This window comes from Mixophyes fleayi, chromosome 2 (assembly GCF_038048845.1).
Source record: "Mixophyes fleayi isolate aMixFle1 chromosome 2, aMixFle1.hap1, whole genome shotgun sequence".
NCBI lineage: Eukaryota > Metazoa > Chordata > Amphibia > Anura > Limnodynastidae > Mixophyes > Mixophyes fleayi.
The window spans coordinates 67,949,515-68,093,693 of record NC_134403.1 but is presented as its reverse complement, the minus strand read 5'-3'; the positions used below and the strand labels follow the sequence as shown (position 1 = coordinate 68,093,693).

General features: G+C 40.4%; 2 protein-coding genes across 4 annotated transcripts in view; both read left to right on the top strand.

The window, feature by feature from the left end:
- The window catches only part of LOC142141092 (pleckstrin homology domain-containing family A member 3-like), a 29,823-nt gene extending 5,403 nt beyond the window's left edge, over window positions 1–24,420 (top strand). The window contains exons 2-8 of one of the 2 annotated variants that reach the window (XM_075199207.1): window positions 746–862; window positions 1,053–1,208; window positions 3,792–3,928; window positions 18,737–18,913; window positions 20,021–20,064; window positions 21,292–21,429; window positions 23,426–24,420. In XM_075199207.1, the coding sequence (XP_075055308.1) occupies window positions 746–862; window positions 1,053–1,208; window positions 3,792–3,928; window positions 18,737–18,913; window positions 20,021–20,064; window positions 21,292–21,429; window positions 23,426–23,450 (794 nt within the window). In that variant the 3' untranslated portion in view covers window positions 23,451–24,420. Of the gene's footprint in view, window positions 1–745; window positions 863–1,052; window positions 1,209–3,791; window positions 3,929–18,736; window positions 18,914–20,020; window positions 20,065–21,287; window positions 21,430–23,425 lie in introns of both variants that reach the window. The other variant, XM_075199208.1, reaches the window with a different exon arrangement.
- A 17,216-nt stretch (window positions 24,421–41,636) lies between these two features.
- MAP3K12 (mitogen-activated protein kinase kinase kinase 12) lies at window positions 41,637–142,261 on the top strand. 2 transcript variants are annotated; one of them, XM_075199205.1, is made up of 14 exons: window positions 41,637–41,917; window positions 110,011–110,489; window positions 112,663–112,846; window positions 114,013–114,204; window positions 117,216–117,374; window positions 129,466–129,624; window positions 129,905–130,013; window positions 132,446–132,555; window positions 133,838–133,954; window positions 134,660–134,785; window positions 135,206–135,638; window positions 136,549–136,619; window positions 139,198–139,471; window positions 139,754–142,261. In XM_075199205.1, exons 2-14 carry the CDS (start codon window positions 110,075–110,077, stop codon window positions 139,826–139,828), a joined length of 2,424 nt encoding a protein of 807 aa, XP_075055306.1. In that variant the 5' UTR covers window positions 41,637–41,917; window positions 110,011–110,074; the 3' UTR covers window positions 139,829–142,261. The 2 variants fall into 2 exon arrangements, with proteins under 2 accessions (XP_075055306.1, XP_075055307.1); XM_075199206.1 differs by lacking the exon at window positions 41,637–41,917 and adding an exon at window positions 105,069–105,433.
- The last annotated feature ends 1,918 nt before the right edge of the window (window positions 142,262–144,179 follow it).

Below are 144,179 nucleotides of genomic sequence, written 5' to 3'. Positions count from 1 at the left end.
CAGTCCAAAAACATACTAGTAAGTTAATTGACTGCAATTAAATTGTCCTTAGTCTCTCTGTCGGTGTATGTGTGAGTGTGTGTATGTTAGGAGATTTAGATTGTAGGCTCCTATGGGGCATGGACTGATGTGTATGAGTTCTCTGTGCAGCGCTGCGGAATTAGTGGTGCTATAAAAATAGATGATGATGATTTTCAAGAGGCAGTTCCATAATATATGATGTGGATGTGCACCTATGAACGTGCTAGATGAGAGATAGGCATCCTGATACACTTCGAGAGACGCATGGTTGGCCCTCTACCTTTCAAAAGGGCCACACATTACCCTTAATCTCAGAAAAAAGTTAAAACAAACATTTACTCAAAGTTGGAGACACCGATCTTTAGTAATTTATCTGCAGTCACTTTAAACAAGTGGTCTAATCTATAACTAACAATATAACAGAGCTGGGGGCCACAGGTGACCGCTTGGAAAGCTGCTTGCCCATGCAATGGCTGTCTTCTTGGGATAGGTGAAATGTGCTGGTTAATGGGTTGTGAAACAATCTACTGTCGGGACAAAAAAGAAAACCATCATGTCTGATTTATATAGAGTCCTTAGATGCAGATACAGTTTTACTCAGTGCAGCTACTGAGAAGGAAATATTTCCATATTCCATGTGAATGCCAATTTTTATTATGAAATTTTATGTATTTATTTTACTGCTTCTTGCACCATGTACATTTATGTCTTGAAATCTTCCCAGGCTGGCAACCGCGTTACTTTGTGCTGGACAGAGGATTCTTGTCTTACTATGACTCCCAGGACAATGTTGGTAAAGCATGCAAAGGCAGCATTAAAATGGCTGTGTGTGAGATCCGAGGTAGGATCGATTTACCACTTCTTTTAATATCCAGTGTGACTTTCTTTGTGTTATTAAGCTGCCCTTAATGTGATTTAGCAACACTCTGACAGGATCTTATATTCTCCTTTCTCCTACAAATATCATATTCGCCAGGGTCAAATGTTCTTTATTTTTTTAAATCCATATCCTTTGTTTCCTTCACTTGCAGTGCATCAAGCTGATAGCTGTCGGATGGATCTATTTATACCAAGGGAGCAGTGCTTTTACTTGTGTGCAGAGAATGCAGCTGACAGGCAGAGATGGCTGGTAGCACTAGGATCTGCCAAAGCCTGTCTGGGAGACATTGCAATGCAACAAACCAAAGGCATGTGTGCATATCTCTTGTACTAGATTGTAAATTCTTCAGACGATCTCATTATGGTGCTCTTCATATACGACCACGTTAAACTGCTGTTTGATGAACTGATTGTGTGCCTGCTTTTACTTTTATTAGATATCCTTATGCTTGTCATAAAGAAAGTATGCTGTGCTGAGATGTACACAGTGGGTAACCAATGAAGTCTAATGAGATTAACCCATAGCGAGCAGTCAACAACTAGCTGAAATCCGCCTAGTGCAGCTTAGACAATAAAAGCATTATGTATGATATCTATGGGTTACTGCACTTCTGCATGTTACTTCTATATAATCCCCATAGCCTTTTCATTTACATCACAAAACATAATGATGGATTTTAATTGGAACAGAACTTAAAATACATGTTGAAATCTAAAAAGCCCTGTAGTAGTATTTATAAATATGTTCATATTCCCATATGCAGGTCTAAAGCAATTTTGAAAGAAGTTAGGAGTCAGCATTTTTATAATGAATACTTTGGGAGGAATGGAAACCTTTTCTTAGGAGTATGGGGATACATGTCTGCATGTAACCAAGACATACTTGCCACATCTCCCGGAATGTCCGGGTCGTTCTCACGGACTCCCGGGAGAGCTGGCAAATCTCTCGCATCCCACTACTGACACCCCAAAATGACGTGAATCGCGTCATTTTGGCCCCCGCCCCCCCCCGCAGCAAGACATTTCCGTTGCGGGACCAAAATGCATTTTGGTCCCGCCCCCTCCCGCCCTCCAGTCACGCCCCTCTCCCGGAAAGAGCTATGAGAAAGTAGGCAAGTATGACCTAGCACCATATGTAACAAAGACCAGTATATAGGTACTTAAAATAACCAAGCTTTCATTTACCTATAGGTATAAATTTCACCTTTCAGGTGAACTCTCTACATGCAAATACTGTATTACAACAGTAAGTTTCCCATACAGTCCCCTTTCCATTATACACAAGACTTTCTAGCAACCTCCTCTTGTGTCTTTCACTGGCTGCATGCAATACAGTTGATGTATAAATATTTTAACATCTCTCAACTGAAATCAATAATTTTGATGTTTTTACATACCCTCTAATCATAATTTAATAATTATTATAATTATATTTCATACTTAATAATTTCTCATAATTAACTAGTCTGTGAAGAAATGGATCATGAAAATCATTATATGCTGTAATGTGAAAAGCAGGTAAATCCATTTACTAAGTATTCATGTTAAAGATCAAGTAACCCCAATATTGTACATTATTACATGATCTTTCACATACATTATTTAGTTCAGTGATAAATTGATATCTGCTTAGTCCACTATCTGTTATATACCCGTGTAAAGAACATAATTTTTCCATCCAAAGAGCTGATTAAGAGGGTGATGTATTGATATGCATCACTCTAGAATAAGGGGGGTGGTGTGAGGAAACTTTACTATCTACTAGGTAAAAGAAATTAATGGAATGGTGAATTCATATCCAGTGATATAGTTGGTAATGTCACAGTGAATTGAAATGCCTTGCTTTGTCATTTAAGCTTTTTGTCCTATATTGGTAACTTTAGCCTTTTTGGCATTGTGGTCTTAGCTGCTGTTGATAGGATAGAGAGAATCTTCAGTTATTTAGCAGTTAATTGTGGGTTTAGTTGTCTTTTTGCTATATATGCTAGTTAATTATAAGCCATGCTATGTGCAAATGTGTAGCAAATAATGAAACATTAATTGTGATTTGTCAGCTTAAACAGAGCATATATTGTGTGTGAGCTCAGAAAATGTAGCTGTATATTTATGGGACTATTGAATGGAATGTGTATAATTCAGCCCATACATAGTGCAAAACTGTAGCTTAGATTGGGCGATTGGAGCAAAATCACAGTGTGTATGGCCTGAGAGCGACCACAATGCCGGATAATACAATAATACAATCCTGTCATTATCCATAGGATCATTGCAGGGCATGTTTATAAATGTGGTCAGAAGGTGGCCACAGTTGGCTGCTATCAGTTTATTCATCTAGTCTTCTTCTGACTGCACTAACTAGTTCAAAAGACACTAAATCATCCAGCCTCTTGGTCCAAACACTGAAAAGCCAGATCTCATCCAATCTGGCAACCTACATTTGTGGCCACATAGGGTATTAATCCTATTCAGAACTTGTAGAGCAGCAGAACTGACCCGTGGGCAGCACAGTGGCTAACTGGTTAGCACTTCTGCTTTACAGCACTGGGGTCATGAGTTCAATTCCTGTCCATGGCCTTATCTGTGAGGAGTTTGTATGTTCTCCCTGTGTTTTGCGTGGGTTTCCTCTGGGTGCTCCGGTTTCCTCCCACACTCCAAAAACATACTGGTAGGTTAATTGGCTGCTAATAAATTTACCTGTGTGTGTTAGGGAATTTAGACTGTAAGCCCCAATGGGTCAGGGACTGATGTGAGTTCTCTGTACAGCGCTGCGGAATTAGTGGCACTATATAAATAAATGGTGATGATGATGATGATGTGTGGCTGGCTTAAGTGCTATGTATCCCTGTGATGTGTGTTTATGCTCCTACTGACAATAAATGTATCATCCCCAGATATACTGTCTGATAATAAGTCTCTGGGTCGAAAATTGTCTGAGCTTCGGCTGTTCTGTGATCTACTTAAGGAGCAGGTGGTGGAAGTACAAGAAGCAGCGGATAAAGATGAGCTGGGGACAGCATCAAACATGGAGGTAAAATTACAAAGACTACAGTATAATGCACATGAGATATTAATGGGAAATTCTAGTTAAACTAGAACAGAGAACGCCTCTCCCATCCCCCGTCTAGCTCAAGTGCAGGGTCGTTCCTCAGGACCCATATGGCCATGATATACTCGCCTCTTCGTTATACCTCAACAGTCTCCAATTTGGGGGCACGGTCTTGATAATATGTAAGACTGGGTCCTCAGGGGTGTAGCTGGGTGGATTTGGGGGGCATGGTCAATGTTTTTGTGTGTGTCTGTTTCTTAGAACATGGTGAGATATATATATATATATATATATATATATATATGGACTCTGCATGTAGAGAATAATAATCTGGGTGCTGGAGGAGAGAGATTTCTCTTCACCACCAATCATACTCTAAGTCAGGCCTGTCCAACCTGCGGCCCTCCAGATGTTGTGAAACTACAAATCCCAGCATGCCCTTCCAGCTATCAACAGGTTGTCTACTGGCAAAGCATGCTGGGGCTTGTAGTTTCACAACAGCTGGAGGGCCGCAGGTTGGACAGGCCTGCTCTAAGTCCTGTGACTGTGGGACCATCCAGGCGGCTGAACTGCTGTGTGCAAAGTTTGCTTTCTTGTGCTGGAGAAGTGACTTTAAGAGAAGATTGAAATTAAAAAGAGAAAAACAAGTTGGTAAAACGGTGAATTTCAGTTTGAGACTGTTTGGATGGCTCCAATTAGAAGGTAGTTCTGTAAAGGAAACTTGATTTCAATTCCATGAATTCGGTGGTAGAATGGTCTTTGTGTGGACTCGTGAGGAATTTTTACAGTGACCGCTTTCTTCTGAGGACGACAGCTCTATATATAGTAACAGATGGGCTTCATCGGTAAACCACACAGTGATGGCAGACGTTTTGAGGGTTGAAACAATATTTATGAGAATACAGCCTATGAATTGACTAGGAACAATTATCACTGAGTGTCATGTTTTATCAATGTTCAAGAGAACACAACCTCAATAAAATAGGAACTAGGAACTACCGTGTTTTACCAATTAGAAGACCTAGCCTTCTGCAGAACGGTCCAAAATAAGCCCTACCCTGAAAATAAGACCGACCTTAATCCCCATTTTGCCTGGTCCCTGCACTACAATATAATATAATGCCCCCAGCTCCACCCGTCCCCCCCGCATGAAATGGATGCCGCTGTTAAAGATCCAATCACAGCTGCAGCGTCTCACTTTATCACAGTGAGCGCGCACCCTCCCATCATTTTCTGTGAATGACGCTGGTGTGCATACCAGCGTCATTTACAGCAGTGCAGCGGAGGAGAGCACAGAAAAAGAGGAAAGTGAAGAAAAAAAAAGGTAAGTAAAGTATTGTATGGGGCATGATGGGGATAAAAGCAGGACCGAGGGCCATGATGGGTATAAAAGCAGGACTGAGGGGCATGTTACCTGTTTATTGAAATTGCTGTCAATGTTAATTAAAGCAAGACCTACCCCAAAAATAAGCCCTATGCTATTTTTTGGAACCAAAAAAAAAATAAAAAATATCTCATTATTGGGGAAACACGGTAGTGCCTCGTGCCTCAGTAGTGTCTAGTTCATGGGCTGAATACAACGCACAAACCAGTTTCAAAGTGTTCCGCAGAGTATTTGCCTCATTCAGCATTTGGTCACAGTACTTGGCCAGCAATATTCCTTACTTCTACCCCAACCACACTACAGAGTACAGTCAGTTGACACTGTTGTCCCAGTTCCATTTATGGACTATAAATGATGTGTGGAATGCCAGAATGGAGCCTGAAAATCGTATTAATAAAACATCGCTCCTCTGCCAAACATCCTGTTCCACCCAGTCTCAATTTGTGCAAATTTCCACTGCAACCTTGCTCGCCTGTACTGACAGGTGCACTTTATGTGTCTCTGCATGTAGATTACATTCCATCAACGCTCATGGGAACACTATTATTTTTATCAGTAGCGCACTGCAGAATCTGTTAAGGTATAAAGCATATGTGAAGCACAGCATGCTCTGGTTAATGTTCAATATTGATATTTAATAGGTTTTTTAAAGTAGGCAGGATATAACCAATCACGTTCTCCTCTGCCCTCTCTGAACTGTATTGTAATATACATTTGTCTTTTATCTATTGCTCATCTAGGATCATTTTGAATGGGAACCACTTTAGATGAAAGCTTAGCGTGATACCACTTTGGTTTCTGTACCCCCTGCCTAGCTCAATGAGAATTGAGAATAGTGCAGACATTTTATGGATGTCATGTTAAATCACACTTTAATGGCTCATGTAAAAAGTAAATTCAAGAATATATATATCGCACATTGGAGCTGGTTGGAAGGTTAAAGCAAACATTGTGTCTGTAGTATTTTACTTTGTTGTTGTAACTAGGTATTATAATGAACCTTTTCATGTATAAATCACTATCCTTTTTTATTTTATAATGATGGGTCAAGTTCACCATTCTTCATTTACATTTGTTCATTTCCACTAATATATTAAACTGCAGTAATTTGTGTGATTAGAGCAGAAATATTTCTATTTTTGGTGTTCTGTTAGTGTCATGAAACACAGTGCTAACACATATATAGTCATAGCCCCTACATTCCAAATGTTGAAAGTGGGACACTTACAGTATACCTGTGAGCGTAAATGTATATTTCTGATTATATGAAATATAAGCGATCGTATTCTGCTGCCATATCCTGTCCAATGTCTCTGGTTTCAGCATGAAAATGAGAAGATAATTACAGCAGAAATCTGTGGGTCTTTGCCCCTGTGCTTTAGAAATAGGTTCTAAAAGTGATTACAAGAGTACCTTTGTAATTAACATACAGGCAAAAACTCATCATCTATTGAGGCTCATTTACTAACTGCAGAATATGCAGATTCTGTATTTAGATCTGCAAATTCATCTTTTTCTCCACTTGGCGCTCACTCTCCACTTTGGGAAATGCGCTCCCCCTTTACTGCAATTGCACATAGTGTAAATGGTAAAAATATAACGTCAAAGTCTAGCTTACTATTTATTTAGAACAAAGTCTTTAATTTGAATATTTTTTTTACGTGTGCATAAACATGTGATTTCTACATATAAAGCAAAAGTGTTTGTTGCAAAAAGCCTCAGATTGAAAATACCGGCAGCTGCCTGTGTAAAACTTAGGTAGACTTACAAGCTTCTCCTTCATGTATCTTCAACCTGAAAAAACTCCATTTATATCTTGTTACTCAACACAATCTTGTTCTTTGTATGAGGACACAAGGGGCCTGATTCAAATGCAGGTGTAACGACTGTTTCGCTTTGCTTCTCTTGCGTAATTTAACACTGCGAATGCCCAGAAACCAAACTTGCGTATGGGAATGTAATTCATATCGGCGTACATCTGACACTTGCGACCCCCTCCGACCTGAGGCGGAACAGGAGAGGGAACGGGCGGACGAACGGAGGGCATCTACAGTAAGGGTGTGTTAACACAGATGCTGCTAATTCAGATCCTGTGTTTACCAGAAGTACTCCTGTTTTCACCTGTATCTTTTACACCTGCTACAGGGCAGGATGGAAGTGATAACCAATACGGCATTGTCCTTTATTAAATAGCTGCACATATGCGCCTCAGTAGCTATCGCAGAACTGTATGTATCGAAGATTTATTTTCAAAACTAATAGTATGCACTGTACGCGTTGAAGAGTTAATTATTTTGTTTTTTAAAATATCTCTGAAACTAAAAAATAAATTATATGAAATGTATTTGAAAAACTTTTTTTTTTTTTAGTTATATTGTTATTTGTTTTATGGTAAAAGAAATAAATTGTATGCGTTCTGATATGAAATTATTGTGCATACGGATGTCTGTGTTTCTACGTACGGAAAGTACTGTTTATGCAAAACACGAAAATTACGGCCAATTTGCGTTTGCACTTGAATCCGGTCCAAAGTCTCTTTTCTTCAGCAGTTACTGTCCTGACCTGACCAGTTCCTCTCACAAAAAGGAATAAAACCAGCCCGGCAGTTGCTGCCATCAACCCAGTTTATTTTTGAGTGAAATATCTCAATTGATAATTTGATTTGCAAAACAATTTTAAATCAAGTTTTCCCATAATTCCTTTGTCTCAAGAAATGTTAAATGCAGCCTTCAGGTCACCAGCCTCCTGCTAACTGAAATAGCCAGAGCTAGTTTACACATAGTTCATATCACCCTCACCGGCTCTTCATCGTCTTCATGTTGTACTCATCCGCATGTAGTATCATGTATCCTTTATCCTGAGCAGTTTATCCATTGAACACCTGTGACCAAACAGGTTTAACATGTTGACTGACTTCCCCACATCGTATTGATTGTGACTTAATCACTTAATACGTCTAGTAGGTAAATGAGAGATGGAAGGACTTAACGATTTAACTTTCACTACTTTAACGATTTATCAGATGTGACTTTATATTATAGTGCAAAAAGTACAGTTACCCCTAGTATCCAATCGGCTTTAAGCTTTAGCCCATCCAGTACAAGCTGCAATATGAAAATAAAATGTCTCATTGGGTGATCTAGATTTATGGATATTTGTATTTTTGCGTAGCATCTGTAAATTACACCCATAATAAATATTGGTATTTTATAGCTACAAATAGGAAAATGCAACAAATCCTAAAGTTACATGCCACCATCATACATTTATTTTCAATACTAAAGCAGCTTTCTGAGAAAGGACATTCCTAGTTTGTGACACGATACTAAATATCTGTAAAGGAATGCAGTATAGCCACATTTCAGCAGAAATATACATAGAAGCAAATGGAGCATAGTGAGATCAACATAGCATAATATTGTCTTTTTTTTTTGTTACTGTAGATTACTATATGATCTTTGTGCTTAACTTAAGCCTGGCAGTGAGATCACAAGCACTGCATAACTTAACTTTTTCTTTGGCACTGCATGCTGCAAAGTTAATGTACTAAATTAGACTATTTAAACCATTAAATAAGTGTTGGTGCAAAAATTATATATTTAGTGCACTGGACATGGCAAAATGAATCTTCTTGCGTAGTATGGTACACTGCTGAAATATTACATTAGCATGTGATGAAACATCCATATCTTATAATGACCTTAGGTAGGGATAGCATCTCCTGGGGTAGATAGTGGAACGCTTCTACAAGCAGTCCATAATGGAGACACAGCCCAACAGATAGGGTGCAACTAGCCCACAGCTAACTTTAGTTTTTTGCTAACTACTTTCTACAAAATAATCATATGCCTGTCTGACCCTAACTAAACATCAGTATTTCCATGTCTACCATAGGGGGACCTAGTGTCCAGTCCACACAAAATAATTATAGCAACAGGTCAGCGGCTTGTAATTCAGGTTTATATTGCTCCCTCTCACTTCCTGGGCAGTGAGAGAGACACAGTGCTGTTCTGGCCTTATGGAATGGAGGCGGCCCACCCACTCTCCTCCATTCACTCCAGTGGCCCTGTGAACTAGCTTTTATATAAGATAAAGTGAAAATACAAATTTTTATTACCAAACTAAAATCCCCTGCAGTTTTAAAACATATGAGATGAAAATCTAGGGCAAGTGTAAACACCTTTTTATATACTTTCCCTGTATTTGTCTGACATATCCCCTTTGTGATGTGCTCTCTTACCATCATTTGTGAGATGTATACAATGATCCTTTTATAGGGACTAGCGTACCCCTTCCTGTCTCCCTTGCTATATTTAACAGCGCCCAGAAACTTCTGTATAAAATATCTAAATATAAATAAAATGGTAGAGAACTCTGCTGGCTACCTGATTGACAACCCTTAGCTCCCAGAGGCTGGACAGTGACCGAGGTATTGCTCATCTCGCGTCAGGCCCCCTTGTTGGATCTGGCTTCACAAGATCTGAGATAAGAGACTCACACATTGGTTCTCAACAAAATTATTGTTGATGAAGTTAGCTGTGGTAACCTCTCTGAGTTAATCCCTCTGTTTGTGAGATCCAGAGCACCAGACTTAATGGCACTTTCTGTCTATGTTGACCAGCCTTTTGCATGCATTGTCCCATTACTGGCATCAGCGTGCATATCTCCCTGTTATAGTGTGACCAGCCCAGCTGGTATATCCCGCTGCTGTTTTCCATAGGGGTTACCAACCTAGTCTGGATGATAGTCATCAAGTTAATGATGAGGACTGACATTTTTTTTTTCTCTGGCTGCATTATGATACTTAGGGTGCATCTCGCCACTGTATACTTACACAGTGATTTAAGATACACATCTTAAGATACAAAATACAGTTGTAATTTTACCCTTACGCTTGGGCCTCAAAATTGTGTCCTCTAGTCTTCCCGATCAGTGACCCACCTGTCCTTGGGCCTCACTAACACTTCATGTTTTCCAGCTCTCCTAACATGAGCAAGGTGTATTTTGAAAGATCTGTATGTGCTACTTATTTAACCTGTGAGAAGAACCTCCAGCCTCCTGATCCAATCCTGAAGATCCCATTACTGCTCAGCGTGTACTACTATCGGGTAGATGAGCAGGTCACAGCTTGTCGTGATTCACTGAAATGTCATATATATATATAATTTATTATACTGCTAGGTTCTATTCTCATACCTGCTTACAGCTCAGAGAAACAGAAGGATCATGAGGTCCTGCTTTCACAATCTGAATTTATACTGAAACTTAAGATCAAGTGAGGTTTTGCGCTTGTAAGTTGGGTGTGCCGATGACAGCTGTCAGAGCCATTAAACTTGAAGAATAGGTCTACCAACATTTACAGTGATGAAGTAATGTGTACACTTCTCAGAATTTGATAACAGTTTGCAACGTCCGTGTACAAGGAACTCAATGTATGGAACGCATGGATGGTAAGAAATACGTGATGTCTGTGATAAAAATGAAGGACTCCATCTGTCACATTGATGTTTCTTGTTTCTAAAATTGAAATCCCAGCAGGTGCTGTTTTTCAGGGTGACAGTCACATTACTATGCATCGTGATGGAGTCACCTGGTACATGTCACAGAGACCATTCCAGCCATGTTCTACCCATATGGAGATCAGCACCGTCTGGGTGGAAAAACAAATACAATTTTAAACAGCGGTTGAAAGAACAATTGGGCGGCATGGCCCCAAGAAAGCAAAATTGTGTATATAAATGTATACATACCACAGTAGGATCCATGAAATAATATATATCATGCTGCACAATTAGAGGTAATGTTTATCCCAGTCACTTTTTCTTTGCATAAACTAGTATTATAACTTGTATTATAAATCATGCCATTCAACTGAAATCATTGTGAACACATAGAAAAATAAATACTGAATAATTATATTCTACCTGAGACATATCTCCACGTTTTGTTTTATTTATAATAATAAAAAAAGAATACAAAACAATTCTTAAGAGGGTATTCAGTTGTCAGCGAGTGTTTTTTTTTTTACCGTGTTAAGTCATTTTAACGTTTGTTTTTTGTGTCATTTTCGAGCGGGTTAACTTTATCCGCAATTCAGTTCCATTTTTAACGGTACGTTTTTTTTTTTTTCATGAAACGGTCCTCTCGCGGTCCAGTAGGTCTATTGAAAGTATAGGGTGTGCAAGAGGCGGCCGCGTTAAAAGCTATTAAACTGTTTTTTAACGCGGCTGGTAAAACAGGAAAATATGCTGTTTTATCTCGCACCTCCTTGAGGTGTATTAAAAATAAAAAACCTTTGAAAAGTATTTGAAATCATGTAAAAATGGGAATAAAGTTTAAACTTATGTTTATCACTAATGCCTAACTTGTGTAAGTTGATTATTTTTGTGAAAAAATAATGAAATAAAAAAAAATAATCACTAATTAGATTTATGTATGTTTTTGGTACAAATATGAATGTAGTAATGTGTTTTGACATGGTATAGATTGCACGGTAAAATAATAGTTCAATTAAAAAAATGCTAAAGAAAGTACTGTAATGTAGATACAATGTGTAATACAATCTAATGTATGCAAAACCTTTTTTTGTGTTATACATGACAGCGTTTAAACTCCCTTTCACTCCCCTAAAATCTCGCAAATTCAATTTATAACGCGCGGGAGAAGCGTTTTTCAATTGAATTGCACAAGTTTTCCCGCTGCGCTAACTCAAAACTGTCGCTATTGCCGGCAAAAACCTGCAGGAGTTTTTTGTTTGTTTTTATTTATTTATTTTTTTATTTTAATATACACAGCGAGGGGGAAAAAAACCTCTAACAATTGAATACCCGCCTTGGCATCCAATTTGGTTCCCATCAGTCACATAATGTAGCAAAAACTCTGCTGCTGTACAAATCCTGACACTCTGATGTCTACATGTGACTTTTATTGAAGTTAGTGCAAAAGTATTGTTATTTTGTCTACTGGATGCCACAGTATGCTATCAAGTGCAGCAATGATTCTCACAAAATGTTTTATTATCTAGGCCAGTGATGGGCAACATGCGGCCCACCGTCCCCAGCTACTTCCTGCTTTGTCGGATTTGTTTGTTATAGCTTGTAACACTTAAAATGTCTGCTGGTATGTTATTGCAGATAGGTGTCTGTCTAATTATATTGTCTAAACTTGTTACTGAGATTAGAGGTGATGTGCGCCACTTTTGAAAGTTAGATGGGCACCCATGTGGTCCCGGAAGTGTATCGGGTTACCTTTCACTGATCTAGACAGATACTTTTTAGGGTCAATAAGGGGTTAATCTTAGAAATTTATGTAACAGGGCGAAAAGTGTGATTATTTGGAACAAGGAGTGACCGGTGGATTTGAGATACCAAAATGGATATATATGGTAGTTATTCACTGTAGCTAAACTTGAGTAGTTGTGTCATAGGATGTGTAGCTGCTTCAAAATAACCTTTTATTTGTGAGCAGAAAGCTGGGCGCCCATGGCTTTAATCTGCCTGTGTTTGACGTTATTGGCCAACTAAAATGACCCCAAGTGCTCTTTCTTCAGCATGAGAGCTCAGCAGCCGCTCACTATCAAGTTTATTTCTCCATATATAGGTAATTTCTAAAATTACAAATGTGTTCCTGGATCCTCCATTTAAGTGGTCTTTGTTTCTCCAGTGCACTTCTTACTGCAACAAAATTCCAGTATTTATACAGTCATGGCCAAAAGTTTTGAGAATGACACAAATATTGTTTTTCACAAAGTTTACTGCCTCAGTTTTTATGATGGGAATTTGCATATACTCAAGAATGTCATGAAGAGTGATCAGATGAATTGTATTTAATTTCAAAGTCCCTCTTTGCCATGACAATGAACTTTATCCCAAAAACATTTCCAGTGCATTTCAGCCCTGCCACAAAAGGGCCAGCTGACATCAGGTCAGTGATTCTCTTGTTAATACAGGTGAGAGTGTTGATGAGGACAAGGCTGGAGATCACTCTGTCATGCTGATTGAGTTAGAATAACAGACTGGAAGCTTTAAAAGGAGAGTGGTGCTTGAAATCATTGTTCTTCCTCTGTTAATCATGATTACCTGCAAGGCAACACGCGCAATAATCATTGCTTTGCACGAAAAAGGATTCACAGGCAAGGATATTGCTGCTAGTAAGATAGCATGTCACAGGTCTGATGGCAAACAGAAAAGCATCCTGAGACCACACAACTGTTTGTGGGGTTGCTTCTCAGCCAAGGGAGTGGGCTCACTCACAATTTTTCCTAAGAACACAGCCATGAATAAAGAATGGTACCAAAACAACATCCAAGAGCAACTTCTCCCAACCATCCAAGAACAGTTTGGTGATGAACATTGCCTTTTCCAGCATGATGGAGCATCTTGCCATAAGGTAAAAGTGATAACTAAGTGGCTCGGGAATCAAAACATCAAAATTTTGGCGTCCATGGCCAGGAAACTCCCCAGACCTTAATCCTATTGAGAACTTGTGGTTAATCCTCAAGAGATGGGTGGACAAACAAAAAACTACAAATTGTGACAAACTCCAGGCATTGATTAGGCAATAATGGGCTTCCTTCAGTCAGTATGTGGCCCAGAAGTTGATTGACAGCATGCCATGGTCAACACTGCAAATATTGAATCTTTGCATAAACTTAATGTAATTGTCAATAAAAGCCTTGACACTCATGAAATGCTTGTAATTTTACTACAACATACCATAGCAACATCTGACAAAAAGTTCTAAAAACTTGTATGCTAGAATCTTCCATGTCACAATATTAACAATACTGGAAACGGCTTGTTATCCTTATAGCAGAGCTTACAAACACTTTCTACTTAGTGGGTGAAATCTCCTTTTTTTCAGTGTGCCTCTTCTGTTTGCCATTTAATATTTTGGCTACATTGGAGATTTTGTTTTCATGGTTTTAGTTACGCTTCTGTTGTTTAAACCGATAGGGGTTCAGTTAGAGTTGGAAGTAGTTGTGGCCAAACCTCAGGCATAAAATGTGTGCTGCAAAATTGGGTCTTTGCTTGTTTACTTTAGATTTCACATACCTTATGATACGTACAATTCAAAATAAATCTGGACACATACAGTACTCCCCTGAGTCACACACACACACACACACACACACACACACACACACACACACACACACACACACACACACACACACACACACACACACACACAGTTAATCACAACAAAACCAAATGGTCTGTCTAAAAATGATTATCCCCCCTTAATTATACCTCATGCTCATTGTTACTCATCCAACATTGCCAGAGCTAACACTAACCATGGCTAACATAGCCATCGCTAACACTTTGTAGAGTACTCGAAGACTCATACCCCACTCCAATGGCACTTAAATTATCGTAAACCAAAGTGTTCCCTGTATTTCAGTTGGAATTTATAATGGAATTTATAGTAACCAAGCTATCTAGCACGTGAATTCCTTTAGAACACAAAGACAGAATGTTCATTAAATGGAGTTTAATACAACAAAAAATGTCACTATGCTTATGGTTTAAAAAGATATAATAAAATGACACACAATAATACAACAGTTTTTTAAAAAGGAGAAATACAGAAATAGAACTCATTCAAATTCCCTATACTTTGTTCCGAAGGAAGCAGAAATACACATTATATACTCAATGAAAGATTTACATCCAGAAAAATTTGTGTTTTACAGTTTTTCATGATTTTTATTTCAATCAAATTTTGGCAAAGAATTCTTAAACAGAAGATATTTCTCCTTTTATGGACCGTTTTAAAAATGTAATATTTTAACACTCCATCCATTGCTTTTGGTAAATACAGCTAAAATTGTTGTTGTGTGGTAAAGTCCCCTCAACAGATTGTTTATACGGGGTACATGTTATAGATCTAGAGCTGAATCTCTGTCCTGCACACCAAATATAAGACTCTCACTAGCCAGTTATTTTGAGAAAACGCTTGGAAGACACTTATTAAATAAAGGTAGAATCTTGTATACAGTATAGATGCAGAACTGAACTCACTGTTCTATTTTGTGTGCAGGACAATCTCACAGTTATCCTGAGGAAACAAATGGGAGAAGAACAAGGAATTACAACATCTGTGTGCTGGAGAGCAGTGGCCATTTTCTTGCAGCAAATCTCCACTTGATAAAGTTTATTTACAGATGCAGGACAAGAAAATGGCCACCTCTCTCTAGCACACAGATGTAGTCATTACTTATTCTTCTCCCCAATGTCCGCCTACAGTGGGCATAGTGATGATGTCCGCACACTATACTCCGCCAATCCGTTCTCCAGCCTGGCTTCAGGGAGATTGCCAGACTCTCTTTGGAGTCCAGGAGATCAATCCCTAATTTGGGTGTCTGTTGGATTTTATGGGGGAGCCATCAAGAATGCAATAGAAATGTCTACTAGTCAGGTCATTCGTTGATGAAGACGTATTTACATGCGCCAAGTTTACAAAGTTTGACTGTTCAATGTTGTCTACGTCAGTGTTTCTAAACTCATGCACTCAGGGACTTCAACCAATGTATAATTTCAGTATATTTTTGTTTGAAGACAGCTTTAATTATTATCAATATATGTTTTCAGGATATTGGTGTTTAAAACACAGCTGGGATAATTAGTGGTCAAGATTAACCTGTTTATTTAAAGATTGAATCCCTTCAGTTCTCAATTATGTGTGATAGTGGACCAATAGTTTTATTTAAATAGCTGTTTATAATTTATATTATGCAACTGGTCAGAAACTGAAGACAAAGATGACTCCTCACTGTTACATGAAATAAAAATAGAAATACTAATCACAAACATCAGAGTACTGGTACTCAAAGGGTAACTGCAGGGCCCAGTTGGAAAGAAAAATTTGGAGATTTCAGACTCGCTAATCCTCACTAACAGGAGGACTAAACATGTCTTTTTTTTTTTTTTGTCGTCTTTTGATTCTCATAGGGAATTTCTGAGATCACAAGGTTCAAAATTATTATATACCTGCTACCTACACACGTTGGAGGCAGCCATTTGTGGGCTGATCCAATATTCAATGAATACACAATATACATTTTTTAAAAATGATAACTTATTAGTATTTTGTCATGCAGTGACTCAGTAAAGTCATTGGTTCTTAGTGAATTGATAGAGTGGAATCTCATGAATATGGTCCACATATATCCCAGCAATTGAAATTGAAAGTGGGACACAGCCATGTCTCCTTTGAAAGGTGGGGTATTTGTGTTACCTTTGGGCTTGTCCGTATCACAATGGGAGTGAAGCCCCCTAGCCACATGTCTAGTGCTTTTGAAGCCCCCACCCACCCCTTCCACTAAAAACACCCTTAATTTGGGAGGTATGGATTCAGTCTGTAAAAGGCTTCCTGCACTGTGGATGATAAGTGCTCTGTAACAATGCTTATTAAACATGCCAGAGACGTTGTACACCTTGTTTAAAGAACAGCCCCGAACAAACTACTGTGACCACTACCACTTGGAGCCACCTCTTCTCTTGGTCGCTGACGTGGACATTATGGCTTGTGACAGATATTAGCTGAAAGGTATCAGCCTTTTGGTCAGTGCCCAGTGTTTTGGTGGGAAGTAAGGGTCTCCAGCCATCAAACACAAGATTAAACATAAAAATTATTTAATTGTCAGCAAAGTATCTGAAAATAACAAACACTCCCTCCTCCTTAATCAGTGGGCATCTAGTGTCTCTTCTTGCACTCTGTAAACTGATCGCCTGTCTTCAACTTGAGCTGTCTCTTCAGCTCTTCTCAGATCTCATACAGGTCACCATGGCCTCGCTGGGCGCTCTACTCGGCTGAGCCTCCGTCTGGTGGATTCCAGTCTCATGGGATAGGCACGACCTTTCCTGTCTCTTGCAGGACACACAGCTCCTCTCTCAGCCCTTTTCAGACCTGCAGATTGGTGTGGCCACATATCTTTTCAGTCCTGTGGGGGAGGCTCCCAAACTCCAGGGCCTGAACAAGAGGCAGACCAGCGCCGTTCCATAGATCCCATTTAAATATTATATACTGTATTGTAGATGACTAGGTCTGTGTATCATGAAAGCTTGCAAGTTTTTCATTTCAATTATATAATAACGTAGGTAAATTTGTCCAATGGGTTCGATCCTTTATTCTCAAAATTCCTATTTGGAATAAAATTTGCTGTTTTTTCTTGACAAACCGGTTTGCCTTAAGAAGGAAACATCCTTCATGACTCTGACTGACCATTAATGGTGGTAGCCCTTTATTTTTTCTCATACTATGAAGATAATGAATCATTTTTTAATTGATTTACATCCAATTTCTTCTTTTTGTTGCTAGAAGTGACCAGCAGATGCAACTTAGCATTTGGTTGGTTTGAATGTATAACTGAAACAATAGATCATTGTTGTGTGTGCTTCTCAGTACTATGTGTATGTCTATATGTTACTGCTATGCATGTCAGGTATATGTCTGATTTAGTGATGTTTGTTGTACTTTTTGGTGCAGTGTGTGTGTATGTCATTGGTTTAGTACATGGTATGTTTTCATCATGGCAGACTGACGTAGACTGAGTACACGCACATGCCTATACACCTGTATTTTTTGCTCCCGAGGGCAGGTGCAGGTACACACTGATAATGAGTCACTAGCACTAGCTAGCCACAGCTGAGTGTGAATTCATCTCTAAAATTTAATCATTTTTTGCTATGCTCATTTATATGTAAGAAGTAATATTATATCAAGCCTAATGGCAAATATATGTTTAACTATCAAAACAAATATTAATAAACTTTTCTTGTGCTCATGGCTTGGTCTTGTGTATGTGGATATATGTATGTCTGTTTATGCTACAGGTGCAGAGCTGGATGCATCTTGGGATGCGTGCAACTCAGCGTATGGGTGTTAATATGGCAAAGTTGGGAAAGTAAATTGCACCCAACATGAGTCCAACGCAGTATCAGGCCCTATGTGTGTTAGTGATGTGCAGGTCATGTATGTTGCTGGTTCTTAAGGCAGTGGGTGTATGGGCCTGTGGTTTTAGGGCAGTGGGTGATTTGGTTTTCATGCACTTTTATTTGCGTTTTAGTGCAGTATAGCTTATTGTAAGCGTATCTGAAGCTGCTTGGGTTCTGTAGAAAATGTAACTAGTCTCTTACACCATGTTGCTTTGTTGGAAGTCATTTGCTGTCTAGCTCGATAGACAAAAAGCCATTTGAAATTGTTTTTACATTTTAATTTATCTGCTTTTTAACTGTCTGCCATTATAAATGTTATACAATGTATCATTCCCTGCTTGAGATTTTTTCCTGTCTTTTGTAATAGCCCTGCTGATTGGAACATTGGCAAATAGTAACACAGAGAACAATGTACTTTTGCCTACCATAGTGCAATTTATTTATTTTTTGCCTTTTTTCTTTCAGAAGCTCCACGCAGCCTGCTTTGTGCTTCAGGGTACATGCTCTCACATCTGTTTCACACTAGATGAATGTATGAAATATATTCGCACCAACATGCACCCGCTTAAACGTACACAAGACCCGCCGCTGCCAGTTCTACCAGGAGATGTGACCGGCAGCAGACTCGCTCAGAGTCAGAAGGTATTGCCGTGATGTCATTCTTTGTTTGCGGTAGTATTTCTATTTGTTAGCTTGAAAACATGTTTATAAAATAGGAGCCCTGGCGTTGGAGATAAAGTAGTGCGAATTGGACTTCATACATAAGCCTACATTTGTAAAGATGGTATATAAATATTATCATTAAATAGTGTACATTAGCCCCATAACATAGTTAATGATTCATATTGGTTGTAGTCTATGTACCCTCTAAGACTTGCCCTCTGGAAATGGTAGTACTGTATTAAATACTGAATGTGTAGGAAAAAGTCCCTTCTGTAGGGTTGTGCTGAACACCAAATACTCATTGCACCACACTTCATTAAACTCTATAAAGGACAATTCCATTCATATAGATCTTCCCAAAAAATACCATTCTCCAAAGAGGTGATAACCTTGTCTCAGGCTTCTCCATCCTAGAGCTGACAGAGGTGAAGATCTTGTCTTGCCTTTTGGTCCCCAACATGTCCCCCTTTTCCTCCAGCACTCCAGTCACTGGCTGATCTGCAGTAATTGATTGCAGAAGGAGTGCAGAGTCTCCTGCCCCTTCCTGCTACCACTGTACAGCATGTGAGGTGTAGGGGACAGGGGAGGGAGTGATATGAATGTTCCTCTCATGCCATTACTCCTCTGTCAGTCAGTACACTCTCTCCTGCAGAATGCAACCAGTGATGGGAATAGCCAGGGGCAGCAGAAGGGGGCAGAATGTCCTGCACCCAATCCCTGTACCTGAATGGTGGGCGTCTCACACTAAGGACTTCCTTCCAGTGTGCTCGCTGGAACGCTTGGTGCGGAGGAAGGTGGATTCAGAGGATCGACTCCACCATTTATTTACAGTGTCCTTTTTAAACAATTTATCAATAGATATATTAATACTGACGGTTAACTGTGGTTATTGGACTGACATGGTGCTGCACAGATTAATGCCATCAGGTTATAGATCAATAAAAATGTATTTGATGAATAAATAATTTCCACCCTATCTTTCTCTTAGAGCAGATGAGAACACCTGGTTACACTGTTCTGACACAATGTTATCTATGTGTTTATCTTGTCTTACCTGTGAGCTAAGTGACACTTCCTCTGTTTAAGGTACAATGTTCCCTCAGCTACCCTGCAGTGCCAACACCACAGAGGTGAGTATGCAATGTTATATGTGTAGCAGCTACTAATCTGCTGTGATGGATCTCTGTCACCCCTCATAATGACATAGTTCAGGGTTAGAGGTTAAACTTGGCCCAGCCCCTCTTAAAGTTTTCCTTAGCAGATGGGTTTGGTCAGGACTATTTCTGTGCGCTAGGCTAATATCCTACCACTCCTGACTACCAGTGGTCTGGGGCCATTGAGAAATGAGTTGGAGGTGGATCTAGGACTTCTGCAAGATGAAGATTGGAGTTACATGTTGGATAGAGCCAAGAAGGCCACCTCATATACTAGGATTAGGCAGGTTCATCTTTACATCGTGCAGAGTTTATTATTCTCATCGCAGGTTTTGCCAAATGGGTGTCAGGATTGATTCCGACTGCACTAAATGTGGTGACTCCCCTGCTACCTTTTGGCACATGCTCTGGAGCTGTCCTGTAGTTGGGAGCTTCTGGTCAGAGGTGGTGGCTGGTGTTAATAATACAGATATAACTGTCCCTTTACTATTCCCTAAGACCTGCATGTTGGACTTGAACTTTTGCTTAACCTGATATATCCCTTTTCTCTGGCCAAGGTAATAATTGCCAGAATGTGGATGGCGCGGGAAGGGCCTAGTTTCAGTAACTGGGTTGCCTGGGTTAATGAGGCACTGTGGCACGAAAGGTTTACTAACCAATCCTACACTATGCCTAATTATTTTAAAATGTGGTCCAGATGGGCTAAATCGAGATATGCTGTGTGGTCACTGGCGGAAGATTTTGACTGACTTAATATCTCCTGTGAGAGCGAAGTGTGTCATACATCATTGTTGAGAGCGACCCTAACTTCATTTAATTTATTATGGGAGGTCTTCCTCCTTGTGGGAGTTTGGGTTGACTAGTCTTGAAGCTTGGGGCGCCTGTGAGCGACTAATATAATAATTGCTACACTGTGGTTTCTTGATGGAGAAACTTTGATGGGTCAGAGACAGAACTACTTCCTGAGAGAATAAAGCCCGTATGATTGAACGATACTGTCCCGTTTTGATGCATGGCACCACACAATTATGGGATGTTTAGGTTTTAGATCAGATAGATTTATTTTATGCTAGTTTTAGTTTGTATAGGGTATAGGATGTTATTTCTTGTATGCATTTTAAAATCTTAAAAATAAGTATAGAGCACATCAATAAATTAATTGAGACACATGTGTCTTTTGCCTCGTTTGATTCCCTAAGGCAGGGTAATGTACTTACTGTTACAAAGAATCTTGAGCAAATGGCAATGTGCTTACACACTCGGGAACAGCCGTACTTACCGTCCAGTAATAAAACATCAAGAGAGAAGAACCTTGTCCCAGCCAACAACGCTGATGAACAGGTAAGGACTAAATGTTACATTGTTAATACACCACAGCTCACTCAGACGGATATAGGTTTTTATCTTTGTTTTTAAATCGATCCAAAAATATTTTTTTGACTCGCTGAAATATTACTATCTTCTTACTAATATATGCAGATTTCAGCCACTTTTCCATCTTAGCCGCTTTTCAATAGTTTACTAAACATCTTCCAGACCCGTGATCAGCTGTGAAGAGGATTGATCAGGGGCGGTTTATTCATTGATGAGCAGGACAGAAAGGAAAGAATGGTCTGATACCAGAGAACACTTTTTCATTACGGAGTGGGTGATTGTGGTTATTGTGCTGACCTCTGTAGGAAGAGGGACAAATAGGCTTTTGTTGGGATAGAGCAGCTATCCTTTTGGTAAGCGGACACTATTACATGTCAATAACTTTACATGTACCAGATCATGTCAGTGTTGCGCAAAGGGGGACTACTACGACACCGTGGACCACCCCCTCTTGCTGCAGACCCTTCTTTCTTTTAGACTCTCTGGCTCTGTCCTTGCATGGTTTACCTCCTACCAGACTTATCTCCCTCTCACGCCGTTCTTCTTCTGCCTCCCCTCTCTGCCTTACCTTACACTGGCTCCCCTTCCCCTACAGAATCCTCTTCAAACTCCTCACTCTCACTTACAAGACCTTCTCTCACTCCACCGCTCCTTACATCTCTAACCTCCTCTCCATACACACTCCCTCCCGTCCCCTGCGATCAGCCAATGACTGTACCCTTTCCTGCACTCTGATCACCATATCCCACTCCCGAATCCAAGACTTCTACCAGGTTGCCCCCCTCCACTGGAATGACCTCCCTCGTCATATCCGACTCTCCCCTAGTCTGTGCACATTCAAATGGGCACTGAAAACTCGCCTGTTCTTAAAAGTCTACCAGCCATCTGCCTGACCATTTTTCTATGCTTTTTTACCTCACCCTCTCATCCCCGTCCCTTCTGTGTGCTCCCCCTGGCCTTGATCCCCTCCACTTACTCCCCCTTGTGCCTGTTGTCTGTTTTCTCTCCCTTAGGTTGTAAGCTCTTACGAGCTGGGCCCTCTGCCCTCCTGTCTCAATACTTATTTCTTCTGCTCCAGTTACACTGGTATTGACTTTGTTTGTTGCTTTTGAAGTCTCACTAATACTTGTTGTTACCTTATATGGTCTACTTTTTTGTTTGTAATCTGTACAGCGCTGCAGAAATCTTGTGGTGCCTTAGAAAAAAATAATAATAAACCTACAATACAAATTGCCTTCTACCAAACAGCTACTAATAATATGCACAAGTCAGTTTTCTATACCTATGGAACTATTGCTATATCATCATCATCACCTTTTATTTATATAGCGCCACTGATTCCGCAGCGCTGTACAGAGAACTCACTCACATCAGTCCATGCCCCATTGGGACTTACAGTCTAAATTCTCTAACACACACATACACACACACACACTGGGGTCAATTTGTTAGCACCCGGAGGAAACCCACGCAAACGCAGGGAGAGCATACAAACTCCTCACAGATAAGACCATGGTATTTACATTTGCTCTGCATCCGTATAAAACGATTGTTCTCTGCTATTGGACATGCTCTGCAGGTTGACCCTAATGTTTCATAGTAGATTTGACTGGATAACTGCAGTGTTGTAAGGTAGCTGTAGTTCCCCCATGTTATTAGGACTGAAGATATTTGAGCTAAGTTTATTAAGTACCTAGAATTTTTACATATATATTTGTGAATGTTATTAGTTCTTTTAAAAAAAAAGGCATTGATATTTTCAGGTGTTAACACAGGTGATTCATTCATTTTTTTATTTTTTTTTATCAAGAGATGTCAAACTATCCATCCCTCCCTAAAACACAACACCTGAACTCTTCTTAGAACCTTAAATTTTATGACCAAAACTTAGAGATCAGTTAGAATCCAGCTCGCCTCGGGTAGGACTCCACATTGCTAAATATATTTTGTATTTCTTTTGCAGAAATCTACCTAATGGGACCAAATGAAAACTTCAATATCTTCTAAAAAATCTTTTGTACAACATTTTTTAAACTTTTTTTTTTTTTTTTTTTTTTTTTTTTTTTTTATTGCAAGTATTTATATCCTCAAATGCTCAAAATTTATATATAGATTTATATCCAAGTTTTTATCTGCTTGTTTACAGCGCTTTTTATATGTAACGTCAATTTTTGTACAGTGTAACCAATTTAATAAAATGTAAATATAAAATAAAGTCTAATTTTATGTATTTTTAGACATTTGGTGAAATGTCAGTTTTGGATTTATGATCTACTAGCAAGTCTAGAACCTCTTTTAATATTTGGGATTAACAGATGTTGAACACAATATCCAATCCCTCTGAGGGGAAACAGAGTAGTTTCCTAAATTAAAAGTTAACTGAGTTATATCATAGGGAACTTATTTAGAGTTGCATTTTGCTTACGCACGTCTGAACTGCAAATATGAATGTAACCAATGAGTATTTCTTGTATGGCAGACATAGAGCTTGTGTAGGGGCCAAAAATACACCCACAAAACATACAGTTCAGGTGGAACTACTCCTAAATATGTTCTCAGAGGGGTGTGGTTAACTTGCATCAACATACCCTGTACTGCTCTTACACATGAACTCCCCTTAGGGCGTAACTAGGGCTGTGCGACATGGGCGACCACCCAGGACGCAACGCTGAAGGAGGGCGCAATTTAGGAATATTTTAGGTTCATTTGGTTAAAATTGAGGGCTAGGGGGGCGACATTTGTCTCTCTCCCCAGGCGCTAGAATTCTAAGTTACGCCTCTGATGTCTCCCCTGATCCATCTCTCAAACCACAAAGGACCACAAGGGTTAGATACGTGCAGCTGAAATTACTGGCACAAGTTTTGTGCATGTTGTTTAAGTAATTTCATTGTTTTCCAGTAAGCATTGTCTATGCGATTTGTGTGGTACCAAAGCACAAGCAATTTATTCAGCAAAAGTTTAGCATACATATATATGCTGCGCTCCACTGGTACCAGGTACAGTGCTTCATTCTTGAAGACTGTGGTCAGAGTGGCTGTCTTAGCTGATTCCAGGGAGCTGTATATATACATTTAGTGATACAGTAAAGACAATGCAGATGATTTGGCAAGTTTCCATAGGTTCAGGCTTCAGGAAGGTCCAGTGTAATGCAGTCCATAGGTCAGTTCAAACAACCCCCTCCAAGGGTAGGGGTCAGCATTCCAAGGGTGGGGTCAGCTCTCCAGATGATGCTTACTTAGTTTTCCCGCCAATAACTGGTTCAAACTGGTCTATTAGCATTATACAGACAATATCAATCTGATCATTTTATTCCCCATCATCTATAACTAGCGCACACAATGTGCGATCCTTTCTGCGGATAAATAGGGGATTAGAATGATGCCAAACATGCTTCCCGTGACCTGAACTTAAAATATCACTAAAGTGTACATATAACCTTATAATATAGAACTATAAACCAAATAACATCTGCTCATAAACGACTGTTGAATGGAACCATTATAAATATGAAATACATATAAAAGTGAATGTGAAAATGAGTGTGCGCGTGCATGCTTTATTGTGCGATTGCGCCATGAAACGTGGCGTACTGATCGCAGTCGCACGGTAAAATAACATTAATCAAAATACTCTTTCATCCAATTATACGACTTTGATGTACATTGCAACAATTTTTTTGTGACATGCAAAATTACAACTTGCATCTATCTCTAAATCCCTGTATACCAGTTGCATAATATTGATAACATATAGACTCACAATAAGATAGAGTGGGTTAAATAAATTAAATCTAAACTGTATACATATATACTTTTATTTCATTGTTAATCGGTGATTAATAATAGAAAATAAAATAATAAATTATGAATGTAACCACAATACAAAGTACACTTATGTCTAGGTGAAAGATTTACTCGCAGGTTTTTTAGCCGTCTGGGTGGACCAGGGCCAATTTAGTCACAAGCCAACTGACCAAACAATATTTCTTTAGACTGTGGGAGGAAATCAGAGCCCAAAGGGGAAACCTATGAGAACACAGACAGAGCATCCTTCACGGAGATATCACTCCGGGTCAGTCGCACAAGATCACAGCACTTAGACGCAACAATACAAACCACTGTGCCGAAACATCAAACTGATGGTTACTCTGGATGGCACACCAATATTCAAATAAATACATGGATTTGATTCCCTAAGGCAGGATAATGTACTGTTACAAAGAATCTGTATTTTGTTTTTTGTTTTTTATGATTTAGTACATGTATGTATTTTAATAAACATTTTATTGTTTTTAAGATTTTTGACTCTCTTTAGATGTCCTTTTACATAGTGTATGGTCAGGAACAGCTAGGGTTGTCCTTGACCTAATTTACTGATATTTATTTTTGCCTCAGCGCTGTATTTGTATGATATATCCAAGTTAATTGTCTTTTCATGGATGCAGAGACAGTCATTCACTCAATGAACCACACTACTTTATAAGTTCACCCCTTCTTAAATGTCCGTTAACCTAACGTGAGGGCTGTGTTACAGATGGAGAAATAGGGGGAGCAGGAGGAGAACACAAGCTGGGGCAGATCTAGAATGCACCTGGTGGCTCGGAAGCAGGCCGGGGATCCTCCCTGGGTGCTCCCAATATGTTTAAAACACAATTGGAGCAGCCAGGCAGGATACTCTTCCTGCCTTTCAGCCTCCTGGCACATCTGTGTGGAGGGCGACTCCAGGTAGCCCGTCCCTGCTAGGGAGGGATTCACCCCCTCTGGATCCACCGCCGCACAGAGGGAAAGGATGTTCTCTGGAAAAAAAACAATGGAAATATTTTAAGTACCGTATATAATTCAATTAGATTAGTTTTAAAACGTGGTTCAGGTGCTACATCTTATCACATGCAATGACAGGAACCAATATACACAGAGCATGGACAAAGTAAAGTAAGTCTTCATAAATATGTAAATATACCATTTAAATATGTCCCATTAGGCTTCTAATACATATACACATGCTTGTGGGTACACACTATGTACTGTTGTGCATTAACTGTAAGGTACACAGATAGTTTGCTCTAATACAAAGTACTTTTTTGTACCTTGTCAAATCGTATAATAGAAGTTGGTCTATCACACTGTTCTACTATATACTGTATTGTCATGGGATATCCGGTACTGATCTGTATGACTCTATAGGGAAGGTTTATAGTACATTTACACTAACCTCAGATCGTCTATCTATATCACTTAGCCTTGTCACAGTTTTCTGGCTGGGAAGAGCTGTGACAAGCAGCAGTGTGGTCATACTAAGACGCACCCAGCAGGAAGAGGAAGGGGAGAGAAATTACCTCTCTATCTTTATCTTTATCTTTAAATTTCTTGATGGTTTTTATCTCCAGTTGTGCGGAACCGCAATGGGCACAACTTTTGCTCCCAGTTTTGAAAATCTATTTATGGGCGTTTGGGCAGACCAATATATCTACAGTTCAAATACTTATTTGGATAATATTATTTTGTTTAAAAGATACATTGACGCCATAATAGTTTGGAAAGGAGATACTCAATTTCTTAATGATTTTATGCAGTATTTTGGAGAAAATGACTACAATCTTAAATTCACAATGAAATGTGATCCAGTAAGCGTGGAATTTCTTGACCTCGTCCTTATAGTACAGGATGAAAAAGTCATTACAAAGAATTTCATCAAACCTGTAGATACTAACAGTTACTTACATTTTAAGAGCTCCCACGCTAAGAAATGGAAGACTAACATCCCTTATTCCCAATTTTATCGTATTAAGAGGAACTGCAGCGATACCACCCACTGCAAAGAGCAACTAAATGTTTACTCTGAAAGATTCCAAAAGAGAGGCTATCCAGAACTATTAGATAATGCCATTGCAAAAACAGAACATCTTAATAGACAAGAGCTTTTATCTTATTCTAAGAAGAATAGTAAGAATGAAGACGTTTCATTTATCACCACTTACTGTAGTGGAGAAAGTAAAATTAAATCAGTCTTGTCTAAACATTGGAATGTGTTGAGGAAAGACCCCATTCTGCATGATATTCTTCTGAAGTCTCCTAAAATTATTTTTAAAAAGAACCTTAACTTGAATGATATATTGGCCCCAAGTCGTTTGAAATATATCACTTCTGCAAAGAATCCTTCCACCTTTCTGGATACAAAAGGGAGCATTAGATGTAATCAGTGCAATATCTGTAAATATACAGCCCCCATGAACAAAGTGTTTTTTAATCATAATAATAGTAAGAATTTTAAAGTTAAACAATTAATGAATTGCCTGTCTACATCGGTCATATACCCAATATTTAAAATTTATGGCATTAGAACATGTTGAGTTGGGTGATAGAGGTGGAGATCTGCAAAAACTTCTCTCCCAAAGAGAGATGTTTTGGATTTATACATTGGGTACACTTATGCCACAAGGGTTTAATGATAATTACGAAATAGCCCCTTTTTTGTAGATATTTGATCAAGTCTCTAGCATCCATATATTATATAGAGTTATTTCATATATCCTGTTTTATGTAGCTATATGTGTTGTACTAAGTATCATGTTGTTTTATGATATGATTGTTAGTTACATCTTACTATATTTTTATCCGGTATTTTAATTCTTATCTCTTTATAGTTTGTGTTTATTACATAAATGTGTATATTGTTGGGTTATATATATCTTTACATACTTTTATTTTATCTTATTACTTTTAGCTAATATTGTTGTTGTTTTTATTTACTTGTGTTTATCTTGGTATATATGTTCTTTGTTATGTCCGCTTTGCTAAGCATGGTCATTGAACTCTGCACAAACGTATATTAAGTACGAATTGACAGCTTTATTGTAGCCTAGCGATATAGGCACACCTTATTATGTCCCAGGCAGGTGCAAGATGGCGGGGCGCACACTATTTAAATCTGTGACCAGGAGAGTCACACATCATACTACCTCCTGATGAAGTCTTGTTTTGATAAGACGAAACGCATTGAGGACTTGTGCTATCTTGCTGACTCCATTTTCTGTTGCCTGGTAGCGTGGCTTTTATCACCTGGATATAGCTGCCTTGCCTTACAGTGTGCTCCATTCGTGATGGTCGTGACAACGATACTCAGATAAGCCTGTTTTATCATTATTTATGTAAGTGCAAATCTGCATTGTATGTGTAATAAATGTGGTGTTATACAGCATTACACTATGTGAGTTTTTTCCCTTTTACAAATCTGGATACCACTGAGGGATCTCAGTGATAATACTAAAGATTACAGCCATATATGAAGTGCCAGTACCAGACCTCATAAGAGCAGCTTGAAGTATCCACTAAAATACACATCTAAGTGGTGAAAGGCGTCCATCTTGCTCTGTGATGACATCATTAAAACCTACAGATAAGCTTTAAAGTTTTTCTATCTGGTACGCACATTATATACTTGAGAGGTGTTGGTGTTCCAGAGTGCTATCTATTTTCCTTCTAATCGATTCACTCATATACTCTGTGTATTATATGATTATCTTATCCACGTGGTTGGTTGATATTCTGGCTTGTGGTACACCTTTCTGTATTAGCCTATATATACAGTATTATACTATGTGGCGCCCCCTCCCATTTGTTTTGTTTGTGTGTGTATATGTGTGTGTGTGTGTGTATATATATATATATATATATATATATATATATATATTATATAATATATATTGGGCTGGTAGGCGGTGGTATGCCACTTCTACTGTCTGTAGTGTATAACTATTCTAAATCTCCACTTTGACCATTGTGTGTGTATACACATTCTTGATCGATGGTTGACGGGCAGCAACTGGTATATTAGCCTAGGGTGGCTGGAAGCCTTAATCAGGCCCTGGTAAGCAGGCAGCTTACAGGAAGGGGCTGTGTGCTCTGTGCCAGCTGCTCTCCATCACCCATGAGCGCCGGAGAAATTTCTTCTTTCTGGGCGACCGGAGCGCCCCTAAAGGCCCAGTGCCCTAGGCAGCTGCATAATGGTAGTGCCGGGCCTGAGTCAGATAAATAAAATATATTGTGGCTTTACAGTTGGGGCCACATATCAACATTGTTCTTCCAAGTGCCTTTTTGCACAATCATTTTGTTTATTTGATTATATGTTCCCAGCGTAAGGAAAATCCCACACTGTCCGAAACTAGACCTTAAAAGGGAACTCCACCTGCAGCATATTCTATGGTCCAGGCAGATATGTATTTCCATTGCCATTGCTGTGCTGCTGTGTAGATACAATTGTATCCAATGCTGTTTGTCATATTCATCGGAAACAAAAATAAAGAAATCCGCTTACCCAATAGAATCCTCTGAAGCGGCTTTCCCCTTTAACACTAAGGGCTAGATTTACTAAGCTGCGGGTTTGAAAAAGTGGGGATGTTGCCTTTAGCAACCAATCAGATTCTAGCTTTCATTTATTTAGTACCTTCTACAAAATGAAAGCTAGAATCCGATTGGTTGCTATAGGCAACATCCCCACTTTTTCAAACCCGCAGATTAGTAAATCTAGCCCTAAGATTACATTGGGTGAAAAATCCTGATAATCCTGTCTTCTCTTTATGGTTTATTAAAAAATGCCATCAAAATACACATGGTTACCTTGTCCTACATGTCCTACATTGTAGTTTAATGTCCTTTTCTGTGTGAAATTCTACAACCTCAGTTGGTTATTTTGTTAGAAGTATATCAATACTAAATACACCCAGGGACAAGTGGGACTTCTACAAAAGTTACTGCTTACATTGTCTCTGTGTTGTGTTCTCTGATAATTAAAGCTCTTCGCTGCTATCAGTCATTGTAACCTGTCACAGCAGTCATCAAGTGCTACAGCTGGGTGCTCATTGGTCAGTGTAAGACCTGTGACCCCTGGGAGATGCTGAATGATGCCTTATATGTTATGTCTCACGGTGTGAGGAGATGCATGCTACTGTTCAATACACTTGTGCGTTATTTATATTGATAGATGTCCTGTCAAAAACCAACTGGTAACTCTCGCACAGTTCACACTGTCATGTTATTATGCTATTATTTATTTATTAACCGTCAACGCCTCCCCTAGCGCTGTACTCCTCATGATAGACGGCATTACAACCATGACATGATTTTATCATTTACACAATCATGAAGCAAAAGGAATAAAAAATTTGCCTAAAAAGCTGAGATGTAGATGTTGTGAGGTTAGAGGTTAAACACTTTTTATGTAGTATCAAATCTGTGCGGCACTCCGTGTGGGCTGATCTCTAGTTGTTTTCATTGTATGCTGAATATTATGTTCAGATCTTGACACCAAATTTGACCCTCAAAGAATAATTATCATTAACTGACCCAAGTGCACCACTCTCCAACACTCTGAATCTTGCAAATCAATGTGTAATCGTTCTTATATAATCATCCCCTTCACATTTATGATAAAAAATACTCTTTAAATACTGTACCAGCTGCATTTTGATACAGATCAAATCTTTTCAGTTATCCAGAAAATCCTGCATTCCTCACCCTATTCTGTATCCAGTTGCTGATCCGCAGTAGGAGATTTACATTTTCCATACTCCATGATGATATATTAAGAAACCTGGATGGGCAGCATGGTGGCTAAGTAGCACTTCTGCCTCACAGCACTGGGGTCATGAGTTCAATTCCTGACCATGGCCTTATCTGTGAGGAGTTTGTATGTTCTCCCTGTGTTTCCATGGGTTTCCTCCGGGTGCTCTGGTTTCCTCCCACACTCCAAAAACATACTGGTAAGTTAATTGGCTGCTATTAAAATTGACCCTAGTCTCGCTCTCTCTCTCTCTGTGTGTTGGGGAATTTATACTGTAAGCTCCAATGGGGCAGGGACTGATGTGAATGAGTTCTCTGTACAGCGCTGCGGAATCAGTGGCGCTATATAAATAAATGATGATGATAATTAATAATTGACAATGCATTTGTGCTGCATGTCTTTACAGGTGGGCTCTATCTGCTATTTTAAGCTATAGAATGGATCAGTAGAACGCACAGCATTAATATATATATATATATATATATATATATATATATATATATATATATATATATATATATATATATATATATATATATTATGGCTTTTTGTGTCATAGAACATTCAGAACAGCATTCCGGGAACATTTTTTCCATGGGTTTTCAAAGTGTAATCAACTTTTTAACATTGCCTCGTTTATTGAGATTTGGTCCGACTACAAGGACAGTTGGGACGTATGTCCCACTTCACACCGTACTGCTTCTGAAGGCAGAGCTGCGTGCAACTAACAGTATTGCACACAGTATTGCCTGTGTATTTGTCTAACGTTTGTCTAAAATGATAACCATGTTACATAATAGGGGCCCCCCTGTCTTAAATACCCCGGGCCCTCCAAAAAGTAATCCAGCTCTGGTTAGCAGGAGGGAGAGGATACCCGCTCCAAGTCTCTGGATAGGACACAGCCTGCAGAGCAAGCCGAGGAGCTCTAAGTCTCACATGATTTGGTAATCTTGTGAGACTAAGAGCTTCCCTGCTCACTCTACAGGAAGTTCCCTCCTTGCGGGATGTCAGCAGCACCATAGAGAAGTACAGTGGGCTGGGGATGTCATAATGTGCCTCAGGGGTGGCGTGATAAATGTAATGTTTTATTTTAATTAATGTATCATTGCCCCATGTTGGCCACACCCACAACACAATGTGGTCACGCCTTTTTCGGTGCCGCCGCGCAGGCCCACCTCTGTTTCTTTCCTGCTGGAACTGAGGTGGGCCTGTGGACTATAAATGCCAGGGCTGATTTTTAGTCCCAGTACGGCCCTGACCACAACAAAACGCCCCTTCCCCACCTCGTTCACTCCCCGACTTCATAGGCAGCACGGTGGCTCAGTGGTCACTTCTACCTTACAGCACTTGGGTCATGAGTTCGATTCCTGACCATGGCCTTATCTGTGTGGAGATTGTATGTTCTCCCGTTTTTGCGTGGGTTTCATCCCGCACTCCAAAAACATACTAGTGTGTTAATTGGCTGCTATTAAAATTGCCCTTAGTCTCTCTCGGTCTGTGTGTGTGCCTGTGTATGTTAGGGAATTTAGACTGTAAGCTCCAATGGGGCAGAGACCGATGTGAGTGAAATCTCTGTACAGCGCTGCAGAATTAGTGGCGCTATATGATGATGATAGGCTGAAGTAAGTATCCTTTGCATTCGAAAACGCTGTAGACAATCATGCAATGAAATCACCACTATGGTTTCATCTGGTAAAATTTTACAAAGTACAAGTATAGAAGTTTTTATCCAGAAAGTTCAGTAAACTAGAAAGAAAAAAACTTCTGCTGTTCAGTAGTTACGCTACGAGAAATAACCATCTACCGGTTTTTCCTATGTTCACTTAGAGGAGCACTGCTAAAAGTCAAAAATACGGCATTGATAAGGATAGAGATGCCAGGAGACAGACTTGGTGCTCCAAATCATGGAAAAAAATATTTTCTATAAACTCTTCTAACCATTCCACATAATAGATCCCATACCTGTATTTCCTATAACAAAATCCTAGGGGGCATCAGGGTACAATTATAAAAAAAACAGCATCAGGAGGAAAAACAGGATAAATAAAGTTCCAGTGAAGAAATAATATACATGTTAAACTGTCTACCCCCACATTTAAGTCTAAAAATAAATATGTAAGTTAAATGGCTGTAATGATGGAAATATAACCAGAGAAGCACCAACGTGTTGCCTTCTTGAGCTGTCTATAGGGTACACAATCTATATACAGATAAAAGTAAATCCTGTGTGATTTATTTGATATTATCCCAGCCCAGGAGAGCTCTTACATGACACAATCTAGTCAGGGCAAAGGCAGGATTTGTAGATGAGGGTTTCCACACCACGCCGCCAGTGGACGTGACCAGCATGCATGGGGACGTGGCTATAATTTTAGACAGTGCTTGGCTGCTCTCCAACTCTTCCTATCCCCATAATATACATGGGCAATGCTGCATGCACTACTGTTAGGTGCACGCAGCTCTCCCCTTTTCAAGCAGAGCTGTGTGAAGCGGGAGCAGGGTCCTGAGTTGTACAGTGCCCCAGGATTGGAGGGGGGTTTCCAGACATTAGGAAACCCCCCCCCCCCCCCCGCCCTCTCGATTTGCCTATGCTAGTTATAAGACAACCTGCTGTGAAAGTGGTAATGTAGTAAACCACGTTCAGCCAATAAAACTGCTATATTTGTTGTATAGAGAGAGACACATGAAAGATCAGCTGAAATTAAGAATATTTGTATATCTTGTCAAAATATAAGACATCCTGTTTCCATCGTCAGCAGTCTCTTTTATGGGCAGCATTTGGCACTGACTCTTCCCAACAAAATGTGTCAATAACACTTAACCTAAGTGTGCACTGTCTGAGACAAGAACTAGCAAAACAATGTTTAAGACATAACCAATATATCTTCTTAGACAAATAATGTCTGGAACTTTGAGAAAAACAAGAATACACTAAATGTAATTTATTAGCCCAAAAAACTGAGGACCCGCAATGCATTTTTACGTGCACCGGTGAGTCTACCTGAATACATGTCAACGTACACACACACTTCATGGGCCTTGGAAGCACCCCTATAGAGCATGACCAGTAAACATGTCCGTAGGTTCATCATGCTACCACTTTAGGTCCACTCCTGAGATTGAGGAGATATCACAGGTGTCTTTATTAAACGTGTCATTGTGCTGTGCATTTACAGATTTTTATTATATGAGACGAAGTGAAATGCAATTTCCCAAATAAAAGTATGTTGCGTCTATGGATATGGCAGATTATCATGGCCTGATTAAGGGTTAAAGCCGCCCTAGGTTAATATCTTTATTGCGCTCCTTCGTCTTCCATGCCAGGCTAATACGTAGTAGATAAAAGCAATTTAAAATCTGGGTACCTTCACCCTCTCCCGCCCAACACAAATGTTTATGCTCCTGTTTTTTTTTTTCCAAACTCCGCGCCAGTTGGCTTTTTAAAAGTGCCACGGCGATATTTGGCACTCATTTAGTTTATAATCAGAACTGTATAGCAGTCACGCCTGCACCTATCGCCGTCCGTGGCTCTCCTACTCTCTTACCCTCAAACACCCACCCTAGGGTGTCTCATTGTCTGCAGCCCAGTCAGCCTATTGGATAATCAGGTCCTGCAGATTATACCATTTTGCTGGCAATGGAAACAGAATACGTCCCACTGTTGCAAACATGAAAGCATTTGATAGCTACATTAGAAAATATCTTTAAATATGGTGATAAGGTGGGTAGGTTGTTAGATATACAAATCACTATGTGTCAGCATATACATAAATAGGAGATTTGTGTGCACAATATAGCTATATTGGGATAAGCTCACCAGCCAACGTCCAGGCATCTCCTGTAGGTGGGTCCCTAGCATGTGAAATAAATATATATCCAGGGTGTCACAATAATAATGTTGTGATACTCCGAATTTATATATCTTTTATTTTATTTTCACATACACAGTGGTCTTAATTGTCCTGGGTGCAATTTTTTTAATTATTTTATTCACTTATGCACATTTTATTAATCTAGAAAAGCGCACCTTGTTTTCTTCTAAGATCTTGGTAACATAAATATGAGTGGGGTAAGCAATTATTGACCCTGAGAAAGACTGTTCCAGATTTGTTGATTTATATAATATTCATTATACTACCGCAGTAGATAAGGCAGCCTCAGCTATCTGGAAGTATCTTCAAGGGTCTTATGGCTACTTTTGGTTGATGACATCTCCGTAGAGGAGGAACAGCTGGCAATTGTTCCTTTCCCAGTAGCAAATCCCTGGGCTCTGATGGTCTTCCAGTTGAAGTGAAGGGAATAAGAAGGTAAAAAGGTGGTGGTGGGATCTGTGCTCATAGCTGGTTCTATGTCTGAGTCTATGGCTGAAACCCTTATAGCTGTTCTGCCCAAGTCAGACAACGATTTATCCATGTATGACTCTATAGACCGATTTCTCTGCTTAATACAGATGTGAAATCCTAGCCAAAATCTTAGCTGTGATAAATAAACATATACTGTGATTGATATATCCTGAACAAACAGGCTTTATGCTAAGGAAATCAAGATAAATAATCTCAGGCATTTATTTACTATTTATTGTACCAGCTGCATGGTAAAGATGTTGGGATGCAGGATTAAATGTTTTGATCAAAATATGAACTAATACCTAATGTTTTCATTTGCTAGATACATACAGATATGCAGTGTTAAGGATACGCGCTGACAACTGTCTTTTTGTTTTGTATACATATATGGGCATTTATATCGTCATGAAACTGGTACCATATATAATATGGGATATACAGAGCACAGGCCTGTTGCCACGCAGCTGGTACCATATACAACATGGGATATACCGAGTGCGGGCTTATTTATTCTCTGGTTTTGTCTCAAAGGATTGCCTAATGTTGTATTAGCAGCTGTCCATAAAGCCTATTTAAGGCACATTTGGGTGTGGCTCACAAGCCAGCCCTTACTAGATGTAAACCCCTATACCTGGGAGGTGAGTGCATCTGATTTTAACTGCATTTTAATGGTGTTTGAAGCATACAGGTCAGTGGAGAACCTACATATAATGAGGTGGCTTTGGCGCTGAAATGAAGGCTTAAATGTTTTGATCAAAATATGAACTAATAACTTAGTTTAAATTATCTAATACCCACATTCTCTAATGATGGTTAAGTTTATATCTCTTAATGCCAGGGCACTTAATTCCTCTAATAAACGGAGAATGGTATTAACCTCTTTTCATAAATCTAAGGCTGATATTGTGGCCCTCCAAGAAACACACTTTGCAGCCAAGGCTCCTCCAGTCTTTAGAAACCATCAGTATCCAACGTGTTATACAGCAAATGGTCCCCATAAATAGTGTGGGGTAGCACTGTTGGTTACTCTAAATGTTCCCTTAAGCTGTCCACAAAAAATGAAGATAAAAATTGTAGAATTCTGATAGTTATTGGCCAACTGGAAGAGAAATGGGTCATTTTAGTGTAATTATACATCCCCAATTCCAGGCAGATACCATTCTTGAAATCTATATTGGAGTCTATAGATAAAATCAAATGGGGAAGTGTAATAATAATGGGGGATTTCAATTTAGTTGTAGATCCAAAGCTAGATAGGTAAACCACTTCAAGCTCCTCATCCTCTCAGACCACAGCTAACCCCTCACTAGCCTTTGGAAGGCTCTTGGCTGAGCATGGCTTTTATGATGTGTGGAGAGTGGCAGCCCCCAACATAAGGGACTACATACTTCTCAGTTCATAACACATACTCTAGGATTGACCTTATCCTTTCAGACAAATGGGTATTGCAGATCCTCCCTATGACATGCTCAGACCATGCACCAGTGATCTGGATCTGGAGGTCAACCAGCCCCCCCGCCACCACCACCACTGTGCCTGTGGCGCCTACCAGCCCATCTACTCTTTTCCTTGGAAGCTAAGCTAGCAATTAAGGAAACTCTCCATTCATTCACACAAACTAATGACCCTAAAGATATCCTCAGAGGTGGCCCTTTTTCATCACTATCCAATCTCAATCCCAAAATAGGACAGATATATGTTGGGTCAGGTTCTCATAGCTAGTAGGGCTGCTATTTCCCAAGCATGGAAACAACCTCTGGCACCAACACTGCCTAAGAATATCTCAAAAATAAACTTCAGTTTTGAAAAAGGAACCCTTGGTATAACACACTTCTCCACTAGCGAAATGTCATATTTGGCATATCTATATGACCAAGGGAGAGGGTGCTCGGACATGAGACCCACAACGAAGCATTAATGAAGTTCCCCTGAGCTCCTAGACATCAATAAGCCAAGAGAGATTCAAAGTTATGATCAGATGTTGTGTAAACGAACAGAGTATACATGAAATATTTACTATTTTGTATTATAACCGTACCAATCCATTTCAGTGTTGTGATCACTTGTCTGAAAATTTTTTTTTTTAGGACTTAATGTTGTGTTCCATCCTTTTTATGTACCCTCTTCCTTCCCTTCCCCTAATATTATGTCTTACCCTGCCTCCCTTTTCTTATTTCTGTACCCCTCCATTAAAATTTTATCAGTAAAAAAATATATAAATATGAACTAATACCACATGTTTTCATATTGCTAGATACACGCAGATATGCAGTCTTAAAGATAAGCACTGACAACAACTGTCTTCTTATATATGTACTATTTAACTACCAATCCCATTGCATCTGGGCATATGGTAGTCACCTTCGACCCAGGTAAGGCATTTGATTCAGTGGCGTGACAATTCCACTGGGCATCTATGGATAAAATTAATATTGGTCCTAAGCTGTTTGTATAATCATACTGTATATTGTCCCAAGAGCTAAAGTTTGAGTAAATGTAAATATCTCTCCCTCCTTTTTCATGTGCAGAGGTACACAACAGGGCTACATACTCTCCCCGGCATGATTTTCTTTAGCAATTGAACTCTTAGCCCAGATTACCTTACATTTAAATGATGGCATCATTGATGTAGAAGATGTTATGGTTCCTGGGAGAGTTACACTAAAAGAATAATTGCCTCCTGTCACCAGTAGATGGGCTTTGGGGCTTTTAGTCTTTTGCTATATGTCTAGGATAAGATATTGGGATGTCCAATCCCTATTACTCGCCTAACACCCCCTTATGAGATAACCCCATCTTCCCAGAATTACCCAGAGTACCTGATGCAGCAGGTAATGCAGGCAGAGAACAATAAGCCTTGGTGATCTTTATTCCGAAGGGATAGAAATAGATATTTCATACAATTTGTTTTTTAAATACTTGCATATATGTTGAGCATTATAAACTCAATTCCCAGTACACCAGGTCAGCATAGAGGACTCTGGTCTGGAAATACACTTGAGCAGAAGTCAGCAGCAACAGAAGTTGTCCTTTGCCTATGTCTGGTTGTTACGCTTTATACAGACCCCTTTGTAATGTGCAGAACCAGATGGTTCAGGCCATGGGGCTAGTGGGAAAAAGGAAATTGGGGAATACCCTCCTTCTTCCCAAAACTGTCTCTAGAAATCAGCTGTTACAGCTCTTTCTGCAGCAAAGAGTTTAATATACACAACAATAACTATGTACAATGTGGTCAGGTCTAAAGCCCTATACAATAAATGGGAGATTGAAGTCACCTATTTTCATGAGTTTTGGACTTGCCCTATAATACAGTAATTTTGTAAATCATTTCTACATTTTTGGTTGATCTTGCATGTTCCTTAGTCAAACAATATTCTTAACAATAGCCCTGTTTTATGCACGTAAGTGCATAGTACTATGTTGAAGGACTTGATGTAATGGACTTATTATCTAAACCACTGTCTCCCTAACAACTGGCTCTTTGCTAATATAGAGAGTTATATTTTGTTGATATTGTGTTGTGGAAAGCAGTCTGCTCACTGTGCGTTATTCTGCATGCCCCCTCCCTCCACTCTCTTCTTCTTTTGTGTACCATCTCCTGGCCCTTTGGCTATATTTTCAATAAAACGAACCTTTCAAAAAAACCATTAAAGTGCTTTCCTAAAAAATAATTTGTGCTGCAGTCTTCTACGATTGCGGTTTGTAGATTTCCTTTACTGATTGGTGTGTGAGCCACGTGCATCTACTTCAAGGAAAGAAGACAGGACAACATTAATGGAACAGCCCCATCATCAGGTTCAGAAAGTAACACTTCAAAGAAAAATGACATCTTCATAACTTTTATTTATATTTGCCTATCCTATACTAGTCTGTTTAGTAGAGGGGCAAAGGATTATTTTTATTCAAGTGCCACAAAAAGTACAAAGTATTACTGTTACAGCAATTTCAAAACAAAATAACAATGTGGTGCAAGTTACATTTTGTGTTACAATCAGCATTTCCACTTTAGCTATTGCATTCGTTCGTTAGTCAGTTTTTACAAATTGGAAGTTATGGACTAGTGTACTGAATTCTATTGTGCACCTTTTTTCCCACTCAGCACTGGTTGGTCTCCTCATTACACTTTGTGGTGTTAATCTGTGAAGACACTTTCTGTAAAATTTAGTAGGCTTTGCAATCCTCGACAGCAATGTGCATGTATGAAAATGTAAGTTCAACGTCCTGCCTGCTTTCACTTTTGGATCACCTATTAATTGAAATGTTCCCATTTTTCTAAATGTGCTTCCCATATAGGTTCACCTAGATGGCACAAAAGGCTTTCCTTAGAAAGTAAATACTGCTACCTGAGAAGGAGTATACACATTAGGGGCCTGATTCATTAAGGATCTTAACTTAAGACACTTCTTATTTAAGTCTCCTGGACAAAACCATGTGACAATGCAAGGGGTGAAAATTACTTTTCTGTTTTGCACATAAGTTAAATACTGACTGTTTTTTTCATGTAGCACACAAATATCAGCTTTAAATTTAAGTGTACAAATAAGCTATCAAGTATTTGTGTGCTACATGAAAAAACAGTCAGTATTTAAAACAAAATACTAATTTGCACCCCTTGCATTGTAACATGGTTTTGTCCAGGAGACTGAAATAAGAAGTTTCTTAAGTTAAGATCCTTAATGAATCAGGCCCTAGGTATTTGTGCATGCAGTAGCGCAAAATGTACAATCTTTACCCCATGAAGTTTATCTGAAATTCTTATTCAGCAAAACAAAATCAAGATAAGGTGCATTAATGCAGCTATCTGGTGTTCAGTCACCAGATCCGCTCCCATGTGTGGCTAGCTCACCCCATCAGGAGTAAAGTTTTACCCATGTCCAAATCAACAACATCCTGACACACTAACCCATATGCATGCCCGCGATATGGGTGCAAATGCAGAGAAATAGGCACATTATGTGTCAAAAGCCAACTGACTTTTATGCTGCACGCCAATTATGTTCACACTTGTAGATGGTCCTCAGTGAGTTAGTTACATTGGTCTCATAATTATATGTTATTTAAGGTAAGGACTGTGGTCTCCAAGAGCTTGTCATCGTTTACTTATCAGCAATGTGTAAAGATATGAGCCACTTGTCCCAAACTGTGTTAAATGTACAATTTTTGGACATTTTCAAGCTGATTATATACGCACATTTACAATACTTAAGAGTAGGGATATAAGGTGCTAAACTAGTGTCCATTCCTAATATTACACAATTGGAATTTTAAGTTTAATTACCCTATTTAACGTGTCAATTTAAATTACTGGGTATAAGTTCTGTGTGTTCTATGGGGAGGTTCCATTAGTCATACTGTTAATCAGTGTATTCCTCAATAACAGTGTTAATTTTACCCTGTGCTGTTTGTATCTGTTTAACATCTCCCCCCTGCAGGCTGCAAAAAATAACAATTAAATTCTCAGTAAACAGATAATAAAGATTATACATTAAACATAGAGAAAAAAAATATAGAGATTATAGCTTCATCAAATGTCTTTTAATTGAATTGGGCATGAGATCTATTGTTATTTTGCTTTAGTCATCACACTTTGAGGCTATTTTTTCTGATTACATTTCTTGCAACATGAGCTCAGATGTGACTGATAGACGGTTCAATAGGCCATGTTATTGAATCCCCTCCACCCCCTTATACTTTGGGCTCATCTGCCTCCAAAAACACTTAGGCCATTAACAGTGCTTGCTGGTCATATCAAGTTACAAGTGGCTAAGACCTTTGGGGCATTACAACATAACCCTTTCTACTTTGTAGATAACTGGTAACTCCAATGCATCAGCTGCGAGGGGTTTATCCTGCAAACTTAATTCTACAAAGGTGTACATTATGTTCAGATATCAATGCACAAAACCTTACTTGTGAAATCCATCTATGCATGCCCAGCCATGTAATAGTCCTTAGTGCAGCCCCAGTCGTGCTATGGTATGCATAGATACTTGTGATTTACAGAATACCATATTAAGCTCTCTTACCAATGACACAACAGATCAATAAGCGAAGAGGAAGGTCAATAACCAGTCCTAGACGTAATCACTCAGCTCCAGTCCGCTGTGCTGCTGTCCTAGGTGCTGAACAGGGTTAATCGGATGCAAGAACCAGCTTGGTGCTGAGCACAGGGCGTGACTGACCTCCGTGGGGATGCATTGAGGAATGGGAGGGTTCTTGTCTGCGACCCTCCTCTCTCCATCCACACAAGATTCAGCCTCCTCCATCCACCCACCCCCACAGCATCGGAGCAGTGCACCATAGGGCTCCGTCAGTTCTTCTAAAAGGGGAGAATTAAAGGGTCTCTGGGCTGATAATCCCCATCCCCCTCTCATACCTCACTCTAGTCTTCTGTCTCCCAGAGATTACAATTAGCCAGATGGGGACTATGCAGAAGCTGTGACAAGAGGCCCAGGGGACAGAAGACTTCTGCACTATTGTGCAAGGCAGAGAGACAAGGAGAGGACCAGGAGAGACAGATTGGAGCGTCGCTGTCGGTTGCTGTGATTAAGGTAACAGTTAATATGTTGCATCTTCCAGTGTGCACTACAGTATGTTGTGTACATGTAGTCTGGCTCTATTTGCCCAGTATGTCTGTATCCTCTTATGATCAGTCCATCTTGTGTGCGTCTGTAATGACTTATAATATAAATATAAGGATTGTTGTGCTGCTGTGTTTGATACATTCCATCGTTATTGCATAAATACTGTGTCATGTTAGTGGAGAATCAACCTGCATTGTGTGTCTTCTCTGGTTGTGTAAGAGGCCTTTTCCCCAAAGATGACTGTGTATGGCTGTTTCTTCATGCACATCATATCTGACACAATGCATATACACTATCACACAATACTCAAATGATTGCTAAATGCTAACACACTCCTGATGATAACCTTGTCAGGAGCAAACAAGCAGATTTAATAGGAAAGAGAAAATCGAATTTATCACCTGCACACTGCAACAGATCATTAAAGAGAAATATGCAAAGGAAGAAAAAAATGTCTGTTGTACAGTTAATTTAATGTGCAACCTTTAAACGGACAGTGGTTTAGGTAACAAGGTATAGTAGAGACGCAACAAAATGGACTCAAGGTTCCCAGAGATGCACCAAAATGGAAGGATAAGAGCACTGGGCACAGATGGATTGAAGGATAGATGGATGAAGGTGACATGACGATTACATGGATAAGATAGGTATACATCTAGAAGGTGGGCTTTTCCTTTATATATGTGCAGGGAAATAATCATAGCGAGCAAGATGATGGTAAAATAGTGACAAATAAATACACAAGCATCATCCGATAAGCATACATGGTGTGTATAGCCACCTAATCAATAAACGAAGGACACAGAGTCGATGAAAGAACAACTTCTTAGCCACCATGTAATTAACTATTTAATTTACACCAAACGATCCTCTCTATCTTTATACCGTGTCTCTTTTTATTTCGATGCTGCAATTCCGGAACTAGACATAAAGAGGCAGTAGAGGCTCATTCTAAAATTAGGGGGGTGTGGTATCTCTGGAGTTCTACACTCAAGCATGTCTTTATTCTCGTCATCTCTATATGTGTACATGTGCAAGCACATGTGTGTATATACACATTTGGACAGGTGTGTGCACATACAAAAGCATAGTTGCAGTTTTGTAGTTATGGGTGGATTTTTGTGCAGAAGTCTTTTTTGCACCTCTGTGGGGATGAGCTATGTATTTGTGTTGTGCCATGTATTCTTCAGAGAAAAATGAATAATGGGTTTAAGCTCTTCTTAATTTGCTGTATGTAAATAATATCCACAGCCTGGCATGTAAATGGTTATCTTAGAAATGACAGCTTTAGCATAGGAGGTGTTTGTCTGGCTGTATTTGGGTGTAAAATGGCAATAGCTTTGTGTTGAGAAAATGAATCCAAAATACTGCATTTATCTTGACATGGAAAGAGATTCTTTATTAATGATAGCTTTTGTATATGGAACAGATGTGTTTTTCTAAGCCGTGGAGGTGTGGTTATGCTGATATTAGACTGTTCATTTGTTAAAATATGAGAAGCACATTTTTTGTTTTAATATGTGGAATAATTGTATTTTTGTGGTATGGAAGTGTATAATAGGTACCAATAGGTATGGTGAACATAAAAGGTAACAAGCAAGCATAAACTATGTGTCCATTTGTATATATTACTGCATGATATTGTTCCTTTTTAATATTCTGTATTCAATGTAAACACTTATTGAAGTCAGCACAATTATTATAACATACTCTTACATATATAGTATAGAAATACATGTATGTTTATGTGATGCTGACTTTGGACCTATTATGGTGACGTGAAATGGTCAGGCTGTGTCTTGTATGGTATTTATGTTTACTGGAGACTTTAGAGTCTGCAGATCTTTTGCATTTTGGTCTCTGTGGAGCTTATAATTTAAATGTATTTATGTGTCCAAAGGCAGAAATGCTGAGTATTCACAGACGTGGATCAATGTTAATTGATTATTAGTAAGAAAACATTAAGTGACAGATAATATGAAATCCTAGAAGGGGAGATCCTCCCTGAGCGATGAGGTTACACCAGCAAGCCTCTCATATAAGCTGTGTATCATGGGGGGGCTTTTACTAAATCAATTTCTCCAGACACTGCTTTGTTCTGTCCCCCTGCAATGCATACATTTGTATCTATGTAAACACTCCAGAAACTAAAAAGATATAAATGAACATTGTTGATATACCACACCTCCACCTGTTGTTGGAATAGAAGTCCAATGAATCTCAGTCAACAAGCTGTCTCCTTCACCACCAGTGAACCATGTGAATTTGCCAATAGCTGGAGAGTCACAGATTGTTGTACCCAAAACAATATATGTTATTTAGAATATTGTGCCTGAGATGAAACATGTGTATAGTGTTTCTAGAAATTGATGTTGTGCGTCTAGGTAATGTTTATGGGGAGGGGCAGTGTTATCGGAGGTGATATTTACACCGGCCACTAACTTCAGGTGATGTCTGTATTATCTGATGTCCTGTGTGTCCTAATAAGATGTTGAATGTTACCATTGTGTTTGGTCATTTTGTAAACAATTATAAGTTATGGTAGTGATGCACAGAACTTTTTAAAGAGCAAGTAGAGCCAATTTTGGGCATTAATGTTTAGCGAAACTTGTGCTTTAGCGATAGTATTCTAAATACTGAATAGTATGCTCAAAATTACTGATGTGTTTATATTTAATTGTCTGGCCTATCCTTTAGATGCTTCAATGCTCACAAGGGTAGTGCTTCTTCATCCTTCATCACTCTGGGTCAGTAGAAAGTTGCAAAGTGTTTGTCTGATTGGCTTGTAGTCTCCTAGGTAACATATATGTTTTTTGTACACTGGAGACTGGTATAGTCATTAACAGGGGCAATGACAGAGTGGTCACAGTAAGCATAACTATCACACTATAATTTATAATTTAAGCTTTTTGTCTTATATCAGTTTGCACTCTGTTTATGAGTTAGCTGCCTATGCCTGGTGATGAAGAATAGGAGAACTGTCATGTATATATATATATATATATATATATATATATATATATATATATATAATTTCCTTTGTGTTTCGTATACATTTTGGGTGTAGTTGTCTTTTGTTTACCTTTAGGTATTATAATTGTTTGATGGTAGCCACCACAACAACTATCTTGACTGGGTGGAAGGAGCCATAGGCTACCATGTGTATGTAGTCAGGAAGATAGTGACAAGCCAGGCAGAAGGCACAGAGATTACCTTAAAAGCTGCTCCTTAGTGTGACGGAGGCAGCCGGGCCAGGGTCAGATTTAAATTGTTCACTTGTCCATGGCGGTGCTGCCCAAATTCCTGTTCTCTAGACAGCTGCTTTAGGCTGCCTAGTGGTAGTGTCACCCCTGACTGCTCTGTGACTAAACCACTTTCTCCATATCAACCCAATCCCTTCTATCATCTAATTAGTGCTATATATCTTGTGCTTGTGTATTGAAACCTCTGCATAAATCAAGCTGATGTTTATTATTGAGACAATAAAAATATTGTACGATCACTAATCATCAGTAGCTGTGAGTGAGCGTTAGGACTTACAGGTTTACAGGTTCCAACATAAGCCTAATATGTTATGATTGTATTTGATGATTTGATATAGTTTACCCTACAGAGAATGGAGTCATGCTCACTTATATCAATATTCTCTCAGGACAATAACTCTGTTCATGCAGGTTAGTAATGTCAGACAAGTATTTATTTATGGGTCACATGAAGTCCTCTTCTCACTTCTAAGATTCCTAGATCACTTCTAAGAATCTTGATTACATGCATCCGAAATCATTTTAAATGGTTTTATATCAGTGTTTAAGTATAGTATTCAAATTATCTAGCATCTAATTTAAATGAAAGAATATCAATTTAGCCTATAATGAAATAAAGACTAGTAAAAGGTTTGTTGTCACCTAACATGATGCCAAATTTCAACCAATGGATGGTGCTTGGTTTGCTGAGAATTAATGCTGCCTTCACTCAGTTATCCCCACTCAGATCCCTCTGAATCCTCTCAGCTTACATTCCTGTTTCTTGTCCTGGAGTAGAGGTGTAGGTCATAGACACCTCCACATGAGCATGCTGCTGAATAAGGTAGAGGTTTAGGGATCAAGAGGTATATTTATGAAACTGCCGGTTTGAAAATGTGGAGATGTTGCCTATAGCAACCAATCAGATTCTAGCTTTCATTTATTTAGTGCATTCTACAAAATGACAGCTAGAGTCTGAATGGTTGCCATAGGCAACATCTTCACTTTTTCAAACCCGCAGTTTAGTAAATATACCCCCTAAGAGTTATATACTTGTTATGTTAGGATTGACTTTAGCTTACATAACTAATTAACACATCTTAATACTCTGCACATATCAATAGGCTAGTTGAGCTTGGTGAATACCAGGAAAGGCCCTCAATCAAACATTTCATTAGTGATACATTAATGAAACAATTCAACACTTCTATCTTTCTCTGACACTTCTGTTAATATCAATCATGATCATCATCACCATTTATTTATATAGCGCCACTGATTCCGCAGCGCTGTACAGAGAACTCACTCACATCAGTCCCTGCCCCATTGGAGCTTACAATTTAAATCCCCTAACATACACACACACAGAAGGAGAAAGACTAAGGGTAATTAACCTACCAGTATGTTTTTGGAGTGTGAGAGGAAACCAGAGCACCCGGAGGAAACCCACGCAAACACAGGGAAAGCATACAAACCCCACACAGATAAGGCCATGGTCGGGAATTGAATTCATGACCCCAGTGCTGTGGGGCAGAAGTGCTAACCACTAAGCCACCGTGCTGCCCCAATGTCACTGCATGTTAAAGGCCTGCACCATCCCCTCCTATAAGAAATAGGGAAAACCCTTACAATTTATATATTTCATAGGTTTAGCAGAGTAAATAAATACTATTTTATATTCTGACATTATTAGATTCACAATTGATTATACTTACAAGTAATTTCTGTCTCTGCAAAATGGTAATTCTTGATCTCCCTAATTATTGCAGTATGTATGAAAACAGCCATTTATCCAGTAATAATAGATAACAATAGCACATTTTAATTAAACATATTAACGGTAACATAGAGGAATTGCTTATGAAGCAGTTTTTCGTTTTAAAAGTGTTTTCTAAGTACGTTGACTTTTGAACTCGTTTTAATGGTGTATAATTTCCTTGAATGAAAGTCAGGGGAATTATACACTATTAAAATGAGTCTACTAGAATGAGTCTACCAACACAATTTTACTTAAAAGGCCAGTACTCCCTTTTATATATATTCTTTTTAGCATCAATAGTTTTTATTTAAGGTTTAAAAGTATAGGGAGAGGGGGTGCACAAAAAAATACGGAAATAAAGAAGAGGTACATAGCGAGGAGCAGACAAACACTAAGTACTTAGCCACAAAACATCCTTTTTTCTTATATTCTCATACAGCACTTAGTATGTGTTATAAATGTGGTGGACATAATTTTTATTTTTTTGTTTAAATGTCTTGGTCCATCCCCAAAAAAGACAGCCTTTGCCAACTGTCACTAAAAACCGCAGCATGCTTCAGCCCAAAGATTATGGCTGGTGTTTAAAGGTCACAATAAGCATATAAATCACGTCTTGTTTCTGAGGATGATCTAGCACAGAGGTGGGCAAACCAGTCCTCAAGGGCCATCAACAGTTCATGTTTTTAGGATTTCTTTAATCATGCACAGCTGATTTAATCTATTTGGCTGGGTCAGTAATTATCCCAGCTGTTTCTACAGACAGAAATCCTAAAAACATGAACTGTTGATGGCCCTTGAGGACTGGTTTGCCCACCTCTGAGTCTAGCAGATTTAACTATTTGACCACCATTTTAAAATGGGAGCAGGTTTGGCTCATTACACCTAAGGTAAAACTCTCAACTCTCTTTCCATAGCATCCAACATTTCCCAAAAATTCTAGGGAACATTGCTGAGACACTGTAAACCTGTCATGTGACTGTATGAGCAGAGTTTGGAGCACTTCACCCCTCATCAAGGCACCATTACTAAATTTCATGACCAAGCCGAAGAGTTTGTTGTATTCCAGTATTTCAGAACTGCTGGATTTAATCCAGGAGGAAAACTAGGGCTGACTATAATAAACACATTTTCCCAAAAATCCAGCATCAAATAGTGGGTTGTTGAATAAGAGGTAGATCCCCTCTGTTAGTAAAAGTAATGATTGTTGTTCTATTTTTATCCATTGCTTTATATTATTTGGTCTAGACCATTCTAAAATTTGGTTTCGGTTGACTGCGTGATAGTATGGGAAAAAAATTACAAGTTGTAGGCTGCTAAAATGTTTATGTCTGAATAGATTCTTATGTTTAATTAAAATGTGGTCTCTTTCCCTTCCAGAGAAAGTCGCTAACCAACTTATACTACTCCTTAAAGAACTTTAGAGGGATAAAAATTGGAGGAGTGTGTAGATAAATATTGTTGGAAGGATAGTCATTTTGATTATATTTACTCAATCCAGACATGAAATATTTCAGGATTGCCAGATATTTTATTTATTTTAATTATGTGGAACTCTGCTTGTCCTACACTTGTGGATGTTATACTCTGTATTGAACTCTGCTTGTCCTACACTTGTGGATGTTACACTTTGTATTGGACTCTGCATGTCTCACACTTTTAGATGTTACATACTGTATTCGACTCTGCATGTCTCACACTTTTAGATGTTACACACTGTATTGGACTCTGCTTGTCTCACACTTGTGGATGTTACACACTGTATTGGACTCTGCTAGTCTCACACTTGTGGATGTTACACTTTGTATTGGACTCTGCATGTCTCACACTTTTAGATGTTACATACTGTATTGGACTCTGCTTGTCTCACACTAGTGGATGTTGCACATTGTATTGGACTCTGCTTGTCTCAAACTTGTGGATGTTACACAATGTATTGGACTCTGCTTGTCTCACACTAGTGGATGTTACACACTGTATTGGACTCTGCTTGTCTCACACTTGTGGATGTTACACACTGTATTGGACTCTGCTTGTGTCACACTAGTGGATGTTGCACATTGTATTGGACTCTGCTTGTCTCAAACTTGTGGATGTTACACACTGTATTGGACTCTGCTTGTCTCACACTAGTGGATGTTACACACTGTATTGGACTCTGCTTGTCTCACACTTGTGGATGTTACACTTTGTATTGGACTCTGCATGTCTCACACTTTTAGATGTTACATACTGTATTGGACTCTGCTTGTGTCACACTAGTGGATGTTGCACATTGTATTGGACTCTGCTTGTCTCAAACTTGTGGATGTTACACAATGTATTGGACTCTGCTTGTCTCACACTAGTGGATGTTACACACTGTATTGGACTCTGCTTGTCTCACACTTGTGGATGTTACACACTGTATTGGACTCTGCTTGTCTCACACTAGTGGATGTTACACACTGTATTGGACTCTGCTTGTGTCACACTAGTGGATGTTGCACATTGTATTGGACTCTGCTTGTCTCACACTTGTGGATGTTACACACTGTATTGGACTCTGCTTGTCTCACACTAGTGGATGTTACATACTGTATTGGACTCTGCTTGTCTCACACTTGTGGATGTTACACACTGTATTGGACTCTGCTCTTGTCACACTAGTGGATGTTGCACATTGTATTGGACTCTGCTTGTCTCACACTTGTGGATGTTACACACTGTATTGGACTCTGCTTGTCTCACACTAGTGGATGTTACATACTGTATTGGACTCTGCTTGTCTCACACTAGTGGATGTTACACACTGTATTGGACTCTGCTTGTCTCACACTTGTGGATGTTACACACTGTATTGGACTCTGCTTGTCTCACACTAGTGGATGTTGCACACTCCACTAAATTCTGCTTGTCCAGAAATTGCTTATGTTGCACACTGTTGATTTCTGCTTGTCACAGTCTTGCGGGTGTTATACACTTTTTAACTCTGTTAGTATGTCTGTGGGTATGTGGCTACATGTTTTTGAACTTTGTCTGCCTTACATTAATGGATGTTACATGCTCTCTTGACCTCTGCTTGTCACAGATTCGTTGACATTAGTTTATTAAGCGTACCTACACTAATAAATGTATTTTTGCAACATTTGAAATTATTAGGAGGGACAAACCAGTGTACCTGAATTATTTTTAAATTACGGTCTTATTCCACATGACGGAAGGCTCATACTAGGACGTACTTTGTCAGAAGGTTTATGAATCATACTTTCATCTTGTTAGTTGAACTGGTTGCATCTGAAAATAAATCTGAGACTGACACTTGTGCACCTGGTACTATGTGGCACAGGTTACATCTAGAAGTATTTATAATTTACCTTCATTAAGTACAGACTGATGTTTGCAACTTGGATAACATTTTGTATTTCATCAATCTGTTGCTGTACAATAATCAGAGTATTTGCTTCTGTAGCTGATAATAATGATGATGGAACAAAAACTGAAGTTCTGTTGCCAGCGAAAAATGGGTGTTTTAGCCAGCGATCGCCCAATATATGAAAAGGGTTACTCTCAGCGGTATTAGTATCACTGCAATACCTGTTCTGTTATCGCCATCTCATGCTGGCTCACATATGAGCACAATTACAGAGACTGGCCAGGCGATGTGGTAAGTTAACTTCTACTCTATGCCAGTATCGCTGTGGCAGCTGAGTGTCGCTTTCTTGTCCCGGAAAGATTTTTTTAATAAATTGCAGCAATAAATTAATGCCAACAACTGGCTCCTATTAATACGAGTACTTTGCGCAGTTTTGCAAATTAAGCAAAATACAAATAGGGCATATAATTAGCAAATAGCAGACTTGAGTTCACTACACTGTTAGGTAAACAAAGTAGAAAATGCAAAATTGGAATTTTCCTAGTGAAGCGGGCAGATGCGGGAGAATTGCCTGCTCTCCCTGGAGTCCGGGAGACCTAACTGGAATTCGGGAGTTTCCAAGACATTTCGGGAGAATAGACAATTATGCTTTTACTATATAATGCTTACGTGCATACGCTCCTTCCCTCCCACGTTCCGTCCTTCAAATCGTAGGCTGTTGGAAGTGTCATTTGTGTTTGGAGATGAATTGTATGCACTTGCGTTTCTGAGCATGCGCAGAGCAATTTTATGCAAAATACGGCACGCAACGCCTATATAAGGCCTATAATGTGCAATAGTCCCAAATTCTGCAGGACTCTTGATTTTTAAGGAGTAAGAAAAATATATATAAAAAAATATTTTCACATTATAAAAATAATTTATCAAATGAATAAGACTTTTTTTTTTAATGATTTTCATCTTTTATCCTGTGATAGACATAACAACACAGGTATTGTGACAGTACTATGCTGCTATACTTATAAATAGGCCCATGCAAAAATGTAACATGTTACCACCAGCAAGGGTTATCATTGGCAACAGCACTGTTATCGGCAGTGGTAACTGCAGTGTATTAAATAATGACTGCATACACTCAATAATACACTAAGACCAGGGAGCTGTGGGTTTAAAAAAGTGGAGATGTTGCCTATAGCAACCACTCAGATTCTAGATATCAATTATTTAGTACATTCTACAAAATGACAGCTTGAATCTGATTGGTTGTTATAGGCAACATCTCCACTTTTTCAAACCTGCAATTTAGGAAATATACCGCCTAATGTGTCTCGTCCCCTTGTACTTTTGCCGCAGCCTCCCACAGCAATGGTGAAAGCCCATCTGCATTTGCGTGGCGCAATGTTCTTGTGAATTCAATATCATAGCACTAAATCTCCTGCCATAGAGGAATTGATTAAAATGTTTCACCCCCCATGCGAGATTCAATGCTTCTCTGTCTATCTGAGCATAGTTGGGTTCGTGCCTCTGTAGGACCCTTGTGAGGTTCTATAAATGTTCCGCATTAGAGGCTCCCATTACAATCATGTCATCCAAATAACACAGACTACCGGGCACACCCTGTTGATCGGGGCCCATGGCTCCATGCCTATTATAGCAGCAAAGTCCTTTGTGTGTATTAATGGTAAGCAGAATTTTAGATTCATTCTACATCTCCATCTGCATATAAACCTCTGGCAGATCAGTTTTTCTGAACCTTTGACCACCTGCTAATTTTGCAAAGATGTCTTTGACAAGTGGTGTTGCTCAGTTTGTTAGAATGGGTTTAAATAAACCTTGAAATCACCACATACTCTCACTGCACATTTTTTCTTGGATACTGGGACCACTGGCCTTGCCCAAGGACTCCAATCCACTTTGGACAAGATACTTTCTTTTTCCAAATGCTCTATATCCCCTTCAACTCTCCATCTAAGCTCATGGGTTTGAGGACATGCTTTATGTAACTTATGGGAGGCTCCCTCTATAAGCACAATTCCTTTTTTACGTTGTAGAGTTCCAATTCCTTCTTGGAAGACAGACGCTGCCTGTTTAAGGACTGAGTTCAGGGTCAGGGGAAAGGCTCTTGGGGAACTCAAACGTTTTATTGATGCTCAATCCAATTGGGGTTTCTGCAGCCAATCTTGTCCCCTCAGTGCCGGACCCTCTTTCTGAAAAATATGCAAGTCCTGTATACGCCGCTGTTTATTATATTGAAGTGTTGCACACAATACCCTGAGTGGAACAATTGTCTCTCCCATGGACATTCTCAATAAACTGTATTTTTAAAAAATTTCACTCTTTTGAAGAGTTGCTGATATTCATGCTTAGACATAATAGATACTTCTGATCCTGAGTCCAACTCCATTTCTACGGTTTGGTCATTTAACTGTGGCATCAGCCATATTGCTTGCTTGTCACTCCCATTTATATTGAAAGGTTCTAGGCTTCTCAGCCCATCTTCGCTATCATTATCACACTTATTTTCTGTATAGCATATATGCTTTTGGTCTTGTTACTTTGTTATTTTCTTGTTATTTATATCTCCAGTAGTTGCACATGCCCAACACACTCTTTGTATATGTTCCTTTTTTGTTGCATCTCCTTCAGAGCTCATTCTTGCATCTGCATTCATGGAACATGTGTGTCTACTGCCGCAGTAGCATATTTCAGATGGTGACATGTTTTCCTGCCTGGCTCTTGTTACAGTCACTGTTTTGTTAACATTGTACACTGTCTTGACTCCTGTTTGTAGCTCCATGACATCTCTGGCTGACGTCTCCATAGACACCACTACCTGTACTGCCTGTTGGATGTGAGGTCTGCTTCTGGTAATAGACTTTTTTGTACACTTTCATTTGAAATTCCACACACCACCAGTCTATCTCTTAGGACATAATTCAAGCTGCTCCCCACATGGCAGTGTTCTGTCAGTCTCTTAAATTCTGCCACATAAGCAGGAATGGATTACCCCTCATCCTGGTCCTGTCTATGAAATCTAAACCATTCAGCAATCAGAGACGGTTTAGTGGGCAAATGGTCCTGAGTAATTTGTATAATATCTACCAAGATTTATTTGCCAGTTTCTCGGGGGCAGTTACGCTACGTTGTAATCTATACGCGGCCTCCCTCTGACCGTGGCGCTTAATAGGAATGGAACTTGTTTTTCCTCATCATTATCGTCAGCAACAAAATACTGTTCCAGTCTCTCAGCATATAACATCCCATCATCGTTTTCATTGTCCAAGGCATCTATTTTGCCCATGTATCCTGCCATGTTGTTTAAGACTCAGAGATAGATGTCTTGGTACATGTGAATCCAGACTCCAGTTCTTGCAAATATATATGTTTTGGCTCAGTAATATTCTTGTCACCAGTTGTAGTGTATTAAATAGTAAATGCATGCACTTAATACAATGAGACCAGGGGTGCTGCACAGGCTGTGTCTTGTTAATTTCTACAACATACAAACAGAAAGCAAGTGAGACTTTTGTTACAACATAGCAGATTCAATAGAACAGTGTAAAACTAGCACAACACATATTCAGCATGAGAAAGACTGTAGTCCATACTTGCCAACTCTCCCTGAATGTCAGGGAGACTCCATGAAATATGGGTGATCTCCCTCACTTCCTGAAGAGTCTGCCATTCTCCCTGATGCCGAGCCAGGACAACACGTGGTTGGGTTCGCCATTTGTGGCATGATGACACAGTTCAGAAATTGTGTCCTATGTCCATGTATTGATGCCTATAGAGGTAGCCATTTTCATGGAGACCAAGATTCAATCAAAGACTGACAGGTAAGACAACATGACTTCAGTAATGGAGACAGAAATGTAGATGACACTTCAGTCTATAGAGATTCATTAGCTGCTTTTCTTTAACACATAGTTGCCTACTCTCCCGGAATGTCCAGGAGACTCCCGCATTTCTGGGAGACCTCCCGGGCTCCCGTGAGAGCAGGGCAAGCTTCCGGTTCTTGCCCCCTCAATAGATAAGTGTCGGAGGGCAGGGCTTAATGCCGCAAATATCGTGTCATCTTAGCCCCCTGCTGTAATTGCCCAAATTGTCGAGAATCGTTTAGGAGCGGGGCCAAAATGATGTGATTAATCATGCCCCGCCCCCACACACCCACCTCCCCTGGGATCTCTCTGAAGACAAAGAGGAAAAGTTGGCAAGTATGAATTAGTTCAAGCTCCTGAAACTTTTACAGACCTATCTGTGAATGTAGCTCAATTATATCGATAAACTTGTATATTAGGATAAATGAATTGTAAATTATGATGACTACAGTTTGTGACAATTATTTAACTATGGTTTCCAGCAGTAAAAATTGTTACTACTGTACGGCTGGTGTTCAATGTCAGAGGTCTGTAATATAATCTGAACCTGCAGGCATTACACCAGAACTGGATTAATGTTTCACAATAATAGCCCACCGGCAGCAATTGCCCCAACAAAATGGCAGCACTCACCATATGTTGAGCTTGGTGAAAAATTGCAACTATGTACTTTATCAGTAAGGTGGCCCCACGTCTCACTGATATGCCCATCAAACACAGCTAAAATGCATCTCCAAATCCATGCATAGGAGCAAATAGAAATGAAGAAATGTGACAACTGTAGCAGCTTTTGGGTGATCTTAATATAATGTCATCCATTTATAAATTGCCCCTACTGCCTAACTTGCACTAGATTGATGGTAATTGCTGCTTGATTGCGGACCAGGTTATGGTGTTATATTGTAGCACCTTGTGTGTGCCCATGCAGTGTTGTTATAGCCTGTGTACATCCTTGGCATGGTCATCAGTGATGGACCTTGATAAGGATGGTAAGCCGAAGCTGTACGGGGGCCAGATCTGCTCCATCCATCCATACTGGTGCAGACTACAAGATATGAAAATTACGGAGTGCCCATAGCAGTGTAATCCACAGCCATATAAGTTAGTATGTGTAAATGTCCTTGTCAGAGAGTGTGCTTTAATTGTGGGATTTAGCAGAATAAGCCTCCATACTGTCTTCTCCATGATTCTGACCCAGACAGTGTTGAAATTTAGATTTGAGCAGAATGAGTGTGATGAAGCCTGTTCAGGCATGATACTAAGTAGGTATTAAAGAGAGCCATTGCTCTGATGTTATAGGCCAGATGGTAGCCATAGCTGCATTCTTGAAATTAAGAAAAGTAAAGCAGACAACACCTTTAGGATCTGCTCTCTGTGTTTTCTTTGTAAACGTCAGCAGATAAATTGAATTCACTTAACTTCAATTAGTTTAGATTGGATGCAGGAGTTAATCAAAGTAAAAGTAGCCAATCACAGTGTTGTTTGCAACAGAGGCTTAGGAAGAACAAGTACTGGCCTAGGGTGAGCACTCAAAGAGGCCTCTTCGCTGTTACTGGCTGCAAAGTTAACTATTTACACTAAAGACATCTCCAAGTGCTCTATAAACCCCATTTGGGACTTGTTATTCCAATACCAAGATAAAAAGGAAATGTTCAGCCTCTATGGACCAGTTGCTATAGTGTGTTTCTAACACATCACAGCTGCTAGACAGGGTCTTCTATTAAGAGGAATTATCCTTTGGATCTGGTTGAGTTAAAACAATCTCTACATCATATTCTGATTGAAGGACATATCCTTCAATTATCTTAAAGTATATCACATTTTGTGGACATTTAGTGGCATTGAGGTTTTTGTTAATTTTATTGTACGTTACGTTATCAGTTCTGTTCATGGCAGGTTAAATGTGTATATAAGTGTTTGCAAACTTTAATTATATTAGTGTGCCTTGTGTGTATTACTGAGGTCTGAGGTTATTATGATCATTTTAATGTCAATGTTGTTTTTGCCCATCTAAAAGTAAAAATGTACAAAGTCAATTTGAGTAATACCTAAAAGCTGAGCCAAGTAATCTCATAGCTTCCACAGTGCAACATTTTTTATAAGAGTAACGCCTCTCTAGGCTGCACCCCTACTCAGTGTGATTAAGAGAGTCCCTCCCTCAGGTTGGGATTGATAGGGACTGGTGGGATTGGAGAATTTAAATTCCCTCGCTAACACCTGCGCAGGGTTGTGTCATGTGAACTCTCTTCGAACGGGAGAATGAATTTGACAAGTGTCCAAGTTGTATCCAAGTTCAAGCCCATCAATGTTGTTTTGACCTTGCTCAGTAGTTAACCAGCGGTATCCTGAGCCGAGCACTGATAGTAAAGACAGAGGCAGAGAATTGCAGTCGAGAGTTACTAGTGAGACTAGTGAGAGTTATTCAGGGCTGCAAAAACATTGAGTACTTTATTGGGCATGCTAGGACTGAGTGAACCCGCATTGTGCGTTTGAGTGTGAAGCCAGGAATATAAGTATAATTACAGAGCCTAGGTAGCTGCCACTCATGTGATACCCCATGTCTAATGAGAGGGTCTTAGAACACTCAAGTGATGTAGAGACTGACCCCATGTTAAGTGATCAAGAGAGCTGCTGAGGAGGACTGTGCAGAGGTTCAGTAGAGTGACTGTCCTCAAGCATGGAGTGTCAGCTCTTGTGTGAACCCTGTGAGCCATAGATGATTATTTATTTACAAATGACAAGTGTGTGCTGGAGGAGTTCAATAAAGGAGCAAACTTTATTGAAAGAAAGACTAGCACCCATTGTTACAACAATCGTTATGTGAACTGTACTGTACACATGTTATTACATGACTTGCACTGCTGAAGTCAGCCTAGTGAAGGAGTGTATTCATAGATAACTCTCCGGAGGGGAAGTTCTGAGAGCAGGACCATAAACCTACTGGACTCCTGTGATATGTTCCTGCAATGCTAATAGCAGCTTGATACTTGAAAGGATATGGCTGTCATTATAACACTGCAGAACTGCATCAAAAGAGTCCTTGAGTGTTATATGCTGCTAAGTATGATATTGGTGTTAGAATAATGTTGTGGTAGAATATCCTTTAATTAAATAAGATTGTTTACGTGGACAGATGTAGTAAAGGAGAATACTCTCAATCAGTGATAAACAGAGTCATGAGATCTACTTGTCACAGCACAAATCACCTACAACTCTCAGCTTGTATTACCTCTCTGTCTCTCTGTCTATATTACCCAGTATTGTTTATTACTGTGTTCGTTCCCATTTGCAGTGTGCTACGGAATTTGCTGGCGCTATATAAATAAATGTTGATTATGATGTTGATGATAAGCAACCAGAGCAACTATTCATAGTGACTGATGTCACAGTACACACACAATCTATGTAGCAGACTGACCCATGAATAGATAATGATGTTCTCTCAACGACTACCGGTTTCACTAGCCAACCATAGGTTAATCTACTGTTTGGGCTGCATCAACTCTTTATGCTAGTGCTCTACTCTCACAATGTGAACACAGAGAGTTGTGATGATCGGATGCTCTATGCACTGTTTAATTAAGAAGGAGAACCTACAGCTGTAGGTCTACCCCAGAATGTTTTACATGTACCATTTACTTTACTTATACATGATCACAAAGTAATAACATGTACAGACATATACACATCCACATGCATCGTAGCTGGAGCACATGCCATCATGCTAACAGACACATCAGGCTCATGCTGTGAGTCACACACAGATCTGTTAGTAGGACTCTCTGTTAATCATACAGTGATATACATACAATATGTGCACACGCAATTGCATAGCTCTCACAATTTGCAACACAAGTTGCATTCTCAAATTCTTAGCATGGTGTCACGAATGCAGATCTGCAGAGTTGCTGACACAGCATGCTGTTCTTCAAATACACGTGCTCTCACACACACTTGTCTCCCCCTCTCATTTATTACCTCGGACCATTTAATGCGTCTCTTCCCTCCACCCAACTCCCTCAAGCCAACTCCCTTACCAGTCTTCCAATAATAATTCAGTATCTCTGTGATAGGTGAACAGTGCTGCCTGGCGGCATCCCATGATTGGCTGAGACAAGGGTAGTCGCAGGTCTTTATTGGCTGCTTAAAAGTCTCCCATGTACTCTTATTGGAGAGTGTCCCCATCTCATGTTGCAGAGGGCTGTTGAGAAGCAGGGAGTGTCTCTGTCCGGAGTCTCGTCACAGAGAGGTCAGCCCAGGGGGAGGCAGGCAGCTGGCAAGCATCTTTTATTTATACTGTTTGGGTGCTGTGTGCTACGCTGCTCTCCGACTCTCTCCAAAGAGAAACTCTGCAGAATTCCTCCCTACACACAGAGCTCCAATCATCTGCTACCGTCAGACCATTCTCACCAATAAAATGCCACTTGACTAGTAAACATCCAATACTTTCACTGTGCGATTGGTGGGCATAGGGGGTACTACATGCTGATTGGTGAGAAATAAGATGGGCACAGGTGTTGCTGGGAGATGTTGGAAGGCAGAGCAATGGGTTTTTTTTTTAAACAAGAAAAGCAAGTTTGTAAAAAATTAGAAACTTCTCACTGCTGTATTTCTCAATATGATTCCCCACTTGCAGCAGTAATATATCCCACTGTCTGTGTCCATTAAATCCTTATATCCTTGTGCTCCGTACATACAATGTTCCTTTACCACACTCCTGCATTAACCTTGACATATTATAGGCCTCATTGATCAAGAAACACAAGATGAACCTAATGTGCATTTTTTTTTAAAATGTATCGGGTAAAGAGGAGACACCTTGGATATTCATGTTGCATTGTTTATTATTGTTTATTATGTTGGAAGTTCGTTCTGTATGTCCTGTTGCTTCCTCTTTAAATAAACAGTTTAAAAAAAAAACAACTTATTGGGTAGATGCACGTCTGTATTCTACAAGGTACGAATCTGACGATACGTTTATTGATGAATATGGGTCTAGGTACGCTCTGCTGTGTAATATCAAGTATACGCAAAGAACGCACAGAAAAACAAAAGGCTATTCAATAAATGTCAGATTTTAATAATATGGTAATGATAAAACATAAAAAAATAAAAAGTGCTTAAGCTTGTCACGCCCTTACTGTACATTGACTACGTGCATACGCCCAGTCCCCTCCCCGTTCCGCCTCTGAAATTGTAGGCTGTAGTGAGGGTCCTTTGTGCTCGAAGATTAGTTACAATGATGTGTTCTCTGGTATGTGCTTTGTTTCTGGGCATGCGCAGAGTGATTTTACGCAAAATATGGCACGTATCGGCAATTACGCGCATAATGATTCAGGCGCAATGTGTTAAAGTGACCAGGAAATTATTGCACTTTTATTCTGTAACTCTCTTACTAATTGTTTATTCTTTCCTTCCTTTGCATATACTGTAAGCATTTCCTTACCTTAATTCATATATTGTTTTCTAATGCTGTTACTGTCTACAGTATTTCCTCTTTATAAGGATTAATTTACTTTCTCCTCATATACACTATGGGTTTTCCAGAACTGACAGATTAAGCTTGCATGCATATGTGGCAGCGCCTGGGCATGCTTCGAAGAGCAGACCGGGGGCCTCCGAAGCGGATGTACATGTACTGCCGCATGTATTGCGGGAGCTAGTGATCGCGGGTTTACACCCCTGCAGGACAGGTAAACAGTTTATGATCTTAAACAAACTGGATTCTTCCCCATCAAATCCATTGTATACAGTAGAGATGAGCGAAGCAGCTGCAAAATTTGTCGCAAATCAGAATTAAGGCGAAAAAAGGAGTATGTCTTCTCCTGGACAAAACCATGTTATAATACAAGAGGTGCAAATTAGTTTATTATTTTGCACATAAGTTACATACTGGCTGTTTTTTCATGTAGCACACAAATACTGGTAAGATTTGTTTTTACACTGAAATTTCAAAGGTGGTCTTGGACATGCCCTACTCCAACTATAAATCTGCCATCACATTTTGAAGTGACCCAGGGGCGCACGCACTATTTTTAGGGGGGGTTTCCCCCCCACCCCAATAAAAATAAAAAAAAAGCAGGAGCTCCGTTTCGTCAGCACTGTACTATACAGCAGCCGCGGCGCTGTCACAGAAGCGTCCGCGGCGGTGCTGTATACAATACAGCGGCTGCTGTATAGTACAATGCCGCTATGTGGGGCACTTCGTTAGCGGAGGGGAGGGGTTTCTGGAGACCCAGAAACCCCCCCTGCGTGCGTCCCTGTGACCTCCCCCTCCAATGCAACATGGTTTTGCCAAAGTGCAAAGTTACTCCTTTTTTTTTTTTTGCTTTACTTTCATTAGTGATTCAGGCCCATAGTGTATGAATAGAGCTGGGGATACAGCAATCAAGTCAATCTGCTGTGTTGTGTCACTGGGATGGAACAAAAATGATGGGAAACTCTGCGCAGAAGACTTAAGGCCACATTCCACTGGTGAAAGTCTGCAACCACATGTGGAATACAGCGAATATTCTGCCTATCAGGCGCCAATATATAGAAGGGCATCAGTGCTATCATTTCCCAGACCAGTGATCTACCAGGACCACAGTTCAAAAGTATAGACATGTACTACATATAGATCTGCATCTCTGCCCTGCTGTAAAATGTCATCAGGGTGATGCTCTGGAGGTATCTGGGTGACAACCTGCTGCTCTGTTTTGCAGTCCCAGCCGCTCCACTAATAACAAAATTAGAAGAACAGCAATCTTCATATCCTCCGGTTCTTCAAGAAGTTGAGTGCCTCAGTCAGCAGTATCGGTTAGGTGGAGGGGGTGTCATACTAAGAGTTATTGCTCACAGCCCAGACCAGCACCGTGCACAGTAATGTTATTGGATAGGAGAGGATGTTGTGGGGCAGAATTCAGCACTGCAGTATCATGGGGTGTGATGGGGAGGAATAAGGTGTTGGAGCTGGGACAGGAGCGTCTGTGCAGTATGGGTAAAGTAGCATGCAAAGAAATGGTGTATGACAGACGTAGATGTATCTAGGACATTAAATCTGAGGAGTCTGAAGAGAGCCAGCAGCAGTAGTGTGTGTATATGTATCTATCTATCTGTTGGTCTATCTATATATCTACAAATAACTAATATGTGTGTCTTATAAATAATTAAGAAAATTAAGTATTCAAGGATAAGGTAACATTAAGAATATGAACATCAGTTTTGCACAGGGTAAGTGCTCAGCCCCTTGCCAGAGCAGACTTGCAGTCTAAAGGTGAGGAGCTATAGCTGCAGTGTCTGATGGTGAGTTTTGCAAACACAACATACACAATGAGGACAGAAGATCGTGCTGCAGTATTAGTGTGTCGCATGAAACAGTCATGTGCCGTAGAAGAGAATAGGGCTGGGCCTCAAACAATGAAGAAGTTTATTGGTTTTTTTTTTAACTTGCTTTTCATGTCTGACTGAAGAGACATCACTCTGCCTCCCAACATCTCCCAGCAACACCTGTGCCAAGTTTGTCCTTCTCCAATCAGCACTTAGAACCACCATGTGCCCACCAATCAGGCTATGGCAGAACTAACTGTTTATCAGTCTAGTGTTCTCTGATTGGTGGAAGTGGGCTGGAGCTGGCTGCTAACTGGCTGCTGTTTGTGTATGGGGGGAAATTTGCAGGGTTTCTGTGTATAGACAGAAAGCCTCAGTGCAGAGGAACGCAGAGCATCCATTATTAACCCTGTGAACAAAGACTGAATGGAGAGAAATGTGCTGATGTTTTGTGAGTAGTAATGAGACTGGGTCAGATGAGCAATGTGTTTGATTTGCTTTTTTGTTGGTAGCTAGAATAATTTAATTCTATTTTAGAAACATACTGTTGGCAAATCACTGACACACAACAAAGAGTCAAAACACTGTCACACGTCAGAGAGAAAACTCAAAGTCACCTGTTTATCATACTGTGTAGGGCCATGTATGCATGTATTCTGCTGAAAGCCTTGCAAAATGCATTAAGTCATCTCAAACCGGAGACATGGACCATGCTGGCTTCGTGGGTCCGGGCAATTAACTACACCAGAGAGAGGCTTTACTTGCACCAAAGCCCAAGATGACTGTGATTTTATTTATTTATTTACAAAGTATTTTACCAGAAGGGGCAATTTATGGTAATTGGTTTCAGCCCAAGTGCTGGTTAACAGGATCAAGAGGGACCATTGCTCCTTATTCTGCTAAAACATGTTAATCAATTTAAGATGACTATTCCACTGCCTGGTCCTAAGAACTATTGAGGGTGGGTGTACTTGGTCATTTTTTGTTGCAAATTGAAAAGAAAGAAAATAAAAACTTTGCTTGGCTATTACAGCAGGACAAACAATGTTATACATATGCCCCTGAACATTTTTTTAGTTGAGCCTATCACAGGCTAGGGTTGCTAAGAAAAGCCTCAGTTATATGTAGTTGTAACATTGCTGCTATGGTACCAATACACAAAAAATCTATCTGTATTGAAAAGTTATTATGCAGGTACTTTCAATGATACACTTTGAATAAGCAGCTCTGAATTACATTTGATACAGAGGCACAATTTAATAAGTATCTCTCACGGTTGAAAATAGCAAAGCCAATTGTAAGTGTTATTTACTAAAGTTCCAACAAGTCTTTCAGCTATTCTGTATCTATGTTATACAGCTACAGAAATGGCAGTTATGGTATACTGTTAGGGAGGAAGGAATTATATTGACTTGACCAACCCCATTAGCTTCATTCATTATCAAGGACTTGGAACCTTGACGGAAAGGAGAATTTTTTAAAGCTTGGAAGATAAAGTGTCCTTCAGCTGAGGCATTCAGATGTACCTACATTTGGAATTAAAAGAATTTAAGATCCTTTATGGACACATTCCTTTCTCTCCCTGAATTTTAATCAATTACCATACAATTTAATATTACATTAATACTTTACAATCTACTAGAAATATTCATATTAATTTCCTTTGAACTGCTCTGAAAACCTCAGTGCCTGTTACATCTAAATATACAAAAGTATAGCGTTTCATACAATAATAGTTATACTATTAGACCCGTGCAAGAGCCAATGGGAAGCCTCTGGTGCTCCCATTATCAGGTCCCGGGGTTGGGACTGGAGACACTGCAGTCAGACACCGGTGGCTTCTCCCGGGTCCTATTGGTCCACCATATATATTTACACAGATTTATTAACATTACTGTTACCAAGCCGCCATAGTGCGTCTAAAGTATATTAAAAATGTTCTCACAGTAAATGTGTGGGGAGGAGGAAAGCCACAACTAGCACAAGTGTAGGATTAATTTTGTAGTAGAAAACAGCACAACTTGCATGCGAAAGATACTTTTGACAGCTGACCAATATCATTGACATTGCTTTAAGGGCACAACTGTCATCAAAGCTGAGTTTATCTCCTTACTAGCATATCATTTACCAGTAATAAGACCCACCGAGATAAAAAGTCCACCCTTAGATTTCCAAAAAATTATGCCTACATAGAAGGCAACGATCACAGCCCCTGGTGTCCTAGAAAAAGATAATAGACCACTTGTTGCAAAGTGGGGACCCTCTTTCAAATTGCTTGACCAAAGTGATCCTAAATTCTTCTAGGTAGAAAAAACTAATATCAACCTATCATGTCACTTTGAATCCATATATAGAGCTAACATTACCATAAGACATACATCTGAATGTAAAGCAAGCGTTAATCCTAACATTAACATTAGTCCAAGCTCTAATCTGAGCCGAGGTCTTAATCTAGCTCAAGCCTTAAAACTATTTTGAGGCTTATGTGAGCTCTGAAATTAAATCATCATCATCATTTATTTATATATATCGCGCCACTAATTCCTCAGAACTTTACAGAGAACTCACTCACATCAGTCCCTGCCCTACTGGAGCTTACAGTCTAAATCCCCTAACATACACACACACACACACACACAGACACAGACTAGGGTCAATTTAATAGCAGCCAATTAACCTACTAGTATGTTTTTGGAGTGTGGGAGGAAACCGGAGCACCCGGAGGAAACCCACGCAAACATGCGGAGAACATACAAACCCCACACAGCTAAGGCCATGGTCGGGAATCAAATTCATAACCCCAGTGCTGTGAACATGACATTAAAGGACATTTACTATCTGCAAAATATGTGGGAAGCAATATATTTCTATATGTGCAAATTCCCCTAATATCTGGGTTGCCCATAAGAAGGATCATGTCTACAGCACACTTTCAGAATTTTTGAGAAAAAGTGCTCTGTATACTATCTTGTGTGTTTGCTGGTCCTGGCAGGAAATATGAATGGTGCAATGAATAAAAATATTAATTCAAAGTCTATCCTACTACCACGTATGGGCCACCCCTTCATTAATTTCTTCTCAGTTTTTCTCCTAAAATGCTACTATGTCTAATTATTAAAAAAAATAAGAGGACATCAGGACACGTGTCACTCTTGTGTGTTTGAATGTTTTTATTACATTAGTTGAAGTGTGTTTAGGAATGCACTTTTCTGTGTACACTGCACTAGGAAGGCGGCACTGACTGTACAATCTGAAGCCTGGTGTTCTCCACCTCTGAGGATCTGAGGACGTGCAAATACGAATTCATTTTGCAGATAGGAAAATGCTCTGTAGATTTATATGTCCTTGTTGAGTCTCACACATATTTCAAAATGGGAATATTCTTTCCTGCTGTAGTCCAAACGGAAAAGACAAATAATCCAAATAAATTGCACTGTTTGTATATTTGCCATGTAAAAAAAAAATTGGGATGACGATTTAAAAAAATTGCTAAAAATGAGCGGTTTTGCAAATGTGCACTTTGGTAAATGTTTCCCATAATTTTGGTTGAAATTATGAGAGAATGAGATAAATAAAAGAAAAAGAAATCTCTGTTATCTATTCTCCCCAGATCTTCAGATCTGTTTGAAAGCTACAGGCATATAATATGGAGGAAGGTTATCCTTTAACCTCTCATGTAATAGATTTAGGGGGAATTCAATTAGCCAATAAGTGTCTCCGGAACGTTCGTGTGACACTTTGTGACGGAGACTTGACAGCAGACCCATTTCACTTATTGCTGAACATGCTGCTTACTGGTACTCGGTTGCACCAGCAGGGCTGTAACTAGGGCTGTGCGATAGGGGCAACCGCCCAGGGTGCAACGCTGAAAGGGGCGCAGTTTAGGAATATTTTAGCTTAATTTGGTTAAAATTGAGGGATAGGGGGGCGGCATTTGACTTTCTCACCACAGGCGCTAGAATTTTAAGTTAGAATTTTAAGTTAGGGCTCTGGGCCCCCCAGGTCCTGGGCACGCAGTAGTAGAGGTTTATTATTATGAAGACACTAGCACATACAACGTTGGTTACACTATGGCAATAACAGATTTGATGCCAAGTATCCATTGTAATGGAGCAGCGGACCTCACAGTGGTGAAGGTTCTGTGTCCACCGCTCTTCCATAAAGGAGATGGATTTACCGTTGAGTGGATTTCAGGTCCATTACATCATTTGATGCCATAAAACGTTTTACCAAGTCTGGGTAAATATCACTTAGGATAAATGGATATTAAACATTACATAGCATAGCTTCAACCTTCCATTCAAATGTTCCCCAAGACAGGTATGTTTCCTCCTGCCAGAAACTGCTCTTAAACAAGCTTCTGGATTTAGCCCTGTAACAAGGGAAAATAGAACTAAATGCTGAATCAGTCATTTGTTTATTACACAAACGCAGGATGGTTCTTTGAGACCAGTCCTTAATGTAAAATCATTACAGAAACATCTTACTACACACTGCTTCCACATGGAAGGTTTAGCAGCTTGCATTTATTTTGGGGAAAGGGTCCTGTTATGTCAAAATACATTTTTCCATTTGATGTCAATTCACCAAAATCATATGCATCTCCTGAGATTCTTATGGAAAGATCATATTTTTAGTGGACAGTGATGGTGTTTGGTTTGCCAATATATATCTCATTATACCTTCCCAAGGGTAATACCAATAGCCAAAACTAAGCTAAGGAAGATTGATCAATAATGCTCTAAGGAATTCTCTTCCTGGTTTATTTAGATACAAGTTAACCCGTGTATGAAACTCATGCATTCTAGTCAAATCAAGCTACTTAAGGTGTTAAAAAGGTTCTTGTCATGCATTTGGGCCTAGCCCAGGCCTCCTCAGGGGAAGAGCGTTACTTCCTGACGCAAGCGCTCTTTTTTAACGTGGTTTTGTCCACATGTCACCACCTCATCATTTTTCTCCATCACCTCATCCTTCATCTTCATCGCCACATCCTTCATCAAGCTACTTAAGGTGTTAAAAACTCCCCACTGTCACCCCCGGCAACCACCAACCACTCCCAACTGTCACTTTTCCTTCAAGAAATATATAGGTCAGTGTATAACTCTGCCCAGCAGGTGGCGCTGCAGCTTGTTTTTGTTTTTTTTTCACACACGCCACTAGGCATTTATATAGTAGATGTTAATATGTAAACCAGATCTCCACTCACTTCTGAAACACAGTCATGACCCTTGTTCTGTTATCAGAATTGAGATTGGTGATGATGATAATAAACTTTCAAACATCAGTGCTCATCTTTCTTGATCTATCTCTTTCCTGGGTTTTGAGTTATTACGTGTCATTCAGAGTTACTTATCAGAAATGGGACCAGATCAAATAGTTTATTTTCCTTGCCCTTCGTTCCCAAGTGTTATCTCCAACATTTCCTCAAGTACCTTTCCAATGCAGAAGATCACAATTGCTTTAAGCGAGAATGGTGCAAGCCAAAATCTATTGGTCAATCCTAATTGTCCTAACAATAGAAGTGGAAGATGGGCTAATGTCTTGGTAAGACCTTCCCGTAGTCCCTCCTCATTCAATAAAAGAAGCCAGGGAATAATCATATATGCATATTAAGTTGTATTGGTGTCACTCCAGATCGAGCAATGAGGGGTCTCTGGAAGTAGAATCTGATCCCCATATGCATTTACTTGAGTTGAGGGTGGACAACTTAGCCTGAAGGGCACTAGTTTTTTATGCCAGGACAGCAGTGTCCTACATGTATCAAATGGGAGGGACACAGTCCAAAAATATTTGCAAAGAGGCTTTGAGAACTGGAAATGTGCTATGCTTGGACAGATCCACCTTATGTTGTGAACTGTGCCAGGAGAATGCAACAAAATTGCAGACTTGTTGTACTGACAGATGAATTCTTTGAGTACTCTAACCCTAAAAGCTGCACTCTTCCAGGGAATAGTACAGAATTTCAGGCAATCGGATCTTTTTACATCTCCAGCCAGTGCACCAGTTCTGACATGTTTCCAGAATATGGTACCTGGGAGCTTGTTAGATGGATGCTCTATCAATCCTGTGGACAGACCCCAGAACATTTATGTATTCCCTTTTCCCTCTTATTGAATGTGTTAGACAAAAGCAAGGAGGACCAGGTCCACGTGGTCATTTTGGTTTATCGAGTCTGGCCACCTTAAATTTGGCTTCCCCTGATGCTTCCATTGATCAAGGGACAGAAATCACAATTGGGTTTTTCCAGTGAGTTTTTCAAGCAGGGCTTCCCATAAGGGTGGCCAGGGGGATACACGTTGGGTAGCCTATCATGTCAGGGGGGCATGAGAAGTCCCTGTGGCTTCAGTTATGCGAAATCCCATGTATCATGGCTGTGTTCTCATGGTGCTGATCATGTGATGTGCGTTCTCTGCGTCCGCCACCATGTTGTGCATCTTTGTCGTTTCCTAAGTGAGAGGATCACTGGATGCACCACACCCCCACCACTATACAGTTCTGCTGCTTAGACCAACAATCCCACATAGAAGGATTTTTTGTGTCTCTTCCTTTAAATAGCAAGTTAAGTACTTTGATCCTCCTATATAAATAATCTACTTTAAAAATCTCTGTCAAGGGCAAACATTTATTATTGAACTATTAAAAGAATAGGATTATTTACAAGAACTGCTGAAAAGGCTTCTTCATGTTACAGTTTTTAGCTTTGAGAAATCCAGTTTTTCGAGGGAGCAGCTCTAAAATAGGGGACCCAAATATTGTAATTTTTGTACGACTTAGTGAACTAAAATATTGTCAAAATATGACCTCTTTTAGGGAGAGTATACAATTTTTATGAGAAAATACCAAGAAGAAAATAAAAAAGTTACTCACTACCTCTCATGCAGAGAAAGAAAGGGCAGGAAATAATGCTGCTGTTGAAGAGTTTAAAAAGCACAAAATTGACGTTACACAATGCGGGGGTCAGTGTTATGATCATGGAGCAAATATGGCAGGACAGATTAAAGGTGTTCTGGAAAGGATAACAGTCATAAATTAGACTGCAGCTTTCTCTCCTTGTGCTGCCCACTCTCTACACTTAGGGCTAGATTTACTAAGCTGCGGGTTTGAAAAAGTGGGGATGTTGCCTATAGCAACCAATCAGATTCTAGCTGTCATTTTGTAGAAAGTACTAAATAAATGCCAAACTGTACGAACCTCTAGGATTCGCTGCATCTACCAAGTCTCCTCGTAAGAACCATGACACCCTGCCCCATTGGAGCTTACAGTCTAAATTTTCTATTATAGACTCACACACAGACACAGACAGAGTGTGGGAGGAAACCGGAGCACCCGGAGGAAACCCACGCAAACATGGGGAGAACATATAAACTCCACACAGATAAGGCCATGGTCGGGAATTGAACTCATGACCCCAGTGCTGTGAGGCAAAAGTGCTAACCACTAGGCCACTGTGCTGCCCCCACAGTGTGGGGTAGAGGGGAACAAAATTGAAAGAAGATAATGTGAGACCAAACTGGGAAGCCTACATTGAGCGAGCATAAAATATGTATACAGAATCAGACCAGAGTTCGAAATTGAAAGACTAAGAAAAATACAAATTCTTCATGTAGAAGAAAAGGAGGACGCAGCCAAGCTTTTAGTAAGAAAAACAGAGCAAACAGCAGAAGAAGATTTAAAAAAATATGTCTTTGATATCATGACAAAGTCATTTGGCAACTTGACCTCCGTTCTGAAGCAGTTGGAGAAGTATGTCATACTTTTGTAGCTCAATCCACTGAAAAGAGCTCACACTCCATACAGCATTTTATCTCTAAATACTCTGAGGACTTGTTTGAAAATGTAATTAATGAAATCCACCACCTCAAGTCAATATTCAGGGCAAATCTTCCCCACCTTGTAAATAAACTAAAGACAGAGAGTAAAGGTCTCTAGTGAATGAGATCCACAAAATGAAGCTGCAAATTGTTTTATCAAAACTCTTTGTTGCTTTTAGATTATTTTGCCCTCTACCGATCAAAGCTTCCTATTTATACAACAGTTTGTATATGACCATTAACTACCTGCTACGCATTAAAGATGCTGCTTCTGCTCATACCCAGACATAGGCTATAGATCTAATATTTCCAAATGTTTACATGAATGAAAAACATCTGGACTCTGGCTGGGATTCTACTGGTATTTCAAACTGAATAAAGACATGATTTTATTTTGCTAATGGCATCCTATGTTTCAGATTTTGTACTATGTTTAACAGTTAAATAGTAAATGGTTGTTAATAATTGGTAACTATAGTATAGTTCTACAAAATATGAATAAACATCGCCACAATTTGTATAAATTAAGCTCATCCTTTATGGACATGTATTATGAACAAGTTAACCCGTGCATGATACTCATGCATTCTAGTCAAATCAAGCTACTTAAGGTGTTAAAAAGGTTCTTGTCATCCTTATCGCCACACACACACACGCCGCTAGGCTTTTATATATTAGATAATGCTAAGAATTTAGTAGGTCAGTGTAGTATATAACTCCGCCGAGCAGGTGGCGCTGCAGCTTGAGAACTCTGTCACCCGGTGTTTTTTTCCACACACACACACACACACACACACTAACACAGCATGTGTGTTCATGAGGTAAAATTACCTCACGAAAGTGAGTTTGAGCCCTCAACTCATAAATTTAGCCTTTACTACCCCTCCCACGGGGGAAAAAGGGGGATGATGGAAGTTAACTGACTTCACTATTATAATTTTTTTGTCAAATAATGTCAGTATACCAAATTTCAGGTCAATTGGATGAGCCCTTTCTGAGAAAATAGTTTTTTCCACACACACACACTAACACACGCCGCTAGGCTTTTATATATTAAATAATTGCTAAGAATTTAGTAGGTCAGTGTAGTATATAACTCAGCCCAGCAGGTGGTGCTGCAGCTTGAGCACTCTGTCACCTGGTAGTTTTTTCCACACACACACACACACACACACACTAACACATGCCGCTAGGCTTTTAAATATTAGATAAGTGCAGGGACAAACAATCATTTGGCTGTTATGACAAATCATTGTCGTCATTTGAAGACACTCAGGATTACTTAATTACAAAGTACAAATATGCAATAACATAACAACCAATCAGCAGCTAGCTTTGGTCAGTCTAGTGCAAGTTATACAATGAATGCTAATGTTTGATTGGTTACTATGGGTTGGAACTCTTGACTGGTTTTTCAAGGACAGAATATCTTTCAAGCAATTTGAATTATTTTGCATTATCTTTCATAATCATGCAGTGTCCTCTCTGTAACTGGTTATCTGTAAAAATTAGATCATCTAGAAATTTTTAATTAAAAAAAGTTGCATATTTATATCTAGTCTCTGAAGTATAGTGTTTATTTAATAGTAATGAAGTTTAGAATCATAAATGATCCAGTACCATGGACAGCATGAACACTCAGAATAGACATAATAGAACCATTTCTCTGCTGTCCATGGTGCTGGAAATTGATGACTAAACTTCATAATAACCATTTAGATATGTTTATTTTTGTGCAGTCCAGTGGACAATGTTACGCTAACAAAAATATTTTGGAAAAAAAATGAAAACTGATATATTAGTGCAATTTTAGATTTCTATTTTACACTGGGGTTTATTTTCAAATTGTTTAATATGAATTCGTCAGTCTACAGAAATGAGTGCAAAATTCTTTGTACAGTACCCCAAAATTGCTTCAGTTCTCCATTGATATACAGACACAAATGTTTTGCCGGAATGCTGAGAAAGACACAAATGCTGTAATCGGTTGATTTTCTTTCAGTGCTAGCAACAATTTAGCCTGGCATTACAATACAAGTCTTCTTGTTCACAGTTATTCTTATTATCCAGAGACCTACACAGTATGTAACATTTCCACTTTTGTTGTGGAGGGAAAGACTTAAATTACATTATGTACATTAGCGGTTCATAACTCTTTAAGCCCAGGAATTGTAACTCTATACCACATAGAGAAAGGAGAAATAATAAAATGATTTGATCCAAATAACCATCTACAGGATGCATATATTTACAATACCTAAGGTGTTAAACCATGGACTATAGAGTTCTTTAAAAGATATTGTTTATACTATACCTCTTATGTATTAACCCATATTTTGCCAAATATATACCCAAATACTAAGTACACACACGGTAATGGATTGCGTACTGTAGATCAGATGACCCATTATGTCATGTAGACTATGTCTCTGGAGTACTCAAACAGTAAACAATGTGTGCTGAAGCAAACAAATGGTTATGAAGAACCATTTAGAAAGACTGAAGACAGAAAAATGATGATGTTGCCTATAGCAACCATTTAGATTGTAATTGTTGGTTTAGAAAATGCCAATACAACTGTTTCATTTGCACTGTTTTTAATAAATGTCACCAATTCACTGGCTACTTTGTCCTGGTTTAAAACCAGAAGTAAATGTTCACTTTTTGGGGATGGTTGTGTTGGAATTTCAGTACCCCAAAATTGTAGTGAAAATCTTGAGACTGGGAGAAGAGGGATCAATTTGGGAAGACTCCAAAAAACACCGGGAGAGTTGACAGGTCGTAGTACCGCAGCAGATTACAATAAAATGACCGGACACTAATCCTAGTGCGCTGGAGTGTTTCTACACTTTGGGGCTGATGCAGAGTTGTCCGCTATTGTTCCCCAAATCGCAGGCGCAATTTGCATTCATTAAAAATGACACAATGCAAAGTGGCAATTATCCAGGATGCGTGCTGGTCGGCAAAAGTATGCCCCGGTTTATGCCAGACATACACCACATACACTTATGTCCCTCTTGCACCCATTGTTTTAACCATTTAGTTTATTTCCAACAAATACATTCGCTATTAAGCATAAATACAGCTGCTTAAACCTCTCTAGAACAGCAGAAGACGCTGTCCTTATAGTGTATGGGGAAAAAAGATGTTTTGCTTAAAAACGCACACAAAAGCATAATATATGCACAAGAGACAAGGAAGTCACCAATCAGCATAAGCTGATTGGATACTAAACTGCTTGTGATTGGCTGTTTGAGAATGATCGATTCTCAAATAGCCAATCACAAGCAGTTTAGTAGTACTGCTATCATTATTATCCACTATTTGCATTTGTCCCTGACCACCTGTAAATAATATGCTTTTCTCAACAGCATAAGTACCTTTGTCCCACGCTGCCTCTGTTCAAAATTACACAAACATGTCCTTACTGTACTAGGCCTACGTTACAGTGCTCCCATTCTGCCTATCCAGACGCATGCATACGTTAGTGGCAGAATCATGCAAATCCTCATGGGTCCATATGCTTTTCTGGGCATACACAGAGCGATGCAAGATACGCTATATAAACTGCCATAGTACTCGCTCTGCATCACCCCCTTTGTCTCACAATCTAATGGCTGCACCTGATTTACTAGTATTCCTTATTTTGTAAAGCCTTTGATGTTACACTGTAACATGTGCCCTGAGAAATAAGCCTATATTGTTTACATCCAATAAGAATGACAACACAGTTACAGATTGACAACAGTATGATGCAATATTAGAAACCAACAGTATGAACCACACAATATTACAAAGAAACCATCACACCCAATAGCAGGATGCTGACACAGATAGTAACACACCGATACACACACACATAGCATAAATCTCTGTCTCTGTGCTGTCAGTGCTATCTTTAGCTCTGACTTCATGCACTGCTGCTAGGATGCATCTCCCTGGCAACGCCGCAGCGTGCCCTATCCCATAATACTCCAATGCACTTGCTGTTAGGCAATCATGTGACCTACAGGAAACAAGCCAGGAGACAACAAATCCCACAGGGGATAGTGCTTCCATATACTACACAAGCAAATCACTCACCGCTCACAGATTACCATACACACCTAATTCAAGGTGTTTACAAAAACAGATTATATTGATAGTAATCTGCATTATATAGAACTGTCACTGCATACACTTAATTTTCATAATTCCTGCAAATACAGTTAGGCATAACTACATTAGTGATACACCAAATCCATATTTTATGTGATCACCAAGCAAAGGATATTCTGTCAACACTAGGGGTAAGAGGAGATGCAAAAGGCAGCGTGTTTTAAAGGCAGGTGCTGATTGCTCTGAGCCATGGCTCTGGACAATTGCTGCCTGCGATAGAAACTAATGTAACACTGTTTGCTTTTTAAATCTCCTGTGCTGTCTAATCAGAGAGAAGACAGCACTGATGGAAGGGAGTACTCCCAAACTACAGGGGTACCAGCCAACGGTTGATGGGGAGAGGGGCTTTTAACTGGAAAATACTTTGTCAGCAGAAATATCCTTTATGATTATGCAAAATACTAAAATAGTAATTTGCATATTATAATAAAGCTAGGAGGATCAGCCTATAGGATAACATTTCATTTAGAATTTTAGCTCCTGGAAGCAATAGCAGAATTTGGATTCTGGTGGTCAAATCCTAAATCTGGTGGCACGTAGGAAATTTTGATTGCCATGTTCTTCCGGACAGCGGAAATGGCGTTCTGTAGCTTTATGGTGGTGCCAAGAAATAAATAAGAAATGCAGTGTATCTGTCAAACGTTACATGCGGCCAGGGGCAGACAAGGCCCCATGGGGCTATAGGGGAGATATTGATTTGGCCCCCACTTCTATCACCCCAGCCAAATTGCCATTTCCATGGCATTAGCACTCTATTTACTTACCCTTATTTTTATTGCAGTCTGGAGAGAGTGCCAGTAGCCACAATGGTGCTGCACACTTCCTCTGTGATTGATATGTCAGTTGCTGAACTACCAATCAGAAGACAGACAATTTAAGGGAGTGAGTATCAATCGCCTGCAGCTCTCTCACAGGGCTGATGCTGCTCTCTTTGGCAATGTGGTGGCTTTGCCAGTCCTGCTCCTAACAGCCAAAATGTTCCTATAGGCAGAGCATTTGTTACCTCTGCCCATCCACCAGATACCATGCAGTGAAACATAGCTTGCAGTGAATCAATGTTTGAAAGCAAAAGTTAATCCAGACCCCTTAGTACAGGGGTCAAGGAACTTTTTTACCCCCAAATATATTTAGATACGCTGACGTTACTCCCTTGATTTGAAAGTAAGGAAATCATATATTATTAATTATTGGAATTCAAAATGTTATTGAATCTATTCAAAATTTCTTTGAAAGCTTCAACTTAAAAACTTCAGGTTTTGGAGAAATGATGTTGCTTCATGTTTTATACGAGAACATCAATATTGGGGCATTGTGATGTCAGAGCATTTTGGATACAGTCTTCAGCATCCAATCGATTTCTCTGCTTTGTTTTTATGTTCGTTAGAGTGGAAAATCCTTGTTCGCAAAGGTAGGTTGTTGCAAAGAGCAGCAACTTTTTGACTGCCTCCTCATGTGCAATTTTGATGCCTTTGCAGCCGTTGACATCCAAAAATATGACAGATCTGCTTTGTTTTCAAATGCAATACGTGCTTCATTATTGTATCGAAGCTCAAGAAGTGCCTCTGCCAACCCTTGAGGCTCTTCTGGTACAACAGAAATTTCACATTTAAAGGGGTCTACAGTCCAACTGACAGCGTGTGAATCGGCAGCATTACCCCCAGGAATTTAATTTTTACCCCATTTGGGGTCATTTACCCCTGTTCCCTGACCACTGCCTTAATAGATTAATTTAAAACACTCACCCCCCTGCCCAGCCATAAAACTGGGTTAGGGAAATGTGGGCACTGGCCCGTAGCCTTGGTTGGTTGGTTAGTGAGTGATCCAGCTTTGCACGTCCGCATTTACTATTTACTCCTATGTGTTACCAATGCAGAATGCTGCATTTTTCTGGGTGCAAAATAGTGCAGTGTTCAACATCAGCAGTTAATGTAGCTATACTTTCAGTTCAATGTTTCAAAAACACTTTTTGATTAATTTTTCAGACTTTGTGCATGTCTACGATTGCATGAATGGAGTACATTAACACATGACAGATGGAAAATGCTGTATTCTAAACTCTTCAATGTAGTGTTAAGAACTCAGAAGCGATGGTGTAAACTACACAACTAAGTGTAATTTGCTCTAATTATAATGCTTTAGATAATGCATGAAAAGTGCATCAAAAGCATTCAGATGGGAGCAAGCCCCAAAGATTTAGCTGAATCTATTAAAAAAAAACCTTCACTATTCCTTTGAAACCTGGACCAAATCCTGGAATCATTGTAACTTTATCCATAACTGTATAATGTATACAATCCAATTATTACTAATTCCGTGTACCTGCCACGCTTACAATTCACAAGCTTAGTCTACAGAGGTTATTAAATGAGATATAATCCATTACAGCCAAGAGGTCTAGTCGCTGTTGAGCCCCTCTAAACAGAAGAGTACAGAACCTATCTGCCTATGGCACAAAGCTCAAAGCTGTGTTAATCTCAAATGGTTATGTCATATTATATACGCTGCTGGAAGATATCATGTTTAGATGAGGACATTTACATGCACCTATGTCAGTTGTGGATGATCTGACTGTGGGAATACTTATGTCTTGCCGATTGTATTATTTAATAGGCTTGGAGTGTATTTAATTGGCAATGAATTGCAAAACAGAATTCTTTTTTTTGCCACCTGATTGCAGTTGGATATTTAAAGCCAACAGTTAAAAAAGTTCTCTGATGTAATTGAGCGGGTCCAAGCAAGCTGTAGATTAGCCTCCAACACATGTCGATGGTCTGTAGATTATTTGAGCCTATTTAGTAACATATTGGATTCATTGGACCTGTGAGAACCAAACCTTTCTATATCAGGTCTACATATGAAATCTGAACAGTTCTACCAAGCAACATTCCATGCTGGCTGAGAGTGAAAAAAGGAACTGCCCAGAAACATTTTGCCCTTTCTTGCCAATTGTCACGGGCACTAGGAGTCTTGCCCAGGATTTCACCAGTTGACTATGCTTACCAGAGAGGCGGAGTTTGCACAGCGGTCCTCTGGCAGCAGGGTGAATAGTGGAACGTATATAACAGCAGATGGAGAGAGGATGCCAATGGAATTGATGATAGTCAGTGACTTGCAGCTATACTGGTAAATGAGTCAGCGACTTGCAGCTATATTGGTAGATGAGTCAGCGACTTCCATCTATAGTGGAAAGGCAGGTTTGAACCACGGAGACCAGGGTGGACGTGAGCAGGTGAAGGAAGGTAACGGGGGAGTCAGTGGTCGGCGGATAGCAAGTTGTACCACTGCTGTGAAGGCAAGACTTGTCCAGGTGCAGGTAGGTAGCGGGAAAGTCAGTGGTCTGCGTACAGCAAGTTGTACCACTGCTGTGATGAGAAGACTTGTCCAGGTACAGGTAGGTAGCGGGGAAGTCAGTGGTCTGCGTATAGCAAGTTGTACCACTGCTGTGACGAGAAGACTTGTCCAGGTGCAGGTAGGTAGCGGGGAAGTCAATGGTCTGCGTATAGCAAGTTGTACCACTGCTAGTAAGTGAGGAGTTGTTCAGGTGCGGATGAGTGGAGGCATGAAAAGAGTCAATAACTGTATGAAGACAATGAGAGCACAGAGGAACTTGTTCTAAACAGATATGCAGCGTTTACAGCTAATAGTCTATAACGGTATGTATACCGCTGCTGAGTAGAGAGGCTTGCACAAAGCGGATATGCGGGATAATAACTGATAGTCAATCACAAGTATGCATATCACTGCTGAGTAGAGAAGCTTGTTTCAAACAGATATGCAGCTTAACAACAAATAGTCTATAGCGGGTATGGATACCGTTGCTGAGTAGAGAAGCTTGTCCTAAGCGGATATGCAAGGTAACAGTTGATAGTCAATAACAAGTAAGCATACCACTGATGAATAGAGAAGTTTGTCCACAAGGATATGCAGGCACAACAGGGGCGCTGAACGGCTGTAGCGGGTATGGGAACCGCAGGTGAGCAGAGCAGGTAATCAGAAGCCAGCTGAGGACACGAGCCGGATACAGGAGTCTGTAGCGGATATGAGAACCGCTGATGAGCAGAGCAGGTAATCCAGAAGCCAGCTGAGGACACGAGCAGGATACAGGAATTCGTAGCGGGTATGGAAACCACCGATGAGTAGAACAGGTAATCAGCAGGAAGCTGAAGACACGAGCAGGACACAGGAGACACCTTCAGAGACTCACAGGGAATGAGACTCAAGATCAGGCAATGATGTAATGAGCACAGGTGCCTTAATAGGGAGAGGTGCCTGATCCACCAATTAGATTAAAAGCAAAAGTCTTGGAGGCTGCGCATGCGCAGTCCATCAAGATGGCGGACGGCCGCGGCTCAGGACAGGCGCCGGCAGGAAGGCTAGAGAACCACGCACCAGCGCAGAGGCACTCACGGTCCGGTGAGTGACAGCAATGCTGAGTACAGTTCCCCATGTCTTAGGCAGAAGGATGGATCTCTCTAAATGGAATGTTTTCCTCTACTAAACCAAATATGAGAAGCTCATAAATCGAGCAGTTAATACTGTATTAATTTAGGACTGTGCAATACAGCACAATCAATCTTCATATGCACAAAAATCATATATCACTTTAATCTATTATTGTTGCACACCTCAAATACTAATTATATTCAAGAGTTGCCTGAAGCTTGCCAAGTGTAAAACTAGTTTACTTGCCATACAGGGTCCTATACTAGGGCAGTCCCATCTCTGTGTTATTCAAGCATTGTGTTTCCTGTTGGAACTTAAGCACAGGGATGAATTTGTCATATGAAATTATATTATTATTATTATTATTATTATTATTATTATTATTATTATTATTATCATTATTATCGTAGATTTGTAAGGTGCCACAGTGTTCTGCAGTGCCATACTGTAGGAGAAACAGTACATAAATAAAACAGGAACATACAAGGTAGACAAATTAAATGCAGACATGAAAACGAAGGGTATGAATGACCCTGTTCATTAGAGAGTTTACATTCTAAGTGTAAGAGGGCACAGCTGAAACAGGAGAAACAAATGTGGCTCAGGGAGGAGATAAAGACAGTTGTGAGGGTGCATTATTGTGAACAGTAGTATCGGGGATAAAGTCACCTCTAAAAAAGAGATGGGTTTTCAAAGAGCATCTAATGTTTTGAAGGCTGTGGGAATGCCTGATTGGGCGTGGTAGGGAATTCCATAACTGGGGAGCAGCACAGGAGAAGTCTTGTAGGTGGGAATAAGAGGTGGTTACCAGAGACGAGACAAGGCAAAGGCCAGAGTTAGATATAAGAGGGCAGGAGGGAGAGTATTTTGTTATGAGATTTGAGATGTATGCAGGGGTAGTGTTGTTGAGAGCTTTGTAGGTAAGGGTGAGTAATTTGAATTTGATTGTGGAGGACACAGGGAGTCAGTGTAGGGATTTACAAAGTGGTGAAGCAGATGTGGAGCGGTGAGAGAGGAAGATCAATTGTTTCACTAGCATATAGGATGGATTGAAGTGTATATGGGTGTTGGGAATGCCAGATAGCAGGAGGTTGTAGTAGACAAGACGGGAGATAATGAGAGAATGGATAAGAGTTTTGGTAGCATGTTGAGTAAGAAAAGGGCATATTCTGGCAATGTTTTCAAGGTGGAGTCCACAGGCCTGGGAGAGAGTCTGGATGTGAGGAATAAAGCAGAGGGCGGAATCAAGTGTGACACCAAGACAGCGGGCTTTGAAGACTAAGGAAATTGTGGTGTTATTGACAGCAAGGGAGATTTGAGGGGAGGTAATGATTCTGGCAGGAGGGAAAATAATAAGCTATGTTTTGGTTATGTTGATCGTTAGATAGTGTTAGAACATCCATGTGGAGATAGCAGAAAGGCAGTTGGTTAAACAAGATATTACAGAAGAAGAGAGGTCAGGGGAAGAGAAATAGATTTGGGTGTCATCAATGTAGAGGTGGTAATGGAGGCTGAATGAGCGAATTAGTGCCTCAAGAGAAGAGGTGTACAATGAAAAAAGGGCCAAGAAGAAAGCCTTGTGGGACCCCAACAGATAGTGTGAGTGGAGAGAAGGATGTGCCAGAGGTAGAAACACTAAAGAGCGGATTGATAGGTAGGAAATTAACCAGGAAAGAACTGTATCATGAAGACCAATGGAGTGAATGGTGTGTAGAAGAAGAGGGTGATCAACAGTGTCAAAAGCAGCAGAGAGGTCCAGGAGAATGAGTATAGAGAAATGACCCTTAGACTTTCCAGTAAGTAGATCATTAAGCACATTTGTGAGAACAGTTTCAGTGGAATGTTTGGGGCGAAATCCTGATTGCAGAGAGGCAAGAAGGGAATGAGTGGAGAGAAAGTGAGACAGGTGTTTATACACTAATCGCTCAAATAGTTTGGAGGCAAAGGGGAGCAGAGAAATAGGACAGCAGTTGGAGAGAGAGGCCGGATTGAGAGACGGTTTCTTTACAATTGGTGAGATGAGTGCATGGTTAAATGAGGATGGAAATGTGCCAATGGAGAGAGACAGGTGGAAGAGGTGAGATAGAGGAGGGGCATGCAGTGGAGGAGAGGGAGTGGAGAAGTTGGGCGGGAATAGGGGTGAGGGGACAGATTGTAGGGCGAGATGATGAGATGAGTTCAGAGACTTTGTCTTCAGTTACTGGAGAGAATGAATTAAGGGTGTATTGGGGAGAGTACAGTCATGGCCAAAAGTTTTGAGAATGACACAAGTATTGGTTCTCACAAAGTTTGCTGCTTTAGTGTTTTTAGACCCGTTTGTCAAATGTTGCTATGGTATACTGAAGTAAAATTACAAGCATTTCATAAGTGTCAAAGGCTTTTATTGACAATTACATTAAGTTTAAGCAAAGAGTCAATATTTGCAGTGTTGACCCTTCTTTTTGAAGAACTCTGCAATTCACCCTGGCATGCTGTCAATCAACTTCTGGGCCACATACTGGCTGATGGCCGCCCATTCTTGCCTAATCAATGCTTGGAGTTTGTCAGAATTTTTGGTATTTTGTTTGTGCACCCGCCTCTTGAAGATTGACCACAAGTTATCAATGGGATTAAGGTCTGGGGAGTTTCCTGGCCATGGACCCAAAATTTCAATGTTTTGATCCCTGAGCCACTTAGTTATCACTTTTGCCTTAGGGCAAGGTGCTCCATCATGCTGGGAAAGGCCTTGTTTGTCACCAAACTGTTTTCGGATGGTTTGAAGAAGTTGCTCTGGATGTTTTGGTACCATTCTTTATTCATGGCTGTGTTCTTAGGCAAAATTGTGAGTGAGCCCACTCCCTTGACTGAGAAGCAACCCCACACATGAATGGTCTTAGGATGCTTTACTGTTGGCATGACACAGGGCTGATGGTAGCGTTCACCTTTCCTTCTCCAGACAAGCGTTTTTCCAGATGCCCCAAACAATCTGAAAGGGGATTCATCAGAGAAAATGACTTTACCCCAGTCCTCAGCAGTCCAATCGTTGTACCTTTTGTAGAAAATTAGACTGTCCCTGGTGTTTTTCTGGAGAGAAGTGGCTTCTTTGCTGGCCTTCTTGACAACAGGTCATCCTCCAAAACTCTTTGCCTCACTGTGCGTGCAGATGCATTCACACCTGCCTGCTGCCATTCCTGAGCAAATTCTGTACTGGTGGTGCCTGGCACTTGCTGGACGTGCTTGGGCTCTATGAAGCCTTCTTCACAACTATTGAACCTCTCTCCTTGAAGTTCTTGATGATCCGATAAATGGTTGATTTAGGTGCAATCTTACTAGCAGCAATATCCTTGTCTGTAAAGCCCCATTTTTGTGCAAAGCAATGATGACTTGCAAATAACCATGGTTAACAGAGGAAGAACAATGATTTCAAGCATCACCCTCCCTTTAAAGCTTCCAGTCTGTTATTCTAACTCAATCAGCATGACAGAGTGATCTCCAGCCTTGTTCTCGTCAACATTCTCACCGGTGTTAACGAGAGACTCACTGACCTGATGTCAGCTGGTCCGTTTGTGGCAGGGCTGAAATGCAGTGTAAATGTTGTTTTTGGGATAAAGTTCATTGTCATGGCAAAGAGGGACTTTAAAATTAATTGCAATTCAACTAATCACTCTCCATGACATTCTGGACTATATGCAAATTGTCATCATAAAAACTGAGGTAGTAGACTTTGTGAAAAGTTATATTTGTGCCATTCTCAAAACTTTTGACCATGACTGTATGTAAAGGTGGGTAGAGTGAGTGGAGTGTGTGGCATTTGGCATGTGGAAATATTTTGTCGAATGGTGTGAATTTTGACTTTGAAATAGGTGGCAAAATTATGGGCTGGGAGGAGGTGCAGGTGGGCAGAGAAGTGAGTTGAAGGTGGCAAAGAGGCATCGTGGGTAGAAGACTGGGTGAATATTAAAAATTTGAAGAATGTTTGTTTGGCAATTGAAAGGGCAGTGTTGTGAAATGATAAGATGATTTTTTTGTGGAGGAAATCAGAATAGGTAAGAGATAAAAGCATCTTTATGTATTTAACGTTTAAGAAAATATAATATTATTCAAAAATATATATATTTTTTAAATCCCCATTATATTATGATTATACTGCTAAGAGTTGTACACTTATTTTCTAATATAATTTTTGTTATGCATTCTGATGTAACCTTATATTGCACATAGGCTTGTGTGTATACCGCAGTCTGTTCTTTCTGTCTACTTACGGCAAGTACTGTGTCGGCAAAGTGCACTTACACCCAGATTGGAATGGAAATGTATGTTACGATACGCTGGGATTTGAATATGATCTGAACTACGCTCAAGTTCTGTGTTCTTTTATTTAAAACGCAACTTACATGCAAGTTGCGTTTGTACTTGAATCGGGCCCACAGTGTTCAGAACTCATATGGTTAGAAACACGAGACACTATGCTGGGGCTCAAGTCTGTGGAAGGGCTAGGATAAGTGTAAGCGGAATGAGAAGCATCATAAAATACAGATTACAGATGTGTGCCAGGCCGAATCTATAGGCTCAATGTTACCTTGCAGCTTAAAGTCTGAATTCCCTAACACACACACACACACACATACACACACACACACACACACACACACACACACACACACACACACACAGAGTAGGGTCCATGTCAGAACCCAATTAATCTACAAGTATGTTTTTGGACAGTGGGAGGAAACCGGAGCACCCGCAGGAAACCCTTACAAGCATGGAGAAAAGATACAAACTCCACACAGATAGGAATTGCATTTACATTTCCTGTTTCTTGTGATTCTTTTGTGAAAAATTAGTTTATTGTATCACATAGTTGTAGCAATTTAGTGTCATTCATCACTTAATGTGCATCTATTGCTATGAATATTTTGTAAAAGTATTACAAATATTATTTATTACCTATAAAACCTCATTTGAAGCAGGTTGTGTTCCCTGGGAGTATCACCCCACAGTATGTTTTTCCTTGAAATAATATGTATCCATTAACCACAACTAAGTGATTACTCATCTCTCAATTTATATTCACATAAGCCAAATAATGCACCACAAACCATCTTGTTTCTCATAGTTCAGGCGTTGCTTAGATACATGTTGCACTTTACAATTACATACCTCGCTCAGTTCATATACAGGAGATATAAGTCATACAAACAAAAAGCAGAATGATGTTGTAACTAGGAGACACGGATGTTAGATAAATCTTACACCAAATTCATGTATATTTGTGTCGTGAATTAAATAGCTGTCGTACATTTTTTGTTTATATAATTTATTTAGAATGCACAAGACACCTAATTTGTGAGAAGTCTTCTGAAAATGTATAATGGTGCAAATGGAATTTCAACCTCCCAGTCCCCTGGGTTTAAAAAAATTGCTTGGAAAGCTGGAAAAAATGTGGTACATACCTACTCTCAGTATCTACTAGACTGTTGTGGTACAAACCTACTCCCAGTGTCTACTAGACTGTTGTGGTACAAACCTACTCCCAGTGTCTACTAAACTATTGTGGTACAAACCTACTCCCAGTGTCTACTAGACTGTTGTGGTACAAACCTACTCCCAGTGTCTACTAGACTGTTGTGGTACAAACCTACTCCCAGTGTCTACTAGACTGTTGTGGTACAAACCTACTCCCAGTGTCTACTAGACTGTTGTGGTACAAACCTACTCCCAGTGTCTACTAGACTGTTGTGGTACAAACCTACTCCCAGTGTCTACTAAACTATTGTGGTACAAACCTACTCCCAGTGTCTACTAGACTCTTGTGGTACAAACCTACTCCCAGTGCCTACTAGACTATTGTGGTACAAACTTACTCCCAGTGCCTACTAGACTGTTGTGGCACAAACCTACTCTCAGTGCCTACTAGACGATTGTGGTACAAACCTACTCCCAGTGCCTACTAGACTATTGTGGTACAAACTTACTCCCAGTGCCTACTAGACTGTTGTGGCACAAACCTACTCTCAGTGCCTACTAGACGATTGTGGTACAAACCTACTCCCAGTGCCTACTAGACTATTGTGGTAAAAACTTACTCCCAGTGCCTACTAGACTGTTGTGGCACAAACCTACTCTCAGTGCCTACTAGACTATTGTGGTACAAACCTACTCCCAGTGCCTACTAGACTGTTGTGGCACAAACCTACTCTCAGTGCCTACTAGACTGTTGTGGTACAAACCTACTCCCACTGCCTACTAGACTATTGTAGTGCAGACATACTTCCAGTGCCTACTAGACTATTGTGTTAAAGTGTAGACTACTTTACAGCAAGATGAATACACCGTTGTGTTTATGTTATTTAAATATGTGTTTTTATCTTAGATTTCTATGAACGATGTAAATGGCCAGTGAGCTCTTTAGTGACTAAAACTTGTGTTATAACTTACACTATCTCAGCTGGTGGCTTTCATGCATTTTTGCATAAGATAATTACTGGGCTCTCAAATGCAGATTTGTAGGGTTACTAAAAAGCACCATAAATGTATAATATAAACAGCAATCTGTGTCCTTTTTGTATCTAGAGCCTACATGGCCACCAAGAGCATTCATACTGGGGTCATCCATAATGTTGTGCCATTCTCACTGTTTATTATGTATCCTTGCTCTTGCCTGTGATTACTGTAGCCACGGGCATTTGATAGGAAACTGAGAAAAGAAAAAAAAGACTGAATAAAATGAGAAACACAAAAACAACTATAATAGTATTCTTGGAATAAATAGCACACATGGTACAAACAGATTTCATTTATATTGTATTGAATTGGAAAATGTTTATTCATTGTGATATGTGTACCTTAAAGGGCGAAGGAATACAAAAATGGTATAAAAGCAAATACACCTAAATATCTAATTGATTCAATTGAAAGAACTACATTGTGTAACCCAATGGCTGCACTGCAGACAATAGGCTCATCAATAGCTGGAATGTTGTTGGATAACAATAAGGAAGGTGGAGCACATTTATGCATTTAGCCCATTTTATCCCTTATTGGGGTGTTATGTGACTCCTTTTGCACCTATTACTCCAGGTTATAGGCACAATATATTAAAATTAACTAAAAGGACATAGGACAAAATTGATGCTTTTTCTTGTGTTTGTGTTTTTTATTGCACAAAAGCTCTTAATTTCATCACTCTTGAGGTGATTTTATTAATCTATCCATCCATACATCCATTATTATTATTTTATTATTACCATTTAATTATATAGCGCCACTAATTCCGCAGTGCAGTACAGAGAACTCACTCACATTAGTCCCTGCCCCATTGGGGCTTACAGTCTAAATTCCCTAACACACACACACACACACACACACAGACAGAGACAGACGGACAGACAGAGATGGACAGACACACACAGACAGACAGACACACAGACTAGGGTCAATTTGTTAGCAGCCAGTATGTTTTTTTGGAGTGTGGGAGGAAACCGGAGCACCCGGAGGAAACCCACGCAAACACGGGGAGAACATACAAACTCCTCACAGATAAGATCATGGTCGGGAATTGAATCAAGACCCCAGTGCTGTGAGGCAGAAGTGCTAACCACTTAGCCACCGTGCTGCCCAATCCATCCATCCATACAAGACAACATTCCTAATAAGAAAATCCGGCAAATTAGCCCATATCGCTTATTTGCCCAAATGATGCCATTTCTGATTACGCCGTGCCTCTTTTGCAGCTGGACACTACCCTTTTGGCTATTCAAAATTAAGGCTGTCCATTGAAAATTGGGACTGCTGGCAGGTATGGAACACCTCTTGCTCATTCTAGACACACAAGATAAAATGCACAGTTAGGAGCAAGTAAAGTAATTTATTTAAACATACAAAATCCATAAGTACACCAATGGAAATAACAGACAATGCCTTTTAGTTTGCTGGGTTATAAGATAACTGTATGATGGTCGAAAAACAGTGTATTTGGGGAAAATAGGAAATATTCAAATTGTTGAGAATCCTAGTCCTAGTAGGCTGTAAACCTCTGATCTGTCTTTATTATGTTTCCCTACCCTGCCTTCTGTAAGTGCAGCAAACATGTCACAATGAGAGAGGTGAGTGGTCAGTGAGTGACACAATCATCATAAACTTCCTCTAGCAAGGTCTTTCCTGTAGGCTTCCTGTACAACTCTCCTACTATTCAATCGATGCAGGAGGAAGATCACATTAATTGCATCAGTCACTGATAAATCACTCTGGATCTTTTCCTGTATCAATCTATGAGAACTTTGGCAGCAACTGGCTGCAGGAAAGGTATTGGGGAGGGGAAGTGGAAGTGCTCAGAGGTGAAGTTATAGACTGGGTCACATAGATTCAATACAATTAGGAATAAGGGTTCTTAATTCTTTAACATAAAAAGCAATTTATGGCTCCTTTACTATCATTACCTGAGGTAGAATAGTCCATTATGCTTGGGGTGTAAACCTAATGCACTAACCTGTGTACTAAGTGTAAAAGCAGACGCAATGCTCAAAGAGAAGCATGCTAGCCAGTAATGCTAATCTGATGGGAAAGGATCCCATTGTGATTAAAACATCTGGACTACAGCATCTACCAGGGTAATGGTTTATTTCCCCCAACGTAAGAGAACTGTCTGACAGCTCACTGGAGCAAGTCAATTTTATGTCTTTCTAAATTTGTTCAGAGGGATGAAATATTACCTTTAAAGTCACTAGTTCATACTTGTATCTATCTATCTATCTATCTATATTTAATACATAAATATATGAAACATAATTGTACAAAAATGTTCCCTTATTCCCACAGCTAAGCCTATTCCACAGTGTAATAACACCATGTCAGTCAATCACTTATAAGTATCATACGCTCATGTAAAAATCTGTTACCCAGGGGCAAACTCAGGATTTCAAGAGGGGGTTTGCCAACTAATCAATTTCAGAATAAAACAAAAAATATTGCAATAAGCCTGCAACTGACACTTATTATGTAATCAGATTGTTCTACTGTAAATAGTAAGTTAGGTAGAGTGACAAAGTGTTCCGTATTCACATAGTATAAGATTGTATGTAATAGGTACTGGTAATTAGTGTCTGGTGTGTAGTAACCATACAGGTGCAGCTACTGATGGGTGTTACCGCCGGCCACACAGTGACTCCACCCACCTGCAGGAGACAAATCATGGGACAGATATATCGGTCATGTGGCTCCCCTCCAGCCGTACCCCATCAGGGACATGCGTGAATGTCCATTGTTAGAGGGGGGAAAGCAGGGATGAGGCTGGGCACACTGTCAGATCATGAAATCTACCTCATTCTAAGTGGTTGAACCAGAGCCCGTTTTACAGCAGAAGGAACCCAGGATAAATATCACACAAGGGACCCCATAGTACTATACTCTATGTAAAAAACTACATCTAAAATATATAGAACATTGGAAATGCACGTGTCCATACAGAACAGCAGCTGAAACTTGCATAAAGACAAGTGGTACTGCGCATTTGTCCATCAAACAAGACAATTTAAAATTTCATGCAGAATTGAAATTAGGCAGTCGTCCGATATGAGATATAGAGTTAGAAAAGTAAAATGTACAATAATATAAACCACCCTTCACATAAATCTGACAATCTTACCAAATTAATATTAATCTCCCCTCAAACCCAGTTAAAATAAACACATAAAAAAATGAGCACAGGTCATTTACTCCCTACATTAGTTTTTTTATATATACGAAAAACACTAGAGTACTAGATCCAAAACATAAGTAAAAATAATACACTAGAGCCAAAAACGAAGTAAAGAACAGTTGTGGTATACCAAAACATATGTCAACACGGTCAGTAATAATTTTATTATTATTATGTAGTGAATAAATTTGTTCCTGGGACCTGCAGCTGTATCACACAATGAATAAAGTGGTATTGGTATTTGGAGATAAAAGGTGTAAATAAAGTGTACACGTATAGACAAAGTGATGTACTGATACATTCAACATAAAGTAGATCAAAGCCGTAATAAAGTTGTTGGCAGTATATTTGTGGTGTAACACAAATTCTATGAAAACAAGGAAGGGTGCAATTCTTATTTGTTTCAGATCCTCCTTCCAAATATAATCCAAATAAAAGATTCCTTCCAATATGCTGCCATAAAATGCCCAATATTGCCCAAACAAAACCCTGCCAGAAAAAAATGTAACATTGACAGACTAAGTAATGAATTAGTTCTCCATGTTTAGTGGAAGTGTGGCATAAGAGTGAATCTTGGTTTGTACATGAAGTGGGTAAAACAAATGACAGAAACAAAATTTAACTGAGCTAATTAAAATCTAGGGGTAAATGTATCAAGCTGAGAGTTTTCCAGCGGGTTTGAAAAACCAATCAGATTCTATTATTTATTTAGTACATTCTACAAAATGATAGCTAGAATCTGACTGGTTGCTATAGGCAACATCTTCACTTTTCAAACCCACCAGAAAACTCTCAGCTTGATACATTTACCCCCTGGTCTGCACAGAGACACAGCTATTCTGAGGCCCAAATCAGTCTATCATGTTATTTGGGTTTTTTTGTAAGCAGCACCATGTCATATGATAATTGAAGAAATCACCAGTATTTTGGTGAATTCTTTAAGGCAGTGTTGTCCAAGTATTTATTTAAGTGATCTTATAACTACATAGGCACAAGCTGGATACTTATTAAAAAAAATAGATATCTATTATATAATAAAGTATATGTGGGTCATCCAGGACCATAACAAAGAGGTACTTGGACCGCGTCCCTTCATGGAAATTAGCGAAGTTAGTAGTAGTTCCAACCAGTCACGTTGCCTGTTATTTCCTCACACCTTGTGTGCCCTCCTGCTTGTTTGCTGCTATCTTGGTTTAGTTATTGAGATCATTGACTGCAGCCAGTAGGAATAGAGGGCCTGATTCATTAAGGATCCTTACTTTAGAAACTTCTTCTTTCAGTCTCCTGGACAAAACCATATTACAATGTAAGGGGTGCAAATTAGGATTTTGTTTTGCACATACGTTAAATACTGACTGTTTTTTCATGTAGCACACAAATATCAACTTTAAATTTCAGTGTACAAATCAGCTATCAAGTATTTGTGTGCTACATGAAAAAACAGTCAGTATTTAACTTATATGAAAAACAAAATCCTAATTTGCACCTCTTGCATTGTAACATGGTTTTGTCCCGGAGACTGAAATAAGAAGTTAAGATCCTTAATGAATCAGGCCCCGATTAATCACAGTGTGGTAGAAGTTACTGTGTGTTCCATGAGAGACAGCAGTGTTCCCAGTCACTCGCATGCTTCCATATTACATTTTATGCTGCTCCTCAAACATTGCTTTTTGAGTCACAAGCTGCCATAACTTTGCCAATCTTCATGCAGTGGTAATCTTTACTTTCACTTAGGGCTAGATTTACTAAGCTGCGGGTTTGAAAAAGTTGGGATGTTGCCTATAGCAACCAATAAGATTCTAGCTTTCATTTATTTAGTACCCTCTACAAAATGACAGCTAAAATCTGATTGGTTGCTATAGGCAACATCCCCACTTTTTCAAACCCGCAGCTTAATAAATCTAGCCCTTAGTGTCTAGTTTGTCTGTCTCTCCCTTATGAAGTTAGATCAGTTAATATACTCTTAGTTAAATGAAAGCTGAGATGCACAGGCAAATTTCTTCTCAGACCTATTTGCTAATGAGTAATAAAACAGAAATCTATTGGCATTGAGGGATGGTTGGCATAAATCTGTTAGGCTTTGGGAAGATCTACTAGAATACCTAGGAAAGCATTATTACTAAATTATTGCTGCTAGGCAAGACTCAGGGGTGGGTGTTTATGTTTCAGTGCTATGTAAACTTACTTATAAAGAAATATATATAAAAAAAGAGTACATAGGGCATCTTCACAAAGGTCTGGAGAGGTAAGAACCGCAAAAGTACACTCTAATAAAATAAAAATAAAATATTTGTTGTTTAAATACATATATATCTATACCCAACAGATAACTATAACTATATAACTAATGCTTTCATGCAGTCATGGTTATACAAATGCTTGATAATATTTTAATTTCACGTGAACATGAGAAATACTCTATGGAAGAGTTACAAATCACTTTCTATGAATGTGTGTCTGTGTATATCTATAATATAAATGTCTAGTGGCGTGTGTTAGTCTGTCTGTGTGTGTGTGTGTGGAAAAAATAAAACCAAGCTGCAGCGCCACCTGCTGGGCGGAGTTATACACTGACCTACTAAATTCTTAGTGTGTGTGGGGAAAAAAATTCAGAAAGGGCTGAAATTTGGTATACTAAGATGTTTTTAATTTGTTAATTTAATTTTATAATTGTTAAAAGTGTTTATAAAGATTTAAAAAAAATATATATATATTTCTTGAAGGAGAAGTGACAGTTGGGAGTGGTTGGTGGTTGAGGCCTGAGCTATGGCCCAAATGCATGACAAGAACCTTTTTAACACCTTAAGTAGCTTGATTTGACTAGAATGCATGAGTATCATGCACGGGTTAACTTGTATGTATGTATATATATATATATATATATATATATAGAGTGGAAAAAGCCTTCATGCACATCCCAAGAACACCAATCCTCTCCATTAGTGATAATGCCTACCGGATAGTAGATCTTTGTCGCTTATCTGTTAACATAAGCTGCTCCTTCACATATCCATTGCTTTTTTCTTGAGTATAAATATCAAATAGAAACCAACATAGTGTAATATCTTTGGTATAGAGATACCACATATGCACATATAAACGAATGGTATCACACTCACATTTAAATAAATAGACAGGCTTATCTGTGTTTGTGCTGAAGACAGAGGTTCTATCACAGATGAGTTTTCAATATAGATTACCAGTCCACTCACGGTCATGAACAAGTCCACATAGAAAACAGTCCTCGTTCCAACAGTATAGAAAGGTCCTCTAGTCCTCAACACGTTTCGTCTGTGTTTAATCAGACTTCATCAGGAGGAAGTGTGTGTCACATACACTTACGCGCCAGTGTGTCTTTTTCTGTGTACAATATATATATATATATATAGTGTGTGTGTGTGTGTGTGTGTGTGTGTGTTGTGTTAATAATTATTAGTATGCTCCAGTAACGTACTTTCATGCAATGAAGGCAACATAATGACTAATCTCCACAGCACGACCATTTTATAGCATTGCCAAAAACATTGGAGCATTGTAATATATTAGAAATGTATGTGAATTTGTAATTTGACACCTTCATACTCTTCCAGAATTACTGTATCTAATGTTGACCACATAAAACACTGCTATATAGCAGCCGTTAATGGCCAATATCGCTGCAGGAGTGATCTGAAAGCAACCACAATGCCCAATAATAATTCAAACACAATCTAATACATCATTATCGGTCATGTTGGTAAATGAAGTCGGCCTGTATGTGTGTTTGGAAGATGACCGAACATACCGGGAAGAGCAGCTGCATGTAGCAACTAGGGGGACAGACATGTTAGTAAAATATCTTCAGTTGGTTTTAATGCAGTTTTAAGACACTATATATATATATATATATATATATATATATATATATATATATATATATATATATAATGTCTATTTATTAAAATGTGCTAATAACAGCGATAGAAACTCATCACCTATCTCCACAATTACCATTATAACCTCACAAAGGCAGCTCAGCGATACCAGTCCAGAGCGGGAAGGGTTAACTTACAGATTTGGACGTTCACTTCCACTTAGTTAAAAATAAATACACAAATAATTGTAAGAAAAATAGATATAAATATGTAAAAAAAAAAAATATTGACCTCTGAAAAAAAATCTTCATTTAAACGATAAAGTTTTTTGTTCATTGATTTTGCTTCATTCTGAGATGACAACAACAGAACAAGGATTGTGGTAATACCAGACTTTACCGCGGGGGTCAACACCAGCTATAGCGCTACTATCGGCAGCAGTGCCCCTTTGATGTGTAGAACAAAGACCCTTCGCTGGTGAAAACAGCCATTTTCACCAGAAAAATGGCTTTTCGACCTTTAATAAATAGAACCCTTTGTACTACAGAAAAGCTGGTAGTTTAAATGTTGTTTGTCATGAAGCTGTGGAGAGATGAGGAAAACAAATAAACCACAACATCTGTCTGTATTATTATAGTTTCAATTGCTTATCATACAAAAAGTTGTGTTCAGTAGTAGTAATGGTGCAGAAAGTAGTACACGATGCTAGAGCTAGTGGATATATTACAGCAGGGCTCAATATGAGAACTGTTATGTTAGGTAAGGCTGCTCTCTAAGCTAATGTCATTAAAATACTATGGTGCTTATAATACCATGTAGTGTTCCCTGCCTCTGCAGTCTCCTGCTTCACTGTAGTATATGTTATTCTACTTGCAGAGTGGGATTGGGAATTACACAACTTATATATTTCTGCTTTATTGACAAAAGCTTGTGTGTTATATGATGCAGACATATACTAGAACAGAGTAGTGATGGCCTGTGCTTGTCACCACTGCTGGAACAGGTCTGTTCTAGTAAAGTATTATATAGTATCAGAGAAACATTTGTTTCAGTCCCAGGTCCCCAGTCACTTGTACTTACCTTTCATTAGAGTATTGTGTTCTTCAATAAGGAACCTGAGCTTCTGGGAATCCATGAAACATCATTGGGACTAGGTAATAAAATATTGCTAGTGAATCCAACACATCTCAGATATGGGGAAATGAGTCTGATCATTAAGACCCCAAGACCCCTTCACTTCTTATGATTAATTCTTGTTCCCTTAGGGAAGCAATGAGGGTCCACAGATTTTCTGGTTTATAAGTTACCATTATGGAGTGCCTAGTCACAGTTACAGATGTTCCTATCCAGTCTGTTTATATATGACTATAATCCTGCTGAGATGTTATTTGTTTAATTAGCACACAAGTCACAGCTTTAACACCGTGTTTCTGTTTTGTCCACCTGTAGATTGTCTGAAGCTGTGCCCAATATTTTCTAGCACATTAAGAGCATAGGTGCCTACTCTCCCGGAATGTCCGGGAGACTCCCGAATTTCTGGGAGTCTTCCTGGACTCCCGGGAGGGCAGGCAATTATTTTATTATTATTATTATCATTTATTTGTTAGGCGCCACAAGGTATCCGCAGCGCCGCACACAGTACTAACAGTAGACTATACAGGGTGAAGCCATACAGAACAATGAACAAAAAGTACCAATACTTCAGAAACTCCGGCCAGTCATATGCAGTAAAGACGGAGCGGAAGAACAGGTATGGAGACAGGAGGGGAAGGGGCCCTGCTCATACAAGCTTACATCCTAAGGGAAGGTAAACAGACCAGGCACAAGAGGAGCTAGTTGAGGCAAGAGGAGAGAAGGGAGGACGAGCAAAAGGGAGGGGATGGGGGTTAAGTAGATGGTTGGTAGGCTTTGAGGAAGAAGTGAGTTTTGAGTGCATGTTTGAAGGAGCACAGAGTAGGAGAGAGACGTATGGTACGAAGGAGGTCGTTCCAGAGAAGGGGACCTGCACGGGAAAAGTCTTGGATTCTGGAGTGGGAAGAGGTGATAAGAGTGGAGGAGAGGCGGCGGTCGTTGGCCGAGCACAGGGAGCGGGCCGGAGTGTGAATGGAGAGGAGGTTAGAGATATAAGGGGCAGTAGAGTTGGAGAGAGCCTTGTAAGTGGTGGTGAGGAGTTTGAAAAGGATTCTGTAGGGGAAGGGGAGCCAGTGTAAGGCGAGGCAGAGGAGGAGCGGCGTGAGAGAAAGATGAGTCTTGCAGCCGCATTGAGTATAGAGCGGAGGGGGGAGAGAAGGGAGTGGGGAGGCCAGTGAGGAGGAGGTTACAATAATTGAGGCGGGAGATGATGAGTGCGTGGATGATAGTTTTGGTGGCATCCTGAGAGAGAAAAGGACGGATGTGGGCGATGTTGCATAGTTGGAAGCGACAGGCTTGGGCAAGGGAGTGAATGTGGGGGGCAAAAGAGAGAGAGGAGTCGAGGGTGACACCCAGGCAGCGAAGTTGGGTGACAGAGGAGATGGTGGTGTTATTGACGACAATAGAGAGGTCATGGTGGGATGGGAGTCTGGGCGGAGGAAAGACAATGAGTTCAGTTTTAGAGAAATTGATTTTGAGAAAGCGCTCGGACATCCAGGAGGAGTTGGCGAAGAGGCAGTCTGACAGCCGAGCGAGGAGGGTGGAGGAAAGATCAGGAGAGGAGATATAGAGTTGAATGTCGTCAGCATAAAGGTGATACTGAAGACCGAAGGAGGAGATGAGAGCACCAAGGGAGGAAGTGTAGAGGGAAAAGAGTAGAGGGCCAAGAACAGAGCCCTGCGGGACTCCTACGGGGAGAGGGTAGGGGGAGGAGGAAGAACTAGACGTGGATACAGAGAAGGAGCGATTAGCGAGGTATGAGGCGAACCAGGCATGTACAAAACCAGAGAGGCAGAGAGAGAGAAGAGTTTGCAGCAGGAGGGGGTGGTCTACGGTGTCAAAGGCTGCAGAGAGGTCAAGGAGGATGAGTATGGAGAAGTGACCCTTGGATTTGGCTGATAGGAGATCATTAGTAACCTTGGCCAGGGCAGTTTTGGTAGAATGGAGGGGGCGGTAGCCAGTTTGGAGAGGGTCGAGGAGGGAATTGTCCGTGAGGTGCCCGGTTAGGCGCCTGCAGACAATCCGCTCAAGTAATTTGGAGGCATAGGGGAGAAGAGAGATAGGGCAATAATTAGCAAGAGAGGTGGGGTCAAGATTGGGTTTTTTGAGGATAGGAGAGATAAGAGCGTGTTTAAAAGAGGAGGGTACTACACCAGAGGAGAGTGATAGGTTGAAAAGGTGTGCTACGTAAGAGCAGGCCATTGGAGAGAGAGAGCGAAGGAGGTGGGAGGGGATGGGATCGAGAGGGCAGGTAAAGGGTGGAGAGGAAAGAATAAGGGCGCGAACTTCTTCACCGGTTGTAGGGCTGAAAGAACACCAGAGTTGGTTGATGGGGGGAGGTGAAGCGATAAGGGTGGCGGGAGAAGTGGAGGAGATGTTCAGTCTGATGGCCTCAATCTTGGAAGAGAAGAAAGTGGCGAAGTCAGAAGCGGAGAGGGAAGGCGGGACAGAGGATGGGGGCGGGGGAGAGGAGGGAGCTGAAGGTGGCAAAGAGGTGGCGGGGATTGGAGGACTGAGAAGAAATGAGGGACTTAAAGAAGGATTGTTTAGCGAGGGAGAGGGCAGAGGAGAAAGAAGAGAGTATGAATTTAAAGTGGAGGAAGTCAGCCAGGGAGCGAGATTTCCTCCAGAGGTGTTCAGCAGTGCGAGAGCATCTTTGGAGGAAGCGGGTGAGTTTCGAGTGCCAGGGTTAGGGAATAATGCGCCGTCGGCGGACAGAAGAGGCCGGGGCAACAGCGTCCAGGGCAGTGGTGAGGGAGTGATTGTAGAGAGACGAGGCCTGGTCGGGACAGGTCAGGGAGGGAAGGGGTGAAAGGAGAGTTTCAAGAGGAGGAGAAGGAGGTGGGGTCAATAGCATCTAGGTTAGGTCTATTGAGGGTGGCTTTGGGCGAGGCAGGAGCAGGGGAGGAGGACAGAGTGAAGGAGAGGAGGTGGTGGTCAGATAGTGGGAAGGGAGAGTTGGAGAAGTCAGAGAGATCACAGAGATGAGAGAAGACAAGGTCAAGGGAGTGACCAAGACAGTGGGTGGGGGAAGAGGTCCACTGAGTAAGGCCTAGGGAGGAGGAAAGGGCGAGAAGTTTAATGGTGGCGGGGTCAGAACAGTTGTCAATAGGGATATTAAAGTCACCAGGTATGATGGAGGGAAGGTCAGAGGAAAGGTAGTGGGGGAGCCAGGCAGCGAAGTTGTCAAGGAAAAGGGAGGGGAGGCCTGGGGGACGGTAGATGACGGAGACACGGAGGTGGATGGGGGAGAAGATTCTCCCTGATCCTGGCCGGCTGTGTAAGCTAAATGGAGGGGGCGGGGCCTAGAGACATCATGGGCGCCCCATCGTGGCCCCGCCCACATTTTATTGGTCCAGAGTAGTGATGTCTGTTTTGGTGGCGGAGCTAATGACGCAATTCTTTGAGCCCCGCCCCCACACATCCACCAGCACCCCGGACCTCCCAGGAATCATCTTGCCCATGTTGGCAAGTATGATTAAGAGTGGGACTCATTTATGGTGGCAAATCGTATTTTATTTTGTGCAAGAGCACCTACCTGAGTGCCCTGTGCATACCCTCATTCTGCCTTGGATGTTTGTCCACACAACATTGTGTAACCTGGTTGTCTATTATATAAGAGCATTTAGGACAGTAGAAACATTGCACCTCAAAATCCTGAGTCCTGCCCACTAGCAAATATGGACCACATCCTTTGTGGATAAAACTTTCCCTTTTTCTCTTGCGATACTGTCAATTGACTCCATTAAATCATGAGAGTATAAGGACATTGTGGCTGTCTTTATTAATGTGTATATATTGAAGCTAGATCACACAAAAGACCTCCTACTGACAGTAATAGGCTGCACACAATCGCTGCCACCACAGAAGACCTGTAAATACCAAGTCATTTTGTTGGCGTAAAAAGGCTTTGCTCACATCTGCTGTACTGGGAACACATCCCCAATGTACAAGCTCCACCCTGCAAAAATTCTTGTAAAACAAATCTCTGTTCCTGCACGGAATCAGGTGAATTATATACATGAAGTCACTAAAGAGCAAGGAACGAGTTTTTAACTTTTGTTTTGTAAACAGTATTCCAGGTGCCACCTCAGTTACGCCCACCCAGGTCTTTGCCCCTCTTTCAGACCATCCATAAGTTATTTCAGCTGGGAGATAGTATAGTCCGCCTGCATGGTTCCAGCTGGCACTGCTCTGGTAGCTATCTGTAGTTTGGCTCTCCTGTGCTCCCCGCTCCATGTACACTGAGAACCATACTGAGCTACTGGAGACATCAGGTCAAAGCCCACATAAAAGCACAGGAACGGCTCTCTGAAATAATGGATGTATTGCTTTGGACAAGCATATTATAGAAGCACCAAGCAACAATGCAAATGTTACAATATTCAGAATGTTAAAGTTATTATATTTTTCTAAAGTGGACTGTTTATAGTTTAATTCACTTTTATAATAAAATGTGTGTGTGTTTGAATTTATATAATTTATTCTCAGCAATGTTGTACAATACACAATTCTCATATAACATGAGCAAAGCAATGCATTGGTTTTTGTATTAAATAGCAATGTGACCTGGCAGTTATGCTTAATTCCATATTTCCTCCAGTTCTATATAAAACACTTGTCACTAGAGTCAAGTGACTCACTGCCCACTAACTAACAACAGTCTCTTGGGTGCTTGATTGCTGCTGGTATAGAAATAGCTCCTTGTCTCTACCTAGATCATTTGCTATCTGCCTGTTGCACGATGTTGTCTGGCTCCTGGATAGGTAGAAGATGTTGTTTCTCTGCTTCATTCACATCTGATCTGGACAGCAATGTATAGTTTTCAGCCATCATAGAGCACTATAATAAATTCACACAACATTGTGTCAGATCAGACCATAAGTGCATATATAGCACATATGTACAGATAAAATAGCCCAAAGCATGACAATGAATGCCTAGATTAGAACCATAAACGTGTTATATACCGTATTTCCCCATGTATAAGATGCACCTTTTTACCCAAAAATTTTGGGTCTAAATCCTGGGTGCGTCTTATACAGGGATAGCGGGGATGCAGGGGTGGGATCGAGGAGGAGGGGGCAGCATTACAGTGGCAGTGGGGGGATCCAGGAGGAGGGGGGGTAGCGGTACAGCGGTATGCGGAAATCCAGGAGATGGGGGGCAGCGGTACAGCGGTATGCATGCATCCAGCAGGAGGGGGGCAGCGGTACATCGGTATGCGGGCATCCAGGAGGAGGGGGGCAGCGGTACAGCGGTAAGCGGAAATCCAGGAGGAGGGGGGCAGGGGTATGCATGCATCCAGCAGGAGGGGGGCAGCGGTACAGTGGCAGCGGGGATCCAGGAGGAGGGGAGCAGCGGTACAGCGGTATGCGGGCATCAGGAGGAGGGGGGCAGCGGTACAGCGGTATGCGGGCACCCAGGAGGAGGGGGCAGAGGTACAGTGGTATGCAGGCATCCAGGAGGAGGGGGCAGAGGTACAGTGATATGCGGGGATCCAGGAGGAGGGGGGCAGCGGTACAGCGGTATGCGGGCACCCAGGAGGAGGGGGGCAGCAGTACAGTGGCAGCGGGGATCCAGGAGGAGCGGTACAGCGGTATGCGGGCATCAGGAGGAGGGGGGCAGCGGTACAGTGGCAGCAGGGATCCAGGAGGAGGGGGCAGAGGTACATCGGTATGCGGGGATCCAGGAGGAGGGGGGCAGCGGTACAGCGGTATGCGCGTATCCAGCAGGAGGGGGGCAGCAGTACAGTGGCAGCGGGGATCCAGGAGGAGCGGTACAGCGGTATGCGGGCATCAGGAGGAGGGGGGCAGCGGTACAGTGGCAGCAGGGATCCAGGAAGAGGGGGCAGAGGTACAGTGGTATGCGGGCATCCAGGAGGAGGGGGACAGCGGTATGCGGGCACCCAAGAGTAGGGGGGGCATTGGTACAGTGGTATGCGGGCATCCAGGAGGAGGGGGCAGCGGTACAGTGGCAGCGGGGGAGGGGGGAAGCGATTGCGGGGAGAGTGTACTAGCTGGCTGCTCTGATCACAATCAGAGCAGCCGGCCAGCAGACTCTCCTTGTCTGTCTCTGCCGAACGGACCTGCAGAAAGAGTGCTGCCCGGCTGATTGTGATCAGAGCAGCCGGGCAGTACACTCTCCCTGCCCTTTTTGACAGCTACCGTAATATTTTTTTAAAAAAAATTCCGGCCCAAAATTGAGGTGCGTCTTATACATGGGAACACCTTATACATGGGGAAATACGGTAGGTGAGATATAGATTAAAGGTGAATAATTTCTTATTTATAAATAGTGTTTCTTTTTTTTCTATGTTGCCAGTATCCATGTAAACATATGGAGATAAGAAGTTCTGCAGAGAAACATATTTATGTATTTTTATGTGGCCCAGACACAGCCATAGATAAAAGCAAAACATCTTGGTAGTGAAGACATACATTCAAAGATCATTGCAACAATGTGCAGTACCTGCGTTATACAAATGCCAGTTAGACATGCCATGGAAGCCAAGCAACCTTTTAGTACATATGTATATTTACATATTTAATATGACTGATTACTGAACTGGTTTTTGAAATTGAATACAGTGTATGATAAAAGAGACAAGATATTATGTTTACACTGTGTTTTCCATGACTGCTTTGCCAGGTGACACAAGCTCTCTTAATAGACCCATCATTTTCAAATGAAATCCATTAATGAATTCTATTTTGGACATCATTTACATGTTGCAATGTAAGGGGTGAAAATACATTTATTTTATTTTTTGCATGCAGGGAAAATACTGACTAGTTTTGAATGTAGCACACAAATACTAGACAGCTTTACTTTACACTGCAAATTAGAGTTGAGCTGGAACATGCCTCCCCCCTGTTACGAGCCGCAGCGGTGCCCAGCCGCCGCGACTCACTCACCTGCGTCCTGGCCATCGCTATGGCGACCGGGACGTCACTTTCGGCCCTGACCCGGCCGTTGCCGGGGCAACGAGAAGACGCTTCAGCGCTGCGTCCCGGCAATGAGAGGAAGCCGGGCGCAGCGCTCACCATATGTTCTAGCCTGTGGGCTAATTAATGCAGCCTATTAATTATGCTGGGGGCTGTGTCTAATTCAGAGCTAGGCTCTGATTGGTGGCCACTGGTATTTAAGGCAATGAGGTCTGCTGCCTCATTGCCGGTTATAGCCCCTATGTTCCAGTCTGCTAACCTGCTAGTTCCTGTCCTGTATCCTGATATCTCTATTTGACTCCCCGTGTATGACCCTTGGCTTTGATTTGGACCTTGCTCGTGTTTCCTGTGACCCCGATCTTTGGCCTGTTTACCCGTTCTGCTATTTGCCTGTGACCCCTGACCTCAGCTTGTTCATCGATACTGTTGTCTGCTGCCGGCCCTTGACCTCTGCGTGGACCTGACTCCTCTTGCCTGGGTTCTCCCCAGCTGGTACGCACTTCACGACCCTCTGTCAGTCTGCGGCCCAGTCTGTCCCCACCATCAGGGGCTCCAGTGAACACCGGACTGGCAGAGTAGATTCCGGGTTGTGTTGTGCCGGCTGGAGGGGTTCCTAACACCCCCATCCAGCAATACAACATGGTTTTGCCAAGGAGCACATTTGCTCTTTTTTTTTATTTGCTCCTAGCTCCTAGCTCTGAATGAGGTCATTGGTGTTCAAAAAAAATATATTGTCAACATATCTATTGTTCTGATTATTATTATATATTATATATATATTATATTCATCTTACCTGGATAGCAGACGGCATGACGGTTTCTGTGTAAAGGTGTGTAGGAATGTCTCTAGTGCCCTTTAGAGGCAGATCAGCTGCCAATGTGTTTGGTGGAGAGCTTGCCAAGAAAACACAGAGGCAAGGTATATTGTAGCAGAAGACCTGCCTTGTTATTAACAAGAGTAAAGGGTCTATTGATGACCCCAGCGAGGTAACTATCAATATGTATATCTGCAAATCATAGTAGTACATAATGAAGCACCGCTGCAATTTACCATGACAGGACTGCTCTGGAGGCCCAGGCAAATACCACTCTCATCCGCAAAGCCTTTTTTCTGTTCACGGGCAGCTGAACGCTGCCGGCGAATGGAGAAAAGGCTATGCATATGCGCATAGTGCTTTCACCCGAGAGGGATCTAACGAAGCTGGAGAGGGTTCTGCTGGATCCCACTGAAGAAGACACTTAACACCATCCTAAGATGGCTTTGCTTTTTGCAGCGAACAATTAGGTAAGTAGCGGTAATTAAGTTAATGCCAAAGAAATATCTCATTTCTCCAGTGTGATCCTTTGTTAAATAAGAAAAAGCAGTGTCTCCATTTATGCCAGCATTTTGACTCTTCGCCGCTTGTTAAATAGATCCCTAAATGTTTATTTATGAGAAGATTTATATTGGATGTGGATAAGTGTATGGGAATATTAAAGATATAAGTGTATTGTGAAGGCTAGTTGCGAAAGGAGGAGGAGGATTTAGATTTTGTAAAGTTGTATCAAGAAGGGCAGTTTTGAGATTCATAAGAGGTCATTAGTTTATATTTGCTCTTCCAGGGCCTCATTTAGAGTCAGCCGCAAAGTCCGTTTTAGGCACATCAACCAAAAAACCACTATAACACATGTGCAACAAGCACCATATCCGCCTGCATCTTGGACGCAATTAACACTTGCGACAGCTTGCGGTTCACTACGAGGGAAAGGGCGTAATGCGGAATTGTGAAGGTGTGACCCTGTAAGTAAATCCTAGACGCAGTAAGGCGCAGACGCAACACACGTCAAAAATGGGCTAAAACTGTGCGGCAGGAATTAGGTGGCGCAAGTAGTTAGCTAGCTGCAGGAACTGCTCGCAGCTCGATAGGGTATTACGAGTGGGATGTAACTGGGGTTGCTTGCCACTCGTAATACCCTACCAAGCTGCGGCACACTCCCACTTCTACACGTCTTAGACGCACATTGCGTCCGACTCTAAATGAAGTCCTCAATGTGATGGATTATTAACGTTGCCACATCACTACCCACAGGGAAGATAACGATATTTGGAAAAATCAGGTACTACTAATTGCGTCTTAGAATTAAATAATTTGTATTTTCAGAGATGTGTGGCAAAGATTTTTCTTTTGATCTCCCTTAACATCTTCTATCCCCATTTAAAGTTTCCTTTGTATCACTTTCAGTCCTTTTTTACATAGGTCTCTCTACCCTCCTCCTTATAATATTTCCATGTGATTAGTCCGTCAAGTCTCTTATGAAATATGCTATAGCGTGCATGGCATCACTGTGTCCTTGTGTAAACTATAGCTTCACTTTAACCTAACCTGACCTACAGCAATCTAGACATTTACCTACAGATTACCTCTCATATTATATATATATATTATATGTATATCAGAATCACTTAGCCACAAATCGTACGATACTTTCAGGTTACCTCTTGTACACTCACCGTCCAATACACAGCCTCTCCCAGCCCCCTCCCTTCCCTCACCAGTGACCATTCCTGTCAGTCTGTCTCCCTCCCACCTCGGCACAGCTCTCCTGCTCTGTATGGCTACATCTGCTGCTCTCCTCCTCCTCTCTCCACATCTAGGACCCCCTTCACCTCCCTCCCCCGCCCCTGTCCCTCCCCTCACATAGCGGTTCTGTAAGATGATGTCACAGGGGTGCAAACACATCTGCTGGTCTCCCCTTCACCTTCAGCGGTCATGTGACATCCTGAGATCAGCCAGGGACCACAAATACCCCAACCCCCCCCCCCCCCCTGCAACTTTCCTCCTTAGCTCATGGTTGGTTACCGCGGATAACGCAGGGGCACAATTGATAAAATAAGGAGAAAGGTAGTGAGTGAGGGGGGAGATGAGGCGAAGAGGGAAGGAAGCAGCACAGGAGAGACACAGCGGCAGAACAGGTATACTGGTAGGCGGCGAACTGGATGAATACATCGCAGGTGTATGACCTATATGTACAGAGATCCTGGAGTCATACAGGACAGACTAGGTACAGAGACAGGTGTGCAGTGTAGATAAGGACACAGAAATCTAATGTACAGTGGGACAGATGGACACAGTCAGGTAGCACTGAGACTAACGTACACATACACTGTATAGACATCTCAGACACTGGTATACAGAATATACATTCCAGAGGCACAATATACAGAGTATAGATATCACAGGAGTAAAGTCTAGTAGCCAAGTATAAGACAGGGAACTGGATAGACATCACAGACACTGGTATACAGAATATGCATTCCAGAGTCACAATATACAGAGTATAGATAGCATAGGAGTAAAGTCTAGTAGCTAAATGTATAATGGTGTATATGACAGGAGACTGGATAGACAGCACATTTACCGTCTTGTATATTAGAGACAGTGCATTGGACAGCGGCACAATTATAGTGCTATATAGGAGAGACAGCGCACTGGACAGTCAGTAGAGTTACTGTAGTGTATAGGAGAGACAGCGTACTGGACAGTCAGTAGAGTTACTGTAGTGTATAGGAGAGACAGCTCACTGAACAGTCAGTAGAGTTACTGTAGTGTATAGGAGAGACAGCTCACTGGACAGTCAGTAAAGTTACTGTGGTGTATAGGAGAGACAGCTCACTGGACAGTCAGTAAAGTTACTGTGGTGTATAGGAGAGGCAGCACACTAGACAGTCAGTAGAGTTACTGTAGTGTATAGGAGAGACAGCTCACTGGACAGTCAGTAAAGTTACTGTGGTGTATAGGAGAGGCAGCACACTAGACAGTCAGTAGAGTTACTGTAGTGTATAGGAGAGACAGCATACTAGACAGTCAGTAGAGTTACTGTAGTGTATAGGAGAGACAGCTCACTGGACAGTCAGTAGAGTTACTGTAGTGTATAGGAGAGACAGCTCACTGGACAGTCAGTAGAGTTACTGTAGTGTATAGGAGAGACAGCTCACTGGACAGTCAGTAAAGTTACTGTGGTGTATAGGAGAGGCAGCACACTAGACAGCCAGTAGAGCTACTGTAGTGTATAGGAGAGACAGCACACTGGACAGTCAGTAGAGTTACTGTAGTGTATAGGAGAGACAGCATACTAGACAGTCAGAAGAGCTACTGTAGTGTATAGGAGAGACAGCACACTGGACAGCCAGTAGAGTTACTGTAGTGTATAGGAGAGACAGCACACTAGACAGCCAGTAGAGCTACTGTAGTGTATAGGAGAGACAGCACACTAGACAGCCAGTAGAGCTACTGTAGTGTATAGGAGAGACAGCACACTAGACAGCCAGTAGAGCTACTGTAGTGTATAGGAGAGACAGCACACTAGACAGCCAGTAGAGCTACTGTAGTGTATAGGAGAGACAGCACACTAGACAGCCAGTAGAGCTACTGTAGTGTATAGGAGAGACAGCACACTAGACAGCCAGTAGAGCTACTGTAGTGTATAGGAGAGACAGCACACTAGACAGCCAGTAGAGCTACTGTAGTGTATAGGAGAGACAGCACACTGGACAGTCAGTAAAGTTACTGTGGTGTATAGGAGAGACAGCTCACTGGACAGTCAGTAGACCTACTGTAGTGTCTAGGAGAGGCAGCACACTAGACAGCCAGTAGACCTACTGTAGTGTATAGGAGAGACAGCACACTAGACAGCCAGTAGAGCTACTGTAGTGTATAGGAGAGACAGCACACTGGACAGTCAGTAGAGCTACTGTAGTGTATAGGAGAGACAGCACACTGGACAGTCAGTAGAGTTACTGTAGTGTATAGGAGAGACAGCACACTGGACAGTCAGTAGAGTTACTGTAGTGTATAGGAGAGACAGCATACTAGACAGTCAGAAGAGCTACTGTAGTGTATAGGAGAGACAGCACACTGGACAGTCAGTAGAGCTACTGTAGTGTATAGGAGAGACAGCACACTGGACAGTCAGTAGAGTTACTGTAGTGTATAGGAGAGACAGCACACTGGACAGTCAGTAGAGTTACTGTAGTGTATAGGAGAGACAGCACACTGGACAGCTAGTACAATTACTGTAGTGTATAGAAGAGATAGCTCACTGGACAGCTAGTACAATTACTGAGGTGTATAGGAGAGACAGCACACTGGACAACTAATACAATTACTGTAGTGTATAGGAGAGACAGCACACTGGACAGACGGCATATTTACTGTGCTATATATTAGAGACAGTAAACTGGACAGAAGGTAGAGTTACTGCGGTGTATAGGAGAGACAGTGCACTGGAGAGACACCACACCGAACAATCAACACAGCACAGAGTAGATAGATTTATGCAAAATGTATGGGTTAAGGAATATTGAGCAAACAGCTTAAAAACCAATGTACAGAACAAAGGGACAGAAATATACAGATTAAGGAGTTCATGTATATAGAGTAATGAAAGCCTTTCTAACCTAAAATAACAGGTTGGTAACAGATATAAAAATCTAAAGTTTTATAGAAGGACGGTTGGTGGGGATATATAACACAGTATATGGAATACAGATTAATACACATAACACGTATTTAAACAGGTATAAACAGCACAACTAGGGGAGAGGCAGTGGGACAACACATGGGGAAATAAGAGAATTGGAATACAGAGCAAAGTATATACTGTAGGTTAGTGGAGCTACATGTAGACAGACAGCACACAGCTGATGTAGTGATACAGGACACCGCAGAGCAGAGACACAGACAGCGCAGAGAAGGATCAGGTCTGTGCATCTGGACTGCCCGTTTGGCACAGAAGCGTCTTGTAAACGGATTACAGCTGGTGGTTGGGGTGGGCAGTGTGTGTGACCGCTGGTGGGTGCAGGAGGGATGAAGCAACCTCTGCACAGGGGATAAGAGACGCCGACCGGAGAGGATCCTGTGTACACACAACTGGATTATTAGGTACTGGCACAGGATAAACATGTGCCTATGTTGGTGATAGAGGTCAGTGCTAATGCAATGAGTGACTAATGGAGGCTGTGTAGCTCACACTGTGTGTGTGGTTATTTTCTACAATAGTGTAAGTCATTTACTTTGCATATTGCATCATATTTCTACAGATTGTTTATACAGCTAATAGCACGCTGTACGCTTTATTTGTAGTGACGTCAATTATGCATTGTTTATGTTTAATAATATGTGTATAACGCAGTTTAACAGGGATTTTTTTATGTACATTAATCACTATTATATTCACATACAAGAAGACATAAATATATTTGTATACGATACGTTGTGAAACGTATACAATGAGCAGTTTCATTTGTATATGTGGAGAAAGCAGAGTAAATATGTTATGATTAAGCAACATGTTAGTGTGTGTGTATGTATATGTGTGTGTGTGTGTGTGTCAAGCAGTCCACGTGACGAGATATACATATATATATATATATATATATATATATATATATATATATATATATATATATATGTGTGTGTGTGTGTGAGGCATTGTATGAGATGCTGTATGTGTTTATGTAGCCATTTAGGTACAAAACCTGCGAGTGTATGGAATGTCCAGTATGCTATATATTTGATGTTGGAAACGGCACTGTATATAACTCCCTTATATAATGTATTTCGTGTATATGATGCAGTGTATGGTGTATGTAGTGTGGGTTTGACATTATTCATATTGTGTATAATTTACACATTGTATATGTATGTAGTGTAAGGTGTGTTAATGCTGCCTTATTTGGTGTGGAGACTGAACACATTGCATTGTATGTGTTGCAGACTGTTTGTGTATAATAGACAGTATACAATACATGTGCAGTTGGCATGTAGTGGAGGCAGAATTACCTATACATATTTTTGTGTATACATAGCTATGTATCTATTGCATAGTTGCATTTGCTGTTGTGGATATACGTCTTAAGCCTTGTGTTTGAGATTATCTATATGTTTACATCTCATTGTAAATAAAAAAGTAAAACATATACATATTAAAGGTATAGAATTTATTAGATGCCATTTGCAACACGTTGTGCAGCGTTTGTGGTGGCGATGATGATTGCCTATATAGTCTATATACTAGATTTGTATATCTGTGTTCACGAAGAAAACATAAACACAACATAGAAATTAGCGCCGCTTAGTAAATCTCGACAGCTGCTGGAGAATGTTTAATGTATCAGTGTTTACTTCTCGGGTGATGTAATTATCTTTTTTTAAACCTCTTGCTTTTTGCATGTGTGCAGTTCCGTTGTCGTTATCTGATCGTCTTGCAGACGTCCAATACCAGTGTGCCGGGTATTTAATGTGTAATAATGCCCCCTCCTGCTCCAGCTGTCTGGGATGGTATAATGGCGTATAATTCCGGTGTTTCTGTATGTGAATGGATGCTCCCAGCGAGTGGGAAGTAGCAGGTGCTAGGCGTACTGTGTACACTACTCTACACATGTGCCTGTGTGTATATTTTCCTGGAGAGGCTGCCTGTGGATTTGCACATGGCTGCTGACACAGATTTCAATGCTTTCCTATGCTGTCTATCTATGAATCTGACAGATTTAGCTTTTGTGTATTTCTTGTTACTGATGCTTCAAGCTATATATATTTTAGATAATTATTAACCATTTGGAAATAGAGGGACCTGCGAGTCCTCCTTTGTAGGTCTGTCCTGCGCCCCATACAGGCTGCGCGTTCCCTGTCTGGAGTAATGAATATTTCAGCACCAAGGACAGCGGGAATCTGTCCCGGGACCACACACATATTTTTCTCATCCCTCTATTTAGCAGAGCTCCTCTACCAACTGATGCGGGGTTAGCTGTCTATGTCTTGTCCAATGTACATTGCATTGCATTGCATTTCAGCACCCTGGACAGCAAACCACTCCTGCACTGCACCGCCTTATCTGTAACCGTGTCCTGACTCTGACCCCATTTACTGTAGGCTTTCCTTTAGTGAAGGTTTAACGTAAGCTTAATTGCACTAAGAGTTACTGGTATGAGAATTAAGGGGATTAGACATTTATCACTCTTTAGTGCATGTAGCTGCAGTCAGAAGCCTTTGCCAGCATGTGTGATGTTAGCATTTATTTTGATTTCCTGAAGATTACTTTGTACACTGAGATGCGATTACTTGTGAGAATTTAGGCTTTGGAATGATAACTATAAACGAGTCAGTGGAATACATGTAAAGTATTATACATTTATTATAATAGTACAATAGCTAATATTATTACAACATGCAAGTAGCAGTTGTACTGTAATAATCTATTGTAATTATATTGTTAGGATTAAAAATAAACGACATAATCAGTTACAATGTGACAACTGTGACAACAGTCTTCATTAGAATGATCGTTAGAACTGCTGTAATAAATAACATAATTTCTACTGTAATTAGGATAATGTGATCTATGATTGATATATACAATATATTTAGCACTGATTGCATTGTCTTATCTATGTAGATTCATTTTAGGTTCTGTCTCTCAGCTTTTTTTTGACTGTCCCAGTTCTTCTCCTAACAATAGCCTACAGTATCTCTTTCTCATGATCTATCAAACCTTGGTCTCCTTATTTATTTTTTCTGCCCTAATCAACAAATCTCTATGTAATTGAACCACCCATAATCTTTTTGCCTCATTTGGCTTGATGAGATTCCAACTTGTTAATGATGTTTGTTGAAAGGAGGTGAGCCAGAGATTAGGCACTAAACTGCCATAAAGTGAGATATTCTGGTGATGCTGCAAACATATTTTTGCACGCTTACAAACATAATGAGTTCTTTATTTTCTCAAACTGGTCCTTTAAACAAAAATAAAAATTTCAAGATATCAAGGATGTAGGTATTTTTGTCAAATAGTATGTTTACCGCATTGATTAAATCACATTAAATTTCTGAAGCAATTCATTAATCCCCTGAATTCATTCCCCTAATCTGCTTCACGGGAGGCAGATATCTAGTACAAAAGTATTGTCATGAATGCATTTGTTGAAATTGGCTATTTTATTACAATTTGTCTACAATGTTAAAATGATCCAAATCATCAGCACAGTGTTAGTCGCTATAGGTTATTTATGGACGACGAAATATGTAGAGCCACAATGCTTCTATATGTGCACCAGGGCTTATATTTGGCTACCAAGAACATTGCAAGGTGCATGCTCATTTTACTAGCTGTGGAAACACCCCCATAATAACATTATGTACCTGGTTTAGGTAGATAAAGCAAAAATGTGCACCCTTTTTTCCTTTGAAACTTTCAGTTTTTCTTGATTTAGCCGCATTGTTGGCTTTAATTAACCATGTGAGAGAGGTGACATCAAGGCTCTTCCCACTGAAGTGTGAATGAGAGGTGCAAAGTGTATCCCATTATACTATAGGGATGAGACATGTTCTGCAGCTCCTCAGTGCAGATAATTCATGGCCTTTTGCGCAGGGGAGGAGCTTAGCTATCATCCCGCAAAGCAGTGCTAAAATAAAGCTGTTCAGTATTTGTGTGCTACCAGCAAAAGTAGCCAGTACTTTACAAGCATGCAATTAAAAATTGCATTTGCGCCCCTTGTATCGCAACTTGGTTGATTGGAGTTGTTCGTAGCTCTAAATGAGACCCGTTATGTGACAGCTTTTAAAGACAACAAGATTGCATATTGAGTCAAAGAATCATGTTAAGATTAGAAGTGTATGTTCCCAGCCTTAAACATCCCCTCCAGTCCTCCTTCTGAGGATCGACAATAATGCTCAGAGAATGTCAGCTGGCCGTTCCCCCAGAAGTTGCTGTGTTGCCACCCACAGTAAATTGGTAAAATAAATCTCTCTTCATCTTCCTGGAGTCAGAAGTTTGTTGTCAAAGTTCCAAGAGATCAGACTGTCCACAATCACAGGGATGGGGAGAGAACTGACAGCCCACCAGTCTAAACAGAAAGTGCAACCATTCAATCTTCCTTCAAGAGCAGAAACAGTGACATAGGTCTGTTCTTGTAGCAGAACACTTATAACAAGTTGGACGTTAATTGGCGTTAGGCCCTATTAAATACTTAAACTTGCATTTGCTTAGAGGTAAGTTTCTTAACTGTGGTAATTCCACAGATGGGATATCCACCTCCCACTTGTCTAGGCCTATTTTTATCATGCAATTTAATTTAGTATTCAGCAGAATCTGTTGTAATAGGATTCAGTATTCTCCAAATCTTAAAATATTGATTTGGTGCATCTCTAGTTAAGATGCCTGTTTATTTATATCAAGTATTGACTGCCCTGTCCATGGTATTTACAGCCAGCACCCTAACTCAGCTCTTAAGATATTTCCATCTTGTTTTAACAATATGTTTGGCTACCCAGTCCCTTTCGCAAACTCCATGTAAATATGGTCACACCATTAATAAAGCACAAAAACAACCGTGTGACACATTTGCACTAGAGACACTCTGCTAAATAAGTCTGGTTTGTTTTCTTTCTTTTACTAAACCTGTTTATTTTTTATTGTGATTTTTTACAAATTAATAATGTTAATTGTTCTGTTTTCTCTACAGGGTTAAAATAAAGAATCAAACAAAGTTATCTTACCTGAGTTCCATATTTTTCTCATGAACTATAATGGCATGTCTACATGACACCCGTACGCCTTCACCCTCCTTCGCCAGCCTGCTATCAGATGGACCAATTCGACGTCTGGACTCTGAAACCCCGCCTGGCTGCACCCCAGAACAAGAACTGACCCCCACACAATGTGTACTGCGTGATATGGTGAGAACAGAAGTCACACTTCCCCATGAGGACTCCTCATCTCCTCTGACGTACAGTGTGCCCCAAGATCCTCAAGAGCCTGAAGACAGAGGTGGTGGGGGTGCAGCTGGAGGTCCCGGAGAGGACAGGCCATGTAGAGCTCTTGGAGAGGGGCGCATGCAGTGTCAGGCTGGTGTTGGCTTCTTGGGTGGACTTTTTGGCTGCCTGAGGCCAGTCTGGGCCATGATTGGAAAAACCTATTCAACTGAACACAAGCAGCATGAAGGTGGGTGAAAATATGTTTAGTTTGGAATTAATCCATAGGCAAACCGAGGGGGGGGGTTCCTAGTGCCAGGAAACCCCCCTCCAAGCCTGGGGCACCTTATAATTGAGGTGGCTGGACCTTGCTCCCGCTTCAAACAGCTCTGCTTGAAAATGGAGAGCTGTGTGCACCTAACAGTAGTGCAGGCAGCATTGCCCATGTATATTATGGGGATAGGAAGAGTTGGAAAGCAGCCAAGTACTGTCTAAAATTATAACCACGCCCCCATGCATGCTGGTCACGCCCACTAGCGTCGTGGTGTGGAAACCCCCCTCTACAAATCCTGCTTTTGCCCCTGGAACCCTAATATAAAGGGTAGGGGAGGAATAAAAACATGTCAAGTACCTGTAGATGAAAAGCATCATAGAAAGGACAAATAAGAGCTGCCTGTAAGCTTAGGGTAAACATTGAGAATAATCGTGTGAAGGGGAAACCAGCAAACAGAGAAAATAAACAGGAATTTGAGAAAAGTTACAAATGAAATAGACAGAACAGTTCAAGATTAATTGGAGTTTAGCCTTGGCTTGTCAGACTCCTAAAATCAGTTTATGTTCTCATTGGTTCTGCATAAAAATTCTTCAAGAAACAATTGAAGAGAGTCATGTATAAGTAAGCAAGAGGATGCAAAACAATGTTCATTGGACATTAGCACACTTATATTATTAGTATTATAAGTACATACTGCAGTCAATAGAGGTTCTTTATAAAAGTACAAAATGCATCTCTACAGCACGCATGCTCTGATTTGGTGCAAATACATCCATTTAAACAATATATGAATCTGCATATAAGGATGGCCTTGTCTGCAGGGGTGCAACGTTTTCTTGAAGGAGGGATGTGTGGGTTGGGGTGTACCAAGCTAAATACAGGTTGGGCGCACTCAGGAATGAGCTTGAGATATTTAAATGACATGCACACAAATACCGATATCATAAAAACATCCAAACACATATGTATTAAAGACTGTCCCGACGTCCCCTCATTTTCATGATTAATTTAAGACACAAATGATGCTCAAACAAGTTCTTTAATATTAAAAAAAAAGTGTAAGTGAATTAGGGTGTGGCCATAAAGTGTAAGTAAGCTGGATTTTAAATTCCAGTTTCACACTTTCTATTATGCACATTTACTTGCCCATTTCAAAGTGCATCTGCAATCCTGCAAAAGTGGCTGCATTCCTATTTCATCATCATTTATTTATATATATATATAGCGCCACTTATTCCGCAGCGCTGTACAGAGAAATCATTCACATCAGTCCCTGCCCCATTGGAGCTTACAGTCTAAATTTCCTAACACACACAGACAGACAGACATACATAGAAAGAGACTTTGGTCAATTTGATAGCAGCCAATTAACCTACTAGTATGTTTTTGGAGTGTGGGAGGAAACCCACGCAAACACGGGGAGAACATACAAACTCCACACAGATAAGTCCATGGTCAGGAATTGAACTCATGACCCCAGCGCTGTGGGGCAGAAGTGCTAACCATTAAGCCACCGTGCTGTCCCAAGCAGTTTCCAGAATCAGACATATTTTCAATGTAGAGGTCCTTACATGTGCTGGCAGTAAGTCCTCAAATGTCCCCCAGTTTGTGTGATGAGACAAAAACCAGTCATTGACATGTGTACAGTCCACTAGCCCAGCCTCATGCAGCCACAATGGGTTTTGATGTGCTTTTCCACTTTATTAAGCATATGTGCCATTGCATCCTTGTTTTTTTACACTTACAGCAAAACAAGTTTGACTGGGGAAAACATGTAAATTGTGAGGAGTTCCCTCTTTTATTACAAAATTTTCTAATAGCAGTTTGTTTGATTTTCCACTTCAATCAAATTAAAAGCTGCAAAAGGGAGTTGATTTTCTAACTATCTTAATCTGATTTTGATTTAATGTGATGTAAAGTGGATGTAAAGTGCATGAATAGATCTATGATTTCATGGATCCAGCAATCATCAGTTCAGCTGAAAGTTCAACTGAGTTTATAGTGGGCTGGCTGAACAGTTCAGTGAACTGACATCCTGGAGATTTGCTAATTGCTAAGAAAAGTCAGTTGTCAAATACAAACTATGCATTCACATTACACAGCTGTATATATTATTTGTGCACTCACAAATCTGTTTTTCAATGTGAAGACTCCTGGGAAGTCCCATTTGAGGAGATCCAGGACCTGCAGTGGGTGGGCAGTGGTGCCCAAGGAGCAGTCTTTCTGGGGAAGTTTCATGGTGAAGAAGTGGCAGTGAAGAAAGTCCGAGAAATAAAGGAGACAGACATCAAGCATCTTCGGAAACTGAAGCATCCCAATATCATCACCTTCAAGTGAGCAACATCAATTTCCCATACTGCAATTCAAAGCTGCAGCTACACTATTACACTATGGCAAAATTGAGCTTCTCCTAGAGTACACGTCCCAATCTGGGCAAGAATAGGCATATAATAAAGATATTACTCCAACAATAATTATTATGCTACTTGTGATTCTATATGATATCTGGTTGTATACCACTGATGAATAGACTTTTGTCTTTTACGATATTATATTGCTATCGTTTGAGGCTAAGGGCTAGATTTGCTAAAATGCGGGTTTAGAAAAGTGGAGATGTTGCCTATAGCAACCAATCAGATTCTAGCTGTCATTTTGTAGAATGCACTAAATAAATGATAACTAGAATCTGATTGGTTGCTATAGGCAACATCTCTACTTTTCCAAACCCGCAGATTAGTAAATCTAGCCTTTAAAACTGTACCTGTACTGCCACCTGTAATAGTAAGTATTTTCTCCTTTTTACTAGCAAAGTGCAAAAAATGCAGTAACCCATAGCAGCCAATCAAACAGTTGCTCTCATTATCTATCTAACACTGTATCAATTGACCCAAATATCTGATTGGTTGCTATGGGTTACTGCTCATTTGTGTTTTTACGCTTTGTTAGTAAACAACACAGAATAACTTTGGCTATATTAAGCAGATGGAAGTTTACAGAAGGTGAAGACAAAATCAAAAGAGGAACTGAAATAGGTGTTTGGATGTTTGTGTAGTAGACATTTGTGTTATGAAGGGAATACTTGAAGCTGGATATAGGATGGGATTATGATGGGGTGAGGAACTGTAGTGACTGGGTGGGTTCTGTTAATGGTCCTTGATAAGGAAGATTAATTAAATGATAGGCATGGAGAGCAAATTTGGTCATTAAAAATTCTGTATTCATAATAAATGTCATATTGCCTTCCATTCAGCAAATACCCTAATAGAAATAGAAGGAACCAGCAGAGTGACTCATCACATCAACATTATTTCTACAGTGACTCCTGTCTTATATATAACTTTCAGCTAAAGTTGTAATAATTATTCATTACCCATTAAATGTGTAGTACATTACATAAGCAGCCGTTTACACCAATACTCAAATGGGATTTTTGCACCTGTATACTTCTGCCATTCCATAAAGGGTTAATGATCTTCTTCTTATGCATTGTGTATTGTAGGGGTGTGTGCACACAGGCTCCTTGTTATTGTATCCTTATGGAGTTCTGTGCCCAAGGGCAGCTGTATGAAGTTCTACGTGCGGGGAGGAAGGTCACCCCCTCCTTACTAGTGGACTGGTCCATGGGTATAGCAGGCGGAATGAACTATCTGCACCTCCACAAAATTATCCATCGAGATCTCAAGTCACCTAAGTAAGTGCCTAATGCAATGTGAGAGATGGAATATTCTGTACTAGATAGATATCAATAGTATAATGTTTTATCCTCTTCAAAAGATAATCTGATTTTGGCTATATATTAGTTTTTTTGTGGTCCTTATGCATAAGTATAGCGTTTTGGACTAATCAGAATAATGCTAATGAGGGGTTAGGGTTAACACAGTTTAAAAACTTCATATGACATTATAACATTATCATTGATCATCGCTATAGAACAACTACATGAAGATTTTAAAGGTTTCATTCACAAGACACTGTATTAAAAATGTCTTCTTCCAATGTTGCCAAAACTTTCTCTCTCCATGTAAGCGACCTTCCTGTATCATAATTCCCTTCCCTACTACAGCACTATACCACATGCTGTGCAGCATCACCATTCAATATCCAACAATCAGATATTAATCCTGATGTTGAATAAGGTTGATATTCATGATGAAAATGATGAAAGTATATTTTGGGTAATACATATTTTCTAAGTTACAAATAGAAACCATTCTGTGGAGAACCAGACTTAAATGTGGGTGTGCCACGTTGTACCATATGGTGCATATATAGGTGCACCCCACCATCCCACATCTTAGTAATGTTGAGCAGGTTATTTGGGAAGACTGATATAGGATTTTTGACCTGCAACTCTAATGCACACTTAAAAGTATTTCTTATTATCACATTTGCAGCTCATTTAAACTTTTTCATTTCTTCTTCACTCATGACCATAAGGGGACACCAGACCTGCTTATTTTTTTTTTAAATTGCAGTAATGTGCTTCCCCTATTAAATGCACCATCAGTGCGCAAAAGACATCCAATTGAATATGGTGATGAAAATCAGGACACCTACAGATATGCTCAGCTTCCTTGGAGGTCTAGTTCTGCATATGGAAACCTTGTTTATACATATGTGTTTAAAACAACGAGTGCATTCTGGCTATCCTGTTCATCCCGCGATCCAGTCAATCAACATAATCAGTGTGCAACTCCATAAGGCGGGGACAGTCATGGGGGAATAGGCTGAAATCATAAAGTTATAGCGTCCTATCTTGTATTAGTAAATGACCCCCAATGTCTTTGGTCCTGGTATCTAGGTCACTTTGTGTGCACAGTGTAACACATTTTGCTGTAGAATACTTTCAAAATGATTGATCTGACGGAGGTGGGCAAGGCCTGTTTTTTTTTTGGTACCTATGGACAGACAGATGAATTGGGATATAATAATAAATTACTTTTGCCATTAGCAAAAACACATCTTAAAGGAACCAGGATTATGTTTTAAACATTAAGCACTGCAGCCTCTGTAAACAATATCTCTTTCTAGAGAACCCATGTATTTCAGTATTGCTACAACCAAACATTGGTTTGTCACAAAATGTGGGTGATTCCACAACCGAGGGTCCTGCCACAGGCTATGTGTTTTGACCCATTGGGCCCATAGCGGTTGGCACTGGCTTACCTGAATCCTAGAATCTAATGGATGTCTGATCTTCACCAGGAATCTATGAAAGAAGGTGATGGACTTTTGAAACACCCAGAGGCCACAGCTCCTAGGTTTGCCCCCCAGACAGATGTTGTAGCAGAAAAAACAAGGGTACCAGGGACATGACACAAAGAAAGTGGAGACGGGCTAGAAGTCAAGATGGAAGCTCAGATTTAAAGTCCAAAATCAAGCTGGAGATCATGGTCGCAGACAGACAGGGATGAATAGGAAACATGACATGCTAGTAATAGATATTCAGACAAGCAGTATTGAATACCGCACTACAGCGGTGCTCTGAACCACCGTTTAAACCTGGTGCTAGCTGACAGACCCCGGCACAAACCCACATTAAATAATAAGGAAGCAGAGGTGTGGGCACACTCCTAAGGCAGTATGCCCGTCGTCACATGGGGAGCACCACCAAGTGCAGTATTTTTATGTACATGTGTAACACATTCGTACACAGCATATGTAATATGTTTAATTTGGCCAATAAATAGAGTTTAGTCTATCAACTACATATGAACAATGAAATACAGCTTTCCTTTACATTAATGGGCACTGTTTTGCAAAGCTTAAAGAGGATCTGTCACCTGTGGAGAGACTCCATGGCTTGGTAGCCTGTCTAACATGCTAAACAGCTAGTCTAGCATGTTAATAGCAGCCTCGCTGACCATCCCTGCTTCATATCTGTGCTATAGACTAATGAGATAAGCTGGCAGTGGTAGAAATAGGTGAGGGGGAGGGGGGACTCAAAAATGCTGGTCCATCTGCGGAGGCCGACACAAGATCAGTGATGCTCCAATTGGGAATATAGTTTGATGATGATATTCCCCTGGACTCTGGCATGGTACAGGGGGTTGGCAGAGAAGGGACAGAGCACTGCTTGGTAAATGATTAATATACAGAACACGCTTCTTATCGGTGCCACTCACAGGCAAACAGAGTGTGGGGCGGAATTTTTTTCCACAGGCTTTGAATAACCTGTAATTAACAAAGGAGGACCGGTCACAGGTTGTAGTAGTGGAACAGTACAGTACAGCACCATATAGTAGCTTTGAGATTATTATCACTTAAGTATATTTTAATATGTTTGCACTCCATACCTACTGTTTCCCAGATCTAGTTATGGAATCAGATCCAGTTGGGACAGCAGCCTAACTTTGCTATATGCAATAAATACCTATATTATTTGACTTTATTCTGCTGTATAAAATACACTTTGTAAAATCTTTCTCTATTTTCTACAAATCCGTTATAGTGCTAGAATACTACACACCTGGCTGTACTGAATATATTATATGGCGCATATTGATTTGTGTAATAGTATTGTCTTTATATATGATGGGTATGAAGTATGTGCTACATCATCATTATCTCATTTCTATGTCTGTGAAAATGTCTTGGCAACATATATATATATATATAACTGATACCTGTCCCCACTATGCAAATAACTGATTTTTGTTTGAGTACCGCTTGTCTCATCTTTACTCTTTTTGTTACTCACAGTATGCTCATCACATATGATGACTTGGTGAAAATATCAGATTTTGGTACTTCCAAAGAGTTGAGTGACAAGAGCACTAAAATGTCCTTTGCGGGTACAGTGGCCTGGATGGCGCCAGAGGTCATACGCAATGAGCCTGTCTCTGAGAAGGTGGACATCTGGTGAGTGGACACACAGTGTATCATGATTAACCCATATTGTAATGGAATACGTACATCCGTGGTAATTATCTGTAGATTACATTTTCTCAGGCATACTAGTTCTAATGAAAAGGGCTTTTTATAAAATTTGCATATATTAGTTATAGTATGTATGAGGTGCTTTTATTAATACCTTTCTCATGTGCTAATAAGCAGACTGTAACTACATGGCTCAGCCTAAACGGTGTTCTTAATATATTTAGTAATATTCTACTAAGTATCCCTAAAGTCTGAAAAGTTACTAAATACAACAATGTTGTTAGACTGTTATTCATTTTTTGAATGGATTCTGAAATATTACTTGGATCTAAAAGGAACCAATGAGAAGCTGCGTAGGAACTCACAACATGTTGCAGTTAATCCTTTACAATTTCCAAAATAGAAAGCGGTAAAATGAAAAATTATACTGTGTGTGACATCTAGGGGCAGATATACCAAAGCTTTTGGTGTTGCTCATAGCAACCAATAAGATCTAGCTGTCATGTTCTAGAATGCACTAGATCGTTTACTCACAGTGCACATCCATGCGGACAAACACATGATATCCACTTTGAAAAGGCAGTTACCATAGAAATCATTGATCCCTATAACAAATATATGAAAACTGCATTTTCCTTTTACACTTAGATGATATTTCGTATATATTTACAAATTTATTTTTGGTGTGCTCCTGTTTGACCTGCAGTGCAACAATTGACAGTACTAGCATTATATGGTGGTCCCTACTTGTACACTCACCAAGGGGGACCATAAGAGATACATTTTACTGTATATTACACCATGTGCAGGTACTGAATCCTCTTTATTAATATATCCTGGATTTGATAGCTGCTGCAGGTGGTGAAAAATTGATAACATGAAAACATATCCTGATACAAGAGGTGTAGTCCAACCACACTCTCCCCCCATAGCCCCCTGGGACAAACATGGATATGTGAATATGAATATTTGTGGAAAAAGTTGAAAGGGCCAGTCAGTACAAAGGAATCCAGTATGAGAAGGCATCTTGTAACATTCCCATACATATATATGTAACAGTTTCCATACTATGACAGAACTAAGGATGTGTATTGTATATACCAGTGATAGCTAACCTGTGACACTCCAGGTGTTGTGAAACTACAAGCCCCAGCATGCTTTACCAGTAGATAACTAGCTGATAGCTGGCAAAGCATGCTGGGGCTTGTGGTTTCACAACACCTGGAGTGTCACAGGTTAGCTATCACTGGTATATAACATATTGTATAGTAACTATGTGCAGGCTATTGGACCACATTAGCTTGTAGGCTCTGGTTTGCTCCAAAACATTCAATTTCAGATTTCATTTTTTTTTCTGTTACGTGATTAAAAATCTATATGATTATTTTCTGTAATTGTTGTCACTTTCCCTCTGAGCATCACATGTGACAGGCTCACTGGTATGTGTTAACCTGATTACATAGCTGGATTATTGTATCTTTCAGCTGTGTGGCTCTGTCAGTGTAGTGACATTTCAGGCAGTATATCCTACACACTGGGAGCCCTGCTTAACCATTAGATGTCAGGTTCTTCATAGGCAGCAGTCGTAGAAAACCTCTCCTCAGGGAAAAGTAACATGTCAGACACCTGGCAAGTCGCCCAGTCAGATGGTCCAGGGAGCCCAAGACACCGTGTTTCCACTTACTTATATTAGTCATTTTTTCCACTAAGTGCGGCGGAGCAGGAAACTGCAGAAGGGAGGACGGAGCATTTGGTAAATACCCAAATGCATCTTGGACAAAAAAACTTTTGTGTCATTTAACCCAATTAGTTCAGTATATGATGAACTGCTCACATGTTATTAGCTAAAAACTATTCAAAATGAGTTCTCTTTGTTATTTAAGGTAATGAGAGGGCTGAATAACTCCAATTATACAAAATATAGTTAATAAATTCCTCCCATCATAAATCATAATTATACAACCTGTCACCAGGGGTGCAACTAGCAACAACTTGGCTCCATTTAAATATTTTGAGTGCCTCTTCTTCCCAGTACATCACCCTCTTCCATGCCCCCCAAAAATTGACTTTAGTCACCTTATTGTACCTCCGCTCCCACACACAGACATGCACATTTCTTATTAGAACAAAACAGAGAATACTAACCTGAGCCATAGCCTAACATTATCCTTAAGTTCTTAGTCCATTAAGTCCTTAATCCAAACCTACAGCGAGCTGTGACCCCAGACACAACGTTAGCCAAAACCGTAATCCAAGCCTATGGGGCCTATATACTAATGGCCTCATTTCCACCCCGTTAATTATCGCAATGATAAGGGATGATACAAAATTATGGTGGGACAGGACATCCCGGTGTCAAAGGCCGCTGAGAGGTCGAGGAGAATCAGGAGGGAGTAGTGGCCCATGGCTTTAGCCGAGAGGAGATCGTTCGTAACTTGAGCCAGGGCAGTTTCAGTGGAATGGAGGGGACGGAAGCCTGATTGGAGAGGGTCAAGGAGGGAGTGTTCAGAGAGGTAGGTGGAGAGACGGTTGCAGACAAGTCTCTCGAGACTTTTGGTAAATAAACATGTTACTTTAATGCCTAAACCATGCGGAACAAGCCATTTCTCCGTGCCATAAGGCAATATGCCTCTATGACTCAAGCCCTAAAACTATTCTGAGCCACCGCAAAGCTCTGTTCTTGCCTACTCAGAGCAGAGAATCCTCACCCAGCGTCATTTGTACAAGTGCAAATAGTGTATTTTATTTACTTTTACTGTTATCTTGAGAAAATGTGATTCAATCTACTTTTGGGAAACAGTTGCATGTTACACTTTTTGAATAAAATAGTTTCACTAATTTTATTGTATTTATGTCTTAAACAGCCCCTGTAAATATTTATTTCTACTGATTTAAAGAGAGACCCAGATCTTGTATTTGCTCCTCTATTTTACTAGTCCTGGGCTGCAAGTACTGATGTAGGTGGGACAGTTCCAATTTGAGGGGACTGTCCTGCCACTCCGTGGATCAGGACTTTAGTCCTGATTTCAGGACAGTTGGGAGAAATGTAACGCTGATGGGTGCCCCTTCAATGTGGCGTTTACTGGCAGCAGCAGCACATGGCAGGTATTTTTAGAAAAGGGAAGGGGGCTGGGATAGCCCAACTCTTTGGAAGGGCTGGGCACACTCCTGGAGGATGTGGCATGTCCCTACATGATATTGCATGCCCCAGTGTTGCATGACCATGCCCCTTGTGTGCACTAACATTGTTTTGAGATAAGTTAGGAGATATGTGTAAAGCTTGTTCGAAAGTCGGGTCAGTGTGTGTAGTGACACGATGGTCGAAAGTTTGCCCAAATGGACGATTGTCGCCTCATTTGGTTGGTCGTACCGTTCAATTTTTTCCGATCAATCACCTATCGATCACGTAGTGTGTATGCACTCATGCCGACGATCTCCATAGAGTTTACAGAGTCAAGCTCTTTTCAGCCCATGTTGGCACTGAATGTCAGAGTGAATAAATGTAGCGAGTGCTGTAGAAGGAATAATTCATTTGTTCGTTCTGAGACAAAATATTTTGTTTCAGAGTCACAGAAGCTAACGAAATTCGTTAGGACATGTGGATAGCTATAATAAGGCAGTTTTAGTCAGTGTGACAATGTGACAGTAGTGAATGAATGAATATTGTGCTGTCGTTCTCCGGACTAGAGGACCAGACAAAGGACCAGATGAAGAGCACAGATCTGAAGGTAAATCGTGTCAGTGTATATGGATGAATCGTCAGACGGATCGGACCTTCAGTCGTAGGTACAATCGTTTGAGATAGCACGTCGGTCTGAACAATTCTTCAGTGTGTACCCAGCGTTACTCCATATGTGGAATGTTAGGCTTCCAGCTAAACTTTCCCAAATTTACAACACTCATATTTTGCTGCTGTGAACATTTGATGATCTGAATGGGTAATAAACAAGGTAAACACAGATATGTAGGAGTTGAAGATTGAATACAATTAGTTGCTCAGACTCCAGTCAAGCAGACTTAACAATAGCTTGTTTTCCTGCACCAGGCTGAAAAATTTTCACCAGCAAAGGAAAAGGCCTCTGCAGAAAATGTCAATCCAGTAGGGGAATACAGGCTTATATTGTATACACATACACGTTTTGGTGTATATGTTCACATACATCATAGATTCACCCATGCACACTTCACATATAGGGCATGATTTAGAATTGGATATAAGTCCAACCTCAGGCCGCCAAAATCTGCTTTTGAGTTCCGTGTAAGAGGTAGAGCAGAGGTGTGCAAATCATGTACATTAGCGTGTGCACATGTAAGTGTAGCACGCCCCCTGGAGATGTGGCATATTTAGACATTAAGGGGTATATTTACTAAACTGCGGGTTTGAAAAAGTGGAGATGTTGCCTATAGCAACCAATCAGATTCTAGTTATCATTTATTTAGTACATTCTACAAAATGACAGCTAGAATCTGATTGGTTGCTATAGGCAACATCTCCACTTTTTCAAACCCACAGTTTAGTAAATATACCCCTCAGAGTAAGTGACATCTCCACAGCACATGTCTTTACCAATAAAGAAAAAGAATAAATACATTCTTTGCAAAAAAAAATAAAGGCAGGCCTGGACTGATTACCACTAAACCATGAGGACAACAAGGACAACAGGCACGGGTCCTCTTGTAAAAGGCATAGGCAAACCGAGGGGGGGAGGGGTTTCCTAGTGCCTGGAAACCCCCTCCAAGCCTGGGGCACTGTATAATTGAGGTGTCTGGACCCTGCTCCCGCTTCATACGGCTCTGCTTGACCTAACAGTAGTGCATGCAGCATTGCCCATGTATATTATGGGGATAGGAAGAGTTGTAAAGCAGCCAAGCACTGTCTAATATTATAGCTACGCCCCCATGCATGCTAGTCACGCCCACTGGTGGCGTGGTGTGGAACCCTCGCTCTACAAATCCTGCGTTTGCCCCTGAAAGGGGCAACCAGCACCAGTCTGGGCCAGGCTGGGCTGGTCACATGATACCAGCCTCGGCCTGGTCAGCACAGGGCAGAATTGCCTAGGGAGATTGGGCTAGAAATAAAGATGTATCTTGAGATCCGCCTGTATCTGCATACATGCATACGTGTGTACAAGTTACATCAGATTTTATAAAACGCAAGTTGCGCTCAAATTGTGTTTACAGATGAATCAGGCCCTATGTTTTTGTCAATTTTACTTACCTTAAATGGTGGTAGCCTGCACCCTAAATTCTCATCCACAGCTGTGACCCATTTGTCAGCTCTCTGCCATGTAAATGTATATTAGATTTATTTATATAGCTAATTATAAAACGTGTCACAGTTGTAACTACTGTCTTTCTTCCTTCCTTTATTTCCTCAGCGATGACCCCTCCCCATCTCTCCATCCCTGTCTCACGTCCCTTCTTTGTCTTTGTTCTGGCTCTCCAGTCAGCAGCTCCCAGTAATCTATGAAAGGAGGGTCATTATCACTGTTATGTGGGGGCAAACAGTGTTACTATGGAGATGGGTGTGGGATTAGTGTCCATCTGTTATTGTGTGTGACCCCTCCAGAGAGGGCAGCCTCGCAGTATATCTGGGCCCTGCTGGCACACAGGCACACATACTTGCACGCACACACTTAGCTCTCATTTGCACTAAATAAGCTTCCCAAGGACATGTGCAGATGGGAGCTCATCTCCTGTCGGCTCCTTCTAATCAAGACCCAGATGAGTCATTATATCAGGAGCTGTAAATAAACCTACAGAAAATTAATCACTAATGTTTGTGATTTGGCATTATTCCTGCTGACAGCAAAATGATTTATCTCCTCAGGTTTACAAAATGACACTTAATGAGTGTGTGGCAGCATATTGCCAGCGCTTTGCTAGTTGAGTAATCAGTTATATTAAACAAAAGAACTACACATACATAATAGTGTCTTAACACAACTTACAGTGTACACACTCTCATCTCCACACTATGGACGCTGCCAGTATGTATGCAGAACCAGCCTGTTCACTACTAGACCACCCCACTACGAACTAGTGGCATTATTGAGGCATGAGGCACATCGGGTCTTGTGCCTCAGTGATGTCACTTGCTTCTAGTGAAGGCTGCAGTGATATGAATATTCATTCAACACAGAAAACAGCTCTATGTCATTTATAAAGTATATTCAATGTATTCTAGTTTTTATCATTTCACTCCAGAAAAGGAACTTTCTTCTCCTAAGCCTGTGCAGTTTCTGCCCCTCCTTAAAACGCTGCCATCTTGATCCACAAACCCATACGCCTTGTATGTGTGAGCCCACTTGCGCAGATTGAGGTGTACAGCAGGACCAAAGCTTTGTAGATGGCCTCCTCTGGGTCTAGGGAATAGGTACATTTATATTTCAGAAAATTAGATTTGTGGGATAGGGTTTGATGAAAATGGACTGTACAACACTTAGGCAGAGACATGTAAACACAATAATGACATAAAACTGTGATCACCTTCATTTGTATGGGCAGCACGGTGGCTAAGTGGTTAGCACGTCTGACTTAATGCACTTGGGTCATGAGTTCAATTCCTGACCATGTCCTTATCTGTGCGGAGTTTGTGTGTTCTCCCCGTGTTTGCGTGGGTTTCCTCCGGGTGCTCCGGTTTCCTCCCACACTCCAAAAACATACTAGTAGGTTAATTGGCTGCTGTCAAATTGACCCTAGTGTGTCTGTGTGTGTGTTAGGGAATTTAGACTGTAAGCTCCAACGGGGCAGGCACTGATGTGAGTGAGTTCTCTGTACAGCGCTGTGGAATTAGTGGTGCTATATAAATAAATGGTGATGATGATGATTTGTTTCTGTATAGACTTATATTCCTTGTCTAAACATGATTATTTTACTTTATTTTTGTGTGCTTTGTACATGTTGATGCTTTAAAGCAGGGTTGGCAACCTTTTTCTATCAGAGTGCCGGCTAAAATCTAGTCAAGCCCAGGTGTGCCAGTTGGGTGTGTATGTGTGTATGTATATATATATATATATATATATATATATATATATACACACACATACATACATACATACATACATACATACATACATACATACATACATAAATACATACAGGGCTGCCTAGAGAAATTCATGGCCCCAGTACAGCAACTTCACCCTTATAGTTAAGCATGGTAAAAAAAATGTTGTGCCTCATAGTTGTGCCCACAATTTATATCATGCCACATAGTTGTGCTCCCAATTCATACTTTGCCACAGTTGCCCCCAGAAATTCATAGTATGCCACAGTTGCCCCCAGAAATACATAGTATGCCACAGTTGCCCCCTGAAGTACATATTATGCCACAGTTACCCCCAGAAATACATAGTATGCCATAGTTGCCCCCTGAAGTACATATTATGCCACAGTTGCCCCCAGAAATACATAGTATGCCACAGTTGCCCCCTGAAGTACATATTATGCCACAGTTGTCCCCGGAAATACATAGTATGCTACAGTTGCCCCCAGAAACACATAGTATGCCACAGTTGCCCCCAGAAACACATAGTATGCCACAGTTGCCCCCAGAAACACATAGTATGCCACAGTTGCCCCCAGAAACACATAGTATGCCACATTTGCCCCCAGAAATTCATAGTATGCCACAGCTGCCCCCAATACATCTTATGCCACAGTAATGCCCCCAATTCTCTTTATACTTCAAAGTGCCTCCAAATATTTTTGTATACCGAAAAAATGTCCCCAATGACTGTTATGGCCTCAGAATTGCATGAAATTTTTTTTTAGGCCACTAATAAATGAATAAAAAATTATATAATTATATAATTACCTCTTCCAGGCGTGATCCGGTCCGCAAAGGTGCTTGGGAGGAACTGCGCAGCCGACACTGAACTGCTGCGCTTGCGCAGCAGTTCAGCTCTTCGACGGGCTGTCATTTAGGACGGTCGGACAGCATGCCAGGACTCAGGGGGCTGCGTGCCACCCCCGGCACGCGTTGCCGACCCCTGCTTTAAAGTGATGGATAACAAACACACCTCTCCTATACAGATTGTCAAATTAGCCTGAATATGTGTTCTTTCTTTTGCTGTGATTGCTACTGGTTCAATGTTGAAGATAGGCCGCACAGCCCATAGCACCATCTACAGGCTGTTAGGAAACACTGCACATTGCAACAGATGCAATATATATTTTGGTCAGGATAGCTGGCTATTTTCTAAACTGTAAACTGCAAATGTAGAGCTGTTCAACTCTCCACTATTTTTAAATGCTAAATGCATTTACAGAAAGTATGAAATGTACTGTGCAGATAATTTCAGGGGATTAAAATAATCATCAAAGTTGAATAATAATAATAATAATAATAATAATAATAATTTTATTTATATAACACTTTTCTTTCAATAGGACTCGAAGCACTATACATTTGCAGTATAAAAACACACAATAAAAGTAAATTTACTAAATATTAACAGAATAGAGAAAAGAGAGCAATGTGGAGCTGCATTAACTGAATGATTGAGTAAACAAGTACATCTTGATTCTGTGTTGCAGCGAGTTCCAAACAGTAGGAGCCGCAAAACGAAAATCTCAGGCGACATATGACGTTGGGGAGATTCTAGGTACTGTTAGTAGTCCTTCGTCTGCGGATTGAAATGAGCGAGTGGGACTATAGGGAGTTAGAAGTATCTAGGACCTTGATCATGCAGGGATTTGAATGTCAATAAGCCAATCTTGGAACAGATTGTCCATCTTACAGACAGGCAGTGAAGGGAATAGAGAACATGAGTTATATGACAGGAACGGGGCTGGTTAGATTTGTCATTTTGTACCATCTGCAAGCCTTGCAGTTCTTTTCCTGGGAGACCTATGTAGTGTGCCTTGCAGTAGTCCAAGTGTGAGCACACAATGCATGTATGAGTCATACACATATCCGCACTGCCAGGTTCGCCAGAAATGCCAGCGTATCTCTTGCGGGTGTTGGACGGCTGTTGCAACAAGACACAATGATGATGATTGTGATCAGCAAAACTAGCTCGCCACTTCCAATTGGCTGATTGCGCATTGACTCTACAGCTAATATTACTCCAATCATTATTGTGGCTGATATATGAAATTGCGGCCATCTATTTGCATTATATTATTGATATTTCCATTTGAACTGCTGCAGGAAAGAAGATTCTCATTTGATTTATAAAGGGGATAATATGCTTGTATTTAATTGAAGTGAACTTGTATTTTGTATTTCTCTTGTATTTATTTATATTTCATATGGAAATTGTGACTTTTGCATTTATTAATAACAGCGTCCAGACACTACTATTGCTTGTGTACATGACATTCAGTACATTATTATATTGTGTACTTAGTGGCAGAACTACCATTGGTGCAGAAGATGCGTTGCACAGGGGCCCATGTGAATATTTTTAAAGTTTTATTTAAAACATCCCTAGTCCAGTACAGTAATGCTCTGCTACCAAAGGAAGTACAATGTCACCATCCAATCTTATATTAGATATTGAACGTGGTTGCTGTTCATAGCTGAAATTATGAAATGTAATATCATCATCATCTATTTATTTATATAGCGCCACTAATTCCACAGCGCTGTACAGAGAACTCAATCACATCAGTCCCAGCCCTATTGGAGCTTACAATCTAAATCTCCTAACATCCCACACAGACCAAGAGAGACTAAGGGCAATTTAATAGCAGCCAATTAACCTACTAGTATGTTTTTGGAGTGTGGGAGGAAACCGGAGCACCCGGAGGAAACCCACACAAACACGGGGAGAACATACAAACTCCACATAGATAGGGCCATGGTCGGGAATTGAACTCATGACCCCAGTGCTGTGAGGCAGAAGTGCTAACCACTAAGCCACTGTGCAGCCCACAATATATAGGTTGGATAATGTATAACTCACAAATACAAATCATTCTGCTGAGAATCAGACATAAATGTGGGTGTACAACCTAACAGGTGTTACTCCTGACGTAAACCTGGCACAAATGCTAGTGACGTACAACTGGCCGCATCTTGGGATACGTCCAACTGAACATATGTAAGTAAATGCACTTTTCTGTGCATCTTTTCTTGCTTACAATTGAGGTGCAACTCTACACGAGCCCCGTTATATCAGCTGAGATAAATCCACAGACCTGAGATCATTAGTGATAATGTAACAGCAGTGACATCACCATAAATGTTATATTTAAATCACTTCAATTGATTTGAAATATTCCAATTTTCATTTCTCCCTTGTCTCTTCCTCTGTCATCTTTATATCCAGACTGATTGCTGAACATTGAATCAGCCTGGCCTAGCAATGCTGACAACATTTGTTTGAGGTTATGGGGTAAATAATGCATCAATGTGCCAGCTGTATCTTCCCTATCCCCCATGAGACCTGGTCTACTGACCCCGCACAAGAGAGTAGAATCACTGACTTCATATCTTTGTTGGTCTAATGGGTAATGTGTCACACAATAGCCCTCACCTCTCAGCAAGGATTCTCCCTGCAACCTCTGACCCTGGTGACATCATAACTCATCATTCGTTTGTCAAGCTCAATTCTATGAGTCAATTTCTCCTAGAAGTTAAAGTGCGAGTTGACAGATGAAGATTTAATGATCCGCTTTCACTTCTTTTCAGGTCTTTCGGAGTGGTTCTGTGGGAGCTTCTTACTGGAGAGATACCACATTATTATTTGATATCAGAAATTACTTCATTATGGCTGTCTCACATATTGGGCCTGATTCATTAAGAAACTTAAATTAAGAAGTTTCTTATTTAAGTCTCCTGGACAAACCATGTTACAATGCAAGGGGTGAAAATTAGTGTTCTGTTTTGCACATAAGTTAAATACTGACTGTTTTATCATGTAGCACACAAATATCAACTTTAAATTTCAGTGTACATATAAGCTATCAAGTATTTGTGTGCTACATGAAAAAACAGTCAGTATTAAACTTATGTGCAAAACAGAAAACTAATTTTCACCCCTTGCATTGTAACATGGTCTTGTCCAGGAGACTTAAATAAGAAACTTTTTAATTTAAGTTCCTTAATGAATCAGGCTCATTGTGTTTGCAAAATTTTATTGTGTTTCAGAAATCCTGTATCCTGTAGGTTTCATATGGCCTCCATGACATTTTGTGGTGTCCAACTTCATCAAAGATTCGTGAATATAAAACTAGACTATCTAGGCACCTGTCTTAGGGCAGCACATTTCAGGGTCATCAGTTTATTTTATTTCTTCTATTTGCTTTTTATTTAAATCTCACCTGTTTGTTCTCATTAATTAATGTAAGAGGGTGTGGCATAGAGGTGTAAGTATGCAGAGTGCACAATTACTAATTAGGGCACATTTACTCACAACGCCTAAAAACGCATTGGGCCCGATTCATTAAGGAAAGTGCAACAAAAAAAAGAAAAGGAGTAATTTTGCATCTTGGCAAAACCATGTTGCATTGGAGGGGGAAGTAAATGCAAAATTTGGGGACAGATTTATAGTTGGGGTAGGGCCTATCCTAGATCAACTTTAGATTTCAGTGTAAAAATAACGCTAACAAGTATTTGTGTGCTACAGGAAAAGCAGCCAGTATTTAACTTATGTGCAAAATAATAAACTAATTTGCACCCCTTGCATTGTAACAGGGTTTGTCCAGGAGCAAATTTACTCCTTTTTCTGCTTTCCTTTCCTTAATGAATCAGGCCTATTAACTGTTTTAAAAACAGTCCTGCTCATGACCATGTATTTATAGTACATAGGTTTCCCAGACCTTGAGAAACGAAAGCAAAGTGCAACATATTGGACTGTGCGCATCATTGTGCTAAACGTTGGTCATAATGCATTTTTTCTTGCAGCGCTCATATTAACACTAGGTAGACTTATTGCATAATGATTAATTGATATACCATGTATAAGGAAAATGAGCTTAAAATGAGAACATATCAATTATTGTTACGTGTTGTTTTTCCTTTAAAGGTGGTATATAGCAACAATGTAAGGCATGTAAGTTAATGTTGCTTTTATGTTATGTATTATGCAACTTGTGTTTATGTTCTGACTTTGCTTTTCAGGTCTTTTGGAGTGGTTCTGTGGGAGCTTCTTACTGGAGAGATACCCTATAAAGATGTGGATTCCTCAGCCATCATATGGGGTGTAGGCAGCAATAGTCTGCACCTTCCTGTCCCGTCAAGTTGTCCAGATGGATTTAAACTTCTCCTGCGACAGTGCTGGTTAGTGCTGGGAGAAGGAATCCTTAATACCTGTATATTAATATTTTCTTTATTCTTGTAGGGGCAAGATAGATTAACTCTTACATGTGAGTGCAGTCCCTTCAGATTCATATTGAGCGCCAACATAGTACCATAGCACTCGGGTTGTGGACCTAGCAATGCCACAGCTGTCATAATTAATATATATAGGGAAAGTTATTATTTGCCCCAGTACAAATGCTTGTTCCCTGGTAAATATATCTGGTGTATTCTTGACTCAGTGCGTCCTATCTACCCTTAGGAACAGCAAGCCAAGGAACCGACCCTCATTTCGGCAAATTCTATTGCATTTAGATATAGCCTCTGCTGATGTTCTTTCCACCCCGCAGGAAACGTACTTTCAATCACAGGTAAGTGAGTACTCTGACCAATGGGAATGGCCTGCTGGCCAGTAGATTTGCACTGTGAGTAGATTGAGATGTTTGTTTGTAGTTCTTGATGAGGTGTCTGAGCAGTGTGTACGTATGTTAAGAGATGGGAACATTAACAATGCAGTAAGACATATACAGGTTAGAAGAGAGATGGGATCCAGGTAAAGTGAGCAATAAGTTGTATACTTTCCAGCAGAGTTTACTCTGTATTGTATACTAGTCTCCATAATGGACCTTGTTTTGTAAACTAGCCACTAGAATTGTCTCTACTTTGTATATTGATAAACAGAATGGAATATGTATTGCTTACTAGTCAGCAGAATACTCTATGTTGTGTATACATCCCACCAGAGAGGACTCTGCTTTGTATAATTGGCAACGGAATGGGCTCTGTGTTGTGTACTAGTCGCCAGAAAGGGATCGGCTAAACAAAGTATACATGTTGTCTTCATCATCTAGAGGCTTACATTTTAATATTAGCATCTGGAGACCTGGATACTCACCATTAGACTTCCTAGTATTTGAGTCTGGATAACAGAGGTCTTAAAAAACCCAACTCTGTTTGCCTAGGAAGTCCAGAGACCTATTCATTCATTGAGGGGAACCTACTCTTTCAAGTGAGTTGTTGAATAAGGTAATATTCGCCCTCTTGGCTAAAAGGAAGAATACTAACCTCAATCTTAACATTATAGTCTTAATCCCAATTTTTACATAGCTCTAATAATATAAATCCTAAATCTAACATTAGTGAAAGAACTAATCTAATCTAACAAGACTAAATCCTACATTTATATATTAAGATCAGACTGTCAAACTATCCTGAGTAATAAAATACCTTTAATCTTTCTTACCCAAATTCTAAAAAAAAATATTAGAATAGTTCAATAATTTTTTGAATATGTTATATAATAATTTATTATTGTTGCTTACTTATTTTATAACTCAACTATAAATAAGATTGATTATTATTTATTTTAACCACGGGTGACCCTGATGAATCAGACAAGTCATAATTTAGAAAACTGTGTGTGGGTTTTACTTTTTATCAAAATGGAGATAATCTGCAGCTCTGTTCCAGGCAGGTTATGATGGTTCCGTAGACTGAACAATTACTACTCTAGCAGTTATTTTACTACTTACCAGGTCTTTGTGAGAGGTAGGCATGGACAAACTGACATCACGTGAGGTCTTGCGTAGAATATGTGACATCGCTAGATAAAGTGACATCAGATTATGGATTGCATATGTGACGTGAAGAGAAATTTGCTGGTTACCTTACCTTTGATATGGAAGTAGCTGAAAATATAAATCACTTTGTAGTTAGCCAGGCCTCTCCACAGACAGAGAACATCAAACTTATCATTGAACTGGACACTAGTATAACATATTTGACCCTGTATTCATGGTCAATGTTGCAACCAGGGACATTTCACAATTCAAAAGCATTGCAACTTCTTATTGATTTCTTATTGATTGAAGACTAGGGGGCAAATGTATGAACATGCGGGTTCTTCAACACCCGTGTGTTCAGCGTGTTCGGCGATTAAATTTCAAGCGGCGCTGCATTGTAAAGGGAAACTTCCCTTTACAATGCAGCGCCGCTTGAAATTTAATCGCCGAACACGCTGAACACGCGGGTGTTGAAGAACCCGCATGTTCATACATTTACCCCTAGGAGCTTGATTCCTTAAGGAACTTAAATTAAGAAGTTTCTTATTTCAGTCTCCTGGACAAAACCATGTTACAATGCAAGGGGTGAAAATCAGTTTTCTATTTTGCAAAGTTAAATACTGACTGTTTTTTCATGTAGCACACACATATCAACTTTAAATATCAGTGTACAAATAAGCTATCAAGTATTTGTGTGCTACATGAAAAAACAGTCAGTATTTAACTTATGTGCAAAACAGAAAAATAATTTTCACCCCTTGCATTGTAACATGGTTTTGTCCAGGAGACTGGTATTAATTACCAGAACCATTTAAAGGATAAAGCCTTCAGTCCCAATGCAGTAGTGCAAGCCAAAAAATATTTCCCAAAATAAACGTTTCTTTACATCGTTAATACAAAATATGCTTATCCAAGGTCTAACACAGTTGTAGAATGCAGAGACAAGGTCAGTTTGTTAGGTGGTTCCTGTTTTGTTTAATATATTCATTAGTAGGGTATGTGTAGATAGTGCAAATATTTGTAACAGAGCTGATACCTCAGAAGGGATGTGTGGAATTAGTACTGATTTAGAGTAACTTCAGGAGTGGCCAGTAGCAGTAACATGTGGCAACAACAAAGAGTGTTCTCTCTTTCAGTAGTAAATGGAATTACTTTTAAATTGACACTTTTACAGTGCGCTATGTGTAAATTGTGCCGGTAATAAGGAATACTGTGTAAGTCCTGCTTTGCCGTTGCCTCAGGCGGAGTGGCGGGAGGAAGTGCGGCTGCATTTTGAGAAAATAAAATCGGAAGGGACATGTTTACAGCGCCTGGAAGAGGAGCTGATAACCCGGCGTCGCGAGGAGCTCCGGTAAGAGTTCAGTCACCACATAGGATACCTCATTTCTGTTGGGAAATTAAATGCAGTTTTCAACACTTTCTTCAAGTGTCCACAACAGGCCATGTTATTGTTCCTGGAGTTATAAAATGTGAGACAATTACAGGTCAAGTCACAATAAAGGAGTCATCAAACCTGGCCATTGGGTATACCCATGGGGTTATTACACAGGAAGAAAAATGTGTTGTTATAAGGAATTATAACATAAGTATTTACACTCTATGAGTGTAATTCCATTTCCAAATTACAGAAATTTGTAGCGTCCTTAAATGTTCGGATCATCTAACATCTGGGGAAATGTATCAAGCTTAGAGTTTTTCGACGAGTTTGAAAAGTGGAGATGTTGCCTATAGCAACCAATCAGATTCTAGCTATCATTTTGTAGAATGTACTAAATAAATGATAGCTAGACTCTGCTTGGTTTTTCAAACCCGCCGAAAAACTCTCAGCTTCATACATTTACCCCCTGTTCTTTGTTCTCTTCTTGTGGGTTTAAACCTTGGTAAACTTAGGTTCTTCTCATTGGCTGTTTGGTTGCTAATTAAAAGACAATTATTTTCAGTTGAAAACATGCCAGACAATTCTCCCCTTTGATTCCACATACAACACCTTCCATTCACCCCATTTTTCATTACTTCCTTGCATACCTAAACCCAGAATTCAGCAGTTCATGCGCATTTAACCATGGACCTACATACATGGACCAAGATCTACTGATGGAAAGGACCTCCAGATAAGCTGGGTGTAAGAAAGCCATTACCACGTACACCCAGAGCAGTAATCCCACTGGAAGCACCAGTGGATACATGTTTGTTCAAGTTTCAGCACAATATTAACTGGGTAACTAATGGCTGTGAGGTAATCGCAATGTGACGTATAGTGAAATAAGGTTATAAAGCACAGGGGCCTGATTCATTAAGGAACTTAAATTAAGAAGTTTCTTATTTAAGTCTCCTGGACAAAACCATGTTACAATGCAAGGGGTGAAAATTATTTTTCTGTTTTGCACATAAGTTAAATACTGACTGTTGCTACATGAAAAAACAGTCAGTATTTAACTTATGTGCAAAACAGAAAACTAATTTTCACCCTTTGCATTGTAACATAGTTTTGTCCAGGAGACTTAAATAAGAAACTTCTTAATTTAAGTTCCTTAATGAATCAGGCCCCAGGAGACTAGTTTTACATGGCAAAAATCTTTTACACTTTTTTTATTGTATTTATTGCACACCCCAACATTTCTCCCTCTCCATAGACATGCTCTGGATATTCGAGAACATTATGAACGCAAGTTACAGAGAGCTAACACTCTTTATGTGGAACTCAACTCTCTGATGCTGCAGCTGGAGTTGAAGGAGAGAGAGTTGCTCAGGTCAGTACAGAACGTCTTGAGTTGCAGAGAGTTTGACGAAACATGTACATGACATGCTAAGCAATAACACATGAACAGCTTCTGTGCCTAAAATGTAGTTTTTGGTTATACAGCAAGGCCCCCTGGCATAGCAGTGCAATGCCTCCAACATGGTCTATTCCACCTGGTTCAAAATGCTCCAAACTTCCCACTGATTTTCTTATTAGAGTTACTTAGGCTCAAGTGATTAATGAGAGAAGTGTTTTAATTTACAATGTAGGCTAAAGTTCATGAATGTATTATGCAAATGTTAATAGTTTTGTAAGGATATAAGAAAACCTGCACTGTAGGGTGGGAGATGCTGTGTAAATGGCTGGCATGCTACACTATGTCAGACTGCTCTCTACTACGACCTGTTTGAACATTGGGCCCTCCAACAATTTAATCAGGAGCCATAGGAGTGCAGAGATCTGGGGTGCAAAGAGTAGGAACACCAATCGTTCATTAAGAGGATGAGGCTAAGTGATTATGCTTATTAACCATAACCAAGATTGGGATTAACTTTTAATGCAAAATTGATTTTGTTCCAATAACCACACATGCCGGGTTATATGTGTCATTGTGCAACGTACTTACAATGAAATAAGCAGAGTACTGTGTGGCAGAGGGACCTATTCCTGGCCCCTTCGATGTTGTGGAACACTGAAATGTATTTATTATTTACAGGAGAGAACAGATCCTGGAGAAGAAGTATCCTGCCCTCCTGCGGCAGCAGCCTCGGCCATCAAGCACCATGGAAAAACTCATCAAAAAGAGGAATGTGCCGCAGAAATTATCCCCGCATGGAAAGAGGTGATCCATGGCTGGTGGTGGAAGACATGTTTAATGAAGTGGTGTTAGTGCTTTGTTTGTGATAGTACACTGGAAACATGTCTACTGCCTCACTCCTATTGTGCCAGTAGCGTGCCTGTATTTAGATAGCTGTGGAGATAATGTGAAGAGACTAAACTGCGGGTTTGAAAAAGTGGAGATGTTGCCTATAGCAACCAATTAGATTCTAGTTATCATTTATTTAGTACATTTTAAAAAATGACAGCTAGAATCTGATTGGCTGCTATAGGCAACATCTCCACTTTTTCAAACCCGCGGTTTAATAAAAATACCCCTAGTTTCTCTGTAGCATGATGGGCTCTCTAAAGCCTGTGTCCACAGGTAGTGAACATTGGTTCATTGTTGTGTGAAGTCTGAAAATGTTTTTTCTTGTTATTCCAGGCCAGATATTTTGAAATCTGAAGTCCTCCTACCTAAAGTTGACTCTGCCTTGTCCCCATCAACTCCCTCGGGCTGCCAGAAACTGCCTCCTTCTCCAGGACGTGGTCGCCGGGGGAAGCCTCGTTACCGGAAAGCAAAGGACATGGTCAATTTGAGGGCGGCAGTGACTCCTGAGCCGACTCCCCAGAGTCAGCCACCCCCGCGTGACCCGCACCCTTTATCTTCTTCCAGTCCAGACCTGCTCTGTACCCCCCTAGAGGCGGAAGCTCGTAGAGGCAGCCAAAGTGCAGAATGCTCCCCCGTCCGCTCCCTTCCTGGACCACCGAGCCCGGACTCCCCATCCGGAAAACTAACAGGGGGCCGGGCAGCCAGAGGAGGTCAGCACCTGACACCAGCGGCAATGCTGTACAGGGCAGCTGTCACCAGAAGCCAGGTAGATATATAGGAAATAGTATGAACACAAGGGGAGACATTAGTGCTAAGAATCCTATATGTTTGGTCCATGAATAATACACTACCCTTGTGATATAGTCACTGCTGAACTCATAGAGAGAGACATAGATGTATACATACATAGGGATCCAGGAAATTAAAGAGTAAATAACATGAGGAATTCAGGGATCGTCTCGTTCTCTCTCCTACTACAATACTATTTATGTGGTTTTCAGGCTGAACAGCTTCCAGTTGACAAGGGAGATAGTTAACCCTCAATGACAAGATAGCCGGGCGCTGTTATAACAAACAAGGCCACATAGATTAGTGAGATAATAATCAAGGGCTTCCTGGATCCTGGGTGCAAAGACAAAGTATTGGCAGCTTTATTAGCAGGACGGTCTCTCCATAACATATGGCCATGTGTAGCGAAATAGTCACAGCTGAGTCAACTCAATTTGATTTTTTTGTATACATGTATTGTACCTCTTGCATTGAAGTTCTCAAAGTCTACCTTCGTTAGGAAACTGGAAATTATTTTGCAAAAAAAATGTGTAAAGACAAGAAAATGAAAACTATACCCGAATCCGAAATTGTAGCTTTGTGACATAACAATTGCAAATACATTAAGCTTACTGTAACAGTCCCTGGATTATGGTTCAGTGTAAAATCTTATCTTAAATTCATCAGCCCTTAAAATAACCTCCTCCTTTGTCTTCTAATAGACCATCAGATCAGAAAACTGTTCGTTACATATGTCAGTTTTATTAGATTCCTTAAGGTTTAATAAAATGCATTTATATAAAATAATTTTAATGTGGGGCCACATTGGGTAGTACTGAGAGACAGCATGGATATGACGTATGAAGGAGTCAGACTGGAAGATGAATAACCCTCTGTTTGTCTCTCAGAAGAAAGGACTGTCCTCAGAGGAGGAAGAGGGGGAGGTGGACAGTGAGCTGGAAATGGAGAGGAGACAGAGGTAAGTGGACCCCGTTACTTGGTAAACCTGTTATTTTGAATTTCATATTTGTTTTCAAGTGAATCTTCCATAACTCCCATTTACTGACGGTGTCTTTGTGCTGCGACTGAAGCTCTCTTTAGTCCGTTGTATGTAATCCTCTCTGATCTGCTCTGCAGGTATTAGTCTGAGCAACCACCTCTCTCTCTTTATGACTGCATAATCTACAGGCTGGGTTTAGACACAGTGGTTGTAGTGCAGGCGGGAGGATATAGCGCTCACGGTGTAACAAATCCCACTCTCATGTCTGAGTGTACATTGCATATGTACTCTCTTCTACTGTCACTGATGTTCTCTGGTGTACAGCTGAGAAGGACAGAGTCATTACCTCCAATACAGCATACAGCATTTCTAATTAGAGGCAGTGATTCTGTCTTTCATAGTCCTGTAGGCTGCATACATACAGTGCCTTGTAGATATCCATGATATGTTCACACCAAACTGCTAAACACAGTATATACATTGTGAGAAGTAGGGATCGTCAATACTTATCATCTTCAGTCATTTATATAGCGTCACTAATTCCGCAGCGCTGTGCAGAGAACTCATTCACATCAGTCCCTGCCCCATTGGAGCTTACAGTGTAAATCCCCTAACATGCACACACAGACAGGGAGACTAAGGTCAATTTTGATAGCAGACAAATAACCTACGAGTATGTTTTTGGAGTATGGGAGGAAACCGGAGCACCCAGAGGAAACCCATGCAAACACAGGGAGAACATACAAACTCCACACAGATAAGGCCATGGTCAAGAATCAAACTCATGACCCCAGTGCTGTGAGGTAGAAGTGCTAACCACTAAGCCACCGTGCCTCCCGTTTTAGATAGTGACAGCCCTGCACATGATTTGTCTAGTCCAGTGGTAGGCAACAGCTAATCCCTAGGCCACTGTGCTGATCCTTATGCAGCAGTACACATGCCATACGTATCTCCATGTTATGTGAACACTGGGGTTACTTGCCCACAGGCATCCGCAATTCCTACTCGATGTGGATGGTATGTGGCGCAAAAGGCCCACAAGTGCTGAAATTGTATTTTTTAAATGTGCATGTAAATTGCATATGTGATGATGGACAGACCTGGGTGGATTCAGGGGCTGGCTGTCAAGACTTGGCTTAGCAGTCTATTAGGAACATTTAAAAGAAAAAAATGCAGGTACTCCATTGACCCAGATTAGAAGCTGTTCATCACCAACGCAGTATAAGTGTGACATCAAGTAGACCATGTTTTCAGAGCAATATAAGGCCTTTTAGATGTTGAAATTTACCTGAAAACTATAACATCTCCAAGATAGTAGCTGGAATTACTGGAAAAGTACTCATTTCTGTCCAATGCTTCATCTAGAGGCAAATACGCCTTGAAGCACTATGTTCTTAAATGTGTGCACATAAACCAGTGTATTTTAAAAAGCTATGCAAGATATACAATTGTAAGACCCATCTTCAAAAGTGTAAAGACTTTGGATGTGCTGATCACCCTGGATCTGACTGTGGACAGGTATAGACATACAATGGAGCAGATTTGTCACATAAATATCTTCTGTGTAGCACCAGTGAGCTCTTTGTAACTCCATACGTGCTAAGGATGAACGTACCACAGACACATAAAAGATGCCAATGGGTACAGAGCCCTGCCTGCCTTCTGTTTTATTTTTTCAATGCCCAGAAAATATCTTTCATGGAAGTCAGTGCTCATCTTACAGTGTTGGCCAAACATAGAGTGTAGCTAGCTGCCAGCTACCCACTATGCACATGGCTCAATATCTTTGCCCGAGTGAGCTTTCAGATGACATTTAAATTATGTGAGCAATCATTATTTATTGATTAAGGGGCAAAATGAATTAAATATTAACTTATGAGGGAAAAAAAAAAAAATTATATTAAGGGGATAAAATTATTTAATGACTATATTATTCGGACAATATGTAATGACAAATTGTGCAACATAAATAATTATATCCACCATTAACAATCAGTTAATAATATTATATATTCCCATTTCCCATATAATATAATGCTATAATACTGTCCCCTTAAAAAGAAAAAAAATTCTCTCATAAGTTAATATTAAATACATTTTGTTCCTTAATCAATAAATAATGATTTTCAAAATAATTAAAATGTCAATGGTGCTTCCTCTTATGTTCTGAATGGCAAAATAGCTCAAACAGCAGCAGTTTGATCAATCTCGTCACTCACAACCACCTCTTTCATTTTGGCCATTTGAATGGCTGTTTTGCGGCAGTTTTGAAAACCCCAGCTTAGTAAATTTGTATGTTCATCATTGTTAAAATGGGGATGGCGGTTTGTAAAGTGGTGGTTTTGAAAAATGTCATTTCTGGCCATTTTAACGGTGGTTTGGGCTTTAGTAAATACAGCGGTTTCAAGACCGCTGGAAAAATAGCCGAAAAGCGTCGGTATGAGCAAACCGCCCTTTAGTAAATCTAGCCCTGTGTGTCATCATCACGGAGAGCCATGGAATATAAAGTGTTCTCTGCAGTATCACTGGGGTGACGGTATGATTTGTTTCTGTGCAGGTGGCAAGCTGGGATGTCCCAGCACCAGTCTCCCAGTTCAGAAAACCTGTCGGATGGGGAAGAAGGGAATACCACAGACCTCTCCCACAGTGTCACTCCCGATGTGCTCAGCACCAACACAGATGAACGTCCTGATGAGCGCTCCGAGGACCTGGTGTCTCAGAGCTCAGAGCCTCCTCTGGACCTCCTGACCCAGTCTGATGGGCTCTCTGAGAAAGAAGCTATTGTCCAGAAGGTGAAATCTCAGCTCAGCAACGAACAAACTGCCGGAGAGGTGAGACACAGAGCGTCTCTGTGGCTGTGGGAATGAGCGTGACTAGTAGGTTACGTATAAAGACTGTACATAGAAAACGGTGAAACCAATACTACAGTGGTGTACGGCTATGTCTAGCGTATGCTTTCCCTGGCACAAAATCAGTAAAGACTATTTTTGTTAGTGTGCTTTTAACCAACTGCCCTGTAAATGTGAATATCGTGTCTGTGGTGACTCCTCCTCTTCATTGTAATAAACAACTGGAACTATTCCAGGAATGATAACTCTCCTTTCTACCCACAGAACGTCGGTCTGTACGATGACTCTGACTGTGACAGCACCGAACTGGACCACTCGCTGACTGCAGCAACCTCATGATGGCAGAGTAAAGATACCTCCTGACTGTATATAGAGGAATATTTATATAAATAATATCTATAAATATAATACATAATATGTGAATAGACTGAGCCACACCCCCCAAACCTACACGTCCCCACCTCTCACACTCAATGACAACACACAATCTCCGCTGACTTAGCAGGGGATCATGGTTTGGATGCACTGGGAATAATCGTCTGCCCACCAAAGCAGAGAGAGAGAGACGGTAATGTTCTTACCCTGCCTGTCTGTGCCGGCAGGTGAGGAGTTAATGGGCACAGAATGAAATCCTTGCCTCCTTTCTGTGTACAACTGCAGGGTGTGGTGTGGTGTGATCTCACAAATTACCTCCAGTCCTCATTGAACCCACATATCAGGTCTTAAGAATGGCGCTGTTTGAGCAGAGGTGGTTCAATCACTGTGGAAATCGGTTTACAGCACCGCTACACTTAAAATGCAAGTTGATCCGAAAATGAAAAGCCATCTTGTAACGTTCACAAACTATTCGGCTCAAGAATTTTAGATATTTGAAACTGCATGTCTCATTGGGCTCCTGTGAGTGGAAGAGGGGGTTCACTGCTCTATCTTAGTACTCACTCTTTTTCGGAACTGGGCCTATTGTCTTTCTATATGTATGGGATAAAGGACACAGGACACAGATGATCACAAATAACTTCAGTTTTCATAGGTTCCTGATAGTCTTACATAAGTACTTGTGAATGTTTCTAGAAGCTATTTCATATAAAGCAACTTGTTATTTAGATTTAGTTTTAACGGACCGCTACACCTAAAATACAAGTTGCCGTATATAAAGGAACTACCAATAGCATTCATATATGTAAAGGTTCTAGTACCTCATCAGAACCTGAGATGTTTGATATTGTACTGCTTGCTATGACTTTTGCATACTGCTCTGCATAGGGTAAAAAACTCCCACCACAACCTCAAATTCATTTCAAAATCTCCCCATCTAAGATGCTCCTGGGAGTTCTACATTTATATTTGTGAATGTTATCAGCTCCTTTATTTAGGGCAGACTGTATTATAAATATAACGACCCTGCCTAACTATATATTTAATACTGTATATCTAAATACTAGGGTAAATCACTGCATGTAACTTTCTCCAGAACCGTAGGCCCTGTGGCTATGGACAGTCACCTACAGTTTCACTATCAACATTGGAAATGAAGAGTATACGTACATAATGGAATGTCGGGTGGGCACTTTATCTTTTTTAATCAGTCAAGTGAAGTGAACAGTTTCTATGCAGCAGTGTAATATGTATTTTTCATATGCATCATGGTGTTCTGGTATTTACATGACAATCTCTATCTAGAAAGCAGTTTCCTGATAGTGTCTCTTTCACAGAAGATTGTTTTCTAATTGTGGCATAATGGAGCTTAACGGGCCACTAAAACTAAAACTAAAACGTATGTGGATCTCACATGTAAATGTATCTTGTAACATTCACAGCTGGTTATCTAATATGGCTTAGAACAGATAAGAGATAACATGACAAAGGTGTTCTCCACAAACATAAACTGGAATCCATTTGTTTGTTGGGGTAAAGGGCAGTTTGGAGATGAATACAAGTATTCATAGGAGAATGCTTTCATCATTTATAATATTTTCCCCTTCTAGTGAGCCTACCTGTTACACACGGCCGAAAGCCGAAAGACATTTTGTGAACTGAATTAATAATGATCAAACTGTAGCCTGTCAATCTGATAGGAATTAGTGACATCACTTGTACTTATGAACATTGTGGTTCAACCCATAAAATATCTGACTCTACTTAGGCAACAGGTTCAGTTTTACATTGAATGTACCATTGTCATGTAGTAAAGCTCCCCACACATGTATCTATCCAGCTAGGGTCGTATATAGGGATTTGTGGGCCCCATAGCAAAATGTTGTAAGGGGCCCTATATACTGGGCCCCTATATACTGGCCATAATGGAGCATGTTAGTGCCGGTTGAAAGTGACCTCACGCACAAACCCAAACCACTTATGTTAAGACCACATTTACCAACATGCCTGGTAATGATCCTCTTCATGTAGACAGGAATCATGGTCATATAGGGCCAACATGTGTGTGATATTGCAGCACGTGTGGCCAAAATGAATTATCTGTAATTATGACAAAGCAAACATGAGACTCCAGAGTAATTGGCTAGTGCTTCCTATTATAGACTTACAGACACTACTTCCTCCACAAACCTCTGCTTTGTCGCAAACATCTTTTGTTCTGATAAATTCCAGAAATATTTGTGAATGTTACAAGTAGCTCATTTATATGAACCAAAATGGATTTTATGTTTTATTGGTCCTTTAATATGTTCTGCAAGTCACTTTGTGCAGGCAGCAAAACATCTGGTTAAGAAATTCTTATTGGTGCTAAGCTCTGTAAATCTGTTTTACATGAAAGGTTTCACTGAGATCCATTTTGTTCCCAAACAGGAATCTGTAGTGTACACTTAATTGCCAACCTTTGGGAGATCCAAGTGGAAAGTGCGCGGGTAGGGGGCGACGTGGTTCACATCACCATTGCCCCGCCCATCACTGCGCTTTGTCGCTATCGCACCCGAGGGGGGAAGGCCAAGATGACCTGACTCACAGCATGCTGGAGGGTGCCCTGCTCCCCTGGGAATTCTAGAAGAAGGTTTGTGAGTCTCCTGGACATTCCTGGGGAGAGTAGGCCAATGTGAGTGTACCTATCAGCTACACACATTGGTAACCATTCTGTGAGCTAACCCAAACTTCACCAGTGATGGTTCCTGGTAAATTGATGAACTCTATTCAAATGAATATTTGTTGAGTACACTAAATAACTGCCTCCACTGTGTAACAAGTACTTTACAGAGTGGACACAGTACATATTACTATGTGGATCCTGGAAGAACTTACTAAACACAGCCAGAATGTGCAAGGAGATGCTGTGTGAGGCTTTCTTGCAGGAATTTGGTGAACAGAGCAACTTTCTGCAAAGGGTGCTAGGGAAGATGTTCAAGGTGCTATGCTTAAATTATATACGTGGGAAACAGTTAGGTGAAATAAGATTTATTTCCACAGAGGAATGAAGCGCTTGTTGAAAGAGATTAAAACAAATGATAAGTCTGGGCATGGAACATTTAGGGCCTGATTCATTAAAGCTTGCAAAATGAACGTATTGTGCGTTTCATTTAAAACGCACGTAATTCGGGTATAGGCACGTCCGTATTCAACTACAAGCGGATCTGAAGAAACATCTCTTATTGAATACTGGTCTAGGTTCAGCATTAACAGACAATACACTGCAGGATATGTACAATACATATGTTCAATATAAAGTCTAAGCAAAACGCGCACAGGATAAAAAAATTAAATAAAAAAAAAATCTATTTAATCATTGTCACCTGTTAATAATACAGTCATTAATGAAAAAAACATAAAATATAACTTAAAAATATGTTTTTTTATTTAATTTTTGCCATGAGATACATTTATCATGATGTCATGTACATAAAATGCATTTTTACAGTTGCTCATGATTGCAAACATGTTCTAGCTGCATACACAGCCGTCATCACTATCACTCGGCATTTACACCCGACCTGTAGCTGGTGCAGGTGATACGGCAGGAAGACACATACCGTAGAAAAGCCGATGCTGCTGCTTGTGCTGGAGCTCGGCACGCCCTTATTGCACATGGACTACGTGCATACGCCCAGTCCCCTCTCTGCTCCGCCTCTGAAATTGCAGTCTGTCATAAGTTTCCTATGCGTTCGAAGATGAATTGCATACTCGCTTTCTCTGGCGTATAGTCCGCTCCTGGGCATGCGCAGAGGAATTTAATGCAAAATCTGGCACGTGTTGGTATTTACGTTCCTTAATGAATCAGGCCCATAGAGTGCAATGGAAAAATTCACTAATACCAGTACCAGTGTGGTTTATTTAACTCTATATTAACAAGCATCAGCCTGCTACTACCATAAGAGCAGCTACATTACATCATCATAAGCAGCTGTATACTAACCCTGTAGGCTTAGGACACTCTAGACCAGGGATTCTCAACCTGTGGGAGTACCTTCATTCAACTCAATGGGATTTAAATTTAACTTAATGACACATGTCTTATTATTATATACTAATTAGAAGGGAACATTTTTGAACATTTCAACAGGGTTTCTTGCATAGTTTCCCATCATCAATAAATTTACAGTCAGTAAGAAATAAATATTTTTTGACTATATGTGAGAAATCTAGTGATGAGTAAAACTATGATAATACGAAACTACACCTAATATTCACCACTCCAAATGTTGTAAGTCGTTTAATTCCTGAAATTTACTTGCTACAAATTTTA

Bases quoted from the DNA above. Each gene is read 5' to 3' on its own strand.
- MAP3K12 (XM_075199205.1), top strand. From the start codon at position 110,075: ATGGCATGTCTACATGACACCCGTACGCCTTCACCCTCCTTCGCCAGC. The intron at 112,847-114,012 runs GTGAGCAACATC...TGTGTATTGTAG, and splicing joins CCCAATATCATCACCTTCAA to GGGTGTGTGCACACAGGCTC. The intron at 130,014-132,445 runs GTAAGTGAGTAC...CCGTTGCCTCAG, and splicing joins AAACGTACTTTCAATCACAG to GCGGAGTGGCGGGAGGAAGT.